The sequence below is a fragment of the Carya illinoinensis genome, chromosome 3 (assembly GCF_018687715.1).
Source record: "Carya illinoinensis cultivar Pawnee chromosome 3, C.illinoinensisPawnee_v1, whole genome shotgun sequence".
Lineage (NCBI taxonomy): Eukaryota > Viridiplantae > Streptophyta > Magnoliopsida > Fagales > Juglandaceae > Carya > Carya illinoinensis.
In genome coordinates, this window is record NC_056754.1 from 2,956,586 (window position 1) to 3,070,057 (window position 113,472).

General features: G+C 37.4%; 7 protein-coding genes, 1 non-coding gene and 1 pseudogene across 10 annotated transcripts; 5 read left to right on the top strand and 4 right to left on the bottom strand.

Annotated features, from left to right (window-relative positions):
* Positions 1-3,219: 3,219 nt before the first annotated feature.
* On the bottom strand, positions 3,220-3,292 carry TRNAA-AGC. Its single transcript has one exon. It is a non-coding gene; the product is annotated as a tRNA-Ala (tRNA).
* A 64-nt stretch (positions 3,293-3,356) lies between these two features.
* On the top strand, positions 3,357-14,400 carry LOC122302496 (protein arginine methyltransferase NDUFAF7 homolog, mitochondrial). The gene is made up of 10 exons (XM_043113785.1): positions 3,357-3,655; positions 3,746-3,807; positions 10,055-10,198; positions 10,424-10,534; positions 10,689-10,893; positions 11,745-11,803; positions 12,878-12,930; positions 13,029-13,251; positions 13,471-13,579; positions 13,695-14,400. Exons 1-10 carry the CDS (start codon positions 3,394-3,396, stop codon positions 13,952-13,954), a joined length of 1,488 nt encoding a protein of 495 aa, XP_042969719.1. The 5' UTR covers positions 3,357-3,393; the 3' UTR covers positions 13,955-14,400.
* Positions 14,401-16,752: 2,352 nt separating this feature from the next.
* Positions 16,753-17,668, top strand: LOC122302499 (thioredoxin H2-like). The gene is made up of 3 exons (XM_043113791.1): positions 16,753-16,988; positions 17,123-17,245; positions 17,365-17,668. Exons 1-3 carry the CDS (start codon positions 16,842-16,844, stop codon positions 17,509-17,511), a joined length of 417 nt encoding a protein of 138 aa, XP_042969725.1. The 5' UTR covers positions 16,753-16,841; the 3' UTR covers positions 17,512-17,668.
* Positions 17,669-18,048: 380 nt separating this feature from the next.
* On the bottom strand, positions 18,049-26,024 carry LOC122302498 (plasma membrane ATPase 1-like). 2 transcript variants are annotated; one of them, XM_043113790.1, is made up of 21 exons: positions 25,669-26,024; positions 25,220-25,339; positions 24,802-24,907; positions 24,327-24,464; positions 24,021-24,155; positions 23,738-23,917; positions 22,947-23,153; positions 22,734-22,853; positions 22,532-22,651; positions 22,247-22,369; positions 22,055-22,159; positions 21,796-21,940; positions 20,850-21,014; positions 20,404-20,642; positions 20,173-20,205; positions 19,974-20,055; positions 19,597-19,757; positions 19,302-19,487; positions 19,020-19,202; positions 18,751-18,929; positions 18,049-18,294 (listed from the first exon to the last, which is right to left on the bottom strand). In XM_043113790.1, exons 2-21 carry the CDS (start codon positions 25,288-25,290, stop codon positions 18,198-18,200), a joined length of 2,775 nt encoding a protein of 924 aa, XP_042969724.1. In that variant the 5' UTR covers positions 25,291-25,339; positions 25,669-26,024; the 3' UTR covers positions 18,049-18,197. The 2 variants fall into 2 exon arrangements, with proteins under 2 accessions (XP_042969724.1, XP_042969723.1); XM_043113789.1 differs by having other exon boundaries at positions 24,802-24,900; positions 25,669-26,023.
* A 5,366-nt stretch (positions 26,025-31,390) lies between these two features.
* On the bottom strand, positions 31,391-68,503 carry LOC122302501 (inositol hexakisphosphate and diphosphoinositol-pentakisphosphate kinase VIP1-like). Of its 2 annotated transcripts, none has more exons than XM_043113797.1 (31): positions 68,343-68,503; positions 67,996-68,189; positions 67,802-67,861; positions 67,476-67,522; positions 66,175-66,258; positions 65,726-65,789; positions 64,890-65,043; positions 64,184-64,254; positions 62,779-62,883; positions 62,381-62,473; positions 53,319-53,393; positions 52,260-52,345; positions 51,390-51,596; positions 51,203-51,302; positions 51,035-51,105; positions 50,813-50,894; positions 50,211-50,369; positions 48,317-48,359; positions 47,467-47,549; positions 47,248-47,310; positions 47,097-47,171; positions 46,227-46,352; positions 45,172-45,398; positions 39,365-39,409; positions 38,188-38,254; positions 37,669-37,740; positions 34,257-34,510; positions 34,115-34,172; positions 32,781-32,948; positions 32,393-32,467; positions 31,391-32,082 (listed from the first exon to the last, which is right to left on the bottom strand). In XM_043113797.1, exons 2-31 carry the CDS (start codon positions 68,059-68,061, stop codon positions 31,819-31,821), a joined length of 3,144 nt encoding a protein of 1,047 aa, XP_042969731.1. In that variant the 5' UTR covers positions 68,062-68,189; positions 68,343-68,503; the 3' UTR covers positions 31,391-31,818. The 2 variants fall into 2 exon arrangements, with proteins under 2 accessions (XP_042969731.1, XP_042969729.1); XM_043113795.1 differs by having other exon boundaries at positions 67,978-68,189.
* Positions 68,504-73,932: 5,429 nt separating this feature from the next.
* LOC122303371 (putative pentatricopeptide repeat-containing protein At3g28640) lies at positions 73,933-75,598 on the top strand. The gene has a single exon (XM_043115130.1). The coding sequence runs from the start codon at positions 74,013-74,015 to the stop codon at positions 75,519-75,521; it is 1,509 nt and encodes a 502-aa protein (XP_042971064.1). The 5' UTR covers positions 73,933-74,012; the 3' UTR covers positions 75,522-75,598.
* A 190-nt stretch (positions 75,599-75,788) lies between these two features.
* LOC122303372 lies at positions 75,789-77,265 on the bottom strand. The gene is made up of 2 exons (XM_043115131.1): positions 76,424-77,265; positions 75,789-76,160 (listed from the first exon to the last, which is right to left on the bottom strand). Exons 1-2 carry the CDS (start codon positions 76,988-76,990, stop codon positions 75,870-75,872), a joined length of 858 nt encoding a protein of 285 aa, XP_042971065.1. The 5' UTR covers positions 76,991-77,265; the 3' UTR covers positions 75,789-75,869.
* A 5,742-nt stretch (positions 77,266-83,007) lies between these two features.
* On the top strand, positions 83,008-98,588 carry LOC122305684 (annotated as a pseudogene).
* A 2,566-nt stretch (positions 98,589-101,154) lies between these two features.
* LOC122302502 (beta-glucuronosyltransferase GlcAT14B-like) lies at positions 101,155-105,518 on the top strand. The gene is made up of 4 exons (XM_043113798.1): positions 101,155-101,962; positions 102,052-102,127; positions 102,279-102,394; positions 104,613-105,518. Exons 1-4 carry the CDS (start codon positions 101,383-101,385, stop codon positions 105,125-105,127), a joined length of 1,287 nt encoding a protein of 428 aa, XP_042969732.1. The 5' UTR covers positions 101,155-101,382; the 3' UTR covers positions 105,128-105,518.
* The last annotated feature ends 7,954 nt before the right edge of the window (positions 105,519-113,472 follow it).

A 113,472-nucleotide genomic window follows, 5' to 3' on the forward strand; every position in this document is an offset into this window, starting at 1 on the left:
GTATATCTTCCTTGCTAGTCGTCGCGGTCACCATAGTCGAAGCAAGGTGAGAGGCTTGGGTCACACAGGTGAGGAAGGCTTGATCGTTGGGAGGTGCTGAAGCAGATGACTCTCCTATCTTTCTCTCTCTCACTCGCAAGGATTCTTGGGCGTTCCTTGATCTATCAAATATCTTTTTTTTCCTCAATTTCAATACGTGCCACCAAACTCTAAAATTGAATCTACCTCATATGACCTAATGGGTTGGTGGGTTAGTTTTAGAAAGAAGAAGAGCGAAATCGCTCCTAGAAGTTGAGGTTGGTGCTAGTTTAAAAATTTACTTCTAATCCCTGTTTTAAAGGTCTTTATCTTTTATAGGTTTGATTACAAGCCATTTTTGTTGAATTTTTTTCGAATAAGAATGGTGGTTGTGGTTCTGGGTTACTACTCTAAATATTTGAAGTTTTAGCCAGAGGAAATGGCAAGGTTCCCAAGAAGTCAACATCCTGAGAGAGAGAGAGAGAGAGAGAGAGAGAGAGAGAGAGAGAGAGAGAGAGAGAGAGAGAGAGAGGCCTTTCGTGAAGGAGAGGGAAGGAGAGAGAGAGAGAGAGAGAGATCGAGAATTCGAGATAAAGCAGAACTCGGGAAGGGAGAAACCTAGTTCGAGAGGGAATGAGAGTTTGATCCCCTGCTATGCGTTCAAACCGAACTCTTGAGTAATCCATTATGTGGCAGGTGTTGATTCGTCTCCAATAAAATCAACTTATAAGAGACACTAGCCAGAAGCGTTTTCCTTTTCAAAATACAGAATTACTTTTAAGTTCTTAGCCCTATCAGTTATACTCATAGGTATCTTTTTAGTATTTACAGAAATTACCATTAAAAAGCTAGTCATGTAACCTCCTGGAAGAGTCTTAGTTCCATCTGGTTACACATATGAGATGAAATGAAATGTTTTAAATAGTAAAAAATAAAATATTATTATAATATAATTTTTTAATATTAATTTTGTATTGAAATTTGAAAAAGTTAAAGTGTTTATTATATTTTATATGAAAATTTAAAAAAGTTATAATGATGAATTAAAATAAGATGAGATGAGATTTTTAGTTTTAATTAACCAAGCAAGACTTAGACTTTTAATATTGTTTTCAGTAAAAATGACCCTAATTCTTTTGGGATGGGTTGACTAGCATTGGCTTGTTTTAATTTTTGTTAAGTAAGCCACCTCTTGTTTTGAGTGTTTTAAGTGGATTATTTTCTTTAATTGAGCCTTGGACCTTCTTATTTTTTTTAAAGGATTTTAAGCATATTTTTTTAAAGGATTTTAAGCATATTTTAAAAAGTATTCTTGTGTCCTATTATTTTAATTAATATTTCAATTGACCTTTAACTAGATTTTTTATAAAATTATTAAGATATATGTTTACACAGAATATTAAATAATATAATATGAGTTTTGAATAATATTATTTTATGTAATTTTTGTAAACTTGAATATTTATTAAATTATCCTTTTGGTAATATTTTAAATATTTAGAATGCTAGACACATTTTTTTCTTCTAGAAAAGTTAGTAACGATTAACACCTTGTATAGGTTATGAGCTAAGACATGAGATTGTGGAAGCAACGCTAAGAGGTAATTAGTATGATCATATAATTGCATGTGTACCATAAAATTTCTATTGATATATGAAAATATGATGTTTGTCTATGCTACATTACGAGCTAAGTCAAGGTTAGATTCCTTTTACGATTTTTGATGAATTATGACATTATGCTTGTATGAATGAATTTGTTGCTTGATAGAGTGAATGATTCTAAAATCACATGAAAGCCATGAAATGTTCATGTAGTAATTTAATTCAATATGTCATATAATAGAATAGCCAGATTATGTATGCCATGTTCATGTAGTACCTAAATCATATAGCCACATTCATGTAGTGATTAAATCATATATGCTATGTAATGTCAAAAAGTATTTAGATTATGTATGCCATGTAATGTTTATGTTTAGATCATATTGTGTTATATATAAGAATATACCATGTACAAGGATATGTCATATTATGCTATGCCATGTAAGAAAAGTTCTCATACATTAAGAAAGATAAGATGTTTAAGGGTGACACGAACCTAAACGCGTTCACCACAAGTTATGTTAAGACGGTGCCACAGACCTAAGTGTGATTCACCAAATGTTAAGTGAAACATGAACCCAAGCATGTTTCACTTCAAGTTATGTTAAATATGACACAGACTTAAGCGTATTCATCACAAGTTATGTTAATGATGCAACGGACCTAAGCATATTTATCATAAGATATGTTAAGGATAATACGGACCTAAGTGTGTTTATCACAAGATATGTTAAGGATGACATAGACCTAACCGTGTTCATCTCTAGTTATGTTAAAGGAGACACAGATCTAAGTGTGTTCATCACAAATTATGTTATGCAGTGCCACGGACTCAAGCATGGTTTACCTTATGTTAAGTAAAACATGGACTCAAACGTGTTTTTACTCCATGTGTATGACAAGTTATGGGGTGTCGCGAATTCAAGCGTGGTTCACCATATAATAAGTGAAAGACATGATAAACAAGTAATTGTTCATATTTATATGTTCGTCATGATTATGCATATTTTCGTTCATGTTGATGATAAATAAACATGCTATGAGAATATGTGAATGATATATGTTTGTTTGAAGAGTCTTTCAAAAAATTAAGTCTTGTTAAGTTATGTTTTACGGTATGATGTACTATTTACCGAATATTCAAGATGAAGTTGGCTTTAACTTTGATTGAGTCAGGAGACAATACATTTTGTTGGCGACTGCGATGGCAAAGATCTGATTATGAGCAACGGATTAAGGGGACAAAAAAAAAAAACTGATGTGGCATCTACTCCGAGTAGTTTCCAAAAATAAAGTCAGTAGCTTAATACGGTATATTTAGATTATAAATGCCAATACAATGTAGCTTGAAGTCACGAATGTATAAATAATTATAAATGAGAAATATTTAGTTTCAAATAAATTATATAAAAATAAATAATTATAAATTTATTTTTATATAATCTATTTATATATGTACTAATTTTTATTATAAATTGGTCGAATAACAACAGTTTTTTTTTGGTTTAAATTTCTTCTAACAGCAGTTTAAAGCTGAAGCGAAATAACAAAGGGTTAAAATGGAAACCATAATATGTGGTGATAGAAAAAGAAAAATGGAGATGCGGGGTATCGATCCCCGTACCTCTCGCATGCTAAGCGAGCGCTCTACCATCTGAGCTACATCCCCTTCATGTTTATAAGAGTAATTATTATGATACAATAACAACAATTTTACAGAACAGATATAAGTTGGCGCTCTTCCCCGGAGATCACCCCCGCGATCACGAAATGCTTAGGCGTCTGTTTCTGCGAGCTCCCACTTCTTATCTTCAGGCATCCCATGCCTACTACTTTGCTCCGCAGCTCCCCACACGAGTGCCACCACCTGCGGCTCGTTCGCTTTCTATAACACGCTTCTTGTGCTCTTCTTCATCGTCCCAAGTCCCAAACAGTACTTCCATCGAACACGTAGAGGACGATGTCAACCTCTCCGCTTCTCCACCGGCCGCCACAATCTCCATTGACCGCTCCGGCCTTTACAATTCTCCAGGTAAATATTTTCACAAACGCGATTAGTGAAAAGGCTTTCTTTATTTCCTTTTCTTAGATAATTTTTTAGTTAGTGAATTTTGAATGGCAGAGCATTCTCACGAGCCTTCTCCGGACTCCGAGCTCATCAAGCATCTCAAAAGCATCATCAAGGTTCAATTCGTTCATTTTTCTTTCTTTATATGTTACTTTTAGTAATGTAAGTATTGCTGTTTGGGGGATGCCTTTATTTTCTTTATTGTTTGATGGAGTCTCTAAATAATATTACAAACTGAAGTGGGTTTCGTAATGCCGGAACTAATTGAGATATCTTATATACATTATTTACTGGAAATGAAGGAATAGGTGCGGGACTGTGCTGTTAGTTGGATCCAAGATAGTGCTGGAATGTTGGTGCTATGTATAAAAAAATAAAATTTTCGCCAGAAACGGTGCTCTAACAATGAAGATAAGATGGAGATGTCCTATGACACACAAAATTTCAAGTTTATAACTTCATTGTGAAGTTTGAAGCAGAGGTTTTGTGAAAATTATATTGTACCATACATAAATATTGTTTCCTGCCATGCCTGTGCACACTTTCATTGTACAATGATAGGAGCATCCTACTCTATTCATAGACTGGGAATGATTTTTTTTCCTTGTGGCATTTAAATGTGCCATAAATAAAAAAATCAAGGAAAGGGTCTTATGAATAAAGCCAAACCATATGGTTATAACTCTACTGTTGTAAGTTTGGGAGTTCTTAGAGAGTTGGTTTCGATGGGATTATTTAGAGAGGTGGGAATAGACTCGAAATTGTTCACTCTAGCAAAAGAGGGAGGTTTGTTTGGTATCACAGAGAGAGGATGGAAGAGGCAACAAGAACTCTTAGTGAAGCAAAACATAATACAGTGGCTGATCAAGGCGTTGGAGGGTTGCTCGAGTAGGGAGAAGAAGGAGTTTTATAGCTCCATTAGAGAGGGATACTCTAGTTATATAGCTAAAAAATGTTCCAACAACAGGGGTTGATTTCTGGAGGTGGCAGAATACAAAAAGGGTGGAGGAAGTAGGCTTATCATCTTTCAGGAAGTGGATGGGGGGAAAGGTTGGAAGAGGCTGAAGGAAGCTTTGGGGGAGTTGTTGCAGGAGGGGGGGCCACAGGGAGGACCTCACGGCGTAAGGCCTCAGGCCGAGAAGAAGCGGACGTACAAGGAGGCGTTGAGAAATAGAGGGTGGCAAGGATCACGCGATGGAGAGAGGTTCTTTGACATGCGGACGCCCCGAGCTCCTCAAGGTGTACGATACACAGGGGGTGGTAGGGAAGAGGAAAGGGAGGCGTGTTAGAGGATGGAAGAGTTGCGGGAGCAAATATGGAAGTTGCAAAGGGAGCTGAAGGCTTTGAAGGCTTTGGTCTGTCGAAATAAGGAAAGTTGTAGTTTGTAGTCGTAAGGGTGTTGAGAATGAAGGGTTGGGCCTGAATAAAGGCAAGGCCCATCAGAAAAAGGGGAAAGTAGCGCTTTGGAAGGAAGGGCCCATTGATTAAGAGGGCAGACCATTCGGGTGGGGCACAACCCATGGTTCATGTAATCACGACTCAGCAGCCCATGGTTCAGAAAAATGGTAAGACCTCCCATGCTGAAAAGTCTGGCATGCAATCACCAACGTCGTGCTTGCTGCTGCTGGTAGTGGCGACGTCGAAGGGGCAACAAAGTGCGCCAATGAGGATGGTGGACCTCTCAGATGACGGTCCGTAGGTGTGGGATGATCGGAATGGGGAGGTGGAACTTGCGATGATCTCGGCCAATCGAGAGGGAGTTTTGACTGCACCATATCAAGTTTAGAAAACGCCGATGAGGACTTTGGAGGCTCCGTCGAACCCCTCTGGTCTTCTTCCTGAGGTGGCTGAGCTTGAGATGACCCCCGCGAGTCGAGAGGAGGAGTTGCCTGCGCCGTATCAAGATCAGACAGTGCCGATGAGGACTCTGGAGGTTAGTGGGGCTCTGGCGAACTCTTCTGGCTTACTTTTGATGGATTCAGAGATGGTTGTGAGGGATGGGGAAGGCTTGGATGATTCGGAATTGGAGGGGTCTCTTTATGACTCTATCGAAGGGTGGTCCTCTGACGAAGAGCATGCTTTGGCCTTGAGGGAATTGCTAGGCCTGATTGTTTTTTCTGGGGTGGAGGAAACTAGAGAGGTGGATCCGACACCACTTAACTTTCTGTTTCCTATCCATTCAAGAGTTTCAGGTTGGGTGTTTGATAAGGTGAAGGAGATTCAGAAAGTTGTGAGACTGGAGTGTGAGGGATATGAGGAATAGTTTATGTCCTTGCTGACAGCTATAGAAGCAGGGCACCAACAACAATGGAAGACTGTCTCGAAAAAACAACAAGAGCTTAAGCGTTTGACATGGTCGTTGAACATTGATGGTAGCTCTAGTTGGAGTAGGGGCTGGCCCATTCTCCATGAAACCCAAAATTGTATCATGAAATGTCTGTGGGCTAAACGAGGCTACTAAGCAATTGCGGATAAGAAACTTGCTTCGGGAGTGGAAGGTAGACATTGTTTGCTTGCAAGAGACCAAGATGAAGCAGATTGATAGGCGGATTGTAAGAAGCTTGTGGAGTGGTGCTCATGTGGATTGGGTTTACTTGGCCTTTAATGGGGCATCAGGTGGAGTGGTAGTCATGTGGGATAGGCCGGTGGTGGAAAAAATGGAGGAATTCATAGGGAGATACATGGTAGCATGCTCGTTTAAGAGTGTGTCTGATAACTTTTTATGGTTTTTTGCAGGTTTATATGGTCCAAATTTGGATAGCAACAGAGTACTTTTATGGGAAGAATTAGTCGGTGTTCATAGCTGGTGGAACCTCCCTTGGTGTATTGGGGAGACTTTAACGTTATTAGATTTTCAAGTGAATCTTTCGATAATAGAAGAGGGAGGCTAGCTATGGTTGAATTCTCTGAGTGCATCTCTGATTTAAATTTGGTAGACTTGCCATTAGCCGGGGGCTTCGCCACGTGGGCTAACAATCAGACGTGGTCTTGTTTGAATAGTTTCCTCATTTCTCCTGAGTGGGAGAGCCATTTCCTTGATGTTTGGCAAAGGCGTTTGCTTCGTATTAGTTCGGATCACTGGCCTATCTTGCTTGATTGTGGTTGTTTGCGAAGTGGTCGAAGATATTTTAAATTCGAGAACATGTGGTTAAAGTCGGAAGGTTTTGTGGAACGAGTAAGACAGTGGTGGGCGTCGTATCAATTTCAGGGTACCCCTAGCTTTATTCTTTCTGACAAATTGAAAGCGCTAAAAAGAGATTTGAAACTTTGGAATACACAATCTTTCGGTGATCTTAGGGAAAACAAAGAAGGAAAGATGAGGTAGATTCAGGAAATTGAGCAGATTCAAGAGGTTTGATCCCTTACCCAAGCCGAAGTAGAACAGAGGACATTGTTGGGGGAGGAGCTGGAGAGAATTATCTTGATGGAAGAGATTTCGTGGCGACAAAAATCAAGAGCTTTGTGGCTCAGGGAGGGAGATTGTTGTACCAAGTTCTTCCATCGAGTTGCAAATTCTTATAGGAGAAACAATAATATTGAGATGCTGAAAATTGATGGTACTAAGTGTAGGGAAGAACAGGTTATCAAGGACCATATAGTTGGCTTTTATGAGCAACTCCTTACCGAACCGATGAGTTGGCGGCCATCTCCTGATGGTTTGGTCTCTGATTCCATTGGAGAGAGTGAGGAAGAGGAAGTGGCGGAGGTTGTGCGAAAATTGGCTAAGGATAAGGCTCTAGGGCCGGATGGGTTCTCTATGGGTTTCTTTCAAGAATGCTGGGATGTGGTAAAGGAAGACATTATGAAGGTGTTCCGGGAACTCCATGTGGCTGGAAAATTCGAAAAAAGTTTAAATACAACTTTCATAGCATTGATCTCGAAGAAGGTGGGGGGCTAATGAGGTAAATGCATATCGTCCCACTAGATTAGTAAGTGGTGTTTACAAAATCATCTCTAAAGTGTTAGCGAACCGGCTTAGTGAGGTGGTAGGGGAGATTATCACTAAGCCTAAAAATGCCTTTGTTAAAGGTAGGCAAATCCTTGATGCTGTTCTTATTGCGAACGAGTGTGTGGATAGTAGAATGAAGGAAGGTGTTACTGGAATCATTTGCAAGTTGGATATGGAGAAGGTTTATGATCATGTAAATTGAGATTTCTTACTCTTATCTTCTTAGGAGATGTGGTTTTGGGGTGAGGTGAAGGTCATGGATCCAGTTGTGTTTATCAATGGCTAAACTCTCAGTGTTAATAAATGGTAGCCTAGCTGGCTTCTTTCATGGTACACGAGGCTTGAGACAAGGCGATCCGTTGTCAACATTATTGTTTGTTGTTGTGATGGAGGTCTAGGCAGGATGATTTTGGCTTTGACTCGTAACGGCATGGTGAACGGTTTTTCTGTTGGAAATCCGGAGAGGGGCATTACTAATATATCTCATATATTTTTTGCAAATGATACTCTTATCCTTTGTGACACAGATCATAATCAGATACGGACTTTGAAGGCGATGCTTCTTTGTTTTGAAGCAGTGTCTAGGTTAAAAGTGAATTTTGACAAGTCCGAGATGGTACCAATTGGAGTGGTGCCAAATTTAAGGCAACTGGCTTGTTTGTTAGGTTGCAAGATAGCTTCCCTCCCATTGACGTATTTGGGTCTTCCATTGGGGGTAGGGATAAGATCGTCCCTCCTTTGGGAGCCAGTGATTGAGAAAATAGAGAGAAGGCTAGTGAGTTGGAAGAAAATGTACTTATCGAAAGGAGGAAGGCTCACATTGATTAAGAGTACTCTTTCTAATCTTTCTACCTATTTTCTATCTCTTTTTCCTATTTCAGCAAGAGTAGCAAGTCGTATTGAGAAATTACAACGTGACTTTTTGTGGGGTGGTTTGGGTGAAGAGTTCAAATACCATCTGGGCAAGTGGGAAACGGTGTGTCGTCCTTTATCCAAGGGTGGTCTGGGTATTAAAAATGTGAAGACTTTCAATCGGGAACTCTTTAGTAAATGGTTGTGGAGATATATTCAGGAACTGGAAGCCTTGTGGTGAGGGGTGATTGGGTTCAAATATGGTGATATATGGGGGGGGGGGGGGGGGGGGGGTGGTATACTAAAGAAGCTAGAGGAGTCGATGGAGTGAGGTTGTGGAAACATATCAGAAAAGGTTGGACGGTCTTTCTTCTACACACCCGCTTTCAGTTGGGGGATGGAACCAGGATTAAATTCTAGCAAGATATTTGGTGTGGTGATACGACTTTACAAGAGTTATTTCCCTCTCATTTTCAAATTGCCAGCATTAAAGAGGCTTCAATGGCGGATGTGATGGGTATATCGGGGGGACAATTTCATTGGAATATCAATTTTAGCAGGGGGGCGCAAGATTGGGAGATGAACAATTTTATGCAATCTACAAGAAGATGGGTTGTGGTGGGTCCCGCACCGGAAAGGTATGTTCTCGGTTCACTCCTTCTATATTGCTCTCTCTCAAGATCCCAACTGTCGGTTCCCTTGGAAAAGGATATGGAAACATAAGGCGCCCCTCAAGGCGGCCTTCTTTGTGTGGACAACTGCTTTGGGTAAGATCCTCACAACTGATAATTTGAGGAAAATGAGGGTTATCGTAGTAGATTGGCACTGTATGTGTAAGGGAGGGGGCGAGTCGGTAGATCATCTTTTGCTGCATTGCGAGATTGCAAGGCTTTGTGGGATGAGGTGCTAACTAGAGTAGAGTTGGGTTGGGCCATACCGGGGACAGTGGTGGCAGTCTTGTCCTGCTGGCCCAACATTTTTTTTTGATAAGTTATTCCCATATAGCAGCGGTTTGGAGGATGATACCACTATGCATCATGTGGTGTTTATGGCAAGAGAGGAACGCGAGGACTTTTGAAGACAAGGAGCGAATGCTAGAGGAGTTGTTGGCTTTATTTTTTAGTACGCTTTGTAATTGGGCCATTGCTGTTGATTTCAATGGAATGGTCCTTCATGATTTTCTTGTCTCTTTTGCGCCCGCTTAAAGGGGTCTTTTCTTGTATATACTGGGCTAGGCTTATTCTTTGATTAATATAGTTTTGTTTACCTATAAAAAAAAAAAAAAAGGTGCCATAATATCTAAATTTATAATAGGAAGATTTTCCCCCTTTTATGACACACTAGGAGGTTTTCTTTTACTTGCAGGGCATTTGGACACTTGGAATATCTCAGAATTTTGTAAATAGTAGTGAAATGGTTTGAGTGAAGATATTTTTTGGGTTTTGGGAAATGAGGGCGAAAAAGTTTGAATAAAAATATTATTAAGTTCGAAAATTTTGAGGATTCTCATAGTGACCAAACATGCTTGTAGTCTTACACCTTGTTTCTTTTCTGTTGTCAAGTTCCGTGGTGGGCCAATCTCAGTTGCTGAGTATATGGAGGAAGTTCTGACAAATCCCAAAGCTGGGTTCTACATTAATCGGGATGTTTTTGGAGCAGAGGGTGATTTTATAACCTCTCCTGAAGTAAGCCAGATGTTTGGGGAGGTAATTTGGTTGCTATGAAACTCTGAATTGTTCACATCCCCTCTTAATCTTCTAATGATTTTTAAAGACTCATTAAAGCGAAGAGTATTATTATCCAGTACTTGTATTGTGTTTCTGCTGTGAAATGAAATTCTTATTAAAAAGTATTTTCTAAGATGCTTTGATTTTTGAATATTTGCTCAATCAAGAAGAATGACTTCCCATGTCTTGCTTATATAATCTCAGATGATTGGGATTTGGGCCATGTGCTTGTGGGAGCAAATGGGACAGCCAAATAAAGTGAACCTAGTTGAGCTGGGTCCTGGACGAGGAACTCTTATGGCAGACCTTCTTCGTGTACGAGACCACATTCTTCATCATACATATTTTTTGGATTTTCTATTTGTTGTTGGAGAAGAAAATTCTGTCTTCACTTCCTCGGTTATTATTATTATTTTTTTTCTGTTTAGGGGTGGGTTCAAGTTTTGAAGAACTGTAGCTTTTGTTGTAGGGTGCCTCAAAATTTAAACACTTTGTCCAATCTTTGAACATACATATGGTAGAATGTAGCCCAACATTACAGAAGCTTCAATACAGCAACTTAAAATGTGAAGATGAAAATAATACGGATGGCATGGTTGACAAAAAGACTTTCAGCTTGTTGGCTGGAGCTCCTGTGACATGGCATGCTGCACTAGAGCAGGTTCCTTCAGGAGGTATGGAATGTCTTCTTATATATGTACCAATGGAAACAAGCAGATTCGCAGAATAGTGTGTGCAAGTAGGAAGATGGATTCTTTCACACACACACACACACACATACATATAAATATTTATACAAATGCGCGTGTGCACGCGCGCACACATACATATTCTTGTGGAAATTGAATAAAATGATTCTCAAACTGTGCTCTCTATCTCTCTCACTCACACGCGTAAGCATGCCAACATGGCTTTCTCTTGATAACATTTTTCCATCCCTAGAGAAATTTTTGTTATGAAATTTCATAAGGCAATATACGAGGACATGATGTTCAAGAGATCTTTCTATGTTTGTTTTTTTTTTCCTTTGTTGTTTGTTAGTTGTCCTTGTGGCTTTTGTACTGCAATTTCAATCATGCTGGGCAAAGAGTTAAGTTCATTCAGCAGTTAATTAGAGGCTAACTTTTTAATTTGAACTCTGTGAATTGTTATTAGAGGCTAACGACATTAGAGGCTAACGACATTAGAGGCTAACGACATTCAGAATTGTTATTAACAAGTAGAATGCTTGATCCGAAAGCAATAATGGTATGGTAGTTTGCCAAAAGCAATTTAACTGACATGACAGGGATACACATATAACGTGCTTTAAATTTATTAAATGCTGAATGTCGTCAATTTACTGGAGAAGAGTTGACATACTTTATCATTATGTGGCCGTCATGTCTTAATTATCAACTTATGGTTTTATCTTTGGTACATTATGAAAATTATGTCTTATTTTCCTGCATTTTAATAGTTAAAATGTGACAAATCTTTTTCCTTCCCTTCCTGATAAACTTTTTTCTCTTCTACCTTGTTCCAGTGCCTACTATTATCATTGCCCATGAATTTTATGATGCCTTACCAGTTCACCAATTTCAGGTTTGTCATTTTAATCTGTTTTGTGTGAGTCTTGCCTGTTTATGGGCTGTTATTACGCGTTTTACAAGACTCTTCCTTTTGGTTCATCTTGTCATGATTTTAATCCTTATGAACTAACTGACTTGACAATGTGTCATTGGCTGGTGTCCATCTTATATGTAACAAACTAGTTTTCTATGATAGCAAGTTCAGAATAATCGGAAATAGACTTAGCCATGCAATCTATAATAATAACTTGGTTTACGCTCTATGCAATTCCCTGGCACTGGCTGAATTGACCAAGAAAGTGACATAAAACAAGGGCGTAGTTAGACTAAAGGGAGAGATACGCAACCAGCAGAGGGAGACCTCTTTCAAGCTTCCAAGACACCTTCATCTTCTCCAATCTCTCCTCAAACATTTTAAGCACTGTAATAGAGAGCATGAGAGTCAATGAAAGCTTGAACGATCATCATACGTGGTAGATTTCACCCCCAAAAGTAGTCCTTAGTGCCAAACCATGTAAATTCTGGTGTCTCGTTCTCTCTTTTTATATTTATTGTACCCATCTATTGCACAAGTCACGGATGGGCATTCCAAACAAAGCAAAAACTTGAAGAGTTATACGGACACCAGACCGATTTCAGGATAAGGAAGATATCATGGGATATACATTCTCGAGTATGGACCATTTATATGCGTTGCCTCGATAAAGATTTCCATATTTCGGTATTTGATGAAAGAGTTCCTTTATGTAAGTAAACAAGCACCAAGGAACAAACTAGCCGTTAATATGCAGCAAATAATCAAAGCTGTTAAACTGCTGCAAAATAAAATCTGCAAGCAGAAGAAAACAGCTATCTGATTTAAATTGCCAGCCAAGAAACAAAGGTATGCTTGGGCACCTCTTTTCAAACCAAATGAGATGCCACCAGTTGATTTTAGGTGAAGTACCATGATAGCCCTCCAAAGTTTCAGATCTTATATCGATAAACTTTCCAATTAAGCATCCTTACTGTATACCAGTACATTCTATTATGTTGTCACTGCATGGGCGTGAATTACTCTCTCATCCTGTGATAATCTTGTATACAGAAGGCTTCTCATGGCTGGTGTGAAAAGATGGTTGATTTGGCAGAAGACTCAACGTAAGGATATGAAACTTAATCTGATTAGTAATCTCTCTCTGCAGGTGCAATTGGTACGTAGTTTGTTTATATAATTGTTTTTGCATAATATCTGTCAGGTTTCGCTTTGTTCTATCTCCACAGCCAACGCCTGCAACTCTCTATCTAATGAAGCGTTGCCAGTGGGCTGCAACTGAAGAGTTAGCAAAGCTTGATCAAATTGAGGTTTGCCCCAAGTCAATGGAATTGACTCAAACTATTGCTAAGAGAATAAGTTCTGATGGAGGAGGGGCTCTTATAATTGATTATGGACTGAATGCAGTCATTTCAGATAGTCTGCAGGTCTGTTAACTTGCTGTTTCTGTATTATGGTACTGTATTTGTATGAGAGGATGTGTAATTCATCGTTGGTCTATCAACAGTTATCAAGCTAACCGTATGATGTGTGAATATTTTTGCTTTTATACTCTTTTCATTTTTCTTTTCTCTTATTAGCTTTCCCATTATTACGTGCATACTTCTTTTTCACCCCTCTCATCAGCCCAATCCCACATATGTCAGGCAATTCGGAAACACAAGTTTGTCAACGTTCTGGATGATCCTGGATCCGCTGATCTCAGTACATATGTTGATTTTGCTTCCATCAGACGCTCTGCTGAGGAAGTTTCAGGTGCATATCCCCATTGTGTTGGTACCTGTAGTATCCCCACCCCACCTCCTTCCTTCTGAAGATAAAGTAAAAGTGAAAATTTGAAGAAAAATTCCAATTTTTAAACCTTTTGCAGGCGATGTGTCTGTCCATGGCCCAATTACTCAGTCTCAGTTTCTTGGTGCTCTTGGGATAAATTTCCGACTGGAAGCTCTACTTCAGAACTGCACAGATGAACAAGCCGAGTCCCTCAGGACAGGATACTGGCGTCTGGTGGGCGAGGGTGAAGCCCCCTTCTGGGAGGGACCTGAAGAACAGGTACCTATTGGAATGGGTACCCGGTATTTGGCAATGGCTATTGTAAACAAGAGGCAGGGTGTTCCGGTTCCCTTTTGAGTGTGGTCTGGTGTCATACCGTGGCACTTTGTAATCTTATATGTCCACTAGAGCTTTATTCCATCACCTATTGGTTGTTGGAAGGGATCCAATTTTGTAATTTGGGCTCCCCTTATATTAATTTATCGGTCCAGTTTCATGGTGACGATTGTGGCCGCCTACCAAGTAATAGGTGAATTTGCTGTCACAGTGATTAGTTGAGACTTCCTTTCTGGCACATACGGATCTACATCTGATAGATGGCTGAGTTCAATCGTCCGGTAGCAAGGGGAAGATGAACAATGAAGCTATACATTATTAGCTGCTGAGCTTTCCCGCTATTTGTCTTTCAAGGGATAGGGGAGAATCAAGGCAAATCGTGTTTTTGGATCGTGTTCGTATGTTGTTAAATCATGAATATTTAATTATAGAAAATAATAATATGACTACTAAATATATTTACTAAATGTGTCTATTTATATATTTTTATTTTTATTTTACTTTTTTATTTTTTTAATGATTAAAGAAGTGACTATTAATAAATTTATATATATATATATATATATATATTCTTGATGTTTAAAAATGTTTAAAAAATGCTTAAAAAAATTTGTATTGGTGTGTATATTTGGTAAGCACCCTAGTATTGTTGTCAACTTGAGTCCGACTCGTTAAGGTAAACGTATCAAACCTTAATCCAATTGATTTAGATAATGAATCGTGTCATGTCATTTTTTTTATACGTTTAATAATTAATTAGAAATAAATTAACACAACATGACATATTTAAATTCATTTCATGTAAATGAGTTGAATTAAAGTGCATAACTTATTGACCTGATTAAAATAATTTTATTTAAAAGTTAAAATCTATATTTATTAAAAGTCACAATATGTTAAAAAAAATATATCAATTTTTTTCTTTAATTTTAACATATATAAAACCAATATTAAAAACCATACAATAACAAATATGAGTATAGATCTAAAATTGCAATCCTAACAAATAAAAAAATAAAAATATAAGCGTATTGAAAAATACCAATATTACAACTTAACAATAATAAAATTTTAATTTTGAAATAAAATCTAAACATGTTGATTTCTTGTTAAGCGAATTGACTCATTATTGACCTGTCAATAAATTGTATCCTAATAGGTCAACCCATTTCGATTCGAATCCATAAACATCAAATCCAAACTAGTTAATTTTATATTGTATTTGTATTTGATTTATAGATCATATCACATATTGCCACGTTTAAAAGAGATTAACAGCCCACCGATTAACAACCCACCGACCAATCTTTCGATCGGTTTGTCATGTATATCTGTTTACAACGTTAAAAATATGCATGCCTCAACTCTTGGGAAGGGAACCTCAAGGAAGCTGCTATCACAAGGATAGAGGAAACTAGCACACGCATGTGTATGTTAGAAGAATAGTCGAATTGGAGACCATTTTGAAAACGGGTAAATTTAAGCAATAATCATGATGTCATGGTGGAGAATTTTAATTTCAACATGCTCCGCATAATCCATTTGCAACATTCTAAATTGGTAACAAACAAAAAGCTTTGGGGTTGCGATAATGAGAGAATGGGTTTTGTGAGATGAGGATCTTGGACAAAAGGAGAACAAAGGTTTAGATATTTTGGAAGGTTCGAGGAAAGAGGCACAAGAGTTACAATAGCATAGGACGATACATTATCCAACATAACAAACAAAATTCAGTGTGGTAATCAAACAGAGGGTTGGCCACGCTTGTAGGCTGTATGTCACTGATTGGTCGGACGGTAATCATTCTATTGAATCACTGGCATTTATCTTCATTGATTTATATATCTTTGAATCCAATTTGAATAATATCCATTTAAATTCATCTATATTGATTTATATATCTTTAAATTTTTATATAGCTATAAATAATTTATCTACATTGAAGAAATACTAACCACTTTTCAAACATTATTTTGCTATTATTTCTCTCTCCTATCCATTAAATTTAACTTTGTATAATATATATTAAATTAATTTTGATATATAAATTTGTATTAAGTCGATAAAACAAAGTAAATGCTAATTGTAAAATATATATAAAAATAATAATTTTGAAAAAATTAAAATAAAAATATTTTATTATCATTTAGTTCAAAAATGAATAATTGGATGGAAGTTTTTCTTAATATGTAAAATCAATCTACACTAGCATTAATTTCTTTATATGTATATTCAAAATCATATCTTTTTGAAGATTGATTTTATATATAAAGAAAAACTCACACATTAGATTATCTATATTTGAATCAAATAATAATAAAATATATTTTTTTATTTTTTTCTTAAAATTAACATTTTTTTTATATTTTATAATTAATACAACGCACTCAAAAATATCAATTTCATATATTAAAATGATCAATTTTATCAATAAATATTAATGTATACTAAAAATCACTTTGTATCATCAACTTAATACAAATTTTACAAAATTAATTTTAATAGATGAGAGAAAAAATAGTAAAATAATGTTTGGAAAGTGAATGATGCTTCTTCAACTTTGAAGTAACACATTTTATAGTTATGTAAAATTTTGAAGATACATAATCTAATATAAATTAATTTAGAGAGATATTATGTAAATATAAAGATAAATATGAAAATGTATAAATCATTATCAATTCTTTAGAAGATATAATTTTGAAGATGAATGTGGAGAAATTAATGTTAATGCTCAAAAAGCGCGTGCAAACACATTCCGTTCTCCAACAACTACGATGGATCAATATCCATGGACCTCAATAAAACCCAAGAACCCCACGCCGCTAAAGTAAGCCTCCTCCATAAAATACAAAAAACAGGCACAGAGAGAGAGAGAGAGAGAGAGATAGAGAGAGAGAGAGAGAGAATGGGGTCTTTAGTGTCAAGCTTGCTTGGAGGCGGCGAAATCGCAGAGGCAGCACCATCTTCATCCGATCCATCTCGGATTATGCCGTTTCACTCCTCCGCCAGATGGCAGTTACACTTCAACAACTCCAAAGACTCCTCCCAGCTTGTATTTTTATTTATGCATATATTGTTCACTTTCTCTCTTCTCTCTAGCTTATATTCTTTTTTGAGAAGGTATCGGTGTTTTTTTAGGACCTGATTCTCTTTTTCTTTTCTGGGTTGTTTTTTGACGGAGTAAAGATGGTAATAGATTTCGCTGCATCTTGGTGTGGGCCCTGCAAGTTCATTGAGCCCGCCGTCCATGCCATGGCCTCCAAGTTCACCGATGTTGACTTCGCCAAGATCGACGTCGATGAATTACCTGTACGTATTCTTTTTTTTTTTTAAATCTCTAAAAAAATTAATCTTCCTAAATCTCTTGAGGGTATGCATGATTGTTGAGTTTCTGCTTGGTTTTGGGGGATTGGGATTGGCATATACAGGATGTGGCGCAGGAGTTTCGGGTGCAGGCGATGCCGACTTTTGTGTTGGTGAAGAAAGGGAAGGAAGTAGACAGGGTGGTTGGTGTCAAGAAGGATGAGCTCGAGAAGAAGATCGAGAAGCACAGGGCTCTCCAACCCTCCTCTTGATTATGATCATCTCCTTCAGTTGGTATCCCTATTTTCCATTATTACTACTACCACTACTACTATTATCATTATTATTGTGGATTTGGTAGCTGGGATTACCTCAATGTTAAATGATAAATTCCATTACGATGATGATAAATTCCATTTCATTTTCTTTTGGATGGATTCTTATAACCCTTTGGTTTTTAATCAAGTTAAGCATAATATTTTTTTGTAGAAGGAGAGATCATAATATTAATAGAGAAATAAAACTATAATAGGAGTGAGTGATGGGATCCAGATGAACTCCTCGATACCATCGTGACAGTACAAGAAAGTAAAGTTATAAACATTAAACAGGAAATGGTATGTGAAGTGATAAAATAGTGTTGACAAGGGGCCTAATTTTCTGGTCATGTCATACATTTTTTCTGATCCCAGAAGGAGAGCATAGATGGATGACTATAATTGAGTAGTCTTTGGATGGGGCACTGATGTAATCAAATGTGTTAGGGTGGGTATTTGGTTATCATATATAGAAAGGAAAGCAACCCAAAATACAAGGAAGCAGGCAAAAGTAAATACATATGATGATATATACTCAGGTGGGTTATGGTTTATATATTAGGATCACAAACTACAGCTTTTCTGTTTCAAGCATTGACACTAAAGGTATATAACATGCGGAATCATAAGTGTATGATCCATCACACGGTGTATGATTGCTGAATTGTGTCTATGTCAAGGCCCTTCATTCTCACCACCGACTCCACATGCCCTTTCAGTGTGTGCAATTCTCTGATTCTGCAACAAAAAATAAAAGTAGGATATACCATGCATTATCATATCAAGTTCAATCGCCGCGGTGAGGCGAAATCATTTATTGTCATAATAATTAAAGATTGCATGAGTTGGTAACAGGATGCATTATCTTAAAGTATTTTTTTTTTTCACTGCCTGTTAATTTAATGTAAAATGAAACCGATAATCGGTCTAGCGTGTGTTGTACATACCAAATATTCTCTCAGGATTTTATTGCTTTCTTCTTTTTCTTATCTTGCTGGGCATATTCGATCCGTGTATTTGGATATCAAATAAAGTTTAGCGTCTTTATAACTTAAACGTATATGAAACAAAAGGGAGCCCATCACACCATTTCATCTTAATCACAGACTATTCATCAACCGTTAAGAGCAAAACTATACTACAAAAAATTAATTGCATCAAAAAGGAAAATTAGTCGATTGTAATGACGTTTACCTAGCAATCTCAGCTCGTCGTTTGGCCTCTTCAGCCATCTGATTAAGTTCGGTGTAACTTGTGCGTTCACTGAACATTTTGGTTTCAGGTGGGTGCAAACCATGGAGTGTTCTTTGTGCATGTGCCCATTTGAGCTCCCGTTCTTCCTTCCCGAAATCCTTTTTCCTTGTGAAGGCAATCTGCAGTACATAGAACTCGATCACAAAGAATCAAGGAGGAACCCTTGTCAACAACTTACGTGACTCTATTGAACCAGTGCCCATACATACCCTTTGCTCAATAACAAGATCCCAAGCCCTCCCACTCAGGGCATATCGGATAAAGAACTTGATGAAATCAAGTGGGATGTAAGAGATTAGGTTATAGAGCCAAATAACACCAGCCCATCCCCATCCAATCCCTTCAATTGCAGCAAAGCTCCAGTTTGCATAGACAGCAATCAGTGTGGCAACCTACATGCAAGAAAAATTGATAAGAGGTCATTGATTCTTCCCATATATCAGTAGGCAGGCAATCACAAAATGCAATGAAAAAACCAGCAGTTCACCCACCAGCTGAGCAATAACAAAAGCTGCTACAAGCAAAAATCCAGGTCGCTCACAAAAAGACCAAGTCCGGGATCGTGTCACAAATATAAGAGCCTGACTAATGGTACTGACTTGCAGGTACACTGCTGAGGCAAGCTTTCTAAAGTCATCTGCATCCTTCTGCTGAAGGCTTGAAACCCCAAATGTACGCTGTGTATTGCATAATAAGAATCAATTCGAGCAAAAGAAAAAAGAAAGTCTTACAGGAAAGAACAAAAAATTTGGTGTTCATTTGACTAAAAAGATAAAAGAGTCTTACAGGAAAGAAGTCTGCCTTGTATGCTGCCCAAAAGAAGATGACTGTCATCATAGCCAAATAACTGCCGAGAATGATTCCAGTTGTAAAGATCTCTGCCAGCTTCCAGCTATCAGGCTGAGGAGACGGCTTCACCCTATCCTTTGATATTGTCATAATGGTACCTAGCAAGCCATCGATCTTGTAAATGGCAGATAGCCAACTCCTCTATACTCTTTGTTAGTTGAATGGATACCAATTCACGTCCCCAGAGAGATGGAAAATAATGTTTTATCCGATTTTTTAATCCCCTTGTAACGAAGGAACCATAGAAAGTTCTATATGCATATTAGATAAAATAAGGAATTCAGAGCATGTGGGGGTAAAAGAAGGAAACTAACCATCATTAAGGACAGCAATAATCAGCACCATGAATGGTGGGAAGTCGAACTGCCATATGAGAGCAAGTAACATAAAACCAAGCTGTCATAAGAGAAATAAAATGGAGTTAAAAAACAAAGTCAGATAGCTCAAAGAACATGGGGCGATGTAAAACATTTTCCAGATACAATATCCTGAAGCCAACAGCATAGTACTTACCACAATACGGATTGTAATGGCAACTGCATAAATCTGCAACAAGAAAGGAGTCAATAAATAATAATTACTACTTTGTAATCTAAGGTCACATTCAAACAACTCAACAATTAGGTTTTAAACAAAATTAAGAGTAAACATTTATCTTCCCTCAAATTGGGCGGTTGTGCAACTAGTTATTGATAAATTCTGAACATTTGTTTAAAGCTCTATTTAATCAAAGTGCAAGCTCACCGTGTAATTTTTCATCCTTTGGAATATTGCCCGACTAGTCAGTACCGCACTAATTATAACACTAAGACCAGGTTCAGTCAGGACAATGTCAGAAGCACTGCGAGCTGCATCAGTTGCATCAGCAACAGCTATGCCAATGTCAGCCTTTTTCAGAGCAGGAGCATCATTGACTCCATCACCAGTCATCCCGCAGATATGCTTCCTAGCTTGCAAACGTTTCACAATCTCATATTTGTGCTCTGTATCAACAAAATATTGGGTGCAGTCATATAAACAAAGAACAGAAATATGCACTGAATCCTACAAAAACAATATATGGTTGATCCCAGCTTCCTTTTACTAGTAGCTGAATTGGGTGCAATGGTATTTCGACTAGACTTAGTCATAGGTTATTCATTGCAAGTTGGGGAGAAAAGCCCTCAAAGAATGAAAACAAAATACAATACCAGGGAAAACACCAGCAAACCCATCAGCTTTTTCAATAAGATCATCTACCGGCAAAGCTGCCATTGACTCATCCTTGTTCTGTCCCAGCAATGCAGAGGAAGGGTACATGTTTGTTCCCATTCCCAGGCGGCGTCCGGTTTCCTTTGCTATTGCTAATTGATCACCTAATGAAGACCGGAAAGAGTAAAGATCCAATCAACAAGACTGCAATTGATACACTGGTAGATGCCATAAGAATTTCCACGTGCCAGAGAAAAATCATACAAGTCCCAGAAGATGATTTATGTTTATTAGCAGTATTTACCGATTATATACTAGTATCGTTTGCGTTACAACCGCATATGAGTTGACGTAAAAGCACGGAAAAGGCAATGGCAGTTAAGTGGTACGAAAAAATCTATAAGCACCATTTTAATATTACAATCTGAACTGCATGCTCTTGCTATTTGAAGGAGAGAACAGAACTAATACAGAACTGGAGTCAATTACTACCTGTGCAGTCTATGACAGATGGTACCAATATTGGGCAAAGGTTTATCCCGGATACCACGTACAAACAAAGCCACACGTAATGTGTAATAATTGCCAATCAGGTGTTCACCAAAGAACAAATTCTGAATCATCTTTTTGGCTTGAATTACTAGCGTGAAGTTGCTTCAGAAGGATTAGGAAGTGCTATACGGTAGAAACCTAATGGTTCAACATGCAAAAGAAGTCATAAAAGCACCCTCCTTGCACACTTTTTGCATAGTATGCGAGTTAAATACAAGCTTTTACCCTAGATTAAAGTAGTTATCTCTTTCATTGCCTCATTCTCTGGTATACACAACCGTAAAGTTACCTTATGACTTTGATATTTACCAGGCATGAATCATACTAAGGTATTACCCATGAATCTAATTAGAAGTAGTATTCACATGATATTGTTTTATGAATAATACACACCTGTGATCATTTTAACATTTACCCCAAGATCCAATGCCCTTCGTATTGTCTCTGCACTATCATGTCTTGGCGGGTCAAATAGGGGCATGACACCAATAAATTGCCATCGCCCTCCTTGGCTCTCCTTCCTTCCATCAGGAACTTCCTACACATTAAAAACGAAACTTGCCAATATGATCATGAATTATAACACAAGTAATGTGCATTAGAAATGAAATGAAGATAAAACCAAGAAATAACAACATGGATGATACACTACCTGATATGCTACTGCAAGAGAACGTAATCCCCTTTCTGCAAATTTATCTATCATGGCATGAACTCTGCATTCTATTTCTGATTTATTGTGTACAAGATTCAAAATCTAGTCATAAAAACGCAGGCATAAGTTACTTCATTCAGCATTCCAGACAAATCAAAAGTACACAAAAATAATTGTTGATTATCTTACCTGCTCTGGTGCCCCTTTGCTGACCCGATGCATTTTACCTTCACTGTCAACATATGTTAGAGCTGTTCGCTTATCGGTTGGGTTGAATGGAAGGAAGTGGACCTCTTGAATTCCAACTCTAGCCTTTTTGTATCAAGAGCATAAGCAAAGAAACATAAAAAATACAAAATCTAATAAATTAGACAAAGCTCATCTATCATCCTAACGTAATAAAGGTTGGCAGAAAACATCTAACACAGCTTTTTTAGCATATGTGCAAGATAAAGCCTGTAATACTATACATGCCTCCTTTGGATCACCCAACATTCCCACTATAGCAGCATCTATTGCATCTTGATTTTCGACTCGGGATGCTCGAGCCGCCATCAGAATGACAGTATTTGTGTCTACTCCCTTTACAAAGACCTATTCAAATGAAATATTCGAACTAGCATTAAATTTAAGATGTTTAAATTGCAACCACAAACTGAAGAAACCATTAACCAACGTCTATAAGATTCTTGTCAACGGTAAGCTTGTTCAGTGTCAAAGTCCCAGTTTTGTCACTGCAAAGCACATCCATCCCCGCCATTTCCTCTATTGCTGTCATTCTTTTGGTAATAGCTCCCTGCAATAATAATTAATCAAGGCCATACACACCATCAACCATCTAAAAGTGATCACTTGAGGCGATAGAAGTGCTATGCCTATTGTAACCAACCTGCTCAGCTAAACGATGGGATCCAATTGCCATAGTCACCGACAAAACTGTGGGCATGGCAATAGGAATTCCTCCGATAAGAAGCACCAGCAGATTGTCGATTCCTGGACGATATGGCTGGTGTTGAATTGGGAACATGACGATGATCTCTATTATCATCCCCAAAACAATTGTACATATACAGAAGTTCCCAATGGCAGTCAGGACCTATCATGCAGGTAACAGAAGGATTTTCTCAATCAGATACAAACAGAAACAACTAATCTAGTAGCGGCAGGACAAAAATGGTTAATATCAAGTTTCAAATTGCCAGTAAACCGTGTTTCTCATTAGTACAGGTGCAAACATGGTTATCAATCACATTTCGTCTGGTAAAAGCAAATAACCATACAAGTAAATTTTTATTCACTTGGTTGAAAGCAAACCAGGATTTACCTTTTGACCTAAAATAATTAAATTTACCTTTTTCCCCTCAAAAAAGGAAAAAAGAAAAGAAGACTTATCATAAAGCAGTTACTAATGTTATGCAGAGAAAAGCTTAGGATACAAGAAAGAACTACTCAGTGGCATAAGAGCAAAGATTGAAACAGCCATGCTAACATGCATGTCTCACAATGTGCTCCGCTTCCATATAAGATAGCTGTCCAAAGTCTCCCCAAATCCTCTCCTCTGTACTGTTCCCACTTCTCGCATTAGCTTCTTTTCCATTTTATTTTCCCTCAAATCTTTATTTTCTTATCTCTATTGCAACTATCTTTTAGAAGAATTTGCTTTCATTTGCACCTATTTACCTTCTGAAAGTGCCCCACTTGATTTGTAGAATCTACAAGGTGAGCAGCCTTTCCAAAGAAGGTATGAACACCAGTAGCAATGACCACTGCTTCAATTTCCCCCTGTTTGCATATAGAACCTGAATAAACACTATCACCAGGGCCTTTTGTCACAGGAAGGGACTCCCCTGTAAGTGCAGACTAAAACAGTCCAAGTACAGAACACAAGTGAGTAGGTCGGTTCCACTCAACAAGCTGACCCAGCTTCAGCAAACAGAACAGTGAAGGTTGCACGAAAAATTACCTGATCAATTTTCAAGGGATCGCCATCAAGGAGGCGAGCATCTGCAGGAATAATGTCCCCAAGCTTGACACTAATTACATCACCAGGAACAAGAATAGATGCGTCCTCCTCAATCCACCTCCCATCTCTAAGGACCTGAAATAATCCCAACACATATGACATAATCAGAAAAGACTACAAATTCATCAATTACATATAACAGCAAATTGATGAATCAATTTACGTCAAATCAAAAGAAAACTCATAGCACTAACATAACCAAAGTCATATAGATTACGGAGAGGAATGCACTTATCCGATCAATACCTTCGCTTTGGGAGCGAGACAGGCCATGAGAGCAGCAGCAGCATTACCAGCATTGTTCTCCTCTATAAAACTTATAGTTGAATTGATAAGCAGCAGAACTGTGATTCCAACAAAATCTTGCCAATCAGGAGGTTTTCCCTACAAAATGTGCAGCCGGTAAGAAATTCTAAAATGTAAGAATCCTCCAGTCGAAGACAAGTTGCAGGAAAGAGGTAGGAAAAAAAAAAAGGAACTTAAATAATCTTTATTCGGCACCCTAGACAACAAACGTTAAATCAACTAAATCTTATTTAATCCTTAAAAAAAGGTATAGTACACCAAGAGAACATCAATATAAGCATTTTTTTCTGAAAGGATGGTACCCCCAATTTTACATCAATGTAAGCTTGGAAAGTTAAATTTCCTTTCATTTCCTCAGACTTTTTTCTCAGCAACTGACAGAAAAACCCCTAGAAGAGGTAAAAAGAACACTCACTCCTCCATTGGCTAGCGCAATGGCCATTATGGCTGCGGCTTCCATGACCCATGAGAGAGGATTCCACATAAAGCCCAAGAACTTCAATATCTTACTTTCCTGTGAACTCAAAATATGAAAACAACCAAAAAGGCCAAAGAAATCAAAATCCAAAGTGAGAATAATATAAGAGGAAATTGATCTGTGTTTTCCATTCGTAAATACTTCGAAGAATTTCCTTTTAGTTTGTCTTGGTGCAAAACTCAGAGTAAAGATAAGGAAAGACCTATTATTTTCCTTTCAGCTAAATTGTTGGAAACTTTCAAAGTAAATATCTCACACCAGAAGTATATCATTTTTGCTTAAAACTGAAACGAAAAAATTTCTCAAATATTTTTCCGTTGAAACAAACAGAGAATAAAGGATAGAAGTGGTATACCTTTTTTTCCTCAAGCTTGTTGTAGCCGAAAATGGCCAACCTCTCCTGAGCAGCCCCTGTTGTGAGACCATCTTTATTGCACCTCAACGTCTGAAAAACCTCTTCAATTGGTACGTTCTCCTACAATCCAAGTAATTCCATTACAAACTCAAAAGAAAAATCTAAAACAGCATTTTGAAAGAAAAACCAAAACCCATAATACAACAACAACAAGAAGGAAAAAAGAAAAAAAAAAAAAAATCATAACGGTCATCACAAACCCAGAAGGCAGAAGCCTAAAACACAACCCAGCAACAAAAGCACCGAAACAAAGTTCTAATTCGAAAATAAAAGCCCTTAAAGGAAAACCAACAGAAAACGTAAGTCCAAGAGTAAAGACACAAAACAGAGAGAATAATTCCCAGAATAGAAAAAAAAAAACAGAGAGATGGTTTGCTCTGCTTTGGTACCAAATCCACGGCTTCTTTTAGCACAGGCTCCAAAACTTCAGCCTTGTTATCCATCGCAAGCCCCTTGATTTTCAGGTGCACTACCAAATTGAAGTAGAAACTAGAAGAGCGTGAAAATCACCGTGAGCAATCAATGAAAAAACAGAGCACTGCGTGTCATCTCTCGACGGTGTAGTCTATTTCTCTTGCCACTCTGTTTTATCTCACCAATGTTTTCTCTCTCTTAACCTTAAAGTTGGCAGCTTTCTGAGTTTCTCGACACGATTGTTGTCCTTTTGCTGCGGGTTAAGAAGTTTTAACTCGAAGTAGATTATGCACTGGGCGGGTGGTACGCTCCTATGATTCATCCGTTCCAGTACTGGAAAAATATGAATGCAACATCAGAAAAAGTACCTGGCATTGGCACTCCACTTTTTGACAATTTTGCCCCCAGACACAAATGCCCTTCGAACAAGTATTGGTTGAATCAGCCAGTCCGTATATTCGGGAAGTGATCCTCAGATGGAGATGCCCACGTAACATACACTACATTTATTTTTAATTTTTTTAATTTTATTTATATTAAATTAATTAAATTATTCTTCTATTCATCATCTATATACTATATATTTAATAAAAAAAATTAAAAATTAAAAAATCATGTGTAATATATAGTAGAATTTTTTTTATAAACATGGCCAATACTTTCCCTTCAAGTGTCTTTTAAAATCTACACATAACTTAACTTATTATATCAACAAATCCGTGTGTAAAATACACCATCTACTTTACTTAATAAAATATTTAAATTTTAAAATTTATCTTTTAAATTAAATTATGTTAAGTAAGCATTTTATTAAGTATGCAATACATATCGATTTAAAAATAGAAATATTCTTCTAACACTACTAACATATAATAAAAATTAATTTACAATAAAAATGTTTAAATCATAAATTTGAGATATAACAATGTAAACACGAATAATGTATTCTCCTAAGTGACTTTATAAATAAAATATTTCATATAGATATATAAAATGGATCTCATTACATCCATGTTTAATAAATATGATAGGGATTATTTTCTATATTTAACTCTCTTAGTTCTAAGATTTAACCAAACATGATTTTACACCAAAACATTAAAAAAAAAAAAAATCTAGTATTAGTCCATGTACTTGTTTAATTTCGCTGAATTTTGTATAAATTTGAGGGGTAATTAGATAATTAGATAATGTTAAATCTTACATCCAGCTTCCTTAAACCTAATTTCTTGGTCCTATATATTATTGGATATCCCTAAGAACTTGTGTTTTGATACATAAATACAATCTGCAATAATCAGACAATGGTCCTTAGAACTCCAGGGACAGTACTAACAATTACAATCCTTTTTGCATGCATGCCTCCATCAAGGAATATATGAATACATGATCAGCCTGAACTCATAGATCAGAGAAGTCCTAATTAATGCTTTTAGCTTTGGTGAAGTCACGTAAACCATAAATATTATTTGAAAAAAAGAGATCGTCGCAAATAAAAAAAAAAAAAACTGAAGACAAATGTACACTTTCAAAGCTAATCCGGAAAACTTGAAGATTGCGACCTTCAATCATTCTTAATACATGGTAATAAAAGAATGCAATCGATCGTTAATTAATACTGCGGGAATAACATATAATGTTTTCGATCCTTGACTAGTGGTACTACAGATCATTCATGCATGGCTAGCTAGTGATGCCAAATTGCTGTGAAGTATTGGATCAGGAGCAAGTACTGTTAATATAAGCTAAGCTGGCCGGAAGCTGGAGAGGAATGGTAGATAAGGGAAGGCAACGTTCTAATATATTACCTAACTTATTATTTCTCTTACTCTTTAAGGTTTCTGCCATTTTTCGATCCGTTTGCCACTAAATTTCAACACGTAGGGATCTACGGCCGGCTAGTTAAGACAATATTTGAATCTTACATATATAAAACTCTTCTAATTTTGTATATACAAAGGAAACTTTGATAATGCATATGAGACGGATCTATGAAACTCAATATATTTAGAGTCTCTAATTAGGAAGAGGGAACTAATCCCTCAAAACATGCCATTAGGAAGAGTCTTATAATTAGAAAAAGAAAATTAGGGTTTTTTTTTTTTTTTGTCATGATCATCATCTCGATTAACAGTGGGTTTTAATGCCTATCTACCCCAACTAGAATACGTAACTCATGCATGGTATGGTTCAAACTTCAAACCAACCTTTCCTAATAGTTTCCCATCTGTTACAAGATCATGTTTGAACTTTGACTAGGAACAGATAAAAAACACAATAACTTGAAAAAGACGCCCAAAAAAAGCTAGCAGAGGGGCCTCATGCCTTCAAATTAGAAAGAATCCCCCTTGAACTCAAACTCTGGCATCATTAAAGTGGGAGTCAATGAGGGAAGATTTTTTGTCATTTTCTTTCATGCCTCTCTCTTCCTTTTTCTCATCCTGATCTTTCAGTCCTAGCTACTTCTTCACCCTTGATTTGATTTGTTTTACGTGGTTGAGGTTGTGGCGGCCATCATGTTTTGGCCTAGCAAATTGGGAAAATCAATTGTCCGAGGCAACCTTATAGCCAAAGGCCGATGCCGTATGGAATCGGTTGGCATTGGCTCTTCAGATTACCTTACCTTTGTTTTCCCTCAATATTTAGTTAGAGTTACTTCGATTTTTCGCGTAAATTTAAGGACACGAACTAGGTCAGCTTTCCCAGTCGAAACTGCTGGACCGACCACTGTTTTTTGTTCCACATGATGGAAATTATTAGACCAGCATTTTATGAGCAATTATTTGGAAACACCCCATATTGGTTTTTGTCAAGGATATATGGATCCCTTACAACCGTCTGAATCTTACTGAAATCATGCAACGCCAAACGAGGGAGTTTTTGGGATCCACCTATTTTCACACCCTAGGCTCCCAAAGATAGACGGATCATACAGATAATAAAAAAAACGGATAGAGAAATACAATTATTGCACAACATATATAATACTGTCAAAACCAATTATAGAATGAATTTGGATCTTGGAGCAACGGAGTTCGATCAATAACTCTATTAAAAATTTTATCCTATTAATTCGTCCAGTCTTTTTCTATATTCTCTTCATTAATTTTTTATTTCAAGAGCTTTTTGGGCACCAAGGGTCCAAGGTTGCCACTAATGTATTAGAGAGACCTCATTTACTATCAGCAGAGAATTGATGTATCCATCGAGAATTTCCACTGACAAAAACTACCGATTGGATTTTTTTTATTTAATGATTAAGAAAATATTTTTTAATAAATTTGTAATAATTTATAAATATTTAAGAGAGTTTAAAAATTGTTTAAAAAAATTACACGTTCGGTACCCACTCGGTGGCTGTAGCCTTTATCCTATCCGAATCTGGTGACGTCTTGAAAGAGGGGAAGGCCGAACATGACAGAGATACATTAGTGCATTTTTTCTAATTTGTAGGCGCTACGTACAAATTAGAAAAGTAAATTCGCTACAACTACGCCGCAGTATCAGAGTCCAGATTTTGTATAACCTCTACAAGAAAAGCTTAGAACTCCCTAGATACCACTTGGACCAATAATTCATATCCCCATATTAAATCATTGCTAATAATATATGCGGCTTCCACCAAATCATATAGATTTGCTTTACATCACGGGCAAGTAATAAGACATCGTATTAAAAATGTGGGTTGATAAATTAAGTATTGGAGGTAATTCCAACATGGAGAGCTTTTCTCGTCGTTTTGCCCTTCAATTATAAACCCAAATTAATGATCATCACTACGACATCTACATTTGATTGATAAAAGTGCATCCACTTGTCGTATCCCCAGATTTTGTCGCAAGGAAATGATTTTCTGAACTGTTTCATCATTTGTAACAAGTGATGAGAATTCATAACTTGAAAGGCCCCAACTAAGCCCAATGATTCTGATAATCATAGGTAAGATTTCTAACGCCTGACCACGTATTGGATCTTGCAAATATATTAGCATTAGGTTTTGAAGAAAAAATCATTTTGGGGTGGGCATAATTGTTAAATCAAACTTTTATATCTACCTGGAAATCAATCTAGGTCCAGGAAATGGTCAACAAAGCCAGATCAAATGATCCAAAGCTAAAGAAAAGCTAAAGAAAGAAGAGATATAAAGAAGAAAAGGTTCCAATAGTAAGATCCTGGAAATAGAAGGATGGGTCTTCCCCACCCACTTTCGGTTGTCAGCAAGAAAGCATCCTCGTCACATTAGGGTGACCAGAGTAACTGTCTGTCTATGAAATTTCTGAAAAATATATAGAAGGTGCATTATTTGATATAGATAGTCACTTACCGCCTTTAATGCTTCTAACCAGGTTGTGGCGCTTGTGCTGGGCAAGTAACATGAAATTGAAGGTGGGTTTAGGTAGAGAAGTAAAGATTATAAGATTGAACTATTAAGAAATATATTACTCGTGCTACCTATGGCATTTAGCAGTGCTGGCCACCTCTTGTTATGTTGTTACATGGTGTAACTTTTACGTAATATGCATTTTGACAAAATAAATATTATTATAATATTTATCTCTGTCACACCAGTGATGTAGGCCCACCAAGAATTAGTTGCACATTTTCTTTGCCCGAAAATATTGTTGAAACTTATAGCCTGTTTACACAAGAATGAAATCTCTGCTAAACTACTACCGCCCCCTTGACCCCTTGTTATAGGCTTAGAGCAAACCCACCTCCGCATTAATATTGGAGAATGATTCAACCTGTCGATGAAAGGTCGGAGGGAGAAAAGTCTGAGGATAGCAAACCCACAAATTCTAAAGGCAAATAGTCTATGGGCCCTATGATGACAACATAAAACCCCGAAAGTAAGGGGGACTGCGTGACATGATTGTGTTGGACCAAACCTGGCTTTGCAACTTATGCAGAAAAGAGTGTAGGGATACTTTTCTCTGAAAGTAGGCTACAAAAAAGGAGGAAGGCAATCCCTTTTAGAGTAGTCTTGACTCGATTGACCCTGAGACGACCACTGTTATGTGCTTGAAGTGAAGATATGGGACCAGAAGCAACCCGAAGCTTATTGAATTGTGTCGAAGAAGATCAATGTGGAACCGATGAGTTCAGTGTTCTGTCAAGTAAGAGTAACGAGGAAGATAAATGTAGGGATTCAACGGCAGCGTTTTGTAGAGAGCAGATAGTTTCTGTCTAGTGTTAGTCGGAGTTAGTTGTAACGGAGTTAGGCCCATAAAGGGTCCAATACTTCCAGAAGAAACTCTATCGAATCAGTCCATCACTTTACAGAACACAATTTAGTGGGCTCGCTACAACCACCTACCTACAGGGACCAGAAATATAACCAGCTATAACCAGATCATAAGCTAGAAAACATGACCTTTCGTAATAGCGTATGATACGACGAACTCTTGGGTATTGCTGGCGAAGTATTGAAATCTGATATCAAACCTTGGCTATCTGCAACATGTCATTTCATCACCGCGGGTAACGCACGCACGCAAGCAACCACTTCAGCAGGCAACTGCCACTATCCACTCATTTTCATTTATAAAATCCCTCTCCTTTTTAAAGTTTACTCTCCCAACCATTTTGGCCTTCATCTCAAAGCAGAATTAGTAACCATTTGCTTTAATTTGATTCTTCAAGAGCCCTGGAAGTCTTGTTAGCCCAGCAGATACACAAAAGGAAAAAAAAATCCCATTGTTCTCTAACAGAAGAATATTATAGCAATTTCTCCACACGTGTATGATCCGAATATAACAATATGGTTGATTGTGGACTTTAACACAAAATCTAAACTTTAGCACCTGGGCAAGATACTCAGCTGATGATTACTTTTATCCACATTAATGGAATAATGAGGGAATTACAAAAAACGATGCAAGCAATGCCCGTCAGTTTCATCCAAGATGGATACTTCCAACACATTCTTTACTTGTTGAAAATTGTCGGACCATTGCTAATTTTCTCTAAAGGAACTCAAAACTCACTCTACCCGATCAACCAACCATAATTTTTCAAATATCAAGATGCATAAATGAAAGGGCCAAATGAATGAGAAAAGAAGAGAGAGGGGGGGGGGGGGGGGGTGGTTGTGGTTGGACACAAAATATAAGTGAAAGTACTCGTTACTTTCCGTTAGAATTTGCATGCTTATGGAAAGGCCAAAGATTTACCAGGCGCTCAAGCACCGCTGCACTTTTTGCGAAATAGCCAGAGAATCCAGCAGGAGTTGATGGTGGAGGGAAATCTTCTGCTGGCATGGCAAAAGGGCGAATCATTTTTTCCATTTTCTCTAAGGTGAGATATGATCCCACTTCTTGCAGCCTTTCTGGACCCATTATGGGCAGCGTGTGCTCCTGGTGCAATGAAGCAGCCTCACTGTCGATTTTCTGCCAAGCAAAAGAGAAACCAGAGGTTAGCTGCATATTTATGCCACCAACACAGGAAGAAGAAGCCCAAAGTTATCAGGGGCAGATATGCCCATGAAGTTGGTAAACTAATCTAACTTTAACCAGGTTTGTTGCCAATAAACAGTATTAAGCGTGTTGGATGAACAAACATTTTTAATCCCATCCCTAGCAATCCTCTTATTAGCACATTATAACTTAAGTTTCAACCACAGGGTGAGCATGTCCATCATTAGCTCCTTTTGAGATGGTCCCTTCGATGACAACTTTATCATAATTCAAGACGCATTACCTCCAAGGGGGATAGATCTGCACCACGGCTAAAAGTGATCTCTATGCGGAACCTTTTTGGGTCTTCCAAGGCTACCTGTAATTTCATTTCAAGAATAATTGTGCTCAGCATAATGAAGCCACAAATATCTAATTACTGGTGCGTTAATCTAAGAAAGGATTTATGAGAAAGAATAATGTAACACAAGATTCTGGCAGGTGCTACTTTCATTAATCACCAGATTACCTGATTGATCCAGATCAAAGTGCAGAACACCAGTAATAAGTCAAACATGTCTAGTCCATGTAGGGTCTATTAAATAGGCTCTAAGCGTCGACTGTTTAGCCAAAGGAACTAAAATTACCAAATAGAAATGCCTCTCCTTGGGGGCATGCCCAATATTACCTACCTCTGTGTTCTCAAACATCCTCAGCACAATGTAACTCATGTAGTCGAGCTCCTTGGTTCTATATAAACGATCCAAAGCAGTATGGAAAAAAAGGCTATCCTCTCCTTGAAGAGATTCATCCAGGTTACAGTAACGGAGGACATTCACGAGAGAATGGATATGAGATTCCTGTCATTGAAAAGAATAAATCACAAATTGTAAATATCAGTCAACGAGCTAAACCGTAAATTGTATAGATGTCATAAGACATAAGGAACTAGTATAAAATAACTTCAGATAATTATTAATGATTTCTTAGTATAAAATAACTTCAGACGATTATTAATTATTGTTCGGCTCACTCCACATGAATGGAAAGACATTAAGCTTACCAGAAAAATGTAAAAGGAAAGAACTAGAAGGAAAAGATTTGAGAAAATGGATTAAACTTAGGGGAGGTTTGGATGGTGTGCATCCAAACCTCCCCTAAAGGTTTTTCATTCTAAGCCAACTATTTGGAAGTTCCATGCCAGTATTTATAACAAAGGGGTATTAAAAAACTATAACGAAGTCCTTGAAAGAGATTATTATTTGCACCAATGCATCAATATCACAATTCAAGTCAATATGAAAGAAGGCCAAACACCATTGACAATAAATAAAGCGGTAAGATAATGAAAGTTGATACACCTATTAAATTTGGAAAAAAGGAATTTGCACCCTTCAACTACCAGATGTTTTATACATTACCACGACTAAAACTGATATATTACACCCTCGAGCAACTTAAAAGCTGCAATGTGTACCCTTTCCCCATTCCAGATTTCATCATGCTTCCTAAAGAGGCTTTCATCAATCATGGTGTTCAGCTGATTTGCACTGATAGACCCCTGTTAGGATCCATAGTCAAAATTAAGTTACCTGTTTTTTATCCATTTTAACAACTAGACGGGACAAAGGCACTATTTATCAATTTTTGGTAGTTGGAGATGTAATGTGTCGACTTTGGTAGTTTGGTTATTTGGTATGCAAATTGTACAATGTCTGGAGGTTGGAGGGTCCTTAGTGTATTTTTCCCATTAAATTCTGCGGTTCAGATTAACCAGCTACTTGGTACAACAAACAAAATCTTAGTCAAGACCTCTTCAATCCTACCCTAGCCCTATATTAGATATAAAGGATTTTTTTTTTTTTTTGATAGGTAAACGGTAATATTAATAAGAATAGGCAAAGCCCAAGTATACAACGATATAAAGTATTTCTTCTGCACTTGTTTGAATCGTAATTGAGAGATTATGGAGAGAATTAGAGATAGAGCTTCTATGGTGAAAGGGTAACACAAATATTATACTCACTGATGTGAAGTAAAGTCGTGTCCGCACATGGCGTTCAGGTGTCTTGACATTTGCATACCTTAAAGAAAATAAGGTTAAAAAGTTTATATAATAAGTTGCAGCTAATAGAATAATGCAACAAACACAATAGTCAAATATTTACTTTGGATCCAGACGATATTTGGTCTCTTTATCATCGTCATCATCCTGCTCCATTGATATATTGCTTGTAGTGCTATTTCTTCTCACGTCATCATTCTTAATGTAAAACTTTGATTGATATTCCATGTCTTCCTTTTCGGTTTTCATGGATGGAGAATGTTGATCTTGATTGCTTTTTAGGTCAGCAACACTGATGGCCTCTTCACGAGTATTCCTCAGATCGATCAGCAGTTTACCCAACAGACGACGAGCAATCTGAATTGCAAATGTATAAAATTAAGTTGGAACCATTTCAGCCGCAGAAATGAAATATATCAGATAAGAATGTAAATGTACAAGAAGCAATATTGACCAAGAAGAGCTCCAGACGCATGGAAAGGCAAAAGGTCCACAAGTCCGCTCGGAGTTCCTGACTTATTTATATTAGTGGCTACACTCCAATTTTTGGTTGTTCCAGACTAATATATCTATAGAAGCCAATTTGTGCATTTAGGGCAGAGATAGGGCATTTAAGGCAGAGAGGGGGGGTATACATTGAGGGAAGAGATGGTGCATTTAGGGTAGAGAGAAAGGAGGATACATATTAGAAGTGAGAGATGCGGAATGTAGCAAGAGTTGACATCGGTATCTAGGGGTGAGTTCGGTCCAGTCCAAGGAGGTTTTGTGGACCAGACCGGACCTATTTGGTCCAGGGTTTTCCCACCCTGGACTGGACCGAGCTCCCTAAGGGTCGGGACGGTCCGGTTGGTCCACCCTTGACTCTCTCTTTTTTTTTAATCTAATGACATTTTGTTTAATACTAATGTAATCATATCGTGATATATTTAATATATATACATATAATATACTATTATATATATATATATTAGTAATACGGTAATACTATTAGTCTATTAGTATATAGTAAATTAGTAATAGTTATAAACTTATTTACTATAACTAATAATACACTAGTACTAATACTATAACTAATAACTATATATATTAGTAGTAATACTATATGTAATATACTAGTTTCACTATATCTCTTCAAACCCCACACATTTATTAATAATCTATGTCATACTATATTAAACAATAGTAATACTCTTATTACTAATACTCTATGCAATTATATTAAATATTATATTACTAATACTCTATGTAGTTATAGTTATTTAATAATAACATATTACATATTAAATTAACTATACTAATACTATTATATATTTATACATATATAATATATTATAATTTATACCATAACTCTTATAATATGTTAATATATAAATATATACTAGTATTATATATTATAGTTAATAGTTATACATTACAGAATATAATAATACATTGATACTAAATATATATAGTTTTAGACTTATAATGATTTAGTTATTATGAATTTATGATTAGTATAACTATATAATAGTATTAATATTAGACTGTTAGTAATTTAGTATAGCTATATTATATTAGTAATATTAGTTATGTTGAATCAGTCAGTTTGTATAACTATTTTTTACATTATTAGTATTAATAATTTTAGTATTAGTTATAACTATATAGCCTATATTAGAATTGAGAGTTTTAGACTATATAATAGACTAATAGTATTAATACAACTGTATAAGTATACTATATAGCTATATATTAGTACTAACTATATAATAGTATTAGTATTAGACTATTAGTAATTTAGTATAGCTATATTATATTAGTAATATTAGTTATGTTGAATCAATCAGTTAGTATAACTATTTTCTACATTATTAGTATTAATAATATTAGTATTAGTTATAGCTATATAGTCTATATTAGAATTGAGAGTCTTAGACTATATAATAGACTAATAGTATTAATAGTAGACTAATAGTATAGCTATATATTAGTATTAGTTATATTGTTATAGTGATTTAGTATATTATAATTTCTATATTATAATTTATACTATAACTCTTATAATATGTTAATATATTAATATATACTAGTACTATATATTATAGTTATACATTAAAGAATATAATAATACATTCATACTAAATATATATAGTTATAGTGATTTAGTTATAACTATATTAGTATAAGTATTAGTATTACTTATAGTATTTAATATAATTATATAGTCTATATTAGTATAAGTATAGTATATTATAATATTAGACTATTAGTATTTTTTTTAATACCATATTAGACTATTAGTATTAGTATAAATATTAGTATTAGTTAAAAATTATATAATTAATTTATAAAATTATTTATATAAAAATTATATTTTATTTTTATTTTTCATTCGTTCCACCCCAGACTCATTTGGTCCTCTCAAAATTGGACCGGACCGAATTGGGTCCGGTCCGATCAGTTTGGCCAGTCCGGACCGGCCGAATCTCACCCTATTGGTATCCAAAGATGGTGGAATACACTTGTTCTCTGTTTTTTTGGGCAGAGAGCTTCCAGACTTGCAACTTCAATTTTGAACCTTTGATTTTCAATTTTCATTTTGATTTTGTTTTGTTAAGCGCTTGAGCTTTTGAATTTTTTTAGCCGACACGGCTGAAAGTACAGTGTGTAGGGGTGTGTCTTAAATAAAGGCTTGTAAATAGCTTAGCCCTTTTGCTGCATACATCTGAATCTGCCACATTGGCTGCACAGGCAACAAACTGAAAAGGCATTGCAAATTCTCCAGAATATACATGTGCAATCAGCAACCCCTATAGCAAAGAACATTGGGCCACCGATGTATACAATATCCTAGACACCACACATTGCGCAGAACCTACCGCACATTGCTAAACATGTCCAGAAGCTTCCATAAATGTATGTGATTAACCCCGTAGTTGTATGCGCACTCACTAGAAAACTTTCATACAACTAACTTCTGATGCTCCCAATTAGTCCTAAACATCTCATGTTGCTTGTTAGAATTTCAGAATATTTGTTTTCCCAGTGACTGACACACTGTTCAAGGAGACAAACATGATTAAAACCAAAATAAAGAAAAGGGCATATGCCTTCGAATTTCTTGGGGTGTTATCTAATTTAACTACTTGCCACTATGTTAGCATTGCAGTGTAACTTATTATAGTTAGAAATTAGTGGAAGAAAGTATGTTGTGGAAAGTGCTTGTATCATGAGAATAAGAGCCCTTAGGACTCACCCATGGAACCTAAACACCTGCAGAGAGTAGCACAGCAGCCCACCGCCATGGCCTCCAACTTGCAGTTTGATCCAAGGGGGAATCAAGCCTGTGGCATGGGGCTCATGCACACAAGTTCGCCCTTACCACTTGGGCTACCCACAGGTGGGTAAATCCCCTTTTTTTTTTTAAAGGCAGAATGGTTGAATGTGACATTCTGTTAGTTACTAAAGAATGATAGCTGATCAATAATTTATAATTTTAAGTGTAAATTTGAGGGGCATCACAGCAAGCAGGCTACCTTTGAGCCAATCTTCAGCTTCTGCCTTGGATTGATTCCATACTCATTTGGGATGACGCCATCTGCAAGTAACTGCAAATATATACAGACCACTTTTAGCATATCTGTGATAATGAGTGGATCTCACCAAATATTCAATATGCATAACAGAGAAAGTGGGTAATAACAAGAGGTTAAGTCCTCCTGCAACCTATTTCTCCCACAACTCTTGACTCAAAATTTGTACTTTTGGACCACCAAGTGTTTTGTTTTAAACAAGGGGGATCAAGTTCTTTCGGCAGCGATAATGCACAGCTCTAGGAAGCAGAAATCCTAGGATTGAAGGTAAATAGATACCAGAGTGATAAGTCTTGCAGACTGTACTTTTTTGCTATTCTACAGGTGAAAGGCAGTATCACTTAAATCCACCACAGTAAAGTAATGAATATTTGCAATCATATCAACAAAAAAAAAAATGAATATTTCCTTCTAAAGATGAATCGATGCCAAAACTAACTTAATTAACTTTGCCTGTTTTACCTGAGCAACTTTGAAGAGCTTATCCAAACCTTCTAGCTTAAGATGTGCATTGTGCAAGAGATCATACCTGTCAAGCAGAAAGTCAATAAAAACACATCACAAACTAGAACAAAAGTATACAATTAATAGAACAACATGAAATTCTCCATTAGTGGATGCCGTTATAAACTTTCAATCAAGACAAAATGATCAACTTGAGTTTTTTTTTTTTTTTGATAAGAACTGAGTTTTTTTTATTTATTAAGTGATACTGCCTTGTTTCAAACAAATAAAAATAAGGGGAACCAACAATCTTTGCTGAGAAGGTTCTAACTATTTGAAAGGACATATTTATGCTTCACCACAACCATGCCAAGATGTCAAGTTCGAATCAGCAGGGCCAAAAGTTGAGTTATGCTATAACTGCCATGTAGATCCAGTTCAGATTGTTGGTAAGCTGAACAAACCCAAAATGACTTGCAACCCTAGTTTTGATGCATATTCCTACTCATAAAGAAACGAAGTAACTAGTTTACAAGCATGCCATGCATAGGTTGTGTAGAAAGAATTCTATGGACTACTCATAAATTCAATAGAGGAGCAAACAATAAAGATGGGTTAATAATATTTTCTTTCATTAAATTTCCAATCCCAATACTCGTATACGTTGAATCGTTGACATAATGTAACTTGGATCATACTTTTAATATTTCCGTATTAGTTTGCCTCATCCATAAAAACAAAAAATAAAAATAAGAAGTTAATTTGAACATAAATATAAAAAAATCCAACAACTCCTTTAACACAAAACTATACCTTTGCATACTGCATTAACTTTACTTTTTTCCTACATATTTCCGTTTGAGTTGATAACCTTTCTTTATATATGGAGGGAATAATTATGTAATGAAGAATTTTATTGATCAATAATGATAGGCATAGCCCATGTACACAGGACATATACAAAAGAGACACTATTGCTCAATTGACAACCGAGGGATTTTTTATTTATTTTTTGGGTGGGGTGGGGGTGGGAAGGCAAAAGGAATGAGATTAAGGAACAAAGAAGTAAACAAAGTTAACAATAATATACGATAATATTTCCGTTTGAAATGCAAAAATTAAAAATATGTGTGTAAAGTGATGTCATGCTTTCTTGCTGCTTCGATCCAATATGGATATGAAATAGATGACATACTTGCACGAATCATAGACATCAGGAATTTGAGTTATATCAAACCGCCTGCAAGAGAATCCACAATGTTAGTTAACTTGCGAGTCTATCATATTCAACAATTACAAAACTCAATAATCCTTTCACTTTCAATCAAATATAAATTAAATTACAAATAGTTTATCAAGTAATAGTCACATGTTCCAGATACCGAATTGACAAAAATAAAACAGCTGAGGTTCCAAAAGAAATTCTTTTTGATGAATAAATAAATTTTATTGATCAAAGAATGGCAACGCCTGAAATACAACTCCAATGTCCCACTTAAGTGGGCACATTAGAGGCAAGAAAATCTCAAAGCGCCATGCCATTAAAATCTACAGCTATGGCCCATCTACAAAGAGTTCCAAAAAAAATAACAGTTTAAGCTCCTCTAACGATCTTTCCTGGTCTTCGAAATTCCTCTCATTGCGCTCCAGCCACAAACACCACAAGATACAAATAGGGATCATTCTCCACATAGTTTTAATCAGTTGCCTGCCTCTTATAGTTGGCCAACTGGCCAACGCTGCCTCAACTGTTTTTGGCATCACCCAAACCATTGCCGAACGAACGAACACCTCATTCCATAAAGTCCCTGCCACATCACAATGTAGTAGAAGATGATCTACTGACTCCCCCCCTCCTTTGCACATACAACACTAGTCTGCGATAATGATCCTTCTTTTCCTTAGATTATCAATGGTAAGAATCTTACCCAAGGCTACTGTCCAGACAAAGAATGAAGCTTTTGGAGGTGCCTTGTGACACCAGATCTTTCTCCATGGAAAATGAGAATTGGGCTCTAGGGTGAGAGCCTTATAGAAAGACTTTACAGAGAAAATACCTTGTCTTGCTGGCATCCACCACATGACATCTTCTTGCTGGCTGTTTAATCTTATGGAGTATATAAAGCTTTAGAAATCTGCAATGTTACTTACCTCCCAATCCTGTACTACCCTACCAAAGTTTATATTCCAAGTAATCCGTCCCCCCGAGACCTCTATAGCATCCGCCACTGATATATCCTTTGCACTTGCCAATTGGAAGAGAGACAAATCTTTTAGGGCCCTATTTTCACGCTACATGTCGCTCCAGAATTTAATCCTGGATCCTGTACCCACCTGAAGCTTAACAAAGCGGTTAAAGACTTCCCATCCTCTTCTAATGTGTTTCTACAACCTAACTCCATGAGCCCCTCTAGCTTCTCTAGAGCACCAGTCTCCCCATAAGCCGCCATATTTCTTTTCAATAACCAATTTCCCTAGCGAGTCTGGTTCCTTGGCAAATCTCTATAACCACTTGCCTAACAGTGCCCGATTAAAGACCCTTAGGTTTCTAACTCCCAGCCCTCCCCCCGGGATCGAGCGGCACACCTGTTTCCACTTAACCAAGTGAAACTTGAACCCCTCCCCCAATCCCCCCCACAGAAAATCACGTTGGAGCTTCTCAATGCGGTTTGCCACACTTGCTGGTATAACAAATAGAGATAAGAAATAGGTGGGTAGATTAGATAGAGTACTTTTTATCAAAGTAATCCTACCTCCTTTAGACAAGTACATTCTTTTCCACCCCGCCAAACGCTGTTCTATTTTCTTGAACACTATATCCCATATTGCATAAGCCCTCGAAGCGCTCCCCAATGGAAGTCCCAAATATGTCATAGGGAAAGAAGCTATCTTGCAACCCAAAGTTCGTGTCAAGAGACGAGTATTAGGGATTATCCCAATTGGCCCCAGTTCTTATTTGTCCAGATTTACCTTCAAACCAGAGACTACCTCAAAGCAAAAAAGTAGGGCCTTTAGAACTTGCATCTGCCTTTGGTCAGCTTCACACATAATCAAGGTATCATCTGCAAATAATAAATGGGAAATATTAATAATATCCCTATTCAGGGTTCCGATCGGGAAACCTACTATAACACCATTCACAACCAATGCCGTTATCATCCTGCTTAGCGCCTCCATGACTATGACGAATAACAAGGGAGATAACGGATCCCCTTGTCTCAATCCACGTGAGCTCTGGAAGAAACCTATTGACACTCCAATCAACAAAACAGAGAATTTTGCCGAAGAAATACACTAATGGATCCAGGCCCTTCACCGCTCCCCAATACCACACCTCCTTAGTAAATGAATGAGGAAATCCCAATTAATATGATCATATGCCTTTTCCATGTCGAGTTTACACATGACCCTTGTTTTCCGGTCTTTCAATCGACTATCAAGGCATTCATTAGCAATTAACACCGCATCCAAGATCTGTCTTCCTTTAACAAAAGCATTTTTTCCCCATCACCTCACTCAATCTGTTAGCAAGTACCTTGGCAATTATCTTATACACCCCACTCACAAGACTAATAGGCCTAAAATCCTTAATATCCGTCGCCCCCAACTTCTTAGGTATCAGTGCAAGGAACGTGGTATTAAGGCTTTTTTCAAATCTTCCAACCCTAAAAAACTCCTGAAAGACCTTCATTAAGTCTTCCTTAATAATTTTCCAGCACTTTTGAAAGAAACCCATAGAGAAACCATCTGGTCCTGGTGCCTTGTCTTTAGCCACTTTCCTCACAACTTCATAGACCTCTCTCTCTTCAAAGTCCCTTTCTAGTCTTGATGCCTCACTCAACCCAATGGTGTTAAAAACCAGCCCATTCAATGGAGGCCGCCATCCCACCTACTCCTTTAGTAGGTTCTCATAGAATTCCACAACATGATTGTGGATTACCTGTTCATCTCTGCACTCCACTCCATCCACTTTCAACATCTCAATATTATTATTTCTCCTGTGTGAATTTGCAATTCTGTGGAAGAAACCCGTGCTCCGATCCCCTTCTCTCAACCATGATGCCCTTGATTTTTGACACCAAGACACCTCTTCTAATAGGATCAACCTTTCAACTTCTGCAACCAGCTCAACTTTCCTCTCTTGTTCCGCCTGAGTGAGGTGTTGTACCTCTTGAAGTCTCTCAATCTCTTGAATTTCCAACAACTTTGCTTTTTTTGTTTCCCCTACATTGCCAAATGATTCCAAGTTCCATACTTGTACATCTTTTTTGAGAGCTTTCAGTTTTGCTGCAAAAATGAAACTAGGAGTACCTTGGAACTGGTAGGAAGACCACCATTGTTTAACCCTATCCACAAATCCTTCCGCTTTCAGCCACATATTCTCAAATTTAAAAGGCCACCTACCCTTCCGAATGCCTCCACAATCGAGCATAATCGGCCAATGATCCGAACCAATACGGGACAACCGCTTCTGCCAAACCTCCGGATAATGGCTTTCCCATTCTGGTGAAATTAGAAACCGGTCCAGTCGAGACCATGACTGATTATTAGACCAAGTAGCGGTACCACCAGCTAAAGGCAAGTCCACCAAGTTCAAGTCAAAGATACACTCCGAGAAAGCCTCCATTGCTGGTCGTACTCTTCTACTTCCCGACGCTTCACTTGGGAATCTCACAATATTGAAATCTCCCCCTATACACCAGGGGAGATCCCACCAGTTGTGAATCCCAGCAAGTTCATCCCATAACAAGCTTCTTTCTGTGTCTGAATTGGCACCATAAACACCTGCAAAAGCCCAAAGGTAGTTATCGGCTACACTCTTAAACGAGAATGCCACCGTATAATTGCCACTAAACTCATCGACCCTTTCTACAACACGTCTATCCCACAACACCACAATTCCTCCTGACACCCCATTTGAGGCCAAATAAGCCCAATCCACATGGACCCCGCTCCATAAACTTCGCAAAATTCCCCTATCAATACACTTCAATTTAGTTTCTTGCAAACATACAATATCCACTTTCCATTCCCTGATTATATTTCTAATCCGCATGCGCTTATCCACATTATTGAGCCCACGGACGTTCCAAGTCACAATTTTTGGTTTCATGGAGGAACGGTCTGCCCCTTCCCTTTATCTACCCCCTGCTAGCGCTGCCCTTCATATTCATAGACCAAGTCAATCTTATGAGCTCCCGGTGCTTCTTAGATTCATCCCTATTTTTTTGTTTATGCCCCGCCTCAATTGCTGTAAACAAGGCCATGAACTGCTCTTCATACCCATCACATTCAAGCCCCACTATTTTCTATATCTCTTTCACCTTGTGAAAAACCCACTCCGACACATTCGGTTGAGGTGGCAAGCAAAAATTCAAAGGGGTGAGTTCCTCCAATCTACTTAACTGATTTTCTTGAAAAACTCCATCCAAAGTTGTATCGTCCAAGCCCATCTGTCCACCATCAGTAGGAAGCTCGAAATCCCCCTCCACCGAAAGGTTACAGTCATTGGCCCCCTCCCCCTTCTCTTCCTCCATCTCCGAATCACTACCTGAGTGGATTGAGAGCTCCAAACCGCCTTCCACCTTATCTCCTGCACAAATCAGCGTTGTCTGGCCACCACGCAGTGAGAAAAAATTTTCTGCACTCCAGTGAAAACACACTTAAATTCAGCACTGGGTACTACACACCCATGACCGCCGGCACCTTGCCGGAGTGACCCCCTGCTTCCATCGGCAACTTCTGTGGACTCGCTGTTAACAGGACAGTCGCCGACGAGCATTGTACATGTTCAGGGACTGATGAAACCCCGTAACTGGACGACGGGTCGAAAGGAAAAAGAGTCGGGTTCTTGGGTGATTGGTGTGGGCTGGGACGGCCCGAGCCCAAACCCAAGCCCTGGTCCTACTACTTTAGATGCAACATTGGGCTGGGCCTTGTCCACGAAGCCCAACCTCTCTATTTCCTGTTGACTTACGGGTTGGGGTTGTGGCCCACATATAAAACCTTGTGGCCCTTGGTCACACAGCCCCAAGCCCATATATGCTTCTCCATACTTCATCTCCCCTTTCCCCTTTATTTCCTTTCTCATCCCAACATACGTACGTAATTCTTCCATTTCCTTTTGCACTTTCCTCAACTGTCCCTGCAATTCCAACAGTTGCCTGCTGCTCACCCACGTCTCCTGCCCGACCTTAGGCCTGCCATAGCCTGACCTCCGTACTGGTTGAGGGGCTCAAAACACACCCCCATCCCGGTCGAAATGCCTTGGTTTCTTCTCGCCGAGCACTGGTCTCGCCACCGTGAGGGCCTCTACGTACATGAGGTTGGATGTTCTCCCTACCCTTCGTTTCGCCTGAGCCCCGGCAACTTTAACTGCCGGCTCCCTCATCTGGGTCATCTCTTCAGCCAGCTCCCTTAGGATCTTCCATCCCCAACCACCTGAACCTTCCGGAAAACAAAGTAAGGAAACTCTTCCCTCGCGTCCATACTCTGCAACCGATAGATAACGTCCTCGATGGTTTGGACTGCGTTGTGCGACAAAGCTCCGATAGCCCTCCCTTACCACCGAGTACACACCTCCTTGCTCCCCCCTCTCAAGCATTCCTCCAACACACGTACAAGCCATAACACTGTATTGCGGCACACGACCACCTCATACTTCTCCTTCCATCCCCTTTCCGATAGACGAATGTTTACTCCCTCTCTTACCAGAGAAATCCTCTTTGATTCTACCACTAACTCCCTAGACAGAATCATATTCCACCATACAAACTACACCACCGTCGAAACGTCAGTCGGACAAGATTGTTGCATGTGTACGGAGAGAGTGTTGCATGTGTACGGAGAGAATAATATGTTGAATCATCCAAAAGAAATTCTTATGCTTCAAAAACTTGACAGAGTTCATACCACTGACATAAGAGAATATGAAGCACATGATAGCTTGTGGGTTTACACTCCAAAGAAAAACACATTAAGTCAGTAAAGTCAAACACTTACAATTTGCGTTCGTTGTACAAGTCTCTTTCAAGCTTTTTCCAGCGAGCATACATCAAAAGGAATCCTTCACTGCCACATGGTAACCCAGCAGCAATGCGATCAACATCAATGTTTGTTTTACCAAGTGCCCTTGCTTGGTCATAAGGTGGGATCACATCAGTTAGTTCCTCATCTTCATCCTTGGCAAGTATTCTTACTTGTTCGGTGACCTTCTTAGTCAATTGTACCTAATCACAAGAAAAATAATCCAAAAAGTAAATATATAAAGGACGTAAAATACTTTCACATGAATGGGCACAAGTATATGTTGCTGCAATTTGACAAGAATCTATAAATTAGTAAATTACACCATAAGCATAAGGTATTGCATAACATAATTACATGGCTCTACTAAAAAGCACACAAAAGACAGAAAATTCCTCAAACACAACCAGCATTTCTCCAGCTTTCTGGAAAAGGTATTCACCTATAAGGATGGCATGCATATGATTTCTTAACTTCTGATAATGCAATATCAAATCAAATATAACAGAAGAGGAGTAACCAAGAAGCAAATTTTGATTGATCTAGTGGTACTAATAATATGTAGTGATGTCAAAATCAAAATAGAACTTGAGATGCATTGATGTCCTCTATCAATGAATTTGAAACCCTGAAATTATAAATAAATAAATAAATAAATAATAAAATAAAAATAAAACATATAAAAAAAAAAAAAAAAAAACACTGCTGGCGCAAGCTTAAAACAATGCAGTAACAGCAAAACAAGCTTAAAACATAAAACTAAATAAAAGTAAAAAATAAAAGAAACAGAGGTTAAAGCATAACAAAAATTCGTCACTAAAGAGTTAAGTTCAGTAGGAATTATTCTGTTATACTCCTTCCTCACATTAAAGTTGAGCCCAAAGTAGGACCCATTGATGATGTTAGAGGATGTCCTGTTTTGATAATGGTCACATAGATGTGCATAAATTGAAATGATGTGAACATAGTCAATCTCAAAAGAGAGGAAAAAAGGGTAGTGAAACATGGTTTCACTGAGACAATGTAATTACCAATTTGGTAAGAAGTTCAGATGCATTTGAAGGCAGCCCAGCTCCATCAACCATCCAAGGGGATTCAGATGATTCATCATTTTGGACTGTCTTTGCACCAGAAGTTATTATCTCATTCAACCTATGCTGCAAAGAATCAAAGGGAGAGACACGGAAAAGCATCATTGTAGGATCAGAACCTGGCACAATGATACTTCCAATCTTTGAGAATGCCAAAATGCAGAAGCAAAACAAAATTGTTTATCTCATTCAACCTAGTCTGCAAAGAATAAAAGGGGGAGATGTGAAAAAGCATCATTGTAGGAGCAGAACATAGCACAATGATGCTTCCAATCTTTGAGAATACCAAAATCCAGAAGCAAAACAAGTTTGTTTATCCTAATCCCAGTAATGGAAAAGAATCGCTTTCAAGATCAGTAATGTAAGGCAATGAACCTAAGGTACCTTCTTCCATTAGTGAGACAAATAAGGTAGCCTTAATTTACTGATGAATTTCTTCAACCCTTCAAGCATTTAGTTAAAAAGTCGTGATCCATTGCAGTCACTGATCCAATGCTATTTCTCAAACCCATAGCAAGTTACATAATCTTATAGATTCATATGGTAACTAGATAAAATCATAAATGATGGGAAAGGATGTGCAGGATCACGTGGGTGCCTATTTGACCTTGCAGATGCTAGCCATCCAGGTAACAAAGATTAGCATAGCCCATTTAAAGTTTTCCTATTAGTGTAACTATCTTAGATTCTTAAATGTTAAATTAGGCACAGAGATGAAGCAGAAACCATCCTTGCCACATAAATAATAACGATAACCTCAATATGATAAGCAAAAACATCATGCATATTCAGAGTAGAAGCAAAACAAACCTTGGCCTCTTCCATCTCAATACTGGCATTGTCAAGTCCATCCAACATAGAAGAGTCTTTGCTTACAAGTGAAACCTTGAAAGAGTGATAAAGTTTTAAAACCTAAACTCCCAAAAGCACTCAAAACACCCTTGAGAAAAAGGCTACAGACCAGGATTGGTGTTAGCTGCCCTTCTAGGTCAAGGAGGCCTTTGGCAAATGCAGCTGCAGACATCTGCCAATGAATATCTTAGTGTGAATTATAAATGATGCCAAAGTCAAAGGTTAACGATCAAAATGCTGGTAAGTCAGTAAGGAACTTTCGGGAAAGTAAAGCTCTAGAAGACAAAAATTATAAAAGCATAGATTTACAACTTCACTATGGCTATACCTGCACACGACCCTCATCAGAGCTGTAAATTTTAAGATCGTGACGATATGTACTATGGAGGCGAAGTAGGCCGGTACCTTCTCCTGCAATTTTATAAAACTTCATTAAGACACACATGCAAGAACAATAGTAGGTCTAGCAGACTTAAAGCTGGTAACTCCTTTGATACAATGTAAAAAACCATTGACTTAGTCGAGACTACTTGGGATGAGAAATTGCTAGAGAAGGAATGAAAAACTCAAGTGTTTGACTGGTATCACATTTCCAAAACATGATAGCATCACCAATTAATCTGTCAATAAACTCTGCATTTGAGGTTGAATTGAGACAAGGGCATGCATTCATTGAGACAAAAGGAATCCCCAAAGTTTATTGAGTAATTGGAACTAGAAAATAGGTTGGAACAATATCTAAGGGACATAGTGAAGTGGACTAATGTAATGGTCACCAACCAAAGGTGATATGCAATTAAGCTCATCATGATCAAATTATATTCAAGCAGGAATTAGCATTTCTGGCTGATGGTAAGGATAGCTAACTCGAATGGTTGGATTTCTCATGAATCTGAATCATGTGCAAGTCCTGCATGATCCACGATCTAGTTTTGACTTAACAAGGACTTTTAAACTGCATGTGGGAAAAAAGAATAGCTGTGCAAAAAATAATAAGAAAACTGTTGAATCACTCAAATGCCTCTTCATACATCAAATTAGCTTGAGTGAGTTACCAAGAATTGGGAAGAAATAAATAAATAAATAAATAAATAAAATTAAAAAAAATTAAAAAATAAAAATAAAGATAAGTTCTAGAAAGATGATTTTAGAAAATGACAAAGATCCACCAACATAACCTGGATACATGTTATTTCGGAAATATCTACCCAGTTCTTCAGCCTGCAAAGAATGACAGAAGAAAAATTAAGAACTAAGACACTAGACGAAAAGGTTATACAAAAAGTTTTTTTTCTATGAATAAGAAGATTTTATTGAGACAAGTAACAAGGCAAAGTCAAGTGCACAAAAAGTACACAAAAACTGAACCTATTACAAGTCAGGAACTAGAAAAAAGAAACAAGAAAATCATGGACACTAGTTCCATTAAATACAACAGGGGAAGCCCACTGAAATAAGGAATTAAAGAAAAAATGTCTAAGTTCATACACCAAGTGTTCCTTATCTTGAAAGCATTGACCATTCCTCTCAGCCCAAGTACACCACACAAGGCATAAAGGGATCATATTCCAAACAGCAGTTATTTGCACATTACCCCTTAAACCTCTCCAGCATGCAAAAAGGTCCACCACCCTCCTAGGTATCACCCAAGCCATACCAGACCTATTGAACACTTCATACCATAACAACCTAGTCACTTCACAATTTAATAATAGATGATCCACTGATTCACCAGATTTCTTGCATAAGAAACACCAATCCAAAACAATTAATCCACGCTTCTCGAGATTATCCAACGTCAAAATCTTCCCTAAAGAAGCAGACGAGCCAAAGAACGCTACCTTTAGGCACCTTACTCTTCCAAACCAAATAAAAAACTAAGCCACTGAAACATCCAGATTCTGAGAAATATGAAAAAGAGGTGGAAAAATAGCACAAAGAGTCCTACCACCACACCATGGATCATGCCAAAATCGAATTCTAGAGCCGTCCCCAACTACAAAGATGACATGTTTTACAAAAGCATCCCAACCTCACCTAATCTTTTTCCACACCCCCACCCCATAAGTACCACTTACCTCCATGGAACCCCACCCCCCCCCCAAATAAAAAAAAAAGCACTCCCATATTTAGAATCAATCACAGCTCTCCACAAAGAATCACATTCCTGATGATACCTCCACAACCACTTCCCTAATAATGCTTTATTTATTTATTTTTTATTGGCACTAGGTGTCCGAGAACAACATCCCAACTAATCCCAGAGGTGCACAGGCCCTCGATAAGGAGTTTCCCGCAAGTGCACCTTGGGTAATTCAAAGGGAAAATCCCTCAACCCGATAGCTCCCAAAAATTGTTTGCACCCAAGGGGATTTGAACCTTAGACCTGGGGGAGCATACCCCCAAGCCCAAGGCCTTTACCATTTGAGCCAAGCCCTAGGGGTTCCCTAGTAATTCTTTATAAAAATGCTCAACTTCCGAAACCCCAACCCACCACACGACAAAGGAGAACAAATCTTATCCCAACTAACCAAATGAAACTTAGCTTCCTCCCCCATACCTCCCCACAAAAAGTCTCGAAATAACTTCTCCAATCGATTAGCCACACCGATTGGAATGAGAAATAAAGATAGAAAATATGTATGAATGTTAGACAACGTACTTTTGATAAGGATGATTTTTTCCCCTTTTGACAAATACAATCTCTTCCAACCTGCCAACCTTCTCTCTACCTTCTCCAACACCCCATCCCAAACCGTAATGGCCTTGGACGTTGCCCCAAAGGAAGCCCAAGGTAACTAATTGGCAAAGAGGAAACCTGACAATCCAGAATATTTGCTAACCTACTCATATTTCTCACCTGGCCCACCAGTACCATCTCGGACTTTCCCAAATTTACCTTAAGGCCCAACAAAACCTCAAAAGGAAGCAGAAATGCTTGCAGATTTATACAATATGTTACAAACAATAGTTTCACACGAGTGTACTTTTCATCAACAATACTATTAGAATTGTTCATATATGCTGACTAATGAAACAGAAACAGGCATATGATCCATGGATTATCATTACCTGCTTTCTGCCAGCATGTGTAAGAACACCCCCATATTTAAGAACCATGAGAGCTTCAACAGGTCGTTCTTCCTCCCCTTCTCCATTGCTTTTTGCAACTTTAACCCACTTTAGTGGCTTTAGTTGAACCTTCCTATATATACCAGAAAAATGTCCACCCTGGACATGTAAAATTGAAAAAGAAAGAAAACCAAAGTCAGAACACTGAAAAAAGAATTTGAGGATCATATCAATCTCCTATAAAAAGTTTATCCACATGTTTAGACATGCAAGGACATGACAATCAAGTATTGATATCACATGCGGCATCATTGGCTTCATTTTACACAAACTGCCGCAGCCCAAGTTGAGGAATTACAATCAATCACATGCCTAATTTATTTTTCTTAGGAAAAATGTCAAGTATTTATACAAAAGTCAATACTCCCATTATGGTGGGTAAAAATAATTCAAAAATGTTTAATAACTTTCAGTTTGTGTATGAGAACTAAATTCACTCCAAGCACATGACATTCATAACATAAGAAAACACAGTAAGATAACCATATTACAGCTGGATAACTAATATAAAATATGCATGACTGAAAGTGAGACGTAAATACCTCCTCAAGCACTGCTTTGACTTGACGAAGCTTTTCCGCATGCTCAAAGTCTTCCGTTTCACTATCACTTTCTCGACCTGGTCTATAAAAGTGATGAAGCATTTCATTTAGAAAGCAACAATACCAAACATTTTAAGAACTTGTATCTGTTACCATTTCTTCTGGGGGAGGGTGGTAAGGCTTAGATTCATTATCGATTAACTTTTAAATGTGGAGTGATACCTAGTACGAGGAACAAGCATTCGTGTGGCATCCAACAAATCTTGCAACTGGATGGCACTTTTAAGTTTTGTCTGTAGAATGAAAACCAACAGAAAAACCATCCCATAAGTGGTCAAATTACACAATATAGAAAGTAGTATAAAAAGCAGATGAGGTAAAAAAGATCACCTCAGATCTTGGTCGCCCCCCATTGTACTTTAACATCAAACTTAATAGCTTTTCCTCAGTAACCTTCAACTTCACCTTCTGTTTGGGAGTCCTATCACCGCTACGAAAACAAAACAGGGATAAGAATAGAAAACAAAGAAAAAGGAACAAACTAATCTAAGGAACTTCTAAGGGAAACTTAACATACTGTCGAATAACGGCAATTACACAACGTAGCTCCTCAGACTGCCCAAATGTGCCAATAATCCCACTTCCCTGACGAGTTAATCCCTCGGAAGGCTGGACTGGTTCATTGAGTTTCCACGGTAAAGTTGGTGGAATTGCTGAAGAAAGATGAGAAGCTCTTGCATCTAAAAACATCTTCCTCAAGACACAAGCAGCATCATCATAATACCTGCAAGTGGAAAGGAAATTCATGTGTACCTCTTCCAATGAAGAAACATAAGCAATTTCAGAATTTAAGAAGGCAGTAAAAACTAAAACTAAAATTCTTATTGACCGATTTAAAAAAAGAAAATCCCTTGGCCGAACTATTCAGCATGTGATGTAGAATAACTTTCATAATAGAAAATGTAAAAAAGATAACGAATTATTTTGAATACATATTTCTTGGAAAATAAACCTTTTTTATAAGCGACTTGGAAAAAAAACTAACGGTAAGATATAGGAATTGGGATGAAGAAAGACAATTACATTCAATGAACACTTTAGTCATTTTCCTTGTAGAAAACAATGGATGAGCTTAAAGTTCCTTGGGGCCATTGATTTTAATGGTGTCCATGATTTTCTACTTTCAATTGTAAACCCTAGTTAGGTACTTCTCATGTATACATCCTGTGTACTTGGGCTTTGCCTTCTCTTATGAATAAAACTTCTTGATTACCTAAAAATAAGTCATTTCCTTGTAAATGGTTCTGGCAAAACCAGAAAAGAATTTTAATTCATGTTGGAATCATGCTGGCATATCAAAGCAAGTACCCACATTGAATAATTATAATATTAGAAAAACTAGGTAAAGCTCGATAATATCAGAAAAACAAGGCAAAGCAAGCTTTACTTGTACGAGTTTTTCACAAAGCTCCACCCATTCACATCACAAACATATGAACATCCATCAGAACGCAAAAGATCAAACCCGCAAACCTGCAAGTGACAGAAATTACTTATAAATAGAGCTAAAGCACAAATTATTCAACAATAAAGGAATTTCTTGATGAGTGTATGCCTACACATCATATCAAGCCATATAATTCTTAGCAGTAAATTTCTTTGAACTATCTTTGAACTTTCTGTATTTCTGGACTTTGTTTTGATTTTGTAATGAAAGTATCTTGCTTAGGAAAAAAAAAAAACATTCTAAATCGGTTTGATATGGTGTTTCGTATATCTCCTGTATAGTAGGAAAACAATACAGAAGTTCTGGTGAATTCATAGAACCTGTTCATATACAGCCTATAAAAAGCAGATTTAATATGTTACCATTTCATTTGTCACAACTCCAATGAGCTCAACAAATCTACAAATACCAGTTTCTATGACAGTTCAAATAATCAGACTCTCAAATAGGATGAAAGTATCTGATACGACATTACTGCAAAACAGCAGCTGCTGATTTAGAGCTGACGACCTATTTTACATTCCAAAATCCAGAGATAAAGAGAAATGTTCCTTAAGATGACTAATAAAATGAGCTTGTTAATCTGGGAAAAGTCATTAGCCAAAGTTTAATTTTTTTTTTTTTTTTTAATCGGTAAACAAATTTTATTGATCAAAAGAAAGCAAATGCCCAAGTATACGGGACATATACAAGAGCAACGCCTAGGCATGCTAGTTTAGAAAATCTTTTTAATTAGTTAATTGCGGGCTGCTTTAGCCAAAGTTTAATAATAATCTACTTCTCAAAAAATAAAAATAATAATAATAGTCTAATGCAACTTTTTCTTCATCGGCAGGGCCAGGGAGGATATAGATAAATTTAATGACAAGCAAGAACAATTAAAACATATAGAAACTGATATTTAGCATGCTTCATAATAGAAGTAATCATAAACAAGAAAGAATGCTAATGCCTTTAAAGAACATACTGAATACTTGTTACCACATCCAGACAACTTACCGCTTGCCTAAATGCAGTGTAAACGTCTCTTGCCATTTGTTTCTCGGTAGGTGTGAGTAACACAGGATACCTCACCTGTCAAAGAAAGAAAGGAATATATGTTTCAACGGTTACTAGTTTATCACATGAATTAGGTTACTACCATCACCTACTGCTTGCTACACACCATATACTAATACTTTCTATATATCCGGTGGGTGCCTAACAGCTAATTTCACTTAACTTTTTTTTTATCATATAAAGTTTCAACTATGAAAAAAATAAGTTGGTTGGAAAAGACAAAATGATATATCAATAGAGTACATAGAAAGAGTCAATTCTGGAGTGCAAAGCACCTATTTAAGGCATAATCCTGAGACAAGACCAAGATAAAGAGAAGAATTAATTATTTCATGAAAACATAATTGGGATCGTGTGAGAGGCAGTGTGCTCCAGTATGCAGTTCAATAATCCCTAAAAACTTTGTGCATGTGAAGTCAGCATTTTGAAAGATTGTATGTAAAGTCAGCATTGAATTGAGAGGGTAATGCCAAATTATAATTACACTAGGCCATTCTATCTATGTATGTGGCACAGAGTATTTGGAGTAGGGGGAGTTCGGTCCAATCCAGTCCCGTCCCGGGGGATTTTGTGGACCAGACCGGACCTATTTGGTCCAAGGATTTCCCAACCTGGACCGGACTAAATAGCTAGGGACGGTCCGGTCCATTCGGTCCAACCTTGTTCCAAATGTGCCAATAGCCCAATCTATATATCCCATATTTTTCAGCCCAATAGTGAAAACCCACTAACAGTTTATCCAATTTTAAGCCAAAAATACCAAAAAAGAACTTGAAAGAAAAATAAAAATAATCATAAAAGAAAAATTGTCTATATACAATAAATTTGAATAAAAGATTTTACTACAAAAAAATAAAAATTTTCTATATCCAACCAAACAATTTAAACAAGGTTATAAATCATAGTATTTAATATTTATCATGCAAACTAGCAACTTATTTACCATAACTATTAAATAATTTAATACATATACATATAGTATACTAGGATATATATATATATTAAAATATATATTAATATAAATATAATACTATTAGCCTATTAGTATATAGTAATAGTTATTAACTTATTTACTATAACTAATAAATTAATAATACACTATTACACTAGTACTAATACTATAACTATATTAACTAATAACTATACTAGTAGTATTACTAAAATACTATATGTTAGTGATAAATTGCTAATACTATATTAAATAATAATAATATTACACTTATTACTAATAATCTATGTAGTTATAGTGATTTAATACTAACATATTAAGTTAACTATACTAATACTATTATAAATTTATACATATATTATAATTTATACTATAACTCTTATAATATGTTAATATATTAATATATTTTTTTTTTTGATAAGTAAGAAGAAATATATTATAAAAGAAAAGGGCAAGGCCCAAGTACATAGGGGGTATACAAAGAGCCTTGCTACAGGCTAAGAGCTGCAAAGAGCAGCGTAAAGATCAGAAAAAGAAGTGCCATTCAGTACAATAGAGGATGCCCATAAAACTAAAGTGTGGTAAAAGAAAGCCCTAAAGCCTTCCGGAGATCGCTCCTTATCCTCGAAACAGCGACTATTCCTCTCGGTCCATGTGCACCACATTAGGCAAAGTGGCACCATTTTCCAAATGTCTGCGATCTGCCCCTTGCCCCGGATTCCTCTCCAACAAGCCAAAAGATCAACCACCTTTCTAGGCATTACCCATGCCAAGCCTAGTCTTGTAAAGATGTCATCCCATAATGCCGTGACAGCTTCACAATGAAGAAGTAAATGGTCCGCTGTCTCGCTGTTGTGTTTGCACATAAAGCACCAATCCATTAGGTAAAGGCCACGTCTTCTCAGTTTATCAATAGTCAGTATACTCCCGTGAGATGCTAGCCATACGAAGAAGGCCACTTTTAAAGGTGCCTTAGTCCTCCAAATGCTCTTCCAAGGGAATGCAGTGGATGGGTGTGCCGAAAGTACCTTGTAAAAGGAACGTACTGAGAAACGTGCATTTCCCGTGGGCGACCAAAGGAGGTGATCTTCTCTATTAGCATGTAGCTTCAAAGCTTGTAACGCGCTGTAGAAATCGGCAATGTCTCCCAATTCCCAATCTTGTGCCGCTCGGGTGAATCTTACTGACCAATGCGTGAAGGTAGAAGAGCTGTTGGAGTTATCAGAAACTGTGGCCTCCTTATCAGACGCAATACTGTATAGGGAAGGAAAAGTGATCTTCAAAGCAAACTCGCCACACCAAGTGTCATGCCAAAAACTAACTTGATTGCCCCTTCCCACCACCAATCTGCAATTAGCAAAAAAAGCTTCCCAGCCATTGCGTATGTATTTCCACACACCTACTCCATAAGCCCCTCTTACTGCGTTGGAACACCAACCACCTCTCAAGCTCCCATATTTGCTGTCGATAATTTCTCTCCAAAGGGCGTCTCGTTCCCTATGGTATCTCCATAGCCATTTACCAAGTAGTGCCCTGTTGAGAATTCTCAAGTTTCGGAGCCCCAATCCACCATTTTCCATGGGTGTGCATACTTTTTCCCATTTGATCAAATGGAATTTTTTCACATCTTCCAAACTACCCCATAGGAAATCGCGGAAGGTCTTCTCCAATCTAAGTGCCACACTTGCAGGCAAGGGGAAAAGAGAGAGGAAATATGTGGGAAGATTAGATAGAGTGCTCTTAATAAGAGTGACTCTGCCGCCTTTTGATAGATAAAGTCGTTTCCATCCCGCAAGTTTACTTTCAATTTTCTCGACCACCCCATCCCACATGGACTTGGATTTGTGAGAGGCCCCCAAAGGGAGACCTAGATATTTCATAGGCAAGGATGAAACCTTGCAGCCCAGAAAAACAGCCAACTCACTTAGATTGTCGACCTCACCAACTTGAACCATTTCAGATTTTGCAAGGTTGACCTTGAGTCCGGAGACGGCTTCGAAACAGAGCAATAGAGCCCTAAGAGAGCGGATCTGATCAGGGTCTGGCTCGCAAAAGATCAGAGTGTCGTCAGCAAAGAGAAGATGAGAAATACAGAGATTACCATGGGTGGAGCCGCCCACTGAGAAACCCGAGATGTGACCACCCTCCACCATTCTATGTAACATTTTGCTTAAAACATCCATTACTAAGATGAAAAGGAGAGGTGATAAAGGGTCTCCTTGCCGTAGGCCCCGGGAGCTATTGAAGAAGCCTTCGGGAGTGCCATTAACCAAAACGGAGAATCTGACAGTTGAGATACAATGTTTCATCCATTGACACCACCTTTCCCCAAAACCGTACCTGCCAAGTATGTGTATCAAAAAATCCCAGTTTACATGATCAAAAGCTTTCTCCATATCCAGCTTGCACAGGATACCCGGAATACCAGATTTGACCCGACTTTCTAAGCATTCGTTGGCAATTAGAACGGAGTCGAGAATTTGCCTCCCTTTCACAAAGGCATTTTGAGACTTCGATATGATCTTTCCCATAACGGTGCACATCCGTTGGGCTAGCACTTTGGAAATAATTTTGTAAACCCCACTCACCAAGCTAATGGGGCGAAAGTCCTGCACCTCTACCGAGCTTGCCTTTTTTGGAATAAGGGCGATAAAGGAGGCATTGAGACTTTTCTCAAATTTCAGGAAAGAGTGAAATTCGAAAAAAACCTTCATAATGTCCTCTTTGATAATGTCCCAGCTAGCTTGAAAGAAAGCCATGGTGAAACCGTCGGGACCTGGGGCCTTGTCTTTTTCCATCCCTTTTAAAACTTTAAGCACTTCCTCCTCTTCAAACTGCCTTTCTAACCACGCTGCACTTGATGCATCAATAGAGTCAAAAGTTAACCCATCTACCTTAGGCCGCCAGGAATGTTGCTCTTTAAGCAACTGGTCGTAAAAGTGCACGATGTGTTCCTTGATGGTTGCCCTGTTGGTGATAATCCTCCCGTCGGAATGTAAAACCTCAATGGCGTTGGTTCGTCTATGGGAATTGGCGACACTATGAAAGAATTTAGTGCACTTGTCCCCTTCTTTCAACCAAAGGGCTCGTGATTTTTGTCTCCAGGATATCTCCTCCAAGAGCGTGATTTTTTCCAGTTCGGCTATCACCACCGTTTTCCTTTCCTTCTCCTCAGCCGTGAGGGCCACAGATGCTTCTCTGTCCTCCAAGAGCTGCAGTTCCTGAAAAAGAGTGTGTCTTTGGTTATTTAGATTCCCGAAGGTTTCCAAATTCCATGTTCTTAGGTCATTTTTCAAGAATTTAAGTTTTCCGGCTAAAACAAAACTGGGGGTGCCCGAAATCTGATAGGAGGACCACCAAGATCTGATTTTGTCCATAAATCCCTCCGCCTTCAACCACATATTCTCAAATTTGAAGTATCTCCGCCCCTCGTGAATACCTCCACAATCCAACATGAGTGGAAAGTGGTCTGAGCAAAGCCTGGGAAGGCGCTTCTGACAAAGGGTGGGGAAATGTGTCTCCCAAGACGGTGAGACCATAAATCTGTCCAGGCGAGACCATGCCCTCCCATTTGACCAAGTATAGTCACCCCCCCCTAGGGGTAGATCAAGCAGGTCCAGTTCAAATATTAAAGCTGAGAAATCAGCCATGGCTGATCCCGAGTTAGAATCCCCCGACCTTTCACTCGAGAAGCGAGTGGTGTTGAAATCGCCTCCAATGCACCAAGGACCCTCCCACCAACTACACAAGCCAGCGATCTCGTCCCAAAGAAGCTTCCTGCTATTATCATTATTCGGGCCATAAACACCTGCAAAGCCCCACGCGAACCCATCCTCCTAAGATTTAAAGAAACATGCAACCACAAACTCCCCAAAGGATTCTTCCACCAAATCAACAACTCTCTTATCCCACATCACAATAATGCCCCCTGAGGCGCCCTTGGAAGGCAAGCTAGTCCATCCCGCATAAGCGCAATTCCATAAACTTCTAACAATATTCCTATCTACGTACTTCAATTTGGTCTCCTGTAAACAAATGATGTCCACCTTCCAATCCCGGATAGGTTCTTCACCCTAAGGCGTTTGTTCGGATTGTTTAAACCCCGAACATTCCATGAAAGGATTTTGGGCTTCATGGATCACCTAAGGTTACCCTATCAGTAATTCTTTCCCGGCTAGCGCTACCTTCTCGATCATAATTTACGGAACATGAAAGTCTCTTTAATTCCCTTTCCCTTTTGCTGGCAGATCGGAGGTGGTGAGACTGCTCTGCTGCAATGGCTGTGAACAATGCTGTCAACTGGTCCTCGAAGCCGACGCAAGAAATCCCCGCGCAATGCCGAATGTCCTCTAACTTCTTCAGCACCCAATCCGTTTGTGGGTCAGACCACGGTAATGCTGGGGGCAACGAGCAAAGTGGGCTTGGATCATCCCCTTCATTCCCCACAACATCCCCTTCAATCCCCATATCAGTGAAAGGTACCAAAAGGCTTGACCCTAAATCTGCCTCCCCTTCTTCTCCCACTTCAAGACCAAGTTCAACCTCTTCCTCAAGCGTACAAAGAACCCTAGAGGTAAACTCAGAGGAATCCATCAAGGAAGGAGCAAACCGAACTGCTGGTGAGGAGTGATCTTCATTCCCGGAGGAGAAATGGCCCTCGGAAGAGAACCCAGTAGCTTCCAAAGGACCGATCGGAAGCTTCTGTGCCGGATCCGGGCCCACGGAGGCGAGAGGATCGACGGTGACGTCGTTTTCCTCCGTGGGTAACACTGTCGGAGGCGTACTTGTCACCTTAGTGGGTTTAGGTGATGCTTTGACTATGCCGGTAGGGTCGCCGGAGCTAGTCGGCACTTTCTGCGATGCCTGCGGGGTGGCCGGCGTGATTGCCGGCGGGGTTTGGTTGAGGGAGCCTGAAAGCGGGTCACGGGACCGAGATCCGTGTGTTGAAGGCTCCTTCCGGGTCACGGGCTCGACCCGAGAGGGGGAACCCGTCTGGGGAGCGGGCCAAGGGCTTGGGCTTAAGGCCCGAGTGAGCGGGGTCGAGGCCCGTGTAGAAGGGGCCTGCTGGGAACCGGGTGGGTGAACCGGCCTTGAAGCCCGGATGGGGGAACCGGCCTGGTGGGGGTTTAAAACATTTTTTGCCCTCTGCGGGCTTTGAGGCCCGTTCGGCCCAGGGGCAAACAAAGGCCCGAGAGGCCGTGTGCTTACCAAAGCCCCACAACCTTCAGTCTTCTCTGCACATGCAGAGGCTTTCCCTCCCGTAATGGGAAAACGACTTTCTGAGATTGGCTGGAGCGAGACAGACGTGCGCACCTTACTCCGTCCCATCACCATGCCGAGTCCCATGTCTACTTTATTCACCAGAGTAGCAACCTCTTGGAGTACACCCGAAAGTTTGGATTTAATATCCCAAAAAACTCCTTCTATTTCACCTAATGCTGTACCACTGTCAGAAATCCCCTCCACTACCGCTGGGCAACAACCAGGTTTATCTTTCTGCAACTCCTGTATAGCGCTGCACTCTCCCGTTGCACCGGATAAAACCGCGGCATAAGAAGCCGGCGTGGCCAAAGGCCTGAATCCAAACTCCCCAACCCGACTTGGAGTCTCATGTTCAGCCACCTTTCTGAGGTTGTAGGCAAACCCCTCCCATCCACAACTCTTGGCGCCTTCAGGGATGATTAGGGAGCCTCTTCTTCTGCCATTGACGAATTCCTCCAAGTGGAGATAGCAGCCCCTAGCATTTCTGAGTAGATGAAGGGTGAGAAACCCATTGCCGATCCTCGTTTTTTTAAAGAAATTCTCACGCCACCTGGTCTCGGCAGCTTCCACCACCATTTTCACCACCCATGAAGCCGCCGCCCCATTGATAAGCAAATAAAGAGCCATGCGTCTGCTTTTCTCTAGAATACAAAAACAATTTGCTCCCACCTTCGAGAAAACAAAAGTTTTGGACTCCACAGAAAAATGTCTAATGTTCTCCATTGCAGAAAAAACAGGGGAGAAAGAGAGAGGGTGAGAGAAAAAAAGATAAAGGAAAAGGTGAGGAAGGGAGGGGGATTATAGAGATGGAAGAGACAAATCAGCTCCGGCGAGGGGCGCCGGAGTGAGAGAAAGATGCATGCATGCAGGCACGAAGGGAGTGTACGGAGAGAAAATCGAGTGACATTTTATTCGTGTATTATATATACTAGTACTATATATAATAGTTATACATTAAAGAATATAATAATACATCGATACTACATATATATAGTCATAGAGTTATAGTGATTTAGTTATTATGATTAGTATAACTATATGATAGTATTAGTATTAGACTATTAGTATAGCTATATATTAGTAATATTAGTTAAGGTGAATCAGTGATTTAGTATAACTATATTCTACATTACTATATTAGAGACTAGAGTATTAGTATTAATATAAATGTTAGTATTAGTTATAGCTATATAGCCTATATTAGAATTTAGACTATATAATAGACTAATATTATTAATACAATTGTATAAGTATATTGTATAGCTATATATTAGTATTAATTATAGTGATTAGTATAACTATATAATAGTATTAATAGTAGACTATTAGGATAGCTATATATTAGTATTACTAATAGTGATTTAGAATAACTATATTAGTATAACTATAACTATAGTCTATATCAGACTATTAGTATTATTTTTTTAATACCATATTAGACTATTAGTATTAGTATAAATATTAGTGTAATTTTTGGGTAGTTTTGGGATTAGTGTATTGTGGGTTGTTTTTGGGTCATTAGGGGTGCTTTATTATGGGCTAGTTGTTTTCTTGTATACGTTCAGTGTACTTGGTTACTCCTTTTGATATATAAATATTTTTCCTTATAAAAAAAAAAGTATTAGTATATAATTATAAATATTAGTATTAGTTAATAATTATTTAAAAATTATATAATTAATTTATACAATTATTAATATAAATAATAATAAAAATTTAATTTTTCATTCAGTCTGGTCCAGGGTGAAAAATCCCTGGACCAGGACCGAACCGAATGAGTTCAGTCCTATATAAATTGGGTCTAGTCCGGTCCAAAAATGGCCAATCCGGTCGGTTTCTCCAATCCGGACCGAAGCCAATAGTGAGATTTGGTGGAAGTTTCATATCAAGAAAACATCTATTGTCAACAATGAAAGGTTTCGATTCAATGTAAAAGCTAAAATTAAATATAGCAGCAAATGTTTCCTTCCATAGGCAAATCTCAAGAGCAAAAATATGTCCACATTATTCATGCACTATATGATTGACGTCAAGCCCAAAAAAAGGCCATATAAACATCAAAGTCATTATAGGATGACAGGAAATTGACAACATCATAAATGTTTCGTAACCGCAACTATGGATTCTTGAACATCTAGGTTTTGAACTCTAGCTAGGCTTATTCTACCAAATTAGAAAAAATCTATTCATCATCCCAATTCTCATCATCCCATGATATGGCATTAGATGATTGGAACCAATCATCTAATGCCATATCATGGGATGATGAGAGGATCTCAAGATGATGAAAATTGGGATGATGAGTAGTATTACTCACCAAATTATAGGTTTATTCAACCAAAGCCGAAGATTGTAGGTTCAAGCCTCGCTAGAACACCTATTTAAAATTTTTGCTTCCCTATAAAAGAAATAAAAATAAAAGTATTGACTCCTCTAATATGAAGCAGAGCAACTCAACTATTCTTCCATCAAGCTAGGGCTGCCTGCACACATATTATCTTGCTGAAGCTGTTTTAAGTGCATAAATGCTAATATTCATGTTCTTATATGTTTGACTGAAAAATATGCAGTGCCTATCCACCAGACACAAATTCCCTCAAAGATGCAAGGCAACTGACCGGTCAGGTTAAAAACTCGCACCACCATCAAGTAATGCCAAAGAAATGAAAGGATGACAAGGAATTGAGAATTGCAGACTAGAGACGTATAAGAGAAAGAAAGTAGTAGTTGTAACAGAAAAGGCAGAAAGACAAGATGAGCTGGTAATTAAAATGTTACATTTACAACTTACTTCCTTGCCATCAGGATTTCTCATAACAACACCATCCACAACAGGAGACTTCCTAGCCTCTGCATGTGCATATTCGGGGCCAACGGTGTACACCTAAAATAATGGTAAAACAGACTCAAGCAAGCATTTGTATAAGAAAACAAATATATAAATAACTAAAGATATAACTGATGTTCAGAATTTTTCTTCCTGCCAACCCATAACCCAGGACAAAAGAACAAACCCAATATTTTTTTAAATAAATGGCTTCTGTTCAGAAAGAGAACTTCCACCATAGCAAGCTAAAACAATCCTGAAGATCTCAAAAGGTCCATCACCAACGGAACCACGTCCTTCTACAGAAGCATATATTTATAAGATCAATCAAAACAAGTCAAATAAATACTAAACTCCACAACCTTGACATCTGTTCCACCAGTGGGCTTAAATTCCTCATATATATAGGAGCCTTCACGCCTCACTTTTCTGATCTCAGGATGAAACTCACTGGATCGATTACCAACCTAAAAGAAAACAACAATCATACTGACAATACATGGATAATAAGTTATAGATGCCAAAAAAATAAACGATCACTTTAAAACGACTTGTTATCCTTTTTCTGCAGGGGTAGGTCTGAAGGGCCCTGCCTTGGAGAGATTCCCCAACATAAAAAAATAATAATAAAAATAAAAAATAAACCATCACAACAGTCTATGGGTTCTGAAAAACTCTAATTTTAATCCCTTCATCCATCTCCCATTTATTTTTTAACAGGAGAATTGCAAGCCAAATTAAGAAAAATTGGACTGGCCACCATGGTCCACCATGATGGCTCCATATGATGTGGCCCACTGCTCAACACCTTTGCGGTGGACAGATTGTGTCGGCAAGGGGCAGCCCTCACCCATGGGAGCCACCACAGAGGTGGTTTTATGGTAGTTGCTCCAAACTTCTCTCTCTCTCTCTCTCTCTCTCTCTCTCTCTCTCTCTCTCTCTCTCTCTCTCTCTCTCTCTCTCTCTCTCTCTCTCCCCCTCCTTTTTATTCTATTTTTATCCTATTATTTACTTTTTTGTAAGTGGTTTTTTTATGATTTTTTATTTAATTTGAGTCTTAAAAAAAATAGTTCATCTTACATTAGTAATTTTGTTAGTTTGTTGTTTTTTTTAACGTATTTTAATTTTTTAGAGGCTATCTCTATGCCACGTTAGCCATCCCATAATATATATATATATAAAGAAGTTTTTTAAAACAAAAAAAAAAAAAAAAAAAAAAATCCTATCAGAAGTCACATAGCCTATCTATGCCAGAACAATTCACCCATTAGAAAACTCACAGGAGAGAGGTGAAGGGGTTAGAATGAGAGTTTCTCAAAAGTGAATCTGAGGGATTTTTTGCAAAGATGATGGAAACCCAGAGATTGATGCTGCAACTAACCAAAAGACAATTGATCAATAAGCAGCTATAAATGTTAATCACTACAATAAATGTCACTGAGCATGAGAGTATATGTGCTAGCTTATAATTTCATAGATATGTCATAAATGATGTTCCAAAAATTGTACTGGAACTGCAACATCACCCACAGGCTAGTGGAACTCAAGTAAACCCAAATCCAACTGACTACAAATGGGTTAGTTTTTGCTAAGATCCAACCAACATAATCAATAATTTGCCTTCTATTTTAAGATTTTTTATCTACCAATAATTCACCACCACTTTTGGTGGAGGTATCATTTAGACTTCACGAACCCCGATATCCCATTGAGTTAGAATGTTTTGAGCCATGAACATTGACAAAGAGCTCTTAATGAAAAACTCACCTTCCTGAATAATTCCTTCATACCTCCACCTGCAGAACTAGGGTAATATATCATAATACGATGATCATCTCCTTCACATACATAAAAATCAGTCATTAGCATATGTGCACATTGGAAAAAGCAATACATTGAATTAATGCAAATCTTAAAAGTATTCAATGCGAGAAGTTGCACTTCAAGAGTAAAAAAAAAAAAATAACTACATATTGAAGGCAATACTTCCATATCAAAAACAATTGGACAATGGCAGAAAAGGGGACAATAAAAGCTTATGACATTAAATATCAAAAAAAGCTCATGACATTATTTTCACTTTCAGATTTCATATCAAATATTTTTTATCTAGTAAAAGTCAAACAAAGATAAAACAGATGTCAAGGAAGCATAATCTTAGGTTCTGCCAAAAGATAATGACAATGTAGACTTTCAAATGAAAAAAATGGAGTTGTCCAGTGCATAAATAGATGCTGCGCTGTTTGGTAACTAGAAAGATATAATTGTTAAAGCAACCAGAAGAAAATGGCCATTGCCCTAATCAAAATTTCCTCGAGCTTTAAATTGTTAGATATTATCAGTTTGAGACTAGGTACAAGCATCAAGACACAAGGAAGAACCAGCAAAAATTCATATCAAATTTACTGGCTCAATCGCTAACAATATGAAGCAGCATAGAGAAAACAGCATATCTATAAATACACCAACTCACCATCAATTGGCTTTTCCACAAATGGCTTCCAAAACCGATTACCATGAACCTCAACAAAATCATCTTCCTCAACAAAATAATCCAGCTCTTGATATGGTACTTCTCTATTGACAAGGGCATATCTTGGAACAGGGATTTCAAACATTTCAAGACGCTTAAATCCAGAAAAAGAAAATAAACTATTTGTCAGCATCAATTTTGGTTGCAATAAAAAATTAAAAACTAGTAGCTGACATGATACTGTTCAATTAATTCAAACTCATGCATGAAGGCATATGCTCCAAAAGTGTTTTTTGGTAATGCTTTCATACACAAAGAAGTGACTAAGGTCACCAATCCATGGCCAAGCACTTGTCTATGGCCCGATTGTGACCTGGTTCTGTATAACAAGGTCTGTCATTTTGTAACAATTGACAAATTTTTAACAAGAAAGGAATCCACAGTCAGTATCAATATTTAAAAACAAAAACACGTCATTTACAGACCCAACCAGCTAAGAAACAAGCTACTACACTTTCCAGGCAAGGTAGTAAATCAACCCATTCCATCTAGAACTGGATTGGCCTGATGGCCCCACTAACTGGATGTCACCAGAACAACTCAAACAAGTACTTAGAAAGCAACTCTTAGGATTTCCAAGACTATTACCTCATAAATGAAGTTAGCCCAAAATACAGAAACCAATAATTGAAACGTTTAAGCAAACATAAAGCTTGATCGGATTACCACAAAGGATTAAAAGGTAAACGAACCATGCGCAAGAACCTACCACAAGATTTTAAACACCAATAGCGGAACTAAACCCAAACAAAAAGATAGAAGGTCATTAAGCATACCTCATATACCTTCCTTCGGTCATGAAGAAGGTGCTGCGGCTCCAACTCATTTACCAGAAAAGGTCTGGATCACAAAGCATATAAGCAAAATCAAACTGTAATACTCCCCCGATCCAAAATAGATTACATGCTTTCTTTTATGAGTTGCCTCCATATAGATGAATATTTCTAAAAATAAAAGAATTATCCATTCTGACTTCCTATATTACCCTTAAATTTGAACTCACTTGTTTAAATTAGTGGGTTCAAATTCGAACACACCTTTTCCCAAATTTGAATTTCTAGATTTTGGAATAGTAGTTCTTTTTTTGAAAAAACAAATATGTTATTTATTAACTTTCATCTATTGTGAGATGGGAGGAGACACTAATTTATACTGAAAAAAAATATATATATATTTTGGTTGAGAAATGAAATATGATCGATGCAAAAGAAAATGTAAAGCTTACTTCCTTAAAGCAGCATATGCTTCGGCCTTTTCAAGGGGATAGCCAGTGGAATAGAAGGCAATTAAACAATCACATATTGGCCAGCTGAAAATAAGAATGCCACAACAAATTAGTCTATGTATGCCTCCCAAAAAGTTACCTCCTCTCAATTTGTCCCCTTCAACTATTATTTAAAATAATAAATTTAGTCCTCTTGGGCAATTAGTTTTGGATTGCATGTTTGCAATCAAAACTGCACAAGCAACATGGACACTTGTCTTATGCAAAAAAAAAAACATGCCATTGAGTCAAACAATATGTTTTGTTCAAACTATTAACAAATCTCAATGTAAGACTAAACAGAATTGTAGTGAAAGAAACTTCAAAGTAAGTATATTATAGTTATTAGTAACTATAAAAGGAAAGTATGCTTCATCCTCAAGCAGACCTTGATTCTTGGTCATGTTTATTTTATATTATAATGACTTTATTGACTCTACATACCAAATGTGAAAATGAAATGCTGAAAAGTGAATCTCCAAGTTTTAGGAATTGAAATTTTTCCTCTTTTCAACTTAAAAGACACCACCTAGCAGAAGAGGAACTACATATCCACCCCCAAAGCTTTCTTAGATATACAATATTACCTTTAAGCTGAGTTGCGCCTTTTGCATTTTTAATAAAGAATTATTAGTTATCAAAAAAATAATACCCTCAAATTTTAGCTTATTCTTTTACCTATAATAAAAAATTAAATTAAATTTAAAAAAAAAAGCGTATTTTTTTTAGGAAGACTATAAGCAACCCCCCTCCCAAAAAAAATTAAAATATTTATATATTCACACATTTCCCATATGGCCTTCCTATGTGTGGTTGTTTTTGTATTTTCTCCCCTAAGCGTTTGGTTACTTTAAGTTATCACCACTACTTTTGTTTACCAATCAAAAAAAAGTTATCACCAATACTCTGGTGCACAAATCGTAAAACTTATGTTCAACCCCTTCCACCAAAGTACGTAAGCTAGTTGGACCTGAACAATAAATGAATTGTTTTAATTTTGGTTTTTTATTTTTTATTTTGCTAGTTATATAACAGCTATGATATGCATATGTTTTTCAAAGCTTGCGTGCCCAACTCTGAAGCTTTTTAGCCTTAAAAAAAAAAAAAAAAAATCAACAATTAGAAAAATAATATCCTCAGCCTTTAAATGACAATAAAATGAAGCAACTCACATGACAACTAAAGTTACACGCATACTATTATAAACCATTGGATTCAATGTACTAATACGGTATGATCCAGATAATTGATTAAACATATACCTTTCAATTGGATCTTCAAGGATGACCTTGTCCCCAAAGTGTATGATCTACGACAGAAAAATATGAGAACGCACGATAAGAAAGAAGAGAATATGGATACCTTAACCAATCCTATCAAGTAGTAAAAACGGAATTTGTGGAAACTGCATAATTTAAATATTAAAAAACAAAGCCCAAACGCAGTAGTGCTTCATTTCCTAGAACCTTTCGATCCGCATTCGTATCCATTAGCAAACAGTATCATGAGCTAAATCTAAGAAAAGAGGAAGAACAAATAATTGATCCAATGAGCATGTGAAAATGGATAAAAACTCAAATTCGTATACCTCAAATTCACCGAATGCCTTTAATCTCTCAAGAATTTGTCCCATCGGTGCCGTGAAGACCTATAGGATAAAACAGATTGATCGCTTAAAATTTAAACGAGGCAATATAACCTACATTCAACGATTGACGCTCTGTTTTGTATTGCTGACGAGTAAATTGAGCTGAAAGAAAGAACCTCCGGGCCGCATTTCACCTTCTTTTCCATCACACAGACTCCAATCTTTAACTTCTTTCCGACACCACCTCCTTTATCCTCCATCTCTCCGTCTCTCTTTCTCTCACGCTCTAGTTCTCAGGAACTCTTTAGAACACTCTCTTCTCCTCTCCCTCTAAAATTGCAGAATCCGAATCCGCTTCAAATTTATCAATTCCAACTTAAGCTCAAATCTAATACACAAGACACAAACACAAATAAAAACTCGTCAGCCACTCACCGGCATTCAGAAACACACTAAAAAACTCTCTAAAACACACATACATACGCAAACGCACGTATATTTGTAGGATCTAGAATAAGGTAGAATCAGGGAGAAACCATACCAGAGATGCGTCGACTTCGAATAAGAGAATGGAAGGGGAACGAGGTGAAAGATAGAACCGCTTTTAAGCTGAAATCACGAGCAGAGGCTGAAAACGGAAGATGGAGGTGTAAAAGTGAGAAAAGAAAAGGCCACGCACATATATATATATATATGTATGCATAAAGTGGCAGTGTTTGGATAAAAACGTCTTTTTAGATTCTGGAATATGCAAACCAAAAAAAAAAGCCGGGGGGGGGGGGGGGGGGGGGGGGTCATTGGTTGGGGACGTACGAGCGGGACAACGGTTGGTTTATAAGTGCATACTGGAATTGAGCAGATGGAATTTGATTGATGTCTTTGTCATCGTCCCACAAGGGGGATATTAAAATTATGATATGGTTTAGTAAGAGGATACTTTAACTATTTGATTGCAGGTCTGGGGGTCCCACTCTTGGGGGATATTAAAATTATGATATGGTTTAGTAAGAGGATACTTTAACTATTTGATTGCAGGTCTGGGGGGTCCCACTCTTGAGATCTCCATCTTACAAGACCCCTAGTGGGATTCTCATAATTTTTTTTTCCCTTTTTTTTTTTTTTTTTTTTCGCTATGCCTTTTTGTGCCGAAATTTGTCTGCCAAAAACCATCGACTTCATTGAATCTTCCTGTCTCAACGGGGCACCATTCCTTACAGTTGAAATTGTTATCATTTATAAGTTGGCAGATAAAGTTGATAAACACATTATTTATAAATAATGAATTTTATTATAAAAATTTTAAAATAAATATCAATTTATTTTAATTAATGTTGAGATTCGAGAAAGCCTCATTTGTTTCATAATTCTTTTCAACTTATCACATCTTATTATTATAATATTTTTAAATTTTTATATAAAATAAAATAAATAATTTAATATTTTAAATCTCAAAATAAAAATAATATTAAAAAATATATTCTAATAATATTTTATAAAAATTTTATATCAACTTATCTTATCTTATCTGTAAAAATAAACAAAACATTACTTTCACCTTAATTATATGTTTAATGTGTGAATTGACAAAAAAAAATTATTTTATTCTGAAGGCAATATTTAGAATAAATCATTCACATTATTTAAAATGTAAAATTTAATTTATAAAATTTAAAATTTATTTTTAAAATTTAATTATATCATATATCCTACACACCATGTGAAAATATAATTTTTGTTAATAAAGTTACAAACAGACACAGTTCTACCTCAACGACAATGTCACTGCTTTATGGCATAAAGTTTAGCGGCTCTGCAGCACTGACTTGAATCTAAATTCGGGTCCCGATAAATGTAAAAATAAAAATTATATACTTTTAAAATATTTAAAAATAAATAAAATTTATAATATTAATAAAAAATACTTATGATATTAATAAAAATACTTATTTAATTATTAAATTAAAAAATTGGAAAAAAATACTCGATATGTATTATCGAAATCTCAACCATTCCTTTAAATTTCTGCTACAAACCTATGGCCCAAAACGAAGACGACGATATCATTCTAGAGATTATAAAACCAGGCGCACGCCGTACAGTTGTCATTTTAAAGGCGGCGATGAACCACTCCGGTACAAGAAGCCAAAGTGGGAACAGTAACTGGGGGCAAAAACCCGCGTACTCCCACCGTATCACATACATGAAAATCTTGTTTTTTATTCCGAAGGGGCACATTTATTACATGCATGTGCGTTGTATTGTGTTTATATGATGCGGATGTGTGAGAAACACTAAAGTCTTTTTGTTAGTATATTTAGCATTCCCCATATAGGGGTATATATGTACCAGTAGAGATAACGTCCTTTGAACGTTTGTCTAATAGGGACATAATTTATATGTAAATATAAATTTTAGATACAAGTTAATATTTTATTTAAATATATAATTATAATAATGAGAAGTTTATATAAATTTAAAAATAAAGAAACAAACATAAACTCTATATATAAGTTTTAGTTTCTATGTGTTGGATATGCAGAAATTTGTTTTTTCCTTTTGTTTGATGTATATTCACTTGCAAGTTTTTATTTTTTTATCTATTTGTGCTGGAATTTATTTATTTGTTAGTTTATGATGCAATTTTTTTGTTTCTTACTCATTTGGTTTAATGTTCATTTTTTTTCTTTTTGCATTCAGATATGTGTTCTTAATCTTTTCATCTTTTCTATTCATGTTTAATTTTTGTTTCTTTTTTTTACTAATTTTGTTGTTGGGCATATTTATGATCATAATCGCTCTTTATCTCCCTCGTTTTGTTTGTTCTTACAGATCTTCACAAATCTAAACAGATTTAGCTCCTCTCAAAAAAGTTAAAATTATCTCATTTCACTTTCAATTCAAACACAAAAATTTTAAAAACTATCTCAATTCATTTTATCTCAACTTAATAATCTTACTATTATTTATAAATTATTTCAATTCATCTGATCTCATCTCCCAATCCAAACGAGGCCTTAATGATTTTGAAAGTTTAAAGGTTTTGTTAATAATTGTTTTAAGAGTGATGCTACATCCACCAGAGAATGTAGCCTGAAAACTCACTGAACCAATTAAAAAAAAATCATTCTTTTTTATATTCTTAAATATTTTTTTTTAATAAAAAAATTCACAACATCATTAAAAAAATACTTTCTTAATCACTAAATAAAAAAATATTCGAAACACTACTTCGGGATCTAAATTCGGGTCCCAAAGCATTTCTCTTGTTTTAAAGTACAATGATTTTATATTAAAAAAATGACATCTTGATAAACTTTAATTATTTTATTTGCAAACAGATAAGCATCATGAGCATCGGTCAATAAATGAAAAAAGAATGCATGCACATATGCTTGTTACTTTGGTAAATTACTTTAAAGCAGCTAATAGTAATAAAGGATAAAAATGTCTTGATAAATATATTACAAATATAGCAGCTAATAGTAATAAAGGATAAAAATGTCTTGATAAATATATTACAAATATTTGGATGATGCATGATGGATACCTTTATCGTGATTTATTTACAAATAAGATAATCAAATCAGCAGTTTTAATGGATTTTTTTCTTATTTTTTAAAATACATTATTAAAATTTGTTTTTTATTTTATATATTAATTTTTACAATATAGTATATATTAAAAAAAATTCATATCATTTAAAAATTATATTTTTTAACTATTTTTTAATAAAAAATCAACAACGAAAGAGAAAATATAATTTAAAATATTTATAATAATGAATACTTTCTATAACAAAATGCAAAATCAGATTCAAATATAAAAAAAAAAAAAAAAAATGTAGCATTTGAAAGAATCTCTTTTTATTTTAAAAAAAAAAATATTGTATTATAGAAGAGTGCTAAACTACACATCATCCATTATTTTATTAGATTCATTTTTTTGGTTTCCCATTTTATCAAATGGTGAGTCCAAGGTCTAGAGTCATTGGAATCATTTTCGTTTTTTATTTTTTATATTTTGAAAAAGAAGAAATATTTGCTCCAAATCTTATATTCTTGATTTTGGTTTTAATTCAACCGAAATGATACATGCCCACATTAATTGTTTCTTGCACTTAATTCAATTCAATGCATATTAGAAGACTTTGTGATTTTGCTTTTTTTTTTTTTTTAAATAAAATAAAGAAAAATGTAATATAGATATTTTGTAATTGTATTCGATGAGTCATAAAGCAATCAGATATAACGACAACGAAAAATTTGTGTGCTATAATTGCAAAAGCATTAGCATCTTATAATCACAGCAAATCATTTTATCTTATCATTTTAAATGATCATTCCTTACATGATAAATATAATATAGTAATTGTTAAAATTACACAATTACTAATATTGCTGAATAACTCAGTGCTTCTTTTGTAATTATACCAAATATCACTACAAGTAGTTGTCTTGTACTATGATAATAATTCTTTATATATAAAAAAAAAAACAGAGCTCGGTCAATTTAATTAATCATTTTTTAAGATTTTTTATTTTGTATTTTAAATTTTGTTAGGTACACTAAAATTTAAGAAAATAAAATATTTGAAAACAATTTTAAAATAAGTCATGAGATTTGGGCACTTCATTCAAATGCTGATCATTAGCTTTTATTTAGTTCATTAATAAGAAAATTTTAAAATCAATTACGTGTTATGTTTGGAATTTTGGCTCGGCTTTACTAACCCATAAAGTAAATTGCACAATCACAAGACTAATCGTTTTCTTTCTTTGTATGTATTATTTTATAATTGGAGAACCATGACAAAGAGGATAGAAGTGGGAGATGGAGGGGGTTAGGGTTCCAATACTGGGAATGGGAAAATTCGTAGAGATGGAGGAGGAGCATGCGATGGGTTTCAAAAACTAGGAAGGGAAAAATTTGAAAATACGTTGTATTTATTCTACATAGACTCTCACATTTTATTCGTGCGCATCCCTATGCAAACTCTCCTCATATAGAGTTGTCCTATTTAATTTGCTTGGATTGCATATTTAGTAATAACTCTAGCTTTACTCAATTCTATCTTCTCTCTTAATCCTTCCTGCCGTATGAAGCCATCTCTCAATCTCCTCTTCTCCTTTTTGCATCTCATCCTTTGTTGTCAGTCCCAACCCCAACCCTACAACAATGCAACACATCGTATCTTCCTCATCCTCCTCCTTCTATTCTTCATCTTTTTCATTTTCTCTTTTTCTTGTCCACAAGCTACGGTGTAACCCTGGATTTGCTCAGACCTACGACCACGACTAGCCATGGTTTTGTTCTTCGAATCATCTGTCTTGATGTAGTCATGAGTTTGTTTAGAGAGCCACGACTGCATAATTAACTAGATTTAGTTTGATTTTATTTTATTAATCGATATGAATTTTAGTTGGTTGGTTGTTATTTTGGTTTGGTTGGATTTTAGTTCATTCAAGTTTGGGAGTGGAGGTGCGGCCTGGCCATGGATATGGTGGTTTTTGTGCATGGAGAGCCAAAACCGTGGCTCTTTATGCGTAAATTTGGAATCCAATGGTGTGTAGGGTCGAGGATATGGCCAATGGACTACATGACCTATCGAACGGACGGGGCCAAGACATATATGAAATTGGGGACTGGTGTGCGAGGGCAAAAATGACCCCATCCAATGAGAGGTGGGTGCTCATCGATGTAGGGCTAGTAGCGCCTAGTAGGACGCTAAAATGTGGGAGGATTCCCTACCCATTGTCCAGCTAATGGAAATTTGGACAGTGAAATGAGATAATAATTTTGTGAAGAGTAGTAAGATAGTTTGTGAACAATAATAAAATAATTTGATTTTAGTATTTTTAGATTTTAAAAAATGAGAGAGAAAATTTTGAATAAAAATATTATAAAATTAAAATATTATAAGAATATAGTTTTATAATATTATTTTTATTTAAAAATTTGAAAAAGTTATAATTATGTTTTATTTTTTATTTAAAAGTTTGTAAAAATTATAATTATTAATTTAAAAAAATTATAATGATTAATTTAAAAAATTTATATTTAAATTATGTTTAAAAATAAAATGAAAGGAGATAAAATGAAATTAAATAAAAATTTTGCACCTGCCCTAAATCTTCTCTCGAGATCGACACCGACCTTTACCACTCTCGGTCGTTCCCTCTCTCTAGTCTCTGCCCCTCAATAATGCTCGCACATGACCCACGTCTTCCCTCGCTGCTACAACCGCGGCGGCCAAGCATGGAAGTGGTGCATGTCCCTTGCGCAGCGCTGCACCACCATGTGCCAACTCAAGCCCATTCACGCCATCTTCATTGCCAGCGGCCTCCACCACAACAACTACGCCGTTAGCAAACTCCTTGCTTTCTGCGCACTCTCTGCCACCGGCAGCCTCTCTTACGCCTCCCTCATATTCAGCCATATCCAATCTCCCAATTTGTTTATCTACAACACCCTCATCAGAGCTTACTCCCTCAGTTCACAGCCTCAACTTGCTCTTCATTACTTCCAGCTCATGCTGAAAGATAATAACCTATTACCCGACCACCACTCTTTTAATTTCGTTATTTTGGCTTGCGCGAATGTCAAATGGGTACTCGCTGGCAAGCAAGTTCACAATTGTGTAATAAAGAATGGTTTGGCTTTATTTGATGCTCATGTCCAGACTGCGATTATTAAATTTTACGGCGAGTGTAAGTTTTTGGATGATGCCCGTAAAATGTTCGGTGAAATTTCTTGTGTAGATGCTATTCAGTGGAATGTTCTTATGAAAGCCTATGTTAAGTGCAATTTGGCGTCTGAGGCTTTGAAACTTTTCCGGCATATGTTGGTATCTGGAGCTGAGGCTGATGAATTTTGTGTAACCACTGTGCTTACAGCTTGTGCTCAGATGGGGGCGCTTTGGCAGGGGAAATGGATTCATGAGTATGTTAAGAAGATGAAAGGGATGGAATTGGATGTGTTTTTCATGACAGCGCTGGTTGATATGTATGCTAAGTGCGGGTGCGTAGACGTGGCTGAGGAAGTCTTTGAGGGGATGTCTAAAAGGAATGTGTTCTCATGGGCAGCCATGATTGGAGGCTTGGCGTTACATGGATATGCTAGGAAGGCTATCCATTGCTTGGAGAGGATGCAAGTAGATGATGGGCTAAGGCCTGATGGGGTTGTCCTTCTTGGGGTTCTTACGGCATGTACGCATGCAGGACTCCAAGAGGAAGGCCAATTGCTGTTGGATAACATGGAAGCTCGATATGGTATTAGGCCTAAACATGAGCACTATAGTTGTATGGTGGACTTGCTATGTAGAGCGGGCCAATTGGAGCAAGCACTTCAGCTCATAAGAAGAATGCCAATGAAGCCACTTGCCTCTGTCTGGGGTGCTTTACTGAGTGGTTGTGGAATTTATAAAAATGTTGATCTTGCAGAGCTTGCCGTTAGAGAGCTTCATAAAGTGTTAGAAAATGACGATGGGGCAGGAGGAGGAGTTTATGTTCAGCTATCTAACATATATTTGTGCGCTCGGAGAGCTGAAGACGCACGTAGGATAAGGAGGATGATTGGTGATAGAGGTCTCAAGAAAACACCAGGTTGTAGTATGATCGAGGTGGATGGCAAGGTGAATGAGTTTGTTTCAGGAGATGTGTCACATTTTGATAGAACTCGGATATGTGCAATGCTAGGGCTACTGTCCCTTGAATTAGGTTAAGATCCTTGTTTGAATGAAGCAAACGACTTGCATGCATATCATAGATAAGAGTTCTAGATTGCAAATCCTTTTTCAGAGATTAAAGTTCTTATCACTCGACGCATGGGTGTGTTTCTTCTTTTCACTCTAAACATTTCCCCATTGTTGTCAATTTGCGGATACGTTATGTCATTAACTTGGCTGCAAAAATCTCGGATTAAAGTTCAGCACTCTGGTTAATTTCACAAAAAACCCTCTGCTAGGCCAACACAAACAGAAAGCAAAGAAGAACACGGGAAAAGTTATCTCCTTTAATGAGAATATATACATACATCCATACATTCATAAATCTGCATGTTTGAAAAACTTTCATTCTGACGATGAGGGAACAACGACAACATGCATTTCAGTGTTGTTGGGAGGAAGATGTAAGCGAAGGGGATAAAGTTTGCCATTCGAGGGATTGCGAGAACATACGAGAATATCACTGAGTCCTGTCTCTTCCTGCAACTTTTTCTTCAACTCCTCCACACCATTCCCGCTGAATGTAAACGAAAGTCCTCCAGATTCATCAGTAGCATCTCCATTTTCCTTTGCCACGTTATAATAGATAATCCTCCCCTCGGCTTTCACCGGCGAACTATACGATTCGTCACTTATCTGCATCACACAGCAGATAACACAAACCCAATTTAAATTCAGTTCCATTAAACATAAGTTCATTGGCAATGCATGTTTAGTTTTGCATTGAAAACTCGAATCATACTTAATGCAGATGCAACATTTGCAATTGAATCGTTAAGAATTGTTCAATGCCTACGTATCAAATTTTTTTAATGATATTCTCTTTTCACTCATCGATATAGAAGAATCGTTCGCATTTCATGGATCAAATTATAAGGCGGAAATGAACCGAATCAAACCTCTTCTTTAAAATTGGGGCACACGAGTTCAATTTTGGCGCTTGCATCTGAATCTGTGCAATCCACTTGACTAACGGCCGGTTGTGATGGCGGTAACTGACGTGGTGGACTAGATTGCACTCGAATCTGCACCACATCCACATCCCACAAAACCCAATCCTGCGTTGAAGTTCTGTGTGGAATATCGTGCGTGATCGAGTTCCGCCAAGGTGGAACCCCACCATTTGCGCGCAAGTACTGGCCATAAGGCGTCTTGAGCCTGACCCGGAAACCTTCTCTAATGGGCTCCCATTCCAACGACGAATTCAATCTCTGTGGCAGTGTTTGTAGGACTTTCTTGCCTGTCATTCCGAACAGAAATGGCATGTTGGAGGCTGTTAAATACTTCCCATAACAGCTTCTGAAACGTAAGACGTTGGCGTTCTTAACGACCTCCACGGTCCATCTAGCATTCATGACCGAGCCATTGCGATCTTGACACACAGTTTCTTCATCATCGTCAGCTAACAGGTACTTGTCGTGGCGGCTCCGGAGACGTACCATTTTGGCCTTTTCGAAGAGTTCCATGGCGCTCTGAATCAATTGGATCAAATATTGTACGTAAAATCAGAGATCATCTCTCAACACCAAAATAAAAAATAAAAAAATTATAACTTGGAACAAAGCTGCCAAAGATCTGCGTACGTATTTTATTTTGGTATACCTTTTTTTTTTTTTTTAAGAAACAATTTATCTGAAACAATCTTCGAATATTGGTGGAAGAAAGTTGGCAAAACCTGAGGCTTTCTTCAAATGAACAAGAGCTGGGACAAGAAAAACAACTGGAAGGTAAGAGAGAGGTAATATTTGTAACCGCATGCGGCAGTCTGGGGACGTCGTGGATACGAAGAAAGTACGGTGGATTATATAGGGAGAGGACACGCGTCATGTAGTTGACCTGTCGTTTAGCCGATCTGTCATGGCTAAATAAAGTGTCTAATCTATGAAAGCTGCTCAATTAGATGTACCGTGTGCCGTTAGCTTCAACTTAACCATGGACACGGCCCTTACTCGGGGGCCCTGGCCAATTCGAGAACAAATGAATGAGTGGTTCTAAAAAATCTAAGCATTTGTTCACCCTAAAAATACATGTCCAGATTAATAATACATTTACACCCTAAAATGTTGCGATTTATCTCTAGATTGAAGTATTCTGTACTGGACCCTTTGACGATCATCACAATTTATGTAGTCTGAGTCGATGATATCCGAGTCATGCATGCATGGTAGATCTAGGTGTTATTTGAATGGCTAACGTGGGGTATATTCCCATGGACGAAGGTCTAATTGGGATATACTTTTCACAATATTGTATATATTGATCAGGAGGGTTTGAGCAGCTGGTCTTGAAAGGCGCAAATTGTTAGGTTCATGTATTTAGACGACAGACGCCCTTTCTAACCTTGTCGTGAGTACTTGAAACTCTTTATTGTCAAACAAGTATAACCTAGCTAGCCATCGGAATTAATATCTATTGTTTCGAAAAAGATTTTTAAGAAAGTTAAAGTAATGAGAAGGATTGAAAATAGTTATGAATAGTAGTGATAAAAAAATAATAGAATAAATAATAATAGTAAAATATTATGAGAATGTATTCTTGATAAAACAGCATTGCAATAATTTCGTTGCTTCCTTTTGTACGATTTGTCGATGTAACGAGTACTTTACGTTCATTAAGTAAAAGTATTTATTACTTGTAGTGTATTTTTTTTTCTTTTAAGTATCTTTTAATATTTTTAATCATTAATTTTTTTTAAATCTATAATTTTACTAATAATTATTTTCTTAATCATTAAGTAGATTTTTTTTTTAAATCAAAAAATTAAAAAAATAGTAGAATAGTAATAACACTATCATTATTCTTTGCAAAAGTATGTGTCCCAATGGATAAAAAATCATAAGATATATATATATCTACTATATCCATAAGCATCAATATAGAAGAAAATCAGGGATGGTTTTATTTTGTTTTAGACATTTTTTTCCCGATTTTGCCTCTGCTTGGTTTCCTAAATTGCATACTGTTGTTTGTTTTTGGTTCTTTCATCGGCTCAGGTTTTGGTCTTTTTACATCTACCATCCGATTTTGCCCCTGCTTGGTTTCCTAAATTGCATCCTGTTGTTTGTTTTTGGTTCTTTTGTCGGCTCAGGTTTTGTATTTTTTACACAATCATGAAGTGTTGACATTATCAAAGCTCGTTTTACTACAAACATATTGAAACCAAGTCGATCATGCGCACACGTATTTGAAGAAGGGTTTTGTTATATATAAATAAAATCGCGTATTAATCTATATATTAATATTGATTTTTTTATACTTAAAAGTTAAATTAACATTGTTTTCAATAAAATCTATTTTTTGACCAATTATAATAAATTAATATACATATTAATACACAAATATGCTTACAAGTGACCTTTTCCTTTGAAGAAATATCTTATCATGTGCAAGTCGATGATACGTATGCAAGCATAAAGCTAGTAAGCCGGCTGGGCAGTACAGCTCAATTGTACCTCTCAGTAAATTTTTTTTATTTTTTATTTTTATTTTAATGATTAAAGAAATAATTTTAAGTATATCAATATATTTTTTTACTTTTTAAAAATATTTAAATATATTAAAAAATGTGAAAATAAAACTTAAAAAAAAAAAAAGGACCTGGGAGGCTTGCGGCACAGTAGCCCGACCCATGTATGCAATAATGCAAACTTGAAACCAATAACTCAGACCTCAATGAGACACCTCGTTTCTGTCCCTTCACGTGGCTTCTTTTATCAGCGATGAAAATTTGGATTTGAAGAATGAAGACTGCCACAGCGATAATCAGTTAATCACATCAAACCAGATAGTTACATATCAAATGACCATAATTATTAGGAAAGTGCTAGTGCTTGGCCTCCCAAATGACCAAAATTTAACTGATTTGTTGTTGTAGTTGTTTTTTTTTTTTTTTCATTTTCAATTTTCCTTTGATTAAAATTTTTTTTCTCTAACTGATTTTTCTTTTTAAAAAAAATTCGAAAACCGAAAAAATGGAAAAAGAGAAAGGAAAAACAAGCTTGACCCAGGATAAGTTTTGCAAAAGCTCATTGCAACGGTTGTGGATTCCATTTCTGTTTGTCAATCCTTGAACCCACATTCATCTAAATGATACTTGATCATTCCCTCCTGCAGCCCTCAAGAATTTATGTTCAAATTATAGTTGGATATTAACAGTGCATATTTCTATACTAATCTAAAGCACTATCTAGCTAGGACTTGAAAGCATTAAATGCTAGTGAATTATGCATACCTTTACCAATAACAAAGCTGAAATTGTTGCCCTTGTTTTGCAGAGATAATGAACCGGATTTTTTTGACATAATAGGATCCATGTTCATTTTCATCCAATTCGTGGGAATCAGCAATTCATGTTCGTCCATTATACCATTTATAGCTGCTGAGCGTACAGTTATGTACCGAGAATTGTTTGCTGGAATGTACTCCTCGTGGGCATATTCATTATCACAGGTCTAATAATATTACTAGTGCAGTTCTAGCATTTTGTCCAGCTGAAAAGAAATTTTAAAAATCATGATTCTTACGTCATATGTTGCAGGTGACGATCGAAATTCCTAACATATTTCTTGAGGCAGTTTTGTTTTTGGCAATAACATATCCAGCAATAAATTATTATTGGTCAGTTTACAAAGTATTTTGGTATTTCTATACCATGTTCTGTACTTTACTTCAATTACTTTGGCATTCTGCTTGCTTCATTGACCCCAAATCACGAAGTGGCTTCCATACTGGCAAGTTTATGGTACACAATGTTCAGTCTGTTCTCAGGGTTCCTCATACCTGGACCAGTAAGCTGTCAATCCTATCTTTACTTTATCCGTCATCGGAACTCACGGTACTGGTCAGGCATTTCTATTCAGGTTTATCTGTGAAGTTTCACAAGATGCACGATAATGAGGCAACAGTACTTAATCATCTTCAATATAGTTGTTTCCATGGTGCTTCACTTACATTTTCTAAATCATGAAATGAACAATCTACGACCAAACTTCTGTTCATTCATTTTCCTAGAGCGACCAAATAATTTGGAACTTTAATGAAAATAAGAATCAGCAGTTGCTGCTATTGATTCTTTCTCAATTACATTCATGAAATGAGATCCCATTCAGCTGATCCAACTATGATATGCTTTTTTTTTTTACCTACTATGACATGATTAACATGCAGAAAATTCCTAAATGGTGGGTCTGGGGTTACTGGATGTGCCCAACTTCCTGGTCCTTGAAAGCCATCCTCACTTCACAATATGGAGATCTAAAGAAGGAAATTACAGTAGATGGGGAGCACAAACCAATGAATTCCTTCTTACAAAGTTATTATGGGTATAACTATGACGATTTGGCTGTCATAGCAGTTGTTCTCTTAGCAGTTCCACTTGTTTTTGCATCTGCTTTTGCATATGCTATAGCTAAGCTTAACTTCCAAAATAGGTAAAGACGCTCATCACTTATTGTAAAATGAACACCCAACTTCGATTAAACATTTGTTTCGAGTACCTAACTTCCTTGTACTACATTCCGCACTCAATCCTATCATATAGCAGGAACTTGTGGCTTTTGAATCCTTAACGTGTATGTATGATTTTTATATGAATAATGCTAAACACCTTATCACCATCCCACTAAATAAGATATGGTATATTTATCACATTTAAATCGTCTAATAGTAATAAATATTTCATATTTTATACAATAAGATAAAAGTAAGATGATGGTATTATGTGTAGAATTTTTTTTTTTTATCTTGACTCAACTCAAATATCAGTTGAGGACATTTTTGAGCCGACTGCTTTTCAGTGATCAACTCAGCGCTCGAGTTTTATAGTAGTTCTTCTTGGTTCTGTTCGATTGCACATATAAAGAATGATACCACTTCACAGAGGGAAATAAGATCGTGGATTCAGTACCGAATGGGTAACTAGGATAACTTCTTAAAAAAAGATAGTAACAATGCATGGGCATAATAAAAAAGAGAATAACAATAAATGAGAAAAGCAATGCAAGATCTTTAGCGGGTTGCAACATTTAACATCCTTTGGCAATTCGACAAACGACTTCAGTACACGGAAATAAGGGCTTTAGATTAGTGAGACAAATGTTTTTTTTTTTTTTTTTCAAAAAAAAAAAAGGGTTTTTGTGCGTCTACTCCAAGGAATCATTTCGGGAATGCAGAAAGGATATTAGCATTAAAGACAGATTCAGAATTTAGAAGACATCGTGTGGGCCGGACAGAATCAAGAGACACACCGAGGTTTATGCAGTTTCCGTCTGACAGCCGGGTAGGTACTAGGCACCCACCGCCATTACCCTGAACCCGGAGCCAACACGCCTCAAAACCAGGGGAGATAGATAATACAGAAATAGTAACGATACTTATAATTATTTTTATTTATTTATTTTTATATATTTTATTGATATAATTAGTTAGATTAATTTTTTTAATATATAATTAATCATATCATTAAAATACATAAAAGAGTTCACAAAATTAATTATACATAAAATTTTTGATACAGAAATAAATCATGCACTTACACACAAGATTTCTTTGCCGTTGAGTGCAAATCTTCTCTTTTTTATTTATTTATTTTTTTACTTTTTCTTTCACATTTTTTTAACTATTTAAACATTTTTTAAAATAAAAAAATCATATATTCATTTAAAAATACTTACTTAATAATTAAGTAAAAAAAATTTTAAAAAAATTTTGGATAAAGAATTTCGGTAGATATTCTCTGTGAAACTAATATTTTCCTATAGAAAGGATTAGAAGGAAACAGAATTTAAATATTTTGTAGTGATAAAGAGAGACAGCAATCAAGTCGCTTTTTGTTCTTTAATTGTAAGTCTGAATTTTACCGTACCTCTCGTCCCATTTGCTTCTTTTGTCTTGTTGGAATCGAACCCACTTGATGGCTTTCCCTTTTTCCAATAAACATAGCTAGGCGAAAGCAAGGCGCATAAACAGTGTATACTCTGTCCATGAGTCTTGCCCGTGCGCACGGATTCCGTGCGTTTAGCATTTTTTTTTTCTTCCCAATATGTAGATTTCAAGGTCAACTTGGTGCATTTTCTTTGCCACCCCTTTCAATAAGTTTGAGTATTCCGGTTAAGTCAACCATGGCGTTTGAAGAACCAAATGTCAAACTTTTTATTCATTTCTCCCTCGAACTGACAAATAATACGTAACTGTTGCCGATGGGCCCAGGAGAAATTGATAGGTTAGAGGTTTTAAAACAGAAAAAAACATCAACTTGGTTATTGGTGGTGTTGGGAAGAAAGAATTGTTAATACCCAAACACGTGTTCTGTATCTGATTACCCAGACACTTGTTCTGTATCTGATTTTTCTTTTTTCCTGCGGGGTCTTTAGATAACAATAAAAGTGATTGGTTTTCTAAAACTCTCTCTGTGTTTCTCCCTATACAAGGAGATTGAAGGGCGGGTTTTCTCCATTGTTTGTAATTACTTGTTTTTTCAAGAGAGATGAGAGGTGTTCTGACTATTACCTTCGTGCTTTCTCAGCTGCTACTGATCAATCTTTGCTTTTCACATCCCTTGTGTACTAATATGAGTAGGTGTTTCTCCTCCATATCTGCACATTTTTAGTTCTTTTTACGTTCTTCTTATTTGATGGCCAAAAACTGGCATACTGACATGAAAACTGGGGATGTAGTAGTAGGTTGGATTTCTAATGACTTATATTGGCAATCAAATTAAGCATTGATATATTTATTAACTCGTTCAAATTATCCACGTTTATGATATGTTTGCAGCTTGACCGATTTCATAGCTTTTCTATTTGAATAGGATCACCTTTTACCCCAAAGACCCCGATTGCTTTCTGTCAATACGATGGTAGTGCTTGCTGTAACCATACTGAAGATATGGAATTACATAATCAATTAAAGCAATGAATGTTTCAGATGTTGGTTGCACTTCACTTCTCAAATCAATACTCTGCGCGGTAACTTTCAACTGATTATGGAACGCACTTGTTTGTAGACGTTATTGTGCTTCCAATCTCCATCTTGCATGTGAAAAAGTTGTTCTGTTTTTTTCCTGTTACTTTTCTTATATTTTTTATGTTATATGATTGAATAGTCATTTCTAACTTCTCGCATTATTACTGCTATTTATTGCAATTCCTTTGATTGTAGCTATGTGTAATTATGTGTAATTGGTTTATATCATGTGATTCGATGATAAGAGAAAGGAAGCCTCCCACGCACGACAAAACACCCATAATGCTTGTTTGGATATTAAGTGAACAATACATCGTTCAATGAATCAAGCATGGCATATGGTTTAAGTATTGATTAAACATAAGTGATAGAATAATTACAGTTAATAAATTCCAGCAATTTTGTATTTATGAGAAATCAGCACTTCACTGAGAGCCTTTGAAACAATTACAACATATGGCATAGAGAAAAACAGGACGTTGATTTCTGCATTTTGGATGAGAGTTTGAAACTTGCAGCCAAATAGAATTCTCACCATTAATTGCTCGCATGAGCCTTCAAGGCTCAGTTGCAACTAACATTGTTAGTTTTACTGTTTATACCTATTATTACAGATGTGGAAATATTTTTCACACTAACATATATCAGTAGATATGAATGGCAGAGATGTGATTAGTTCTCAGCAGAACTATACCGAATTGAATCGGCACCTCGGAAGGTTCCTGTTCTCTGCAATTCTACTGTTTCCGCAAACTCACCTCAGTCCCAACTCACAGAAGTTGGCTTTTGTTCAAAGGTATGGGATGAGTGCAAAAATGTCTCTATATCAAATTCTCTTTTTCCATTGCAAGATAGAGGTGGAGTGCCACTTAATTCTACTACAAAGATGGCTGATATATGGCTGTCAAAAAGTGCTTTCTGCAATGAATTTGGAGGTGCTTCTGAATATGGAGCGGTTTGTTTTGATGGTGGACTGCTTGTTCTGAATCATACCGAAAATCTAAGGTGGAACGCTTGTTCTGAATCATACCGAAAATCTAACTCCACCCAGTGGTATTTGCCTTGAGAAAATTGGAAATGGATCCTACCTTAACATGGTAGCTCATCCTAATGGAACAAATCAAGTCTTCTTATCTCACCAACCTGGTAAGATATGGTTGGCAACTGTTCCCGAGGAGGGATCAGGAGAACTATTAACAATAGATGAATCAAATCCTTTTCTTGATTTGACTGATCAAGTATATTCTGAAAGTGAGTTTGGGCTGATGGGAATAGCATTTCATCCCAACTTTCAAGAGAACGGTCGCTTCTTTGCTTCATTTAACTGCGACAAGGTTCAGTGGCCAGAATGTTCAGGAAGATGTTCATGTAACTTAGATTTAGGATGTGATCCTTCGAAGCTAGACTCTGACAATGGGGCACAGCCCTGTCAATATTCCAGCGTCATAGCAGAGTTTACTGCTAATAGTAGCACATCACAACCTTCCTCGGTAAATTCTGCATGGCTTTTGAGGAGTCATTTCTCATAATTTTACTGCTTACTGGTTTGAATTTTATCTAAATTACAAGTAACAAGTATCAAACCCAAAGAAGTCAAAAGAATATTCACTATAGGCCTTCCATTTACTTCTCACCATGGTGGTCAGATTCTTTTTGGACCAGAAGATGGTTACCTGTATTTCATGATGGGAGATGGTGGAAGTGTTGGTGATCCTTACAACTTTGCACAAAACAAGAAGTCATTGCTCGGAAAGATTTTGAGGCTTGACATAGATAATATGCCAAGTAATTACTGGCATAAGGCATTTTTTACTCTTGTAGGGTACAAATACTTCTCTATGTTTGTTTATGGCTAGGGGATCAATCGTTATTTTCTTTATCATGAGCAATGTTGGTGATAATAAACAGAAGATCTTTCAAGAGTTTTGCTTCAGTGAAAGGACAGAGGCGGTTTTGGGCATTTAAATTTTGAAATATGTTTAAGCAAACTCATGTTACTCAAATGACCTTTTGACTTCCAACAGGGTTCCTGTTTCTCCATTTTTAAACTTTCAAATCCACTATTTCTTGACAATATAATTAGGTGTCTGTCAATGTGATATCAAATATAAATCTTGTTGAATCTAAGATTTCAAGTTTTGTATAATTATATATCTACACATGGATTTTGATGATAACAAATGAATTCAAATAATAAAGAAGTTTCAAGTTCAAGTTGTCTACACAATGGAATCAAGCACATCAAGGAAACAAGCATGAGCAAGAAGGGAACAAATTCACATTAAAGTTATAAAGTAATGTTGTAAATCTCTTCAAAATTTGAAATTAGGATTAATGCTCAAAATTAATATTTTATCATAAAGCATTAAAATACATTTTCCACATGTGCATGAATATTTTTGAAAATTAAATTTGAAAATTTTGAAAGATGATTGATTGTCATCTTTTACATGTGCATGCCTTGATTAAAGGATTGAACTTTGAAAATATTAAAGATGATTGATTGTCATCTTTCACATGTGCATGTTTTATTTGAATATTTTCAAAAGTGATTGATGCTTTTTTTGACTTATGCAAAAGGTAGATGATTTTGTTTGAAATATTTGAAAAGTAAAGTGTGCTCCTTTTGTCATATGCAAAAAGTAAATGATTATGTTTGAATTTTTTGAAAAATAAATGATGTGCTCCTTTTTTCATATGTAAAAAGTAAAAGATTAGGTTTGAAGTTTTTGAAAAATGAATGATGTTGTCTTTGACAATTAAAAAAGAATAATCTTTTATTTGAATTTTTTGAAAAAGTGAATGATGTTGTCTTTGACATGTGAATCTTTTTTAATTTGAATATGAAGTCTCATATGCCTATAAATAGATCATTTGAGAGTTTCACATTCACAACATCCAGAGCATACAACATTCATTCAAAACTTTCATTCTCTCTTCTCTAAGCATTGAGCCTTAATCCTTGTTCATTTTGAGAGATATAGTTTACGTTGTATTATTCTTATTTCACTCATTGAGGAGTGTTTTCTGATAACCTACCCACTATTAGCTCTTGTATCAGAAAAGGGTGTGTATAACTCTTGTGCGTGTAGAAAGTGTTCTACACGGGGAATAGTTGAATCACCACGTGTAAGGTGATTGCAAGTATAGAGGGTGTTCTACACGGATCCTTTGTAGCATTGTTGTTCAAAGGTGTAATAGGTTTCTATCTTCACCTGAAGGAGGTTGAATAGTGAATTTGAGGATCCTCAAGGGGTAGCTTGAGGTGAGGACGTAGGCAATGGGCCCGAACCTCGTTAACATACTGAGTTTGCTTTTCTCTTACCCTTACTCTTTATATTTATTACTGTTTCGTATTTTGTTTATATTTTATATTCTATATTTGATTTATAATTGTTATTTTTTTTTAAATATAACTCAATTCACCCCCTCTTTTGTGTTAGTCATCTGGGTAACAAATCCTGTGCAATTGAGACCTGCTTGTTAAGTTCGTTATAGTGGGGCCTGTATTTTCTAGAACAAGAGATTAGGTGGAATATCACTTGAAGTTTTCCGGTCTTCTTTTTAATATTGTTTTTCACTAAAGCAACTCTCCTTGTGCATTTCCTTTGGAATATATTGCAGATGCAGAGGTAGTTTCTGACCTTGATCTATGGGGAAATTATTCTGTCCCTGGAGATAATCCATTTGCTGAAGATAAGCAATTGCAGCCTGGAATTTGGGCCATATGATTTAGAAATCCTTGGAGATGCAGTTTTGATTCAGAAAGGCCTTCCTACTTCCTGTGTGCAGATGTTGGCCAGGTTGGAAGGCTCCAAGATTAATTTTCTTCCACACGACTATTTTCTTTTCCATGGTTTGTTGCTTTATATGCGTGCACGTGCACACACAAGTATGTTTCTTTTTAATGAGAGCTTCCTTTAAGATCCATTACTCTTATCTGATATAATACCACTAAGTCATTGATCTTGCAGGAGCAATATGAAGAGGTGGATATAGTCACCAAGGGTGGTAACTATGGATGGCGTATTTATGAGGGCCCCTTTCTTTACAATCCCCCAACTTCTCCTGGGGGAAATACGTCTGCTAGATCTATTGACCCAATCTTCCCTGTAATGGGTTACAACCACTCTGATGTAAACAAAGCTTTAGGATCTGCATCTATCACAGGTGGTTACTTTTATTGGTCCATGAATGATCCGTGCATGTATGGAAGGTAAATAGACTACATTTCTTTGATTTATGAGAAATTATGTTACTACATCTTACTTGGTTTTTTTTTCCCATCATTTAGTTAGCAATTAGCATTGTAAATGCACAGATGACCATATTACCATAACTTTTTAGCAGGGTTATTTTTTTTCTTCATTTCTTTTGAGGTAATATATACTTTCAAAAGCTGTCTTTTTGCCCTGCATAAAGAAGATAATACCATAATATTCAAACATACTACAATGCAGAAGTAATTCAGTGTTGACAATACATGTGTCTCACTCTAGACAATAACTATGAAATATGGAACTCTTTTGTTTCTGCACGACTTAAATCTGTTGGAAGTTCTAAATTTTGATGGCAATGTGTTTTGCCATTGTCAATGTCATGGACAACACAAGTACCTCTATGCAGATTTATATGGTGGTGGCGGTGGAATGTGGGCAGGTACAGAAAGTGGGAACTTCAGCAGCACTCATATTTCTATCACTTGTGCTAGAGACTCTCCTATCCAGTGCAGCACTGAAGTAGGAATCTCTCTCCCCTCGGCGTCACTGGGGTACATATTCTCTTTTGGTGAGCATAACAGCAAGGATCTCTTCACCCTGGCCAGCTTGGGTGTGATGACCCGCTTTTGAGTGTATTTTCGCTGAAATAATTGTTTTTATTTTAATTAATATATTAGTTTAATTATTTTAATTTAATTACGTTTTTTTTTTAAATTAGTTTTTAATTTAATTTAATTTATTTGATGTTGTGTTTTATTTCTTTTAGTTGTTTTTGTGGTTTTTAATCTCTTTTGGCGGTTTAGTTTTGTTTCCCGGAATGAAGATTAGATCTCCTCTTTTCCCTACATCTCTTTTTCTTTTTTCTTTTTCTTTTTCCTTTTTCTTTTTTTCTTCTTCTTTTCTTTTTCCTTTCTTTTTCTTTTTTTTTTCTTCTTTTTCTTTTTTTTTTCTTTCTCTCTCCCGTGTCGTCCCCCCCGAGCTCTCTCTCTCTCTCTCTCTCTCTCTCTCTCTCTCTCTCTCTCTCTCTCTCTCTCTCTCTCTCTCTCTCTCTCTCTCTCTCTCTCTCTCTCTCTCTCTCTCTCTCTCTCTCTCTCTCTCTCTCTCTCTCTCTCTCCCTCACGCCGAACGTCTCTTCAGCCCAACCCAGTGCCGTCCGGCCACCGTGTGGCCCACCACCGGTCCCAAACTCTTCCCCTCCCTCCGGCGCACCACCCCTCCAAAGCCCACCCCCAACCGGCCGGCCGTTTGGCCGGAAAAGCTTTCAAAAGGCTGCACGGATTTTACTCCGATCCGCCGCCGTCACTCCACCTCCGGCCACCATTTCTTCACCACTTCATCACCGGTCCCTTGCCGTTCTAACCCACCCATTTCTGGCCTCCAACGACCACCGGAACAGCTCCTACGAGCTTAGTTTCCGATTTGCATTTTCCGGCCATTTCCGGCGATTCCGCCGCCACCCACGGCCGTTCATCACTTCCAATAGCTTCACAACCATCCCTAGACCATTCCCTATCAGTTTCGTGTCCTAGTTTGTCCCCGTTCAAAAGTGAGTTTTTCACAACCCACGGCCACAGTGAATTTTCACTGTGACGTTGCTTTTCCGGCACCGTTTGCAACGCCGCGTGTTTTCTAAAATTGCCATATAGCGCTGTAAGTATTTTCCAAACCCTATTTTCAGATTTAAATATATATTGCTCTTTCAATTAATTAATTTGCTGGTTGGTTGATTCCGGACTGAGTCCGAGGAGTTCGGGGGTCGGATGGATGGAGGACAGAGTTGCTTGATTTATTGTTTTATGATTGGCTGCTTGTTTTGTGCGTTGATTATTGCATTTGCATGGGGCATGCACGGTTATTTTATTTTATTTGAGAAACCCTGTTTTGCTGGCGTGATTGGATTTTCGGGTGCGTGTGTCTCACGAGCCCAAGCCGGGATGGGTTATTATCTCGGTGGAGCTCCTCTGGTCACTCGGGAGTGGATAATACTGAGTGACGTCCCCTGAGTTGTCGCTGGGCGACGACGGGAGCGGGGCTAGAGGATGGCCCGGCCAGGTACGCGCAGTGCGCGAGTCTGGGCATCGCTCTACTCACCGACTCTGTGGCCCTTCGCTAGCGAGGGCTAGAGGATGGCCTGGCCAGGTACGCGCGGGGCGCGAGTCTGGGCATCACTCGTTTAGGTGTCACATGCGCGGTCCTTACCCGCGGTGTGGCACTTAGCCAGGGTGTGCGGATGATCCCTAGGGGAGATCATGGTGCATGCATAACCGGTGTGTTTTTATGGTTTTCGGATGCGGGCCATTTTCTGGGAAAATGACGAGTTTTGGTTTTGAGGCTTTTGATCCATTTTCGGGGAAAATGGTGGTTTGGGCCAAATGGGTTTTTGGCGTGCGTGGAAAAAATGTGGTTTTGCGGGGCATGTGCATTGGTTTTTCTTGCATCCATATTGTTTGAGTTCTATGTGTTTTTATCTGGTGGTGTTTGGGTTTTACTTACCTGCGGTACCATTTTTTTCATTCCGTAGCTTTTGGTGCAGAGTTCGAGGAGGAGGAGGAGGAGGCTGAGCCCGAGGATGCGGCTCCGCCGGGTTGCTGATGCTATGTCTTATCTTTGTTTAAAGCTGTATTTGTGTTTTTGTAATATTTTATCTATGTACGTTTTAAACAGCTTGTATTACGTTAAGAAAAATTCTGGTACTTAGTTATGACTTTCGTTATCCGCTGCGTGTTCTTTCGTGCACATTTGTTGCCTTTGCACACACTCGGCACCCGTCGATAGGATGGTGACCCGGGTTGTCACCATCCGGACGTCTCGATTTCCCCGTGTTCGGGCGTGGGGATTTGGGGGCGTCACAGGTGGTATCAGAGCGGTTTGGCTCTGGGTAAAACCACATGTCCCGTAGGCAGTACCAGAATGCTTTTTAAAGTTGTGTTTTAAAAATTATGTTAAGTACAGTTGTTTTATTTGTTTTATTTGTTTGAGCTTGTTTGTTTGTTTGTATTTATTTGGTTATGTTTTTGCAAGTTGGTTTCTTTCGTTTCTTGCTGTGTGGTGTGGTTTTGTTTTGTTGGTTTTATAATGGTTTTATTTGTTTTCTTAAAGGAGGGTCAAGAGTGGTGTTGTGACAGGAAAATGGGGAGACCAAGGAAAAATACTCAGGAGCCACGGGACAATACCTCCAGGGATGACTCCTTAGCCGAAGCAATACGGCAGATGACAGAATTTATGCAACAGAGTGCGAGGTCTTAACAGGCAGGGCCTTGGCCACCACAAGGACCTTGGCCACAACAAGGGGGTCCTTGGCCACCATCAGGAGGACCTTATCCACCGTCAGGAGAGCCTTGTCCGCAACAAGGAGGGTTTTGGCCACAACCAGGAGGTCCTTGGCCATATCAGGGATGGCCTTGGATGTATCCAGGAGGGTCCAGTAGCATGGTGCAAGCCGGATGCACCTATGAGCGCTTCCTGGCCCATAGGACTCCACACTTCACTGGAAATGAGGATCCACTTCAGGCTGGAAAATGGATCAAAGATCTGGAGAAAACCTTTGAGGTGTGTGGATGCACTGAGGCGCAACAAGTACTCTACGCCAGCTATCTCTTGCAAGGTACTGCTTCTGATTAGTGGGATACCAAGAGGGTGTTGTTGGAAGCTGAACTGGGATCTTTCGCTGCGGTGACCTGGCAGCGTTTCAAGAAGGAGTTCAATGACCGCTTCTTTCCCGCAACGGTAAGGAAGCAAAAGGCAAGAGAGTTCTCCAATCTGGTCCAAGGGGGCGCGACAGTGGAACTATACGCTCGGAGGTTCATAGAACTTGAGCGGTTTGCTCCTCACCTTGTTGCCACTGAGGAGATGCGAGCAGATCGTTTCCAGGAGGGGTTGCGTCATGACATACGCTGTATGGTGGTCAGCCATCGGATATCCACTTTTCAGGAATTAGTGGATGTGGCCACCCTGGTGGAACGAGAAAACAATCTGAGTATGGGCTCCCCTCCAGGGCATAAGAGGCGGAGTTTTTCTGGTGAAGGAAGCAGCTCGGGTTCGCCTCAGAAATTTGTTCAGCGGATCGGGACTTGACCGCAAGCATCTTCAAGTGTTCGCATGGGAGGACGTGTGCCTGTATGCGGAGTCTGTAATAGAGCCCATGTGGGTGAGTGCCCTTCTGGTGGGGCTCGATGTTATAATTGTGGCCAGCAGGGTCACTTTGCCAGAGAATGTCCAAGAGCAGCTCAAGGAAGCCGTGGAAGTGGGCGCGGTGGAAGGACAAACCCGAGACAAACAGTGCAAGCCCGGGTTTATGCTGTCACACCCGGAGAGGTGGATGACGAGGCACCAGCGACCCATGATGTTGGAGTAATCACAGGTATGGATTAATATAATTTTAAGTTGGATTTATTTCTTTTGGTGTTTTTGGTTTATTCTTTGCTTTTTGGATTTCATGGGTTGTGTGTTTGGTTCAGGAAGAGTCCGTTTGTATGAGTTTTATGCTTGTACCTTGTTTGATTCCGGTGCTTCACAATCGTTTGTGTCTTCCACGTTTGCACGGGTGTGTGATTTGGTCACAGAACCGTTGCCGAAGGCTATGGTAGTGGCTCTACCCGATGGTGAGATGGTGTGGTGTTCCAAGGTTGCTTTGGGATGCCCGTTAAATTTTGAGGGAAGGTTCTTGGATGCGGATTTGGTGGTGTTCAAGCTGTTGGGCTTCGATATTATCCTCGGGATGGATTGGCTATACCGATATTCTGCGAGTATTAATTGCAGAAGTCGGATAATTAGCTTTCAGCTTCCAGATGGTGATTGTCTGGAATTTGCGGGGAGTAGATTAAAAGAAAAGCCAATGATTATATCGGCGATTCAGGCAAGACGAGAGATTGCATGGGGAGCGGATGCATTCTTGGTGCAGATGGTGTCCACGCCGTCTGAGAAGAAGTCTTTGGCAGACATCCCAGTTGTGGAAGAATTCTCCGATATGTTTGTGGATGACTTGCCCGGACTACCCCCTGTTCGGGAGATGGAGTTTGTTATAGATTTGGAACCTAGAGCGGCTCATGTGCATAAAGCTCCTTATCGCATGGCACCGGCTGAATTGAAAGAGTTGAAGACTCAGTTGCAAGAACTGGTAGAAAAGGGATTTATTCAGCCTAGTACGTCGCCGTGGGGTGCACCAGTTTTATTTGTTAAGAAGAAAGATGGAACCCTCTGTATGTGCATTGACTATCGGGAATTGAACAAGGTGACCATCAAAAATAAATACCCTCTCCCGCGGATTGATGATTTGTTTGACCAGCTTCAAGGAGCAGCCGTGTTCTCTAAGATTGATCTGAGGTCGGGATACTACCAGCTGAGAATCAGAGACCAGGATGTGCCTAAAACTGCTTTCAGGTCGAGGTATGGGTATTATGAATTCAAGGTGATGCCGTTTGGGTTAGCTAATGCCCTTGCAGCGTTCATGGATTTAATGAATCGAGTGTTTCGACCTTATCTGGATTCCTTTGTGGTGGTGTTCATTGATGATATACTGATTTTTTCCCGAGATGTTGAAGAGCATGTGTATCATCTTAGTCTGGTACTTGAGAGATTGAGAGAACACCAGCTATACGCCAAGCTCAGCAAGTGTGAATTCTGGTTGGAAGAAGTTAAATTTCTCGGGCATGTAATTTCCCGGGGCGGAGTGGCAGTTGATCCTAGTAAGGTAGAAGCCATATTGTCATGGCAGCGCCCGACAACAGTGCGCGAGGTCAGGAGTTTCTTGGGGCTCGCCGGTTACTACCGAAGATTTGTAGAGGGTTTTGCTCGCCTATCTGGACCTCTCACAGCTTTGACTCGGAAGAATACAGAATTTGTTTGGTCAGAGAAATGTGAGAGAAGCTTCCAGGAATTAAAGAACAGGTTGACGACGGCACCAGTGTTAGCACTCTCAGAACCGCATAAGCCATTCGTAGTCTTCAGTGATGCGTCTAAGTTCGGTTTGGGTTGTGTCCTTATGCAGGAAGGACGGGTTGTAGCCTATGCATCTCGTCAGCTAAAGGACCACGAGAAGAATTATCCGACGCACGATCTAGAATTGGCTGCGATTGTTTTTGCCCTTAAGATCTTGCAGCACTTCTTGTATGGGGAAGCTTGCGAGGTATTTACTGATCACAAGAGTTTAAAGCGTTTGTTTTCCCAGAAAAATCTGAATATGAGGCAGAGGCGATGACTGGAGCTAATCAGTGACTATCAGTGTGAGATCAAGTACCATCCGGGGAAGGCTAATATAGTTGCTGATGCTTTGAGCCGGAAGTCACATTTGGAAGATGAAGCCGAGCCGTCAGAATTGGAGTTGTTGCTTTGTGGGATGAGAAGGCTCCTTATAGAGAGTTCGCAACAAGTAGAGATTTTGTCTTCAGTTCTTGATATTCGGGTAACTGATTTTGAAGAATTGAAAGCTCTCCAAAGAAAGGATCCGAAGCTGCTGAACATCAGGAAAAGAGTCCGAAAATCTCGAGGGCCGTTGCATTATAGCATGGATAATGATGGGATACTTCGGTTCCGAGATCGCAGAGTGGTCCCAAAGGACTCAGATTTCAAAGAACGGATCATGGCGGAAGCTCATGCGGCCCCGTATTCAGTTCATCCCGGCAGTACAAAGATGTATCGAGATTTGAAGAAAAATTACTGGTGGGATGGAATGAAGAAAGACGTTGCCTTATATGTGGAGAAATGCCACACGTGCCGTCAGGTAAAGGCCGAGCATCAGAGACCTGCAGGTATGCTCCAACCCCTCCCGATTCCTGAGTGGAAATGGGATGATATCACGATGGACTTCGTGGTGGGTTTGCCGAGAACGCCTAGTGGGAAGAATTCTGTTTGGGTGATTGTGGACCGGTTAACGAAGAGTGCTCATTTTCTGCCTGTTAATAACACCGACTCTTTGGGTAAGTTGACCCGTTTGTATGTCAAAGAGATAGTGCGACTACACGGCGTACCAAAGAGTATAGTGTCGGATCGAGACCCGAGGTTCACATCGCAGTTCTGGAAGAGTTTGCAGGCAGCTTCGGGTACTAAGTTGAAGTTCAGTACTGCTTATCACCCGCAGACAGACGGCCAGTCAGAGCGTACCATTCAGACCCTGGAAGACATGTTGCGAGCATGTGTCATGGAATTCCATGGGAGTTGGGAAAATCATTTACCGCTCATTGAGTTTGCCTACAATAACAGCTTCCATGCGACCATTCAGATGGCTCCCTATGAAGCTCTTTATGGGAGAAAGTGTAGGTCGCCCTTGTGTTGGGATGAAGTTGGGGAGAGTAGGGTAATTGGACCCGAAATAATTCAAGAGATGCAAAGCCAAGTCCGGATCATTAGAGATAAAATGACGGCAGCTCAGAGTCGTCAGAAAAGTTATGCTGACACAAGGAGGAGAGAGTTATCTTTTGGAGTTGGTGATTGGGTTTACCTTAAAGTCTCTCCCATGAGAGGTGTTAAGCGTTTTGGTAAGAAGAGGAAGCTAGATCCGAGGTACGTCGGCCCTTTTCAGATTCTGGAGAGAGTAGGGTCCGTCGCCTATAGAGTTGCTTTGCCAGATTATTTTGGGGATGTTCATGATGTCTTCCACGTATCATCCCTGAAGAAGAGCTTTGGACAGCAAGAGCCACGTTTCGTCGACCCAGCAGGTATTCAGTTGCAACCGGATCTCACTTACGAAGTTGTTCCGTCGCAGATTTTGGATTGGAAGGAGCAACAGTTGAGGTCCAAGACGATACCTTTAGTTAAAATGGCTTGGGGAGATCCGTTAGCTCAAGACTTCTCTTGGGAGCGAGCATCGGACATGAGGGAGCAGTACCCGTATTTGTTCGAATAAGGAAGGTATGTGTCTTAATCTTGATCACAGATGGTTTATGTGCTTTCTTGTGGCTTGCTTTAAGTTGGTGGTTGATTTGTAATTTCGAGGACGAAATTGTTTTTAAGGAGGGGAGGATGTGATGACCCGCTTTTGAGTATATTTTCGCTGAAATAATTGTTTTTATTTTAATTAATATATTAGTTTAATTATTTTAATTTAATTGCATTTTTTTTAAATTAGTTTTTAATTTAATTTAATTTATTTGATGTTGTGTTTTATTTCTTTTAGTTGTTTTTGTGGTTTTTAATCTCTTTTGGCGGTTTAGTTTTGTTTCCCGGAATGAGGATTAGATCTCCTCTTTTCCCTACATCTCTTTTTCGTTTTTCTTTTTCTTTTTTTTCTTTTTCTTTTCTTTTTCCTTTCTTTTTTTTTTTCTTTTTTTTCTTTTTTTTCTTTCTCTCTCCCGCGTCGTCCCCCCCGAGCTCTCTCTCTCCTCCCTCTCCCTCTCCCTCACGCCGAACGTCTCTTCAACCCAACCCAGTGCCTTCCGGCCACCGTGTGGCCCACCACCGGTCCCAAACTCTTCCCCTCCCTCCGGCGCACCACCCCTCCAAAGCCCACCCCCAACCGGCCGGCCGTTTGGCCGGAAAAGCTCTCCAAAGGCTGCACGGATTTTGCTCCGATCCGCCGCCGTCGCTCCACCTCCGGCCACCATTTCTTCACCACTTCATCACCGGTCCCTTGCCGTCCTAACCCACCCATTTCCGGCCTCCAACGACCACCGGAACAGCTCCTACGAGCTTAGTTTCCGATTTGCGTTTTTCGGCCATTTCCGGCGATTCCACCGCCACCCACAGCCGTTCATCACTTCCAATAGCTTCACAACCATCCCTAGATCATTCCCTATCAGTTTCGTGTCCTAGTTTGTCCCCGTTCAAAAGTGAGTTTTTCACAACCCACGGCCACAGTGAATTTTCACTGTGACGTTGCTTTTCCGGCGCCGTTTGCAACGCCGCGTGTTTTCTAAAATTGCCATATAGCGCTGTAAGTATTTTCCAAACCCTATTTTCAGATTTAAATATATATTGCTCTTTCAATTAATTAATTTGCTGGTTGGTTGATTCCGGACTGAGTCCGAGGAGTTCGGGGGTCGGATGGATGGAGGACGGAGTTGCTTGATTTATTGTTTTATGATTGGCTGCTTGTTTTGTGCGTTGATTATTGCATTTGCATGGGGCATGCACGGTTATTTTATTTTATTTGAGAAATCCTGTTTTGCTGGCGTGATTGGATTTTCGGGTGCGTGTGTCTCACGAGCCCAAGCCGGGATGGGTTATTATCTCGGTGGAGCTCCTCTGGTCACTCGGGAGTGGATAATACTGAGTGACGTCCCCTGAGTTGTCGCTGGGCGACGACGGGAGCAGGGCTAGAGGATGGCCCGGCCAGGTACGCGCAGGGCGCGAGTCTGGGCATCGCTCTACTCACCGACTCCGTGGCCCTTCGCTGGCGAGGGCTAGAGGATGGCCTGGCCAGGTACGCGCGGGGCGCGAGTCTGGGCATCGCTCGTTTAGGTGTCACATGCGCGGTCCTTACCTGCGGTGTGGCACTTAGCCAGGGTGTGCGGATGATCCCTAGGGGAGATCATGGTGCATGCATAACCGGTGTGTTTTTATGGTTTTCGGATGCGGGCCATTTTCTGGGAAAATGGCGAGTTTTGGTTTTGAGGCTTTTGATCCATTTTCGAGGAAAATGGTGGTTTGGGCCAAATGGGTTTTTGGCGTGCGTGGAAAAGATGTGGTTTTGCGGGGCATGTGCATTGGTTTTTCTTGCATCCATGTTGTTTGAGTTCTATGTGTTTTTATCTGGTGGTGTTTGGGTTTTACTTACCTGCGGTACCATTTTTTTCGTTCCGTAGCTTTTGGTGCAGAGTTCGAGGAGGAGGAGGAGGAGGCTGAGCCCGAGGATGCGGCTCCGCCGGGTTGCTGATGCTATGTCTTATCTTTGTTTAAAGCTGTATTTGTGTTTTTGTAATATTTTATCTATGTACGTTTTAAACAGCTTGTATTACGTTAAGAAAAATTCTGGTACTTAGTTATGACTTTCGTTATCCGCTGCGTGTTCTTTCGTGCACATTTGTTGCCTTTGCACACACTCGGCACCCGTTGATAGGATGGTGACCCGGGTTGTCACCATCCGGACGTCTCGATTTCCCCGTGTTCGGGCGTGGGGATTTGGGGGCGTCACATTGGGGGTGTATAGAGTTGTTCGTCCTAGTCGCTGCAACTACAATTGCTCCAAGGAAAATGTTACAGATCTTGAACGTCCAACTTCTGCTCCTTCTCCTCCTCCTTCCAACGCATCAGGGAGGCGGTTTAACAATTCATTGATGGAGCTGGTGCTCTTAATTATTTCCTCCTTGCTCTTCCTGTAATCGAAAATAATCTACGTGGGCCCACTTATTCGAATTTCCCATTTAAAGCCCAATTATGTACAAGAAGTTTAGAGCTCTGGTCCAGTATGTGGGCTCGTGCTGAGACATAATGACCCACGATCTTGTGGGTCCAGAGACTAACGTAAAGTGGCTAAGCCTATCACATAAGTCAGCTTCGCCTCCGTCTTGATTCTTAAACCTGGTCCTTTTGTGAGAGGTTGGACTCTGACCAATCCCTCTTCTCAGGCCTCGTTGTGATTTTATATTTTTCAACCAAGAAAACATCTAGCTCGACATAACAAAATAATGCAACAGGGAAATGCCTCTTTTTTTTAGTTACTGAATCGAACACTCTCTCAAAACACAAGAATATTTCATATCCAAGTGGACCAAGTGCCTGCTTTTTGTAGACTGTACTAATTATAGTTGTAAGAATTTTTTGAATGGAGGAATCATCCTTATGATCATCAGGATCTCTTTGAATGTGCAAAGAAAAACTGTCTTGTAGTAACAAGCACTATTTAAATCTATGAATGGAGGAATCATCCTCATGATCATCAGGATCTCTGGTTCAGCTCGTTTTATGTCATGATGAGTACGACAAATGAAAACATAAAACTTTATGTATTTTCCAAGCCAAAAAAAAAAAAAAAAAAAAACAGCCAGGCTGTCTTCTATGAAGAATAATGCATGATCTTGGCCGCTTTGCGAATATTCTTCCATTCTTAATTAATTGTAATTTTTTTTTTTCCCTTCTCCAGTCCATGAGGGAGTTGGTGTATGGGCCATGCCGCCATGAGCTTAACTTGTACGTACAGTATTTAAATCAGAATGCGTAATTAAACAATAACCCAAGCTAAAGCATAAACTAGGCTGACAATAACATGTCAAAGGCTGGCATGGATTCTCTTACATTTATTTATATATCTTTGACCGCAAGAATAGGTCGTTGAGTTTTTTAAGCCATTTAATATAGTGCACGAATTATATAATTATCAACAAAAAAAAAAAAAACATTTATTCGTGGTATGAAATATGAAGCGTAAGCGAGAGAATCAACATAAAGATTGTGATTTGTGAAGCCTCCTCAAAGGGATCCGATGGCCTTTAAAAAATTAGGTGCGATAACCAACACGAAAGGTTGCCACTTTTGGGGCCTCCTAAAAAAAGGAAAGAATAAAGGAGATCTATGGGGGTAAATTATTAAATACTTACAAAAAAGAGTTGAAAATTTTAAAATTAATGTAACAGTGATACAACTAGATTCATTGAAGATCGAAGTTAGTAACGGTCCAACGGATGGTTGCGATCATTTTAGCCGTCATGTAGGGACGTTCGTTGAAGAATTAATTAATTTGGGGACCCACAGTTAGGACGCTGAGTACTGGTATGTGAAAGGCTTATAATTTGCATTGAAGGCCAAGAATAATTTTCGTCTTGCAACTTACATAAAATCACGTTACAAAACGTGCAAGCATAATAACTATAAAGTTTTTGTACCATTAAGGTGGCAGTAAAGCCTGACTTTTAGGTCATGAGACCAGTTTAATATTTTAAAAGTGCTACGATGACGGGCTCATTCTTAAGATAATAACTATAGTTCAAATCAGATATTCTGCAGTAAAAATAAATTACTATAATTATATCTATAAAAGATTACTATGTTAGTTGACTCTGTCTTTATTTTTCTTTAAGAAACAAAATTTTTGACTTTTGACATGATATTTTGTAACTTTTAGTTTTATTTCTATCTTTTTATTATTTTTCTTATTTTGTCTGTAATTTTTTACGGACATCCCTCGTTGTGCCTTTAGGTAGCTTAAAAGATCTTAAACTCGATTAACTTTGTTGTTTGTAATATAGCTAAGTAAACTTTATGTTTCAACTTCTTCAAGTCATTGATCGTTGATACTATCCTCTTTTTTGTCTCTGATATTGAGATGGACCTCACTTTTTCTCCTCCTTTAGTGATATCCATGCTCTTGGAGGGCTAAAAAAAAAAAAAAAAAAAGTAAATCCAAAACATGGGATGAACTTGTAGTGGCTTACCTACAAAAGTGGTGATTTATGGAGTTCCTTTTTTTAGTCAATGTTGGCGCGTGCATTATGCAATATTGTGAAATGATTTGATGGCTTTGAATAAAGATGTCCTTCTAAGGCAAGTAAAATCCCATAAGACGGTACAAGGGAACAGTATCTAATAAAGTATCTCCATTTGTTTCTATTATATATATATATATATATTAATACCAAAAGTCAAGTCGCATTATGGATACTGGATAATTAATAGCATATGAATTCTAAACTGAATTTGAGATTTCATAATTAACAAAGTGACGCAGCATCCATTAATCCCTGTGACTACAGTTTTGGTGAGGTTATCCTTATCATGCCTAATTTTAATTTAATTTTTTTATTATTTTTTATTATTTTTTAAAATTTAATCTCTTTCTTGTGGTCCTAACTACCTAATTTTAACCAACATCTAAGAAAAAACCCTTGAAAACAAAAGAGCCATAAAAGGATGTTTTATTATACCTTTGACAATTTAATTGGCATTTTGTATTTCCTCCAACAAACAGAAAAAATAGGGAACTTAAAACCAAACGACAGAAGGAATAAAAGAAGGAAAAATATAGTTACAATCATAATTGTATACTAATCTGTGCACCAATATGATGTGATTGGTTAAAAAGTAGATTTTATTGAAAGAATTTTGCTACATATAAGTAAAGTCACGTACTAATCTGTGTATTAATACTGATTCCTTTATACTTAAAAATTTTAATTAGTACTGTTTTCAATAAAATTTACTTTTTGAGCAATCATAATAAATTAGTGCATATATTAGTGCATAATTTTGTTTACAACTAGATTTTTTCTTATTGAAAATAGTATTAATTTAAATTTTAAGTATGAATAAATTAATATTAATATATAAATTAGTGCGTAACTATGTTTATATATAGTAAAACTTATAAAAGAAAGTGTAATTTCATTAATCTGGTAGACCAAAATCCTTTAGTACAAAAAGATCTGTATTAAAAAAATAAATCTAAGAAGTGGGTAGTGGGTACCCACCAGTACCAAGAAATCAAGAATATTGAGACGCAGCCATCCTGAGCCGTTTGATCACAGACTAGATTTTTACTCAAACTCCACTACCAAAATTTTAAGTTAATTTAACCCTCCACTCACGGCGAGACGATGCATTATCAACTGCGGATACAACTCCTATTCCCCTCTCTGCAAGCCGAAGCCTACCCTATTCTACTTGAACCCAACTCTCACTCATCCTCAACATCCAGCTCCTCGCTCTCTCTCTCTCTCTGCAGCTCAACATCAACCTAAACCGACTCTCTCTCTGTTAAATTTAAGAGACAGAGAAGTGTTAAAAAAGTTGAGGAATTTAATTTAAAGAAAATGAAGAGGTTGAAGAGCTATTACATGAACATAAGGCATCAACAAACCATGGAGAGGAAATGGATCTTTCCCCTGGCGATAGGCTCCATTGTCTCTTTATTCCTCCTCTTCCTTACAACGCTAACCTCATCCGACGGTACACCGTTCCTTCCCCTCTACCGCTCCGTCACTTCCTCCAGCTCCGTCTTCGTCGAGTCTAAGCTCCATGTCATCCCTACCTCCACTCTGCCCCCTCCACCCGTGCTTGCCTACCTGATCTCCGGCTCCAACGGCGACGGCCACATGCTGAAGCGAACTCTTCAGGCTCTCTACCACCCTCGTAATCGCTACGTGGTCCATTTGGACCTCGAGTCCCCGCCCGAGGAGCGCTCGGATCTGCAAAATTACGTGCGGGACCATCCGGTCTTTGCGAGATTCCGGAATGTCTGGATGATCACCAAGGCGAATCTCGTCACGTACCGGGGCCCCACCATGGTGGCCAACACGCTCCACGCCGCCGCCATTTTGTTGAGGGAAGGAGGGGACTGGGACTGGTTTATCAATCTAAGTGCTACGGATTATCCACTAGTCACCCAGGATGGTGCGTCTTCGTTTTTTGTTTATTTGGCTTCAAAATGAAATTTTGGGTTTGTTTTGATAGGTTTTCTTTGTTCGTGTGATTGGAATTAGATCTGTTGCACACGTTTTCGTACCTCCCGAGGGATCTCAATTTCATTGATCATACTAGTAACATTGGCTGGAAAGAGTATGTGAATGTTTCTTCCTTTTTTATTTTTTTAAATTTTAATCTTTGCTTGTTTAGTTTATTTCGTTATTGGCTGTTTTTCTTGGTTATATCCTTGATTTGGCGAATGAACTCTTATGACTGCTTGATGCTATATTTGAATTTGACATAGGTATCAGCGAGCAAAACCGATAATTATAGACCCGGGTTTGTACATGACTAAGAAAGCTGATGTTTTCTGGGTCACACAGCGGAGAAGTGTGCCAACAGCATTTAAACTCTTCACAGGTGCGAAGCTTTTTGTCACCTGTGCTTTTATCAATTTAGGGTCATTATTAAATAAACGTCTATGTTTTGGTAATGGTTATTCTACCAATCGGGTTTGTTTATGCGTGCCGTGTTGATTACAGAAAGTAACCTTGCTCTAGTCTGCTCGAATTCCCATTAGTAATGCCCTTCTAGTAGTAGTATAAGTTTTGCTTCATCTTCTAGGATACAATTTGGTGCGCAGCTTTTGAAATGAGGACTTCATTTTCTGTATCGTCAACGAATCAACCTGTTTGGAAATAAAAAGGTCGATTTGTAATATATAGACATTAGAATTCTATTTTGTAATTTCCCTTGATATATTTTATATCTTCTATAGTAGGTGAACAGGGATTGGAGTCGGGCCTGGATATCTTTTATGTTTTCCCCTTTCCTTTTCTATGTCCAAAAATCACTTGAATTGTACAAGATCACGACCAACTCTACTTTGGTAGTTTTTATTTATTTTTACACGTAATAGAAAATTCTACTAGAAATGGCAAAAGGCATATCCCAAGTACACATGAAGTATACAGACAAACAATTACTAGAAACAGAACTAGAAACAAAAAACTCATGACAACACAGCCCGTCAAAATCTATAGAAGTTGCTCAAAGCAATAGGGTATTGAAAATGACAGTTCTATGCTCCTCCATGGTCAGCTCACAGTCCTACTCTACTTTGGTGGCTATACCATGAATAAAATGGCAAAAGGCATATCCCAATAACAATTTCTTTTGGTAGTTTTAGTTTTCTTTTTTTCAAAGAATTTCTTGGCCCAAGTTCTTTCTCAATCCCCAATCATCTTTTTTATATTCCGCCCGCAATTGCTGTTGCATTACCAAGCACAATATCATGCTGTTGTTGAACTTTTAATTACATATGTCTTCTGCTCTGGCTCTATCCAAATTCCTCAATTCATCAGAAGCATAATCTTATAAGTTCCTCACATCAAAATCCTGAAAATCATCATCCATTTAAACAAATATCTATGGGATGTGTTATGTATTCAATTTGAAGCAGCAACTTGAGTGCATTGTGGTTGTGGTGGGTTGAGGTGGTTGTCAATTAAATAGCTAGATGCTACTGATGTTTGGTGAAACTGGTGGGTATGGCATTTGGTTAGGTGGGCCATACAGTGGTAGGCTGGTCGTTGGTGTCATCTCTTTTACTGGTGGTGGATGGGTGGTTCCGGTGGTATTGATAGGGGATTGTATGGTTATTCTAGTGCTGGTAGATTGGGTGGTGGTGCTCGTGGAGGGTATTGAGTTGGTGTAAGGGTTCAGAGGGATCAGAGGGAAAGTAAATGGAAAGTAAATGGATATTTTCGTTAGGTTTACAACAAAAAACAAATGTGTGGCATGTGACATCCTATCATATCAGCAATTTATTCAATGCATTACTATGTTAGCTATATGGAAAAAGGAAAGATGAGATGAAACAGACACATTGATCAAGTTTAGAGGATCAAATATGTTTTATCCTTAACTTTATTGTTTTGCTGTTTGCTATTGCTCTTGTGGGGGTGTGTGTGTGCGAGAGAGAGAAGCGGGGGGGACAGAACATTTAAGGCTGATCCAACTAAAGGGAGGGAACTTCAATCTCCCAAAACCAAGTTTGTTTCTCTTGTTCAAAGATTCCTTGTCGCCTGGACTTTAGATATTCCAGAACCCACATATGTTCCTCTTAATTGCATCAATAATGCTTTTAGGAAATAAATTGACTGACATCCTATCTGAAGGCAGAAAGGTATTATCCTCTCTGAGACTGTTATTCCAAAGGAACACCAAGTTCATGTTACTTAAAAAATATGGAAGATTATTTGCTATGAAACTTATAACCAACTCTGAATAATTTATAACAAAAGGAAGTGGTTTGTACTGTTTACTTCCGAGCAGCTCATATTTTTGTTATTTTAATGTACAAAGGGAGAGATGGTTGCAAAGAACATGGCAGGATTCTCATCATGATGTCAATTTAATCCTGCATATAAAAAGATTCATGATGCTATGTAATTCTAAGCAGCTCAGATTTTTGAAGATTCACTCTGACGCCTGATGCTGCAGTTTTATATCATTGAAATCCGAAAGTTTGTATCTAGCCAAAAAAAGAAATCGGAAAGTTTGTAAATGAGTATTGTGAAACTATAACATATTCTCTAATGGGCTACTGTGACCAAATATGTGATTTTTCTTATAGGTTCTGCTTGGATGGCACTTTCGAGGCAATTCGTTGATTACATCATATGGGGATGGGACAACCTACCTCGACTTGTTCTCATGTACTACGCAAACTTCATATCTTCCCCAGAAGGATACTTCCACACTGTTATATGTAATGCCCAGGAGTTCCGCAACACCACTGTGAACAGTGACCTCCACTTCATATCCTGGGATAACCCTCCCAAGCAACATCCACACCACCTCAATCTCAATGACATGCAAAATATGATTAATAGTAATGCTCCATTTGCACGGAAATTTCCCAAAGAAGATGCAGTGCTTGACAAAATTGATTCTGAGCTATTGTCTCGGGGTCCAGGCATGCTTGTTCCTGGTGGTTGGTGCATCGGAATCAGGGAAAATGGGACTGATCCTTGTTCTGATATTGGTAATACGACAGTCCTCAGACCTGGCCTTGGAGCGAAAAGGTTGGAAAATTTGATGAGCTCTCTATTATCCAGTGAGAATTTCCGGCCCAGGCAGTGCAAATAACAAGCACCAGAAACTACTTCAGTAAGCACCTCTCGTGGCAGTTTGTATTTGAAGATGGAAGACATGAGTATGATCATCAGGGACTTAGCATGTCTTCTAGTAGAAACAGAAATGAAAGAATACACAACTCTGCCTTATAGAGTAGCATGGAAGGAGATGGATTTGGTCGAATGATAGGAGCTACAGAATGACATGGTATTGGTATACACGATGAAGCCCACACGTTTTCCTTCTTTCTCTTCCTTTTTTTTAGTTTTTCTAATGATATGCAGCAACTCCGTATCAAGCAAGCACTGAAGCTTATTTTGCTCTGATCTGGGGTTGGGTTGGAAACTTGGAGACATATTGCCGGGATGAATATTTGATAGAGGAATGAATATTTGTTATATGATCCGGTGTATTTTTTTTTTTTGCTAGCCAAATCTATTAGGAAGTATGATTCAAGAAATATGATGTTCCATTACTTGGGGAAAAAATGCGACGGTAAAAAATGCACGGTCATTGCACTCGTTTACTCCACGTTTCCATTCAATTAGTTCAACGGGGATTTTTCGTTCCCTCAAGAAACTTCAGCTGCGTTAAGAACTTCAAACCTAGAAGCTTGATTTGTAAATGGGCCTGAATGAGCATATGACGAGCTGGGCTCGAACTACTATATATTTGCATGCCCAGTACCGTGCTTGACATTTCTTGTTTTGGGTAATTATACAATGCAGTTGTATCGGCCAAAATGCAATTCATGAGCCCAATTCAATTCATGAGCCCAATTCATCATTGATCTGAGCATTAGTATTGAATTATGCAAATGTAAATATAAAATTTACGTAATATCTCATGATTTTGTATTTAGTAATTCCACTCAAAACTTATTCCCATGTTGGATTATCTATCTATTAGCTAAAATAACAATAAAATATTATTAATTTAATAATTTTTTTTCTAATTTATTTTTGTCATTTTATAATTCTACTAATCATATATTAATTAATAATCAAATTATAATTAATGAAACCGAGGGAAAGAAATGAGTTTGGTAAATACAGAGGAAAAATTGAGAGCGAAGAGAGATTGTTTCTAGAGGAAGAAAGAATTTTTTATTCGTTTAATCAAACTGCAATTACAACCAAATATGACCATAGAATGCAATTTACTGTAGTTAAAAGCCATCTCATTTTAAACTTGCATAATCCAATGCAGACTACTTTTGAGCTCTATTAGCAAAATAGCTTGATTTATTTATATTTGCATAATCGGATGCGAATGCTATTAGAATGAAGTCAAGCACCATTTGTGTGAACTCATGGAAAGATTGTTTTCTCAAGCAATATATAAAGTAGACATTTAATTTCATTGAACCTGGTTTTTGTTTTATTCCGTAATTATCACATGAAATGAATGGTAAGGTATTTATTCTGCTTACTAATTAATGTAATAAAGTTTTGTTATGCATTAGCAACTGTTACCACCCACAACAATTGTTACTGCCCCACATTCCACACGGCTCTTTTTTAAAAAAAAATATTAAACCCATCATCACCGAACATCAATCCCATTTCTCTCTCATCAAATCCCCTATCCTTCTTTAACCTCTCTCTCTCTCTCCTCAAGCTCTCTCTTGTCATTAAGCTCTATCTCTTCGACTTCTCTCTCTCCTCTTGTCATTCTTCTTGATTCCAAACCAATTTCAAACACAAATGGAGAGAAAGTATTTTTTTCTACCTATATTTTCTTTCTATTACAATAGTTAGTTTTATGACTGACCTTGCTTCCAAAAAATAATGGTAAGTATTTTGGTTTTTTTTTTAAAGTAAAAAAAGATTAGGGTGGGAGCATGGGAATTCAACGAGGAGGGGGAAAACGTTGAATGGTTGACACTTAAAGTGTGAGGGTATGGAGTTTTGTTACATACAAGTACACTTGCGCACTAATCTGTGTACCAATACTGATTTATTCATATTTAAAATTTAAATTAACACTGTTTTCAATAAAATTTATTTTTTGACCAATCACATCACATTGGTGCACAATTGTGCTTGCAACTATATTTTTTCGAGGGTATGGGGTTTGATGGATGTGCCATCTTGCTTGGAAATTGGCTTGCACGTTTTTAATTTGATTTTTTTTTCTATTTTTTTTTTTAAAAATGATACTACAATTTTATTGATAGTTTTTACTTACGTAGAAAAAAACTGTAATTATAACCAGACTTACAAATCAGCAAAAAAACAAATCCAAGGTATCAAAACCCAAAAACACCAACCAAATAACGAAATTTCACCATAAATGAAAAATTATAAAATCACGACAAGACACCAATCCCAGAAAGGGAAATGCTTGTATGCCCCTTCTATTTGCCCCCTCAAAGTGACTGCTGGTCACAAATTTTTTTTTTAAATATTTTTTTTTACTTAGTGATTAAGGAAGTGATTTTAAGTATATTGATATTTTTTTTATATTTTTTAAAAATGTTTAAATATATAAAAAAAATGTGAAATGAAAAAAGAAACAAAAAAGAAAAAAAAATTTACAAAGGGCGGCACGCCCAGCGGTAATCGCTGGGCGGCATAGTAGCATCGCCCATCCCAGAAAACAACCAAGACCTACAAGACAGAGCACACATACAAATAATAATAGAAATTCAAAAATAATAAAAATAAGACCAACTTACCATGAACAAAATATATGAGATGCGCAAATAAGGCACATTTTTAATTTGATGTTGTCTGAAGTAATGATGTTTGGTTGCCGCTCGAGTTGACCAAGCGGCCAGCTATTGGTCGTGAATGACTATTTTTGAAACAATTAAACAAAATTTTCTATTATTATTAAATTGCGGGTTGGTTGGAAACATAATTATTTTAGATATTTTAAAATTATTTTATTATTATTATTTATGAATTATTTATTATTATTTTATTAATAATTACAAAAAAGGAGCCTGCAGAAGATGCTTGCATCCATCTATAAAGATCTATAAAGACTTCTTCTACGCCCACATATAACATCTTTGTTTTTTCCTTTGTTTTAGATTGTACTACGTAAGAAGAAAAGGTACCGATAAATGAACCAATGGTATCATTTTTCTTGAAAAAGAAGACAAAGTTAAGCCATGATTGATCATGATGTGAACTGATTGGCCAGTGATGTGGAAGGAACATGAGTACTGGTACTGAAAGATACAAGAACAATCAAATTATGAATATGTTGGTGATTATAAATTATAAATCTATGTACACGATTTAAGAGGAAATAGTATTACTGGACGAGCGAGAGTTGCTGAAATTAAGACACCAATCACGAACTGAACATAAGCTTGTATTGTGATAATTTATCAACCAATGAAGAGTCAATGCATGGATGGGTATGAAAGATAACTCTGCTTCCTCTAGTATATAATGGTTCTAAGATTGAGACTAATCGAAAGTGGTTTTCCTTACATGAATCTGGGTTCTTTATTAAGATTAGTTGAACTAAATCATTAATTTGTGGTTAATTTTCACTTCTTCATTTCATTTTTCTTGTAAATATGCATTTGCAAAATATATATATATATATATATATATATTTATTTTCCTTGTTAAGTAATATGATTTTGTGATTTTAGGAGATTAAAAAAATTGCTAAGTCTGCCACTGATGCCTTACCACATGTCTGCAGATGTTCATCTACATCAATGTCTTGCAAATTAACCACAACAACAATACCAGGAAGCATTTGAAGTAGAGGGGACAAAGTTCATCAATCTTCGTCAGAAAATGTGTTTCCTGTCACACCTATCTAATAATCTTCTTTCAAAGTTATGTTTTGCAATTCATATATTATAATTTTATATTTTGTAATGTAATGTATAAATACCAAATAATGTAATATACAATGAATTACATTGTGTTGCATGCATTTTGCATGATGCATATTGTATATATTTTCTTTTACATGCATTTAGTTAAAAAGGTAATTAGTTTCTAACTTTAATTATTTTTTACATAATTTAATTTTCTATTTTGATATATTTGTATTGTTATGGACGATGCTGTTATGCTTTTCATCGTGATTTCTTGAAATATATAGGGGTTTTAGATTTAAAAAAAATGTTTTTTAACAATTTTAACAAAATTTGAAAAACATTTAACCATGGACTTTTGTTTAAAAAAAATCGTGTATAGTATATTTCCAGGTTTCAAAAAATCCAGTTTCGTTCGGATTCCTATTTGGGTCATAATCCAGGCTAATCTAATTTGAAATTCGGATTTCAGACCAGACATACTTAAATATCCGGTCTAAAATCTAGATAAATAGTCCTAACTAACACCAGATGAACCAATAACAAAAAGACATATTTACACATGTTTTAAAGATACATCAATTGATGCCAGAAAAGAAAAGAAAAGAAAAAGTATATAGATGAACTAAAGAAACAATCATGAAGAGATAGAAAGATATATAGATCATTCACGCTGTCAAGAAATAAGATGCACATCTACATGAGTACATACAAGCAGATGCCCCAAAGGCTATTATATATATGTAGTCTTTAATTATGGGTAACTTTGAATTTCTTCTCTTGATAACACACACATATAATATTGGAATTAATAATTACCAGTATATATATATATATATATATATGATGATTGCAACGCCTGATAAATCTCGTTCGCCTCTCACTCTTTATTATTATTATTACTATTATCATCGTTAGGTATATATCTTAATTAATTACCAGTTGATCACATGAATATTGCACGTGCATGGTAAAAAGTCATTTAAGCCGAATGAGTTGGGTTCTAATAATTCATGAAAGATCAGATGATCGATCAATATAATAAGCTGATACCCTACTATTACTTCTCCTGCATATATATATGCCTTATAAATATTATAAAATTAAGCAATTTGACATCTTATATATTGTAAGTTTCAACATTATTATATGAACTAATTAATTAATTAAGATAAGCTAGCTATGAATTAATCATTCAAGATCGGTTTCCTTAGTGAAAACCAACCGTTTTTTTTTTAAATATATATATATATATATATAAATCGAACTATAAACAAGTACATGAGTTGATCATCATGATCAGTACTGTTTATAATTGTTATATCGAATTTTTTTATATCTGGTCCCCAGCCAAAGTTCTCAACTATTATATCATCATGTGTGTGGTTGGGCCGATTATTAGAATCCAGGACCCTCCTCAACCCAATACATATCCTCTTCACAATTCAATGTCATCTTAGCTAATTGACGAGTAAGCTCATTGCTCTTTCTTTAAATAAAGCTCGCTTTCCACTTGGAATATGATTTTAGTTTCTGCTGCAAAGCCTCCACCAGATATCCTACACTAGAATCATCCATTTCCCCCTTTCTCACTGTATCAATAACTCCCTTTGCATCCCCTTCAAACGGGACATCCCCTAACCCCAGGTCTTCACATAGTACCATGGCTTCCCACAAAGCAAAATATTCTGCAACAAAAGCATAGCCATTTAACACTTTAACAGCACATTTTGCAGCAAAAACTTCACCCTCACCATCTTTGATTACCAGTCCAATCCCCAATCTTTGAGAGAACACACAAATAGCAGCATCAAAATTAGCTTTTAGCTTTGAATCCCTCGGTTTCCTCCATCCATTACTTTCCTTCATTGTTGGCTTGACAGCTTTTTTATCTATCTCCCCCCTTAACCTCTCTTGAGCCAGTTTATAATCTTCATATCCTATTAATGCAATCTGTACAACACTAGTAGGAGTCAAGAATTTTTTCTCAAACACATATTATTTCTTCTATGCCATATGTTTCTCATAATTTTTTCTACATTCTCTATAGAGAGTTTATTGTACATTTCCTCCCAAAGCTGCAAAAAATTTATTACTCACACCCTCCTTTGCGTTAGATTTATCATAATAGGTAGAGTATTGTTGGCTACTTTTCACAAGAAAAGTTTAACAGAATTTAGGACTCCCAGCTTCCACATATGTTTCCATATCCTTTATTCTTTGCCAAACTTTGAACTCTCCCCACCCCTTTGCCTTCTATCTTGTTGCACCATATAATAAGCACTTCTTACCGAGAACTTTCCATTTTTTGAATACCTCCAAATTAATCTGTCATCTGTTTCCACTGTACTAATTGGTAAGGACAATATCAAGTCAGCTTCGTCCCTCTCAAAAATTTGCCTCACTAAATCCACCTTACATCATTTACTAGTTTTAGCAATCAACTCACAAACTCAATCCTCAGTTTGTAAAATTTTAACTTGAGATTGTACACAACCAGTAACAGGTTTTGGCAATCATTTATGGCCCCAAATTATGATATTCTCTCCATTTCCAACTCTCATCCTTATTCCTCTTCTAATCACCCTAAAGCAGACCACACACTCTTCCAAATAAATGAAGGAGATTTTTTCAAAGTGGCTTCAAGTAAAGGGACATTCATAAAATACTTATCTTTAAAAATTCTGACAACAAAAAAAATAGAATCCATCAATATTCTCCACCCTTGCTTAACTAATATAGTCAAATTAAAATATTTTAAGTTGCCTGAAACCAAATCCACCTCTTATTTTATTCTGTCCCAACCTACCCCACTTCCACTAATGCATCCCATATAAATTAAAGATCGATGCTCATATTAATTAAAGTCGAACATGATCATGCCTACCCGATCATGCATTCTCTTTCCTGATAGATAAGGTTTTCTAATTCCCTTGCCTGCCTTTATTCATGAAATCATCATTGACAAATGAGATACTGTACACTTTTCCGTACACGAGCCAGCTGTCTGCCTTTCAGCTAATTCTAATTTGGACCTTTGCAAGCATATATACATATATATATATATATATATATATATTTAGCGTAACGCTAGTCCACTGCCCACGTGCCTAAATGTCACTGTTTATTTATTTTTTAAATATATTTAAATATTTTTTTAAAAAATATATCAATATACTAATATTTATTTTTTAATTATTAAGTAAATAATAATAATAGTAAAAAATTAAAATATATAAACGGTCATATAAATTGATAAGACGGATTAACATTTTCCATATATTTAATATCCCGAATACCCTACATATGCAATAAACTCGACCTAAAAAAGCTTGGCTAAGCGTTCCAGCTAGCGGACCCCAACAACGTGAGGAGTCCTCCCGCCCTGCCATGTGATCAATATTATAATTTTCTGCCCCAAAACGTGGTTACTCATTCTGGAATCGTCATTATTGAATACACCATGTCAGCTTCATCATCCTCTTATCTCATACATCGATGTCATCTGGATGATGAATGGCACTAAAATTCAAGTAGACATATATATATATATATATATATATTTATATAATCAGTTCTTTTTATCTTCTTCAAAACCAACTAATAACTCCAATACGACGGGTTCTGAATCCATATTCATAATCAAATGGTCTTCTTGAAAAGGATATTTCAACTGACATGGATAGCTAGATGGAATAGGCCTAAAATAAGCTTGTCCTTGAAAAGGTCAAGAGACATTTTCTTTTTCTGAAAAATATGAAATATGCAGACTTGTCATGGCGAAAAATAAAATAACATAAAACATAAAAATGTACTGCCTCTCTATTCTTAAGAGACAACACATACGGTTGTCATGATATGATCTGTTTAAGAGAGATCATATATATATATATATATATATACACACACACAAAGTAGAGATATTCAAGCTACCATGGATATATATTATATAGCCGCCCGAAGCTCATTCTATTACATGTCAGAAAATTCAGATCTAATATTGGGGCCTGTAAACAGAAAATGGCATATTGGCTGAAGAAGAATAGTACAACTGGTGAAAAAACTCTTAAGAGAGTTCAAATATAATGGGGTGAATATTACCTTAAACAAAATGAAGAAATAAACACAGACAATTACAGCATCATGAGCAGAAGAAGTCGAAAGTTTCTTGTTACAGAAGGGATGCAGTTGCCCAATATTGGCCCTACATGGCATAACAATAATGGCAATGCTATCCCTCCAGTAACAAGAGTCCTGCAACCCCTTTTAGCTTTCTTTCTCTGCAGTTGCCGGCCATTTCCATGACTTCCACAACAAGTGGAACGCCCCCATACATTTGTATATATAGATCCAGAACGTCAAGTCTTCCAATAGCGAAAGTCATTGGAAGCTTCTCTAGTCAAGAAACCAAGCGAGGAAAAAAACACTTCTAGTAGTAGTACTACTGCTACTGTAACCATGCCACAATGTGAAACGCGAGCGCTCTACTTATATATAGTGCGCGAGCTTAATAATAATATTTATATATATGAGTTCTGCTACGTGTTGGTAATTTGGACCTTCT

Bases quoted from the DNA above. Each gene is read 5' to 3' on its own strand.
- LOC122302496 (XM_043113785.1), top strand. From the start codon at position 3,394: ATGCTTAGGCGTCTGTTTCTGCGAGCTCCCACTTCTTATCTTCAGGCA. The intron at 10,199-10,423 runs GTAATTTGGTTG...ATATAATCTCAG, and splicing joins TAAGCCAGATGTTTGGGGAG to ATGATTGGGATTTGGGCCAT. The intron at 13,252-13,470 runs GTCTGTTAACTT...CACATATGTCAG, and splicing joins TCATTTCAGATAGTCTGCAG to GCAATTCGGAAACACAAGTT.
- LOC122302498 (XM_043113789.1), bottom strand. From the start codon at position 25,722: ATGGATAACAAGGCTGAAGTTTTGGAGCCTGTGCTAAAAGAAGCCGTG. The intron at 22,160-22,246 runs GTAAGATAATCA...TTTTATGACTAG, and splicing joins GCAAAGGGGCACCAGAGCAG to ATTTTGAATCTTGTACACAA. The intron at 18,930-19,019 runs GTATGTATGGGC...TATGTACTGCAG, and splicing joins ATCTTGTTATTGAGCAAAGG to ATTGCCTTCACAAGGAAAAA.
- LOC122303372 (XM_043115131.1), bottom strand. From the start codon at position 76,990: ATGGAACTCTTCGAAAAGGCCAAAATGGTACGTCTCCGGAGCCGCCAC. The intron at 76,161-76,423 runs GTTTGATTCGGT...TGTGTGATGCAG, and splicing joins GCCCCAATTTTAAAGAAGAG to ATAAGTGACGAATCGTATAG.
- LOC122302501 (XM_043113795.1), bottom strand. From the start codon at position 68,061: ATGGAGGATAAAGGAGGTGGTGTCGGAAAGAAGTTAAAGATTGGAGTC. The intron at 52,346-53,318 runs GTAAGTTGTCTG...TGTCACTTGCAG, and splicing joins ACACTGCATTTAGGCAAGCG to GTTTGCGGGTTTGATCTTTT. The intron at 45,399-46,226 runs GTAATTACATTG...TCTTGTGATTAG, and splicing joins CTGAACTTCTTACCAAATTG to GTACAATTGACTAAGAAGGT.
- LOC122302502 (XM_043113798.1), top strand. From the start codon at position 101,383: ATGAAGAGGTTGAAGAGCTATTACATGAACATAAGGCATCAACAAACC. The intron at 101,963-102,051 runs GTGCGTCTTCGT...GATTGGAATTAG, and splicing joins TCCACTAGTCACCCAGGATG to ATCTGTTGCACACGTTTTCG. The intron at 102,128-102,278 runs GTATGTGAATGT...AATTTGACATAG, and splicing joins AGTAACATTGGCTGGAAAGA to GTATCAGCGAGCAAAACCGA.
- LOC122303371 (XM_043115130.1), top strand. From the start codon at position 74,013: ATGACCCACGTCTTCCCTCGCTGCTACAACCGCGGCGGCCAAGCATGG.
- LOC122302499 (XM_043113791.1), top strand. From the start codon at position 16,842: ATGGGGTCTTTAGTGTCAAGCTTGCTTGGAGGCGGCGAAATCGCAGAG. The intron at 16,989-17,122 runs GTATTTTTATTT...GACGGAGTAAAG, and splicing joins CCAAAGACTCCTCCCAGCTT to ATGGTAATAGATTTCGCTGC. The intron at 17,246-17,364 runs GTACGTATTCTT...TGGCATATACAG, and splicing joins TCGACGTCGATGAATTACCT to GATGTGGCGCAGGAGTTTCG.